This window comes from Trichosurus vulpecula, chromosome 6 (assembly GCF_011100635.1).
Source record: "Trichosurus vulpecula isolate mTriVul1 chromosome 6, mTriVul1.pri, whole genome shotgun sequence".
Lineage (NCBI taxonomy): Eukaryota > Metazoa > Chordata > Mammalia > Diprotodontia > Phalangeridae > Trichosurus > Trichosurus vulpecula.
In genome coordinates, this window is record NC_050578.1 from 225,078,883 (window position 1) to 225,187,168 (window position 108,286).

Here is a 108,286-nt window from a genome sequence, read left to right on the forward strand (position 1 = left end):
AAGATAATAGTTTGAGAAGATAGAAGGGTCTAATGAAAGTTTTCTAAGTATTATAGAGACTTGGGCATGTGTTAAGGCAGTAGGAAAGGAATCAGCACACACACATACACAGAGAGAGAGGGAGAGGGAGAGAGAGAGGGAGAGGGGGAGGGAGGGAGGGAGGGGGAGAGAGAGAGAGAGAAATTGAGGTTGCAATGTGTTAGAGAATATGGAATAAGTATGGGATGAATGGCACATTCATTTCTTATGTCAGAGTCATTTCTTGGACTTGGCATAGAGAAGAACCACTTCTTGGTCAGATACCAGGAGAAAGGAGGAGAGAGTGGGGTGGTGTGATGTTCTCAAGGGGTCTTGAGATAAAGAATGGGGGAAAAGAGAGAGCTCATGGCAAATGACCTCAATTTCCTCAGTAAAGTAAGAGGAGAGATCCTCAGCTTAAAGGGGGTTTGGGAAGGTGTGGGAAGCTTGAGGACAGAAGAGGAAGTTTGGAACAGTTTCTGTAAGGAATGGGTTAGTAGAATCAGTTAGGGAGGAGTAATAGAATTGCCTTGTTACATTGAGAGCTCAGTTGATATTTGATAGCAAGTTTATAATGTACCCTGTCCACTCGTTTTGGTGACTTACTCCAGTTTCGTGCAGCAGCCTGGAGTAGGATTGGAGGAGAGGGTTGGTTGGAGGAATCCAGGGATGAGTAGGAGTAGAATAAGGGGGCAAGGGGTTTAAGAGTAGACTGGCTAAATATAAGGTTGAGATTGGGGAGTCAGGGAAGAGGTAATGGCCTGATAAGGTAGGGGGAGAGGAACACGTATTGAAGGTCATTATGGGGGTGAGGAATAGGTTCAGGAGGGGTAAGGTATAGGGAGAGATGGACCAAAATGTGGTTATGGTCCAATAGAGGAATGTCACAGTTTCTGATCATGGAAGTGGGTGATGGTGAGATTGAGGGTGTGGTCACCACTGTGTATATGCTGGATCAGAGATCTAGAACTGTTAGGGACCCCAGAAATCAGTCACTTCATTTTGCAGAGGTGGAAACTGAGGTCCAAGGGGGTTAAATAATTTGCCCAAAGACAAGGAGGTACCAAGCACCGGATGTAAAAAGTGGACCTAGTTCCTCTGACTTCAGAGCCACTGTTCTCTTCACCTTGCATACTGCCTCTTGGGATTCAAAGATATTGCGGGCCTGGGAGATTAGGGCATTTGAGGGAGTATCAATATGAAAAGTCCCTTTATAAGTCAGATGGGCCCTTCCAGTTTTGAAATTCTATGCTACATGTGTCCTAAGTGCTTTAGGGCACTCCATGTTCTGGAGTCTGGTTGCCTTTCTGTCTCTTCCTTTATCATTAATGTCCTGCAAATAGACAAGCCTCTTAGAATTCTAGACTATCAGAGTGGGACAAAGCAGAAGAGATTCAATGATCTAACTTCTTCATTTCATGGGAATGGGGGAAGGTGGGGCCCAGAGAAGGAAGAGATTTGCCAAAGATGCCACCATGAGTTAGGCACGGAGACAGGATTAGAACCCACATCTCTCGATTTCCAGCACAAAAACACTAGCCTACTAGCCAGTAGACCTGGGTTAAAGTCTTACATCAGCTACCAATTCTCAATGTGACCTTGAGTAAGTATATAACAAACAGATTGGACTAGATGGTCTTGAAAGTCTTGCAGTCCTAAAATTCTATGGCTGCAGATTTGGTTTTAGAAAACCTGGATTTGAGTCCTGTCTCTGCCATCCATTAACTATGAGACAATGTGAAAGTCGTTTCTCCTGATCCTCAGTTTCTTCATCTGTAAAATGAAATTGAACTTGATCTTCTATGAAGTTCTTCCAAATGCTAACATTCAGCGCTGTGCTGTTAGAGACCAGTATATCTCCTTTCTTCAGTTACTCATCTTTGCCTGCAGCATAAAAGATTCATGTTTCTGAACAATCCCACATTTATTTCTCCTTTTGGTAATGTAAAGAGCACTCCCCACCTACCCAAGACTTTTCCCTCTCAGTTGTTCCTGCTCTCTAGTTTCTAGCCATTCAGCGATGATTTTTGGCCAGCCCAGGTACAGTCCATGAGGCCACGATCGCTAGGATTCAACATCCAGATGCTGGAGGCCAGGAGGAGAAGGGCCAACACAGTCCCCTCCGTGCTCAAACATGAATTGTGCACTAATTAGCATTAATGAGGAGGAAGCAGCAGCACGATCTGCTCCCGCCTGCAGAGGGAAAATGGATTTTTAAAATCATTTTAAAGGGTTGCACCAGCTCCGAAATGGCCCTGCAGCAGCATGAGGGAGAGAGACTGAATAATTAGCTCTCTTGTCTCTAATGTAAGCAAGAGATGGGAGGAGGGGGTCACTTAGCGATGCCCAGGGAATTACTTCCAATATGTTCACAAACAGAAATGCAGGTGAGTGGGGAGGGGAGAGACAGAGAGACTGAGATGGAAAGAGACAGAGGCAGAGAGATAGAATCAAGGCAGACAATGACAAAGAGACTGAAATAGAAGCAAAGGAGGGATCCATTAGAGGGACCAGATCATTACTGTCAACATGGGTCACAAACATGGTCAACATGAGTTACAAGTGAGTGGAAAGGGGAGTGAGGGCAATGTCAATCATCAAGGACCAAGGAATCATAGTCTAACAGAAATATAAGAAGATGGGAGAGAGAGACAGACAGACAGACAGACAGACAGACAGAGACAGAGAGAAAGACAGAGAGACAGAGAAACAGAGTGAGAGCAAGAGACAGAGACAGACAGAGAGACAGAGAAAGAAAGAGAGAGACACACACAGAGAGACACAGAGAGAGACAGACACAGAGGAAAAAGAGAAAGAAGGATGGAGAGAGAGAGAGAGAGAGAGAGAGTCAAATAGAAAGACAGACAGACAGATACAGAGACACAGAGAGAGACAGAGAGACAAAGAGACAGATAGAGAGGGATGCAGAGAGAGACAGAGATAGAGAGAGAGAGAGAGAGAGAGAGAGAGAGTCAAATAGAAAGACAGACAGACAGATACAGAGACACAGAGAGAGACAGAGAGACAAAGAGACAGATAGAGAGGGATGCAGAGAGAGACAGAGATAGAGACAGAGACATAGAGAGACAGAGACTAAGAGAAGATAGAGAAGAGAGAGACACATAAAGAGACAATGAAGAATCACTAAATAAACCCAAGAAGTTACAATCACAAGCTGAAACATAAGTGTTTAGGTAGGGGAAGCAGAAAACAGAGAGACATACAGAAAGAAAGATAGAGACAAAAAGAGATCATGACCTAAAATACATAACTGAGGCTGAGTGGCTAATTAACTACTTCCCCTTTTCATCTTGCCCTCTCCCCAGATTTTTCTTTATGGAACTCCACTGGAAGGTAGAGTTAGAAGGGGCCCTAGGACTCTTGAGCCCTCAATGAGTTCCCCTCTATTCATGCTCCCCACATACATTTAACATCATAGATCTGAAGGAACTTTGGAGATCATTTAAATAGGGAATCCAATGCCTTCACCTTACAGAAGAAATTAGGGCCTAGAGAGAAAAGGGGAAGGGACTTGCCAAGGGAACAGAATATCTTAGTGGGAGTGATTCAATCCAGGTCTCTTGCCTCCAGGTTCGGGTCTCTGCTAGTTGTGCTTCACTGCCTTTCTTTCTTCCACTGACATTTCAGGAAAGGCTCAGAAGGTCTAGGCCTCCTCTCTGAGGCCAAGAAACCACTACCTGCTGACCTCTCTCCTAGACAAAATTTCTGGAATGGAAGCAGAAGACTAAGCCTCGGACAGTAATGAGTAGACACAGTGAGTATGGCAGCCAACCTGCCCCCTCACCCCTCACCTCCATCATGCTATAATCTTAGGCTGCACTGATAGAAGCATTATGTTCAGAATGGAAAAAAGAGATGGTCCCTGTGTCTTCTATCCTGCTCAGTTCAAATGTGAAGAAGGGCACTGATGAACTGGAACATGTTTACAGGAGGAAAACCAGGATGGGTAAGAGAGTGGACACCCTGTTGGACAAAGATTTGGGTAAAGGCATTGGGAATGAAAGGAAAATCTTGAGGGGACATGATGGCTGTCTAAGTATCTGAAGATACTTTTCTGAAGAGTTGTCTTGGGGAGGACATCATCATACTATAGCATAGGACTCTAAGGCTAGAGCTGGAAGGGGAAAGAGAGAGAGAGAGAGAGGGGGGGGGGTGGGGAGACAGAGAGAGACAGAGAGAGACAGAGACAGAAGGACAGAGACACAGACAGAGACATGGAGACAGAGATAGAGAGACAGAGACAGTGGGACAGACAGAGAGACAGAAAGACGGAGACAGACAGAGAGACAGAGAAAAGGAGAGAAGGATGCATAGAGAGAGACACAGAGACACACAGAGAGACAGAGATAGAGACTGTCTGTCTGTCTGTCTGTCTGTCTCTGTCTCTCTGTCTCTGTCTCTGTCTCTCCCCGCCCCACCTCTCTCTCTCCCCAACAGATGAGGAAATTGAAACCTTGAAAGGTTAAGTGATTTGCCCAAGGTCACACCGAAAGTAAGCTTCCCTGGCTCCAGAAGGCAGGTCCAGGGATTGAGGGAAGAAGCTGTAAAGGCCAGTGTAGTGGAAACAATGAACGGTTAAAGCTGTTCAAGAGCAGTTTGCTTTGGAAGGTAGTGAGTGGGTTCCTCCTCATATTCTTCATACAGGCTTCATCATGATAAATATTGGAGAGCAAATTTCTCTGCAAATAGAATTTGAGTTAGATGCCCTGGGAAGGTCCATTCAGCTCTAAGATTTTGTAATTTTATCGATTTGTTGGGGATGACAGTAAGGTAATCAATGTTAAGATAGTAAGCAGTAAGAAATCAGAAACTTTTGTAGATCTCCCAGCACTCCTGAATCACCCCTAGAAAACAGTGAGATATTAGTAAGAGTGCAGTAGGCAAATTCTGCCCTCCATCCCCAAATTTCGCACTCTGACCTAGCCACAGCCAGGCCTCTCAATCAATCAATGACTAAGTGATTTGTCAATCATCTATTCAGTGCTATGCACCACGTTAGGGTCTAGGGATACAAATATGAAGAACAAAAAAAATCCTTTTTCTCAAATGGCCTCATGGGCCAAAAGGGTAGCAAAGTCTTCAGAGCTTCCAGAAAAGGTATTTATTAGGGAAGTTTACTAATGAAATGGTCTCCTTTCCACTCCCAAGCATTCTTATCCCACCTGTCAACTTCTTCCCTTCCTGTCCAATTGTGGATCACTGAATCTGCTTCTCCACTTTCCAGGTTGATCCAAACCAGCAGAAATGGCCATCATGGGGGAATCCATCAATGAATCAGGCAGAACTGTTGCTGGTGAATTGTTGTGAGCCTAAAGTTAATGGTCACTGAGATGTTTCTGAGCACCTATTGGTACCTAGTCCAGGCTAAAGCATCAATAGGTTATTGAACAAATATTATCTACCCCACCCTGCATAGACCATAATTGTGGGATTAATTATCCCCTAATGTGTACCCGGGCTGGGTATAGAATGTTAATGTGAGATTAATGAATACCCACTATAAAATCAAATTCAATTCAATCCAATTTAGTTCCAGTTGATGGACCCCTATCTATCTATCCATTTCTTTAACCATTTGAAATAAGTTTGCCCAAATCTAGAAGGCATGTCAGAAGATCCCCAGATTTCCTCTCTTCTATCCAAGATTTTAAGATGGAATGGTCATTTCCCCCCAAGAATCCTATACTTTTCACTCTAGCCAATAGTTCCTCTTTACTAGTAAGAATTAGATCTCGAGGAACAGTTCCCTTTATTGGAGCCTCTACATTTTGAAGAATAAAAAAACCAAGTCAAGAAATTAATTCTTCTCCTTTGGACAGAAAAAGATATGCTGCATGTCTACATATTTTGAGGTTTGCCACTACTACTAACTGATGCCTATGTACTAGGCTTGTGATCTGTTTCCAGAACTTTTCATCCATTTCCTCTTTTTCTCTAGGTGTTTTGTAGTGAACTTGGAATTTAGTATTTCTTCTGTTGATGTTGATGTTAATTCAAATGCTTTCATATGGCCCCATCCCACTCTGGTTCCTGATTTTCCTCACAGGAGTATATATTCTTCATATATAGTGTACTTCCTCTTTCCTCACCTCTTCCATTTTACTTGTTCTGTTCTTTTTTAATTTGATGATGGCCAAGTTGGATTTATACCAGGAGTGAAGAATTGGTTCAATATCAGGAAAATTATAAACATAATAACAATAAAAACAAAAATCACAATCATATCAATAAATGCAGAAAAATCTTTTGACGAAACACAATGTCCATTTCTGTTGAACATTAAAAAGTATAGGAATAAATGTACTTTTCCTTAATATGATAAATCATATTTGTCTAAAACCAAGAGCTAGCATTATCTGTAATGTTTCTAATAAGATCAGGGATAAAGCAAGGAGGTCCATTTTCACCACTATTATTTGGCATAGTTCTGGAAATGTTAGATATAGCAATAAGATAAGAAGAAAAAAATCAGGAGAATGAGAATAGGCAGAGAGAAAACAAAATTATCACCTTTTGCAGATAATATCATAGGTAGAAAGTCATGGACAGGCAGGTCAGCCCAAAAGGAATGGGAAGTTCTTAAGAGAAACAGCTGCAATTAGAGGAAAAAGAGGTAAGTTGTCTAAAGATACTGGTTGATGCTTAAGAACGTCTTGACCAACCTAGACCTTAAAAAGACATGTACAGAAGGTACAAGCCAGGGCAGGTGATGAAAGATGAATATAGAAGCATGTCACAATATTGAAAGAATAATAGGAGTATTAATGTTCAGAATGAGAAGAGACTAGCCAAGGAAAACTAATAATGATAATATCAATATCCCAAAGGATCCATAGTCAGAGGAACTGGATTTGAATCCTGGCTGTGCAACACAACAATTGATGGACCCCTACCCATCCATCCACTTCTTTAACCATTTGAAATAAGCTTGCCCAAATCTAGAAGGCATATCAGAAGATCCCCAGCTTTCCTCTCTTCTCTCACAGATTTTAAGATGGAATGGTCATTTTCTCCCAACAGTCCTATACTTTCCACTCTAACCAATAATTCCTCTTCATTGCTGAGAATTATATCCAGAACAAGAGTTCCCTTTATTAGAGCCTCTACATTTTGAAGAATAAAAAATCAAGCAAAACACTTGATATCTCTGTAACTTCTCTCTCTAATATTTAATTAGATTCGGTGACCTTGAATGTTCCTTGCATCTTTAAAGCTATAATCCTGTGATGTTATTTCATTAGTGTAGAAAACTCCTTCTACCAATGGAGATCAACAAAGTTGCTTGAGACACATAGTGGTTAAATGACTTAGAGCTGGAAAAGATTATTGGGCACTCCTCTCTCCCCATTTTATAGGTCAGTAAACTGCAACCCAGAGAGCGTTACCAGGATCACACAGTTAGCATGCATTAGAGAAAAGATTTGAATCTAGGACTTCCTGACTCTAGGCTTGGTTCATTACCCACTAAGCCATGCAGTCTTTGGACAAACACATAGGTTTTTTTTTTAAAACCTGTATTGGAAAAATAGGAAGATTAAAGAAGGACTCAAGTTAAGTCCTCTGAGTTGATAGGTTGATGATACTAGGTGATGGAAAGATGAGATGCCAAATTCTCCTTTTGCTTTCATTCACTCTTCCAAGGTGTCCTTTGTAAATTCCCTGGGTTCTAAAGGGAAGCATAAGAATTGGTCTGGCCAGGGATATGAAGCAGTAGGTCTTTATCTGGAATATTTTAACTTGCATAAGAGAAGGCTGTGTGCCTTAAGTGAGACATCCAAGGATGGGAACAAACAAAGCATGCTAGAATAGCACCTACGCCTCAAATACAGCAGCGTCCAACACCTCCCAAGCAGGACAGGGAAGAATTATGTTGCTAGATACTCAGGCACAATGGTCTGCAGGCTATGGGTGAAGGAAGAATTATTTGATGTTCCTGTGCAAGGACTCCTTATCTTGCATTTGATGTGTTGTTATACCCACTTCATGTTTCATCTCTCTGATTTGTTGGGTAAGACTCCTGGATCCATGCATTGGGGCAGCTTGGATGTTGGACTGTGGCAGGGCCTTGGGAGGATTGTCTTGTTTAATTGTCTAGAAGCTGGAAGTTTCTAGACAGAGGATTGCAGAAATGGGATGGGGTGCCAGGTAAGAGAAAGGGGGCGTGTCTCGAGCAGACACAGGCTGGACCCAGAAAACCAGAAGAGCTTCCTTGATTACTATAAAAGGAGAACATTCTTTGGATCAGAAAGGAGAGGTTTTAAAATGGTTTAATAGGGTGTGGATATTGAAGATAAGCAGAGATATAGTAAGAGAGAACCTAGAGGTCTTTGTTGATTTCAAGGCCTTTGACCCAGACAAACTACAACCCAAGGTACTGAAAGAACTGGAAGACATAATTGCAGTTATCATCAGTGATTTCTGAAAGGTCATAGAGAAGGGAGGTGCTGCCACAGGACCGAAGGAAGGCAAATGTTGCTTGCATTTCCAAAATAAGGAAGAGAATGGTATCTTCAAGCTAAATATCGCTGACCTTAACTTGGATTCATAGCAAAATTCTAGTATGTGTGGTTAAAGAAGTGGCTAATGGGTGTCAAGAAAAGGGGAGCAGTCAGATCACAGAGAACCAGCATGACTTAATCAAGAATAGGTCATGTCAGTCTAAACTCATTTCCTTTTTGGCCGAGTGATTAGTTGACTGGCTTAACTAGATTGAAAAAAATTCATGGAGCCTCTTCCAGACTTGCCACCATCACTTAGCAACTTCCCCTCCTTTGAATTTAACTTCATTAAAATGTTCTACCTAGTTCAAACTGGTGGCTATTGTATACCAGCCCCCCAGCTTCCTCCTTTCTCAAAGAGTTTGGCAGCTGACCCACCGGTTCCCTCTCCTCCCTAACTCCTGTCCTTACACTGGGGGACTTCAAGATCCATATTGTTGCTCCCTAACCTCCCGATTCCTCAGTCTCTTTCAATCCCATGACCTTCTATTTTATTCCACCTCAGCTACACATAGACTAGTCACACACTGGATATCACCATTACCTATTTATTCCACTTTCATGTGACCATAACCTCTTTTCAGTTCATTTCTTCCTATGTCTCACCCATCATTCTTCTTTATTCATCTCCAGCTCTCCTTCTCATAAGATTTTCTTGGGCCATTCCCCGGCTCTGATTTTCCTTTCCTTCTTCTCCAACCTTGTTCCTTCAACCAATTCAACTGTTCATTGTCATCTGTTCTTGAATCACTGGCCCTCTTGACCTATTGGTGCTAATCCCTTGTCAAACCTTAGCCTTATATTACTCCCACTACCCTTTGCTCCTACCTTTCTATGCTGCTGACCAAAGCTGGAGGATGTCACACAACCACACTGACTGGGTACATTATAAATTCATGTAATCCGACTTCAATTGGGCTCTCACTGCTGCAAGGCAATCTTTTTCTTCCTTACTAATTAGTTCCCTGTCCAACTTCCTACATTAACTTTTCCAAACCTTCTCGCCTCCCCTTCTCATTCTCCCAGTTCTCTTCCTACCTGTCTCCTTCTTAGCCTCCTTTGCTATTTCATCATCCATATTAAGTCTTCTAACTGTGTATTTTCCCCAAGGACTCTGTAAGACTGCCTATTATTTTTCTCTACATTTTCTCTCTCAGTGACCTCTTCAGATCGCACGAGTTTAATTTTCATCTCTATGCAGATGACTCACAGATTGCGTATATCCAGCCCCAGTCTCTCTTCTGAATATCAGTCTCAAGTCCCTGTCCAACTGCCCACTGGGCATTTCAAAGTAGATATCTCAAAGACAATCCTGAAATGCAATATGTCCAAAACAGAACTCATTATCTTTTCCCACAAACTCACACCTCTCCCAAGCTTCCCTGTTTCTGTCAAATACAGTACCATTCTTCCAGTTTCCCAGACTTGTAACCTTGATGTTATCCTCTGTGATTCACTTTCACTCATCCTGCCTGTATAATCACTTTCCAAATCGGCTTCCTCCACACTGTCTCTTGCATCTGACCTCTTCTCTCTATTCATGCAGTCACTACTTTAGGTCAAGCTCTCATCTCCTCAAACCTAGGTTATTGGAATAGCCTCCTAACTGGTCTTCTGCCTCAATTTTCTCCTCACTGCAGTCCATTCTCCATACTGCTGCCAAAGTGATTTCCTTTAAAAGCAGATCTGATCATGTTACTCACCTACTTAACAAACTCGAATGGCCATTATCTCCAGGATGATAACAATCAATAATAATAGCTGGCATTTCCATAGTGCCTTGTGGTGTGCAAAGCACTTTACAAATATGATCTCATTTAATCTTCACAACAACTGGGAGGTAGGTGTCATTATTATCCCCATTTTACAGATGAAGAAACTGAGGCAGAAAGTGGCTAAGTGACTCTTCCAGAGCCACACATTTAGACAGCATCTGAGGCAGGATTTGAACTCAGGTCTTCCTGACTTCAGGTTCGGTGCTCTCTCCACTATGCCCTCTAGCTGCATAAAATATAAACTTCTCTGTTGAGATTTTGAAGCCCTTTATAACTAGCTCTCAACCTATCTTTCCAGCCTCACTGAAAATTACTTTCCTCTCCTGTGCTCTGTGATCCATCCAAACTGGCTTCTCTGTTCTCACATAACCCTCCATCTCCAGTCTCAGGGTCTTTCCATTGACTGTTCTCTGTGCCTGGAATGCATTCCCTCATCTTCACCTTACAGATTCTCTCTTTCCTCAAGACACAGCTCATGTATCTCCTTCTATATGAAGCCATTCCTAATTCTCCCTCAGCTTTTAGTGCCCTCTCTCCCAAAATACCTTGTTTTTTAAAAGCTGTTCTGTATTGATTGTGCATATACATACGTGTGTGTGTATGATTTGTGGTGCTTCCCCAGCATGGGGCATGTTGTGAATATATAGAATAGCTCTATATGTAAGCATGCATACACATATATATGCGTATGTAGATGTATTTATTGTCTTTATATTTATTCTGCATATATAGTATGTATTATGTATAACTTTGTATGCATATGTGTATCTATTCTATCTATATTTGTGTATCTATTTATCTATATGCACACACACACATTGTCTCCACTGCTAAAAAGTAAGCTACCTACCAGCTGGGACTGTTTCATTCAATTTATCTGTCTCTTTACCACCTAGCACAGTGCCCGATTCAGAGTAGGTGCTTAATAAGTACTTGTCGATTAATGGATGATATGAAGAGCTGTGGGTTGGACAACGATAAATCAGGTGGATTTAGACTTTTTGAATAGCCACGTCCAATGACTTGATGGCAGCTTTGAAGGTTGTCTCTAGTACAGTGCCCTGAGGATCTGCGCTTGTGTTTTTTTTTTGTCAATGACTTGGACAATAGGTGACATACTTTAGTTAACGCCCTGAATGATGTAGTGAGTGCCCAACCTGTGATGGGCTAATACATTGGGTTGAATTTAGTGAAATGAAATGCAATAGAGATAAATGTAAAGTACCACACTTGGACATGATATTGCCCCTTCTGGAGGATGATTTCCATGAAGGCCAGGGAGGTGTTCTATTTATCTTTAGTGTTCCCTCATAACTGGCCATGGGGTAGGTATATAGAGTTGCTAATTAAAAGAGAGTTTATGAATGAGCAAAGGCAGTGCTATGTGGAGATCAGGCCTTCTATCAGAAAGCTGACTCACTCCATCACCACCAACAAGATACCCCTATCTTCCCCCTGTAGTATTGCAGGGTGGGTGTGGGGTCTCCAGGCAAATGAGGTTCTTCCTTAGGGCCTTCAGGGCTCTTGTCAGAGTGCATAAACCAGAGCCCAGTGGGCAGAGGTGAGACTAAGAAGGCCTACCAAGAGGTAGAGGGGAAGATGGAAGACTTCACCCAGCTCCTGGCCAGGGCTGGGATGCTTGGTGGCTGTGGCTTTCCTCCTCCCTTTCTTAGGGCCCTGCTCTGCTTTTTCAGGGTTTCTGAATCTGGGAGCCTGACTCTTAGTCTCTCTCGTTGTGAGGGAATTAATTGTTGTGCATCCTAGAGTGGTGAGACAAGTTAATTACATAATTACTGCAAAATGACATGTTATTTCATGGACTACAATATGGTAACTCTGTTGGAAACAATCGTAATTGCCCAGAAATGGCATATTCTGGGGCCCTGCTATCTCTTGATAACCATGTAATTAACGTGGGTGATGACTTTATCTGCCACAAGCCCCCAAGTTTGGGAAGGGGGAAAAGAGAAGAAAGGGGATCCTAAAGACTCAAAAAGACTGTTCTTGGGGCCAATAGAGGTCTTGGTACAGGCATACACTACAGTGTACTGGGAAAAAAGGTTTGCTTTTAAGGGCAATATTCAGCACATGGTAGTGAAAAGACCATTGGATTTGGAGGTAGGAAAACTTGGATTCAAATATCCCTCCTGACATTGACCCTGGATGAGCCTCTATAAACCCTTCTTCATCTCTCTAAACCTCAATTTATTTTTCCATAAAATGGGGAGAATAATATGTGCAGTATGACCTGTGGTTTTCAGAGTATAACCTGGGTATAAGCCCTGCCCTTGACATATACTGGTTGGATGGCTATGGGCAAGTCACTTAACATCTTAGTCCCCTCAGGCAACTCTTTAAAAGTATAATTTGTTGAATAGTTGCTGTTCTGCATTGGTAGAAGTAATTTCCTCACCAGAAAATGCTTACCCAATCTAGAAAAAAAAATCAGTACACCCTCATAGGGCTATTGAGGGGAATGAAATGAGTTAATGTATGCAAAGTGTTTTGCAAACCAGATGACAACAAATCCCCTTGCATAAAATATTTGATATTTTCCCTACATGTTTGGCATTGTAAGAGCCTTCACCATTATTTTCCTCCAGAGCCTTGTGGCATGGTGATCACTCTGTGTTCTCAAAGGCTAGCTGTTCCAACCCAGATGGAAAGGCTTTGATGACCATCCACTGTGGGGATGGCTATGGAGCTGTCATCCACTGACTGGCTAGGCTAAGCCAGGAGAAGCTCATCACCAGGCAGCTGGGGTCCGCAGATGATGGTTTGGGTTGTTTGTTCTTTTGGAGGGAAGGATAGGAGCAATTCCTTAGGAAACCATCTCCTCAGGCTTGGATGGGTTGGTGTCCCATCTCCTCAACCATCTCCTCATTCTTGGATGAATTGGCATCCCATCTCCTCAACCATCTCCTCATGCTTGGATGAGTTGGCATCCCATCTACTAAAACATGCATGGATGTGTCTCTGTGAAGAGTACCCCCACAGAGGAAGCCCTGAATTCCCAAAGGATTGAAAGATATTCAATATTTTACTAGGATCTCAGAGGCTGGCTACCTCAATTTCCTCTTTCTGTAAATGAGGGAACTGGGGCCCATGGACGTTAAGAAGTTGCCCAAGATCACTAAGTAGTATTATGTGTGTCACTTCCCAGCTAGACTGGGAGCTCCTTGAGAGCAGGCACTCACTTAACCCATACATAGACAGATAGATGTGCTCTTATTACCTTTAGCATGAGTGGGTCACATATGATGCTTTCTAAGGCCCTTTCTAGCTCTGACATTCTGCGATTCAGTAATCTATATAGATATATATATATAGATATAGATATGTGCACAGCAACACAAAAACATAATAAAATAGTAATATTCGACTATTAATATAATCACATGTCTCTTTAAGGTTTGCAAAGCACTTTGACCCTTCCAACACCTCTGTGAGGGAGCTACTATTATCGCTTCCCTCTAGCAGAGAGGGAAACTGAGGATCCTAGAGGAGTAGTGACTTTCTTAGGGTCACACGGCTAGTATGGAGTCTGAAATGAGATTGGGGTCCAAGTCTTCCTGACTCCAACAGTAGCAGTCATAGGTCTACAGTATTATTATCCATATTCTATAGCTGATTAGATAGATATGCAGAGGTTTAGTGAATTGCTCAGTTACTCAGTCAGGGTTAGACTCATAATCTGAGCACAGGTCTCTTCTACTCCAAGTCTAGTGTTCTTAATGCATACTAATCCCCAACACTGACCCAGATCCATAGACAGAGATCATAGGAACCTCCCTCCTCCTTCCACCTGGGTTTTCCCAGCCCAGCCTCAAAATGGAGGAACATATTCCCCTTTATAGAGTAAGGGAGTCTGTGTGAATGTGAGCCCAGCCTGTCTGTTCTGGCCAGACATCTCCAATCCAGCTCCCTTCCCTTAGGCACTGGGGCCCCCTCTGGGGCTATGCCTGACAGATTAAGAGAGGACAAAAACAACAGTTACGGGGGACCATATCTTTTTCAGTCCCTGGGATAGTGTCTAGAGAAGCCATGATGATTGTCCTGCACCTTCCCTGTCCTTCCTGCTCCCCAGAAACCTTTCCCAAGCCCTCAGAGAACTAGTGAAAAGAGATGTCTGTATGGGAGTTGTGGCTGAGGGGACCTTGCACATCCTGAAGGAGCCCTTAGGCCAGACCATGTCTTCCTTCTTTCTTTATACACTTGCTTGTCTTGTCTGAATTCTGGCCTTCCTATTGGATTGGAGATGGGGGGTCTGGGGAGTATGCCTGAGAGGGATAAGTCACTGAAGGAGGTACCCAAAGCAAGACTGGAAACGGCCTGAATGTGAGCCTTGAAAAGTGAGGCCATTTGCTGGCTGGCCAGGGGAGAAGTGGGAGTATCTAGAGGCAGCCAGCTTGGCTCCTGTGAGGACCTTAGGTCTCTTTCTCACCTGAGGGGGTGAGCCCCTGGAGGGCTAAGGCAGGCTGCTAAGGCATCCTCTTCCCTCCTGGTGTAATCCCTGTCCCAAAGCCCATTGGTATGAGACCCTCTGCTAATTGGTGGAGATGAATGTCCTTCCCTGCACGAGGGACAGGGTGGAGCTGGTGAGAGTGGGAGTGCTCAGCCTTCTGTCCTCTTTGGGACTCTCCAAGAATCCTGTTACTTCAGGTGCTTCTGGCTTCCAGCTTCAAGAGAGGGATGGTGGAAGAAGCCAACCCTGCTTCAGGTTGCTGAAGACTCTGGGAAGGCATGAGAGGAGCCAACACCTCCCTCTCCCCATCTTGCTACTCCAGAACGTTTGGGGAGTTTCTCTTGGATGTAGGACCCTCTTTTGTGGTTGAACTGAAATCTCACTCACCCTGAGGGAGATCCTTTACTCTGGATTGTCTCCTGTCTATACCTCCTCTGATTTCAGTTTTGCTACGATTTGGATAAATAGATTTCTTTGCTATTCACTATTTGTGTTCATTGTGAAACTGGCATTTGGTGGGAAAGAGATCAAGCCTTGGATATAGAGTTTGGGGTTTTCCTCTCCCCAATAATAAGAAACAGCAATCCTAAATCAGATTAAACCTGGCCATATCCCCTAGACTAACAATATTTAAGGGAGTAGATATATATTTATATATCATATATATTTTTATATGTATTAGAAATCTGTATCTATGTCATTCTAGCCTCTCTGAGCAGGACAGGTGGTGGCCTCCAGCCCCAACTTCTTACTTCTTCCCTTGGCTCATAGGAAAGTCTTCCATGGAGAAAGATGGGCAAGAGAAGAAGGAAGTTAGGAATAACTATTTTAGCCACACAAGGACAGTACTCACCACACAAGGGGCCATGCCACACTCACTCGGGGCACCCTCTACACTGGAATGAGTGACAATAGTGAAACTCAACAGAAACTTTATTTAGGGGCAGCTTTTGTCCCATAGTTCAAATGATAGGCCTCATTCCCTGGGCCTTCCCAAGTCCCTCTCTTGCTGGCTCATTGCCTCCTTCTGTGGATAAGCTTCCTCCCAGCTCTTCCACTTTGCTGGCTTCCATCATCATGAGCTGGACACCTCCTCCCTAGCTCTGTGAGTCTGTATAATATGTGTGAGGCTGTCTGTACTGAAGACTTGGAGTAGACCTGACCCATGGAAGGAAGCCCCCCCAGCCCCTACATAGAAGGAAGGTTCCCCACCTGCAGTATCCCTTGCTCCTCCCCCAGGAAAGGTGGGTGTTTTAAGGGAGTCAACTTGTGCAAATACATGTGTGACTTTATTTTATTTTATTTTAAAGAATATTTTACTTTCCCCCAAATATTGACTTTATTTTAAAAATTAAATTTTCTTTAATGAACAAAAATCTACTTTCTTTCCCTTCCTCTTCTCCCCTCTGTTGGGGAAAAATAAGAAAAACAAAACTTTTATAACAAATATGTATTATTTGTAATAAAAATATTATAACAAATATAATGACCTTAACTTTATATATTTATCTAAGTGCACTAAAGTGAGGCTTGGACTAAATAATCAATGACAGGCCCCTCTAGTTAGAAATCCTATGGTTTGTGAGTGTTTGTGTGTCTGTGTGCGTACTTTTGTATCTGGGTAGTTTTGTCTGCCTGGGCAGCTGTGTTCCTGTGTTGTCCTCTCTGTGTTAACATCTCCATGTGTCTGTATGCAGGCCCTACTCTTGTCCTTCTGAGCTAAGGGCCCTTTGCAAGGGCCCTCCAGGGTCTGGAGTAAGGGGAGTAAGGAGGGGACAGGGGGTTCCCCCACCAAAGTTCAGCTGGGCTGGAGCTTTGGAGAGGGAGCTGGAGTAGGTAGAAGCATCCTTGATGGTTTTCACTACTACCTAGGGTACCTGTCTAGCCACTAATATCACCCCAGAAGCATCCACACTTTCTACTTTACAAATCACCTTCCCATCCATTACCCCATTAGTTTCTCTCTCTGAAGGAGGCAGGGGAGAAGTTTTTTGCCTCCATTTCACAGATGAAACCACTGAGGCTCAGAGAGGGGGAAGAATTTGCCCAAGATTGTCTGGGTTAATAGCAGAGTCCAAGGCCCCTGCTTCTCAAAGCAGGCTTAGCCCCCTACACCAGGCTGCCTTTTCAAATACGATGTCCATATTTTCTTCTCACCTTATTCCCTTCACAGGATAGGTGGGACAGAATTAGATGTGCAGGGGGAGCTCAGGAAGGCCTCATGCGAAGGCCTTAGAGTCTCAGAAAGGAATGGCAGATTCTCAGTGATCTCCTTGAGGGCCTGGGCCTAAGGACTAGGCTGATATCGGGGGCTCAGCACTTGCTACCAAGCCTCCTAGATCCTCAGACCTTGGGATAACCCTGAGGATGCATACCTGGCACATAAGCCTTTGACAAGTCACACTCACCTCCTGGTGTGGTGTGCCTTGAGAGCCAAGTGACTTGAGTGCCTGTCCAGTCTCTGCCACTGAGAGGTCACTGTGTGACCCTTGGCCAACTACTCCCAATCTCTAGGCCTCAGAGTTGATCCCCCTAGGTAACCCCAACCCCATCCCCTAAGTTCAAGGTTGCTAACTCAGAGCTGCCGTCTTCTTCTATCTTGTCTCACTCTACAGCCAAGCATGGAAGATTGAGATGTTTCTGTGAGCCTTGGAAGGAAAAAAGAAAAGATGTGGGCTACCTCAAAAGGTAATGAGCTCCCCATCACTGGAGATCTCCAAATGGAGGCCAGACGAGCACCTGTTGGGAATGCCTTAATGGAGACTCATTCAGGAAGAGATTCTGGTAGTTGCTCTCTGAGGGGCCTCCCATTTCTGAGAGCATGAGTAATGAAGATTTAGACTCTTTAACATTACCACAGCGGCTTCTCCTAACTCAAATTGATCAAGTATTTCGATCTTTACAAATTGTCTTACAGGGCCGGTGCATATCAGGGGCTATCTTTGTGTTTATTTGTGTGTCTATTTTTATGTTATTCTTTTTTAGGGGCTGGGAAGAGGAGAGTGAGGAGAATCCTGGCCTAGTCCCAATTTTGCGGCTACCTTCCTCCGACTCTTTGCCTTTGAATTCACTACCCACCCCTCAAACTCAACCATAATGCCACCTCCTGCGGGAAGCCTGCCCTGGTTTTTTCCCCAGTTGACTGCGATCTTTTCCTGCAGATCTTACAGAACACTGTGTTCTGGGCCTCTGTAATGGGCTAATACTGTCTACCACAGATTTATCAGTGTATATATACCATCTTCCTACTAGACTGAGCCCTGTGACAGCATGGGATGAGGCCACAGGTAAACCGTATGTCTTTCTTAGTGCCAAGACCAGGACTCTGAACACAGTGGGTACGTTAAATGTTGGTTGAGTTAAATTGGATTGAATTCACCACGAGAACTTGGATCAGTTTTGGATCAGAGGCAGCCAGGGGGCATGGTGGACAGAGCACTGGATTTGGCGTCTGAAAGACCTGAGTTCAAATCCTACCTTAGACACTTCCTAGCTGTGTGACCCCGGTCACTTCACCTCAGTCGGCCTCAGTGACACCATCTATAAAATGGAGGTAATGATAGAATCTTCCTCCCAGGGTTGTTGTGAGGATCCAGTGAGTTGATATCTGTAAAATGCTGTACGAACGCTGGCTATTCTTAGTCTCTTTAGCTTTCTAAGCTTCAGTTTCTCCATCGATAAAATGGGAGCAGGGCTCAGGCTAGGCGAACTAGGCCCTTTCCAGCTCTGACCTTCTAGGAGATTGGCTCAGATGGGAAACATTACAGGAATGTGTCTTGTAAACTCTAGAGCACTGTGTAAGTATGAGTCACTGGTATTATTATTAAGTATTTAATAGAGCACTCTTGGGTAGAGCTGGTCTTCATCTCCACCCCCAAATAAACCACAGGGAGGCTCCCCAGGAAACATTCATACTTTTTTAATTCACACCAGTAATAAAATTGCATTACATTTCTCATAAAATAAATGTTCCAGTTTATATACAGAAGACAGGCTGTACAGGCCCTGCCTGGCCCCCAGAGACTCACACACAGACTAAGTAGGTGAGGCGGGGAAAGGCAAGGCAGTGCTCAGGAACACGGGCACAACCGCACATCTACACCTGTAACTGCTTGGTGCCGGGCAGGGACGGCATGGGACCACGGAGGAGGGGGCGTCCCTCTGTGGATGGAGAATTTTAAAAAGATCATGGGCAGGCCAAGCCAGGCCAATGGCCACCCCCCTCGCTGCAGCCAGAGCGGGCTGGTGAGCTGCCCGTCGGGGTGCGGCCCAGGGCCCCCAGACAGGTGAAGGGATGGGGTTACTGAACCTGGGATTCAAAACTTCCATTCAGCTGCCCCTCCTCATAGTCCATCTGACACAAGATCATGTTGTTTTTCAGGAAAAATTTGTCTCCCACGCAAAATCTGGAAGAGCCGAGAGAGATAGAGATAGAGAGAGAGAGAAAGAGAAAAAAACAAGAGAGAGTGTGAGATGAAGAAAGAAATCTGGGAATGGCTCAGTACTGGGCTGGGAGTCAGCGACTCTGGGGTTCCAGTCCCAACTGCCCCAACTCCTTGTGTGATCTTGGGGAAGTCACCTTCCCTCTTTGGGCTTCAGTCTAGCCATATGCAGAAGGGGTGTATGTGTGTGTGTTTAAGCTAGACCAGATGGTTCAATAGCCAGGACCCCTTATATGTTACATTTCCAACAGGATTTACGAATAATGATTTCAGAATCCTGTGACTACCATCTGCCCAAATGGGGCTAGCCCAGGGAGTGAAGGGAAGGACTGGAACATGGGAAGTGGCAGGATTGGGAGAATCCTAGAATGCTCTGGGATGCTTTCTATGATTTACAAGACCTAAAGCTTAGGGCCAGGTCTCTTATACTCTCCGACTCACAGGATGACCAAATCTCAGAGTCAGAAAGACTGTCTAGTCCAACGATGTCCTTGAAAAGTGGTTGTTCAGATATTGCTTAGAGCTCTCTCATGGGGAACTTACAGCCTTCTAAGGCAGTCCACTTGCCTTTCGAATAGCTCTAATGTTAGGGTGTTTTTCCTTATGTCAGGCTTAAATCTGTCTTTCTCTGACTTCTACCCATTGCTCTTCAGTCATCCCTCTGAGGCCAAGGTGAATAATCCCTCTTCTACATATACTTGAAGACAGAGAGCATCAATTTCCCCGTTCCTCTCTTGCAAATCTTCTCTTCTTCGAGATAAATATTCCCAGTTCTTTCAACCAATATTTATAAGGAATGATCTATAATCCCTTTTTCATACCTGCCACCTTTCTCCGAATGCTCTCTAGCTTCTTAATGTTTTTCCCAAAATGTGGGTACCCGGAACTGAACACCATATGATCTAATAAGCCTGAGGATGATTATCACCTCCCTCGGCTTATAAACTTTCTGCCTCAATACAACCTAAAATCCTATTAGCTTTTCTGACCGCCATACATGAGATGATATTGACTCAAATTGAGTCCACTGAAAACCCCAGATCTTTTTCAGAGGAAGTGCTATAGAATCATACCTCTGCCATCTTGTACTTGTGAAAATTTTGAATCTGAGTGTAATACATTACATTCATCTCTATTTGATTTCATATTACTATATTTTATGCAATGTTCTGATCTTTTGAAATAATCTAAGATCCTGGCTGGTGTCTCTGGGGTATTCCACTCAAGTCTTACTTCCAAGGTGACATCGAGTGACCGAAAGACCATTCATTGGGGCCAACCATTCAACTGATTCTGGATCCATGAAACTGCACCTTTGTCTAGCGTCCATTGCTTTGGATTGCCCTCAAGAGTAATGTGAAAGACTGCCACTGCCACGTGCTTTTCTAAAATCTGGATGAGCAGTATCTAGTATCTAAGTACTCCCTTGATATACTAGAAAGTCAAAAGAGGAATGAGGTTGGTCTGGAATGACCTTCTCCTGATGGAGCCATATTGGTTTCTTTGTGATCATTGTTTCATTTTCCAGATAGTCACAAAGTATCCCTTTAATATCTCTCAGCTTTTTGCCTAGAATTGAGTTAAGCTCCCTGCAGCCCATTCTTGGCAGATGCCTGTCCATTCCCTATTTTGAAAATCAGGAGATGTGCTCTCCTCCAGTCCCACAGCACCTCTCTCATCCTCCATAATCTTTAAAAGGCTGTGGACTCAGCAGTCTCATTGGCCAATTCTCTTGGTGCTATGGAATATAGTTTCACTGTGACCTGAACTATTAAAGGCATCCAGGTGCTCTCTTATTAAGAATTTATTTCCAAGCCAAGAATAATGGTTTTACAAATTCCTTCAAGGACATATCTGAAATTTCATCCCTCTTTGCTCTAATCCTCTAGAAGCTTGGGTTCAAATCCAGCTCTGCCACTAATTTAGTCTGTGACATTGGGTAACTCATTTTCCCTCTCTGGGGGTCATTTTTCTCCTGTCCAGTGAGAGGAATATCCCTTGCCTTGCTTAGCTTTGGGGGCTGTTGTGAAAATCAAATAAGAGACTATGGCAAAGTGCTTTGTAAACTATTTTTTAAAAAAGCACAATTTAGATTAAAGGGATTAACATGAATATCGATAATGTTGTCTATCCTGAGCCACACTTTAGCCAACAATTCACATCTTTGTCTTTCAGACCCAGGAATGTCCCCACCTGGAGAGAGTTTCCTTGACTAGCACAGTGAGGTCTTCATAGAATCACAGAATCTCAGGAACGGCCTTCAGAGGTCTCCCGTAAGAGCCCTAGTCAGACAGTATTCCCTTCTACAATGCCCCCAACAAGTGGCTATCTGGCCTCCACTGAGAGACTTCCAGTGTTAGGGAGCCAGCTGCCTCCTGGGGCAGCTCTAGTTGGGAGGGTGGCCTTCCTTGTCTTGGGCAAAATCTACCTCCCTGTAACTTCCACTCATTATATCTTGTTCTGCCCCATCAGGGGCCAGAGCTTCCTGTACATGGCTGCCCTTCAGTCTCCTGTGTACAGCTATCATCTGTCCCTTGTCACCCCAAGTCTTTTCTTCTTCAGGTTGGATATTCTTCACCAGTTGTTTCTTGGCATGGTCTTCAGTGACCTCTTCATTTCAGCTGCCTTCCTCTGAGCTTGCTTTAGCTTGTCAGTGTGGAAAAAGAGACAGCCACACAGAAAACCCACAGACATTCGCTGGATGTGTGCAGACCCCAGGATAATGAAAAGAAATAGAAATAAGTCACTTCTGTAGTGCTTTAAGGTTCACAAAGTTCTTGCCCCACAACAGCTCTGTGAAGAGGGTAGTTTAAGTATTATCTCCATCTCCTAGATGAAGAAAGTGAGGCTCAGAGCAGTATTAGGACTTGCCTGTGGCCATTTGGCTAGTTCTTCTGTAAGTACATGCCCATGGCGTGGGCTGCCATTTTTGCCTGGCCTGGAAATATTCACTTGGACTGGGAGTCCTCCTTTGGGCACCAACCTTAGGAACAAAACTTAACCTTTCCTCCCACTAGCCTGATTTTCTCCTTAGGGACATCTTCTGGCTCTGAGGCTGGTTGTTTCAAAGGTCACAAAGACTTTCCCCCTCTTGGGTCAGGTACAAGCTCCCCAGGGCCAGGGAAAAGACTGTCTCTTCCTGAGATGCTTGTCCAGACGCAGGTCTTAGCTAAGGTCTCTTCCTCCCAGATCCCCTCAAAACTCTTGGTTTGTTTTTTTCCATATAGTCCAATAAGAGAACTCTCAGCCCTATTTTCCTTAGGGCACCAGGCCTTGTATTACCTTTAGGACAAATCTCAGGTTCTAACAAGCATCGGAGAGAGAGTGTGATGTAAAGGAAAAAGCAGTGACCCAGCTGGGAAAAAGACAGAAATTTTACATTCTATGTTCTAAGGTCCATTCACAGTCTGTACTCCACTGTTCCCTCCTAGTCTGACATTCTGTGTTCTAAGGTCCCTCTCAGCTCTAAAATTCTGTGCTTTAGGGTCACTCTCAGCTATGATGTTACAGGTTCTAGATTCTCTTCTAATTCACCCATCCCATTGCTTAAGGTCTCTCTCAGCTCTGATGTTCTAAGTTCTAGGATCTCTCTTGTTGGGACCAATCCACAGCTGCATGGTATCGGTTCCTTGGCCCTCCCTTTGTTCTGCTTATGGTCACATCTCCTGTTCCCCCCCACATCCCCAGTCTCCCTAGGGGTGGAGAAGGACTCTTACCTGCTCCTCTATCCCAGCAGCCTTCACAGGGTGGGATGTTTCTGAGATTTTGAATAAGCTGCCCCTGCCTAGCCCCATTCCTTCTTTCTTCTTTTTCTCCTGCCTCTTGCCCTCCCTTACCACACCTTTCCACACGTGATTTCTGTAACTCATGAACTTGAGGGAGAGGAAAGGGATGGGAGGAGATGGGCAGGATGTCCTGGCTTCCAAGGCATGTTTGCATAGGTGTACCTGGCACATGATAAATGCTTAAAAATGTTGATTGATTGAAATCCGGGAGTGAGAAAAGACCTGGGACCCCTATGAGCTGGCCTCATCCTCACCTCCCTCCTCTAGTCAGTCTGAGCTTGGGTTGGTGGTGGACACTTCCCACCTGGCTGTACTTTCAGCAGAAATGCCAAGAATCTGGGATGGGACAGCAGGGGGCTGGCCCTGGCCATCTCCGTGTCCCTTCTCCTGGTGAGTCTAAGGTAGGTCATACATAGCAGCCCAGGAAGCTAGCTCATCCATAGAAAGGAAGACACTTATGGCCTGGCATGGTAGCTTTATGATCCTGCTTATTCCCTCTGCTCCAACTCAGATCTGGGAGAGATGTGAGAAAACGGAGAACAGGAAGCTATGGCTGGACCAGAGAAACCATACGACCTGATTCCCTTAATTTTACAGATGGAGGAACTGAGGCTCAGAGTCAAGAATCCACTTGGCACAGGATCATAGGTTTAGAGTTGGAAAGGACCTCAGAGGCCATCTAGTGCACCTTCCTCCTATTAGGGACAAGAAACTGAGGCCTAGATAGTTTGAGTGACTTAAACCAAGCCCTGCAGATAGAAAGCATCCAAGTCAGGATTTGAACCCAGGTCCTCTGACTAGAATCAGGGATCTTCCTTCCACTGTACCCCCATGCATATAGAAGAATTACTATACCAATGCCCAGTTCTCCTTACTCCAAGTTCATGGATCTTTCTATTACTCTCAGCAACTCTCTCCTTCCCTCTGCCCCAAGGTTCTGCCCCATGAAGCCATATGGGATGAATTTGCTCCCTTTTCTAGGTAGTACTGAAGGCCCTGATAAAGTCCTCAAGTCATTCCAAGATGTGCCCCTTCTATCCTCCAGCCCCTGTCCTAGACCCTCTCTGTCTGGCCCCAGTCTTCCCCAGACATCTTCCTGGGAAAGCATCCTCACTGTCCTGGGAATGGCATTCCGGGCCTCCTCTGACTCTTGCTGGGAACTACCAGGGCCTGTTCCCTGGCTGGCCGCTAGGTGGCGCGACAACCTCATCCGAGCGATCAGGGCCAGCAGGCCAATGAGCTGGCCAGGGACCCGCCTTCCCTAAGGCTGTGTGCACTGGAAAGGACCCTTCCTGCTTTGTTAAAACAGCCACTGGTCCTTCCCTCTCTCTGGAAGCTGGGGAATGGGTGTCCATCTTCTCCCCCCCGCCAACCTCCCCCCCGCCAACCTCCCCCCCGCCTCCCACTGCAAAAAGCCAGACACAGGAAGCAGGATGTCTGAGGTCCAGTGCCCTCCTCTCCTTCACTTGCTGTGTGACCCCAGGAAAGTCCCTTTCCCTCTCTGGCCTTCGGTCTCTCATCTGTTAAAAAATGAGAGTGGGGATGGGTGTGGGGGAGGAAGGGCTTTGGATCAGATGAACTCTAAGCACCCTCTGGACTGTAACGAATATCATCTTCCCAAGGCGACGAGGGAGAGCAAAGGCTAGGGAGGGGGTGAAGTACAATTGCTGGAAGCCCCTTGAGCCTGGAGGGATCTGGAGTGATAGGACCCAACTCTGCCACTTGTTACCTGAGTGACTTTTGGTAAACCCTTCTAGGACTCAGATCTCCTGTAAAATGGGGCAATGGGTGAGACCTCTAAGCTCCCTTGCCAGCTCTGAACCCGTGATTCTCATCTTTCCCTAATGCATCCCACCCCTCCCTCTGATCTGCAGAGAAACAAAGGCAAGAAAGAGGTTCCTCACTTCCAGCACACGTTCTCCTGCCCAGAATTCCTTCTCCTGCTCTTCATGGCCAAATCCTCCTCATCTTTTGCCAGGGCTGGGGAACCTGCGGTCTTAGAGGCTTTAATAAAATCCTTAATAAAATAAAATCCTTAATAAAAGGATTTGTTCTGTAAAATCTGGACTCAGTCAAAAGGCCACGCCCAAGAACCTAGAAGGCCACACTCGGCCTCAAGTCTGCAGGTTCCCCACCCCTGCTTCAAGCTTTAGTTCAAATAGCATCTCTTCCAGGAAACCTGCCCAGATTCCCCTTACCGCCTCTTCCCTGCTCGAAGACATCTTTCTTTCCTGTTTGCTCATCATAAATCCTAGCCCTGTGAGGTTGTGTCCATTCTGCAGATGGGGAAACCAATGGGCATTATTACTCTAGGAAGAGCTGGCCGCCCGTCAGCCTCACCACTTTTGCTCCAATCTGGGGAATTACTTTATTTCTCCATCTCTCTCCCTCTCCCTCTGTCTCTCCCTTGCTCTGTCTCTTTCTATTCTTATTATTAGAAATATAGACAAACTCCATTAATAGAAGAAGGGGAGGTGTCTGTCCCACTGTCCTCTGCTTAGACCACTCCTGGAGTCTTGGGTCCAGTTCTTGGTGCCATATTTGAGAAAGGAAAATTGCCAGACTGGGATGGGAGACCAGAATAATGAAGCAAATGGAGACTGTGTCATGAAAGAAGGGGAGATGTTTAGCCTGTATAAGAGAAAACATGGGGGGATGTGGGGAGAATATGAGCTATCTTCAAATTTCTGAAGGGCCGCCCTGTAGAAGAGGGATGGGTAAGAAGTTTCCAGAGACAGATTCAGGTTTGATAAGAGGAAAATCTAATGAAGTTAGTCCAAAGTGGGATGTGGGGGCATCTTGTGAAGTAGTGAGTTCCCCGTCACTGGAGGTCTTCAAGCAGAGACTTGACAAAGATGTTATTGTGGGGATTCCTGTTCAAGTACGAGCAGGACTATGTGTCTTTTGAGTTACCTTCTGACCCTGAGATTCCAGGATTCCACATCTGTGACGTTTCTTTGTATCAGGGCAGTCTCCTTACTACGGCACTTTGACGCTCTCCACCCATTGGCAACCAGGACTCCACCCCACTTCCCAGTCTCCTTACCGTGGCCCCTCAGGGGGATCCTCCCTCTCATTATTTGCCAACACCCTATTTTGTGTTGTCTATCAATCAGAATGTAAGACACTTGAGGGCAGGGACTATCTGTCTTTTTGCTTGTCTGTCTATCTCCACTGCTTGGCACAATGTCTGGTACAAAGCTAATGCTTAACAAATGCTTTGTCTGCGTCTCTCTCCAGTGCTTTGCACAGTGCTGGTGATAGGCTGACTGATCAATGCTTTGGAAGGAGCCCTGTTAGAGTCAATATCCCAAATTGGCCCAGTTATCTATGGTACCTCGGGCAAGCAAATCCCCTTTTCTGAAGCTTCATCTTCCTCCCCTATCAAAGGGGGGTTGGGCCTGCTCTGCCAGGCACCGTAATTCTACAGCCCACTGGCACACATGGGCTTGCCCGGGGTGGAGGCTTGAGGTGGGCTCCCCACCTGGGGCACGGGGGGGCCCATCCTCACCTCTGGTTGCAGAGCTGGCAGGCAAAGCAGTCCAAATGGTAGACGTTGTCCCGTGCCCGCATCACCATCTCGAAGGCCGGGATCAGCTTGCTGCAGGCAGCGCAATTCCCCGTGGTGCCAAAGAGCCTGCCAAGAAAGCACATTCATTAGGAGCCATTTTAATTAAATGGAGGAAGGGCTAATTAAGTATAATTAGCAGTATCAACTCCAGCACTGCACCAGGCTGAGGCAGCCCAGCCTCCATCTTGCTGACCGCTGCAGGGTGTTGGGATGGGGAGGTCCCAGGAGACCCCAGGGATGGACAGGCATCATCTTCATCCCCTCTTCTCTGCAGCATCCTCTGGATCCTCCTACTAGCCTGAAGGACATCTCCCCCAGGCATGCAAAAGTCCTAGCTAAGCAGAAGGGTTGGGGAGGCTGGGGAGACCCCAAAGAGATTGAGTGCAGAGGTTCTTAACCTTTGTGGTCTCATGGGCCCCTGGGGCATCCTGGGGAAGCTATGGACCCCTTCACAGAACAACGTCTTTAAATGAGTGGAATAAATATATTGCAATACAGTTATCAAAAAAAAAGTTTTTGAACCCCAGGTCTAGAGGTTCTAGATCAGTCCTCCCATTCCATTTTACCTGGGAAACTGAGGCCCAGACAAAGGAAATGACTTGGCTCAGGATATATATTAAACAGGGACAAGGACTTAGGTCTTCCGATTTCCAGTATATGTTGCTCTCTGTCATGCTGGCTCCCTCTTTGAGTCATCTGAGTCTGGGCCCAGGCCAGCAGGGTCTCTGAGGGGGCCATGGGCATCAAGGGAAGAGATGTCACTCACCTTGGGCTGGCTTGGGGAAACAATATGTGCTTGGATCATGGGCCCAAGGCTGTCAGTGGGTCAGCAAGAATCGGCAACTATGCCTTCCAGGTATAAATCCAGACCCTGCCCAGTCTAACCCCAGTGGCTATGGTAGAGAAGAGAGCCCTGAGCTGGTTGGCAGGAGACCTGTGTGAGATCTTGGGTCAATCATTTCTCTCTGCGCCTGCTCCCCTGTCTGTAAAAGGATGGGGCTAGTTAGATGATGTCTCACATTCCATGTTCTCTGGTCTCTTCTGCCCCTGAGATTTGATGTTCTAAGGTCCCTCCCAGCTCTGACATTCAATGTTCTATGTTGTAAGGTCCCTCCCAGCTCTGACATTCAATGTCCTATGTTCTAAAGTCCCTCCCAGCTCTGACATTCAATGTCCTATGTTCGAAGGTCCCTTCCAGCTCTGACATTCAATGTCCTATGTTCTATAGTCCCTCCCAGTTCTGATAGTCAATGTCCTATGTTCTAAAGTCCCTCCCAGCTCTGACATTCAATGTTCTATGTTGTAAGTTCCCTTCCAGCTCTGATATTCAATGTCCTATGTTCTAAGGTCCCTTCCAGCTCTGATAGTCAACGTTCTATGTTCTAAGGTCTTTTCAAGATCTGACATTGAATATATTCCAAGCTGGCTGCTGTGGTCAGATCTCTGGTGCTTGTGGGCAGAGCTAGACTTCTGGCCAGGGGCCATATGTCAGACCTGTCTCTCCCAGGATGAGGCTGTAAACACAAGGATGACCATGTGTGATCTTTCCCTCTGTCTGATCCCAAATGGTCCTTTGACCTGGAGGAGAGGGTAAGGACCTTCCCAAAGGAGAATTGGTGATACTTTTAAGAGGCCTCGCCAAAGTCTCTTCAGTCCAGTGGGGACCCAGGCTCCAAGGAAGAGGAACAGGCTTAGAAAGGTTGTACAGATCCAGCTAAGAACAGGACAGGGCAAGCATGTAGGGAGAAGGCTGGACTTGGGTTCAAATCCTGTCTCCGTCCCTGGCTAGCGTGTAACTCTCCCTCTCTCTAGAATGAGGTTACAACATTGATACTGCCCACCTCATGGGGTTGTTGTGAGGGGTGAGTAAAGTGATTTAGAAACATAGAAAAGAAGCATAATGTTGCGTTGTTCAGTCATGTCTGACTCTCTGTGACCCCATTTGGGGTTTTCTTGGCAGATACTGGAGCAATTTGCCATTTCCTTCTCCAGCTCATTTTACAGATGAGGAAACTGAGGCAAACAGGGTGAAGTGACTTGCCCAGCGTCACACAGCTGGTAAGTGTCTGAGGTCAGTTTTGAGCTCAGTTCTTCCTGACCCCAGGCTTAGTGCTCTATCCATTGGGCCACCTAGCTGCCCCAGGTAGGGGCGTAGGTATCACAAGAATTATTATTCTCATTAGACAGATGGGGAAACTGAGGATCAGAGAGGTTGAGTGATTTCCCTAGGGTCACATAGCTAGTAAGTGTTGGAAGAAATATTTGAGCCTATGTTGCTCCTGACTCTAAACCTAGTACTCTCTTAATCCTGCCTTTATTCTATTAAGACAGAATCAAATTCTGTTCAGAGCTTCAGCCAGGCCTAGGTCACCATCCTCATAAGGGCCCAAAGGACCCTGGACCTGGGACGACTCTGGACTTTCCCAGTGGCCCCGGGGAACCATGTTGCCTCCCCTGTTAGGGATGGGCCACTTCTCCCCATCTCTCACTTTCCATTAGTGCTGGGCTGAGCTTAGGTCCCTGCTTCCAGAGTTCGTTCTGATCTCCTCCCCACCATCACTTTTGGTGAAAGGGGCAAAGATTTTTCTTGGCTCCTTTCCTCCGAATTTGAGCTGAGCCAGTGAAGCCTGCTCCTCAAGGCTGGGGATGGACTTAGAGGGGGTGCTTAATCCCGGATTTGTCCCCTTCAATGCCAGGCCTTGCCTGTTTGGATCCATTATTCATCAGGGCCTGGTGCTGGGGCCTACTCTCCAGATTAGCCGGACAAAGGACCGCAACGGCATCTGCGTGTCCAAACAGGCTCTTTCTTCCCCCTTCCAAACGCGGGGAGTCTTCAAATGAGAGCTGGGGAAGCTGGGACAGATGTTCACTTAACTAAACAGTCAGCTTAGGCAGCAGGGCAGGCGGCCCACCCTCCCCCGCCCCATTCAACCCGCTGGTCACCTGTCTCCTTGTCACGGTCTGAGGGAAAACCCTGTGGCAAACGGTTGGGGTGTTTGCATAAGATTCTTGGCTTAGGCTTACGGCTGGGCCCATGCAGGGGGTCCAATCCAGTCCCCAGAGACATCAGATTCACTAGGCCTCTGGGTACGGCTCAGTCTGCCTTCATTGTGGAGTTGTGCTCGCAGAACACCCTGGCCTGGGAGTCAAGGGTTCTGGGCTGGTGTCCTAGCTCTGAAAGAAACTCCCTCAGTGATCTTGGGTCAATGACCTCCTTTCCCTGTATCTCAGTCTCTTATCTGTAAAATGAAGGGTTTAGATTAGATCAGTTCTTAATCTTTTTCGTGGTGTGGCAGACTGGTGAAGCTTATAGACCCCTTCCTGGAATAAGGTTTTAAAATACATAAAATAAAACTTACTAAAGGAAACCAATTATATTGAAATGCAATTATAAAATATATTTAAAAAAAAACAGTTCCATGGGCCTCAGCTTAAGAACTCCAGGATTTGATGATATCATTTCCAATTCTGACATTCTACATTTTGTGTTCTAAGGTCCTTTCAATTCTGACATTATATGAGGTCCCTCCTAGCTCTAATATTTTCATACCACTCTGCTCTGAGAGTCTATGTTCTGCTTTTTAAGGTACATTTTCAATTGTACATTCAATATTCTAAGATCCGTCCTAGATTTGATACTCTATGTCCTAAGATCCCTCCCAGCTCTGACATTCTGTGTTCCAAGGTTCCTCCCAGCTCTGACATTCTGTGTTCTAAGGTCCCTCCCAGCTCTGACATTCTGTGTTCTAAGGTCCCTCCTAGTTCTAACATATTATGTTCTAAGGTCCCTCCCAGCTCTGACATTCTGTGTTCTAAGGACCCTCCTAGTTCTGACATATTTTGTTCTAAGATTCCCTCCCAGTTCTGACATTCTGTGTTCTAAAGTCCCTCCCAGCTCTGACATACTATGTTCTAAGGTCCCTTCCAACTCTAACATTCCGTGTTCTAAGTCCTCCCCAGCTCTGACATTCTATGAAAAATAAATATTTGTGCTTAGTGAGTAGGGAGAAGCCTCAGCCTCTACAAGAAATGCAAGATGTCTCCAGCCCCTTCCACCCTTGGTGACCCTTTTGGGCCAGGAAGAGTGAGTCACAGGCTATTTTTTTCCCACTCACTTAAACCTTTCCCCAACCTTCTCTCCCTCCCTCTCCCCCTCCCTCAAAGGGACAGGAACTTAAAAGCCCAGAGTGCCCATGTAAATCTTCTCTCCTTATGGAGCTCCCGGAGAGAAGCAGCTTGTAAATAAGGTGGCGGCAGCGGCCCCAAGATTGAAAATGGAGCACAATTAAACCCTTAGCCTGTGGTGGTAATTACGGTTAATGGTTCTTCCCCTGAATTTCACTATCCCCATTGTCGGCAGCCAATCTAAATGCAGGAGCTGAGCCAAGGACAATTTTCCTTGGTTTATAGACACACTAAAATTCAGCTGGTCTGGCTCCACCGGGCTGGTGATGTCAGGAGTGGCCCAAATTAAAGCTGAAGAGGGAGAACAGCTCTGAATGTGGCTTCAGTTCCAAGGGCTGAGGTTAGGTATGGGGCAGCGGGGGAGGCTGGGAAGGAGAGAAGCAATCGGCTCACTTAATCAAGAAGGACCGCCACTCAGCCGAGTTCTGGGCTTGGGGGTGTGAGAGACCAGAACCTGGGGAGGAAGATGGCTAACTTGTCAGACAACAAAAGAAAAATCCCCAAAGATCTCCATAGGCAAGAATATTGGGCTGATGACAAGATACAATGTAATACAAGATTACAAGACACAATATAATAGATGGTAAATGTAAAGTCTTACACCGTGATACAAGAAATCAACTGTGCAAGGAGAGAAGAGGCGTGGTTAGACAACAGTTGGTGTGACATGGACACAACCGTTTTAGTGGACTGCAGCTAAATAGGACCCATGGGGCAACTGGAAAAGCTGGAATGGTTTTAGGCTCCATTTAGAGAGGCATACTAGCCACAAAGGCAGCTAGGTGGCACAGTGGATAGAGTGCTGGACCTGGAGTTGGGAAGACTCATCTTCCTGAGTTCAGATCTGGTCTCAGACACTTACTAGCCATGTGACCCTGGGTATGTCACTTATTCCTGTTTGCCTCAGTTTCCTCATCTTTAAAAAAGAGCTGGAGAAGGAAATGGCAAACTACTCCAGTATCTTTGCCAAGAAAATCCCAAATGGGGTTGCAAAAAATTGGACATGACTGAAACAACATGACTGAACAACAAAAGTGTCCACAATGATGGAAATAGTCCCATGGTCTTCTGACCTCATTCCTATCCACACTGCCCTTGCAGACTACTTCTACCATGCCCTAGCACTGGGTACCTTTGTCCCCCCCCCCAACTTTTCAGGTTTCTTTTCTGTGCTGTCTTCCTCCAATAGAATGCAAGCTTATTGAGGGCAGAGGTTGTCTTTCTACTTGTATTTGTATTCCTAGGGCTCAGCTGAGTGCTAATAAGTGCTTAAAATGTTTATTGACTGACTAACTACCTCTGGAATACAGAACTTAGCATTGAGTGTGTGACCTAGAGAGACAGGGCTGGAAACCATGACATATGAGGATCAGACCCATGGTATTGGCTATAGAATATCATGGAAGGGGGTTTGCAGAGTTTGTGGGATCATGGATTTTAACTTGGAGGGGCTCAAGAAGTTGTCTAGCTTGGCTGTCTTATTCTACAGATGGGAAAAGTGGGGTGCAGAAAGATTAAGAGATGTGCCCAGTTTTGCACAGGTGAGCTGGGATTTGAGCCTACACCTGCTGACTCTGAATCCAGTACTCTTTCCATCATAACAAGTAGGGCTTTGTGATGGGCAGTGAGAAGTTTGTGGTGCTCACAAAGGCCAGAAAAGAGCCTTATAATATTATATTATGATTATAATATTTTACATTCAATTCTAATTATGTATAATGTTATATATATATAAATATAATCTTAGGGTGGGGGTGTTCATAAGTTGATGGTGGGGAAGTTATGATTCTGGCTGCAGACACTTACTAGCAGAGTGAACCTGGGCAAATCACTTAACTGCTGCCTCTGTTTTCTCATCTGTAAAATGAGGCTAATCATAGCACATACCTATAGATCAAACGAGATAATTGTGATGCACTTAGCACAGTACTTGGCACATAGTAAGTGCTAAAATAAATCTTAATGAATACTAACAAATAAATTAATAAATATATTTATATATTACATAATAAATAAATATAAATAAAAATAAATGTTAGCTGGTATTATTATTGGTCATGGTGTTATGATGGGGTTTGCTGATAATTCATTCATGTCTGTTACTTCTTGTTTTTCACACATGATGCTCCTTTTCCCAACTCCATGGCTTTTCACTGGCTATTTTCCATGTCTGGAATGCTCTTCCTCCTCACCTCTGTCTCCTGGCTTTCCTGGCTTCCTTCAAGACTCACCCCAAATTTTACTTTCTTCAAAGGGGCTTTCCAGATCCTGCTTTCCATCCCTTGCCTTCACTCCTCACTGCTAATGCCTTCCCTCTGAAATTACCTCCAATTTATAGTTGTTTGCATGTTGTCCCCTCCATCAAAAGGTGAAATTTAGAGCAAGGATTATTTTTTTGCCTCTTTTTGTATCTCTAGGGCTTAACATAGTGCCTGGCACATGGTAGATGCTTAATAAAAGCTCGTTTACTGAATAACAGACCAATTAGCCTCTGGAGAACTAGCTGTATTAAATGGGTGGGTGAGCTCTCTGCATCCCTCCCTGTACCTCTGCTATTGCCTGTTTCCTGGCCTTACCTCTATGGCCAGGAGGGACAGTCAGAGAGAAATGGAGAACTCTATGGTTCTGTGAAATCCAGCTGCCCTGCCCGCCCCTCCCCAGGTGGCCCTTCTGTCCCTGCCCTGGTCCCTCCCTACCTCAGGTAGTCCCGGCGGCACAGAATGAGGTTGGCCTTGGTGTAGAGTGTGGAGCCCACCTCTCCCAGCCGGCAGTCACAGCAGGCGCACTTCAGACAGTCTTCATGCCAATACTTGTCCAGGGCCTTCAGGAGATAGCGGTCCTTGATCTTCCGGTTACAGCCAGCACAGCCTTTTTGTTTCCCCTTGGGGTGGACGGACAGCATGGGCACACCTGTGGATAGAAGGAGGGATGAGCCCTGCTCATTCCCCGTCACTGCCCTCCATTTCCCACCCCCCCCCCACCAGACAGGGACTAGAATCTTGCCAGACACTTTGCTCCCATCTCCTGGCCTAACCTCAAATCCCAAATGGGCTCCAATGTGGGATATCTGTAGTGGGGTCTGGGAATCCCAGAATCTCAGGTCAAGATAGGAAGGGACCTTCCTGGTCCAACTTCTCTTATAGTGAAGGAATGCCATCTACAGAGATGGGATGTCCCATGGTTCATAGAAGGCAGCCTAGGGATCATTGCCTTCATTTAATAGACAAGAGCAGCAAGGCCCAGAACAGTTAAGTGGCTGTCCAAGATTAAATAAGGAATGAACAGCAGATGAGTCATAGTTTAAGCCTCCAACTTCCAAACCCAATGGCTTTTCCATGATGCTGCACTACTCCTTGGGCATTTCTGATTATCAGGAAGGTTCTTATCATAGTGAGGTGAAATCTGTACTTTACACCAACAGTGTCTAGTTTTGTCTTTTGGTGCTATGAAGAACAACACTGGTCTCACTTCCACATGAAAACCTTTCAGATTCTTAAAAGGCAGCTCTGATGCTGCTCCGCCCCTCCTCCCCCCAAGGCTTCTGTTCTTCCTGCTGAACTTCCCCATTGCCTTCAAATGATCCTTGTAGAACATGGTCTCCAGTCCTAAAAACAATAGTCAATGGATTTGGAGTCAGGAAGACCCTGGCCATGTAAACCACTTAAGATTTTTTCAGCCTTAATTTACTCATCTGTAAAATGAGGATGATAATAGGACCGACCTCCTAGGATTGTTGGGAAAATGAGATGAGAACATATATATATATATATATATATATATATGTACACACACACATGTGTACATAGGTATATATGTGCACACACATATATGTATATACACATAGAATATACACACATACACAAACATAAGCATATACGTATGTACACACATATACACATATGTATATATTTATAAAATAGTATATATCATATAATTACATATATATATATATACACACACATATATATGGAGACAGAAAGAGAGGGTGCTTTGTAAATCTTAAAGCATCATACACATGATACTCTTACTTTTATTGTATCATTCTGGTTGCCCTCCTCTGGATACACTCTGATGCATTAATATCTTTCCTAAAAGGTGATGCCCAGGACCACGGACAGTACTTTAGATGTGGTGTGAGCAGGTTCCGGGGCAAAAGCATCCCTGTGACTCCACTCATTCTACTATACTATGACTCTGCCAATACAGCCTAAGATTGAACAGGTGCTGGTTTGGGTTTTTTTTTTTTTTGGCTTCCGGGTCCTATAGCTGGATCAGCCCACTAAAATCTCCAGGTCTCTTTTGCAAGGCCAGTCTATTGAGGTTTCTTACAACTCTGAGGTTCTGTTGTACAAACTTGCCTTCTCCTAGCCTATGTTGGTAGTCAAGATTTGAAACTAAAAGCATTTGCAGGTAGCCCCTGATCCATTGAGACTGGGGCCTTCAGCCTAGAACTCACATTGGACTTCAGCAAACGGTCATGATCTGGAAGAGCCTGTAGGGGAAACCTGGACTAAGGCCTGAGTTGACTGGTGTTGGGGCAAGGGGAAGACAGATCTACAGGCAGAGTCAGCTCCCAAGCTGGCCTCAGCTGGCCTCTGTACCATTTCTTGAATTTCTGGGTTACGGCAAGGTTTGCAAACCATTTACCCCACCACAAAGGTGAAAGGCAGGCAGGTGGGATGAGGCAGATGAGGAAATGGAGGCTTCTGGGGGCACAGTGGAAAAGAGTCTACTGAGCCTGGAGACAAGAAGACCTGAGTTCAAATCCAGTTTCACGTACTCACAAGCTATATGACCCTGGGCAAGTCACTGAACCTCCACCTGCCTCCCTGCCTCAATTTCCTTAACTATAAAATGGGGACCATAATAGTACCTGTCTCAAAGGATTGTTGGGGGGAGAGGGGGGCAAATGAGATAATACTTGTAAATTGATTAGCACAGTACCTGGCACATAGGAAGACCTATGTAAATGCTTATTTCCCTTCCCTTCCCAAAGCCACACTGTTTTGGGTGTCAGGTTCTCTGACTTTTGCTACATACCACATTTTAGTCATAGAATCCTAGATATGGAAGAGACCTCAGAGGGATATAATCCAACCCAAATATGAATTCCTACTATTACTAACTGCTACTACTACTACTACCACTGTTACTGCTGCTGCTGCTACTACTATGACTACCACCTATTGTTTTAAGGTTTGCAAAGTGCTTGCATCATTAGATCCTCACAACAACCCTGTGAGTTAGGTATTATTACTATGATTATCCCCATTTTACAGATGAAGAAACTGAGGCAAAGTTTTAGTGACTTGCCCAGGGTCACACAGCTAGTGTCTGAGACTGGATTTGAACTTGTCTTCCTCTTTCCAAGTCCAGCACTCTCTCCCCTGCTCCTCCTATTTGACATCCTCAACAAGGGGCCATCCAGACTCTGCAAGAAGACTTTTAGTGATGGGGAGCTCACTACCTCCCATTCGGCTATGGTGCAGCTCTATGACAGCCTTTTAAATTCTGGAGGATGGCCATTAGGTCTGCCCCCAAGTCTTCTTTTCTTTAGACCAGACAGACTCACTTCCTTCAAGCAAGGGACCTTATACAGCTGAGGAATTTCAGAAGTGGAAGGGAATTTGGGGAGCACGTGTCCAATGTATATCACATTCCCCTCTACAACATTATCAGATCCAGCTGAATTGGGAATTTGTTTCTCTGGGAGGGGTGGGGCAAGGTGGAAGTCCTGAATATCCTCCATCATATGCTTCTCTTAAGTGAAAGGTGGTGGACTCAGAGTGCAGAATGGGGTACACATTTTTAGATGTGGATGAATTGCCAATTTGTTCTGCTTGGCTATGTGTATTTATTATAAGGGTTTTGATTTTTCTTTTAAATAGAGGGTGTATGGAATAGAATGGAATAATAATTTTAAGTGCCTATTATGTGCTGGGCACTGTGCTAAGTGCTTTATGAATATCTCGCTCGAGAGAAAATATGTGCTTATTAACTGAAAAAAAAAACAAAATGGAAAAATAAAGAAAAATAAACAAAAGCAGTCACGTGTTGTTTCCACCAAGATCTCCAGAGAGGGAGAGCTCACTACCTTCGGAGGCAGTCGATTCCATATTGAGGACAGCTGATTGTTAGGAAGCTTTTCTTTACATGGAGCCCAAATCTGCCTCGACGCCACTTCCATTCATTCGTGCTGGTTCTGCCCTCTGGGGCCAAGCAGAATGAGCTTCCTCAGCCTCCCGGTTGCTGGCCTCTGGACCGCTCAGTTGTCGTGGCCTCAGGTGCCCAGGTTAGGCCTTTACTTCCTCCCTGCAGGGGAGTGGGGAAGCAGTTGGCACTCTTGGCCGCCATATTGTTGCTGCCATAATCATTCCCCTCTAGAGGAGCAGGGCCCCGAGGCCTTGTTCTGCTAGCAGTATACTGTTTATTTCTCCACCCATCCCGCATTCTTTTGGGTCCATTCTCTGTAGTTCACACTGTTGGTTCAAGAGATCTGGGCTGTGGCAGAGAGGGGCTGGGCAAGGGCCAAGCAGAGGAAGGGGCCGAAATGGATTCCTTAATGAGACTGGTTTCTTCACACACCCCCTCCCCCCAAAGCCAGTGATCTGCAGTCCCTGGTTTGCCCCCTCAGGGTGCCCGAGGCCTTCCTTTCATTATGGAAACCACCCCAAACCTTAGTTCTGCCAGGAATCAGATCCTGCCCATTCATCCCACACCCCTACAACCCTCTCTGCCTCCAGAGAGGCAGCAGATATAGCAGTAATAGGGAAGAGTCAGAGGATCATAATTAGAGAAAAGAAGGAGAAATCATAGATGTGGAGCTAGGATGGCCCTCAGAGGCCATCTAGAACCAACTCTCTTATTTTACAAATGAAGGAACTAGGATTCTGGGAGATACTGGGGAGACAGGCAGACAGATATGAGTATGAGAAAAGAGGAGAGAGAGAAGTAGAAAAAAAGGAGCAGAAATGGAAGAACAGAGACAGAAATATATGCATATAGAGACAAGGGCAGAGACAGAGCAGGAAAAAAGAGACAATATAGAGAGTTAAACAGATGGAGAGAAACATGGCTAGAGACAGAAAGAAAGGTTGATTATCCATATTACTCATGCCAGACTGGCATACTTGCTGTTCCAAGTACATGACACTTCATCTCTTGAGTCTGCACCTTTGCCTTGGCTGTTCCTCATGCCTGGAATGCCCTCCTTCCCATCTTCTACCTCTCGACACTCTTAGCTCCCTTCAAGGCTCAGCTGAAGCACTATTCCCTTTTCAAGAAGTCTTTCTTGATCCCTGCCTACCCCAGCTGATAGCTCCCCCATTCCCCCTCCCCAATCTCTATGTTTTTATTTCTTATACACCCAGTATTACTTTAGCTGTGAATATGTTGTATTCCCTCCAGGAGAATGTCAGCTCCTTGAGGGCAGGAATGACATCACTATTGCATTTATCTCCCCAGAGCCCAGCCCAGTGCCCCATACAAATCAGGTGCTTGAGAAATGCTTATGGATTGATAGGGACACATAAGTAAAGAGAGACAGAGAGAGGAGAGAGAGATGCAGAGAGAGACAAGAAGACAGAGACAGAGAAAGATGAGAGAGACTTACTGAGAGTTTGGGGGGGGGAGGAGAAACTGTTAGAGAGAAAGAGAGGGTGGCAGCCACTCCTTGGTACCCCCCTGCCCTCCCCATCAATGACTTCAATTGTTAGGTCCAGCTAAGCTAGGATGTTATCTCTCTGTGGGGTTTAGGGTGAGGTGGAAGTCCAGGATCCCTGTAAGATCCCACATGCGGACTTCACCTTAGCCCAGAAATGCTCGGTCCAGACCTCAGGGGACAGCTTGGAGCCTTGCCGTTTGGACAGAGGGGCTGGAGGTTGGGACACTGTGAGGATCAGTGGTGTCTTTGTGTGTGGGGAAGGGAAGGGAGAATGACCTTGAAGTGCCAGGCCCCCTGAAACCACTGGCTGCTGCTCCCCGACCCCATGAGCTTAGCATGGACCAAAGGAAACATCATCTCCCCTAAACCTGCCTGCCCCTGCTCAGTTATCCGACTCCTGACAGCGGCGCCAAGACCAGAGACCTTGTAGCCTTCCCCTCTTCTTTCTTACTGCTCTCCAGCCACTTGTTTCCCAAGTCCTGACCCCTTGACTCCATGATGTCTCTCACACCTGCCCTCCTCTTCCGCTTCCATCACCTGGATCTGGGGCCTTACCACTTTTCACAGGCATAATTGCCTCCTAACTGGTCTCCTCCTTCTAAGCCATTCTCTCCACAACTAACCAAAAGATCTTCCTAAGGCATAGGGCCCACCATGACAGTCCAGTCCAGTCGTCTCCTCCCCTCACCTCCCCTCCTCTCTCCTCCCATCTCCTCTCCTCCCCTCTACTCCCCTCCCCCCTCCTCCCTCCCCTCCCCTCCCATCTCTTCTCCTCTCCTCTCGTCTCTTCCCCTCTCCTCTCCTCCCCTCCCCTCTCCTTCCCTCTCCTTCCCTCTCCTTCCCTCTCCTCCCATCCCCTCTCCTTCCCTCTCCTCCCCTCCCCTCCCCTGTCTTCTCCTCTCCTCTTCCCTCTTCCACTCCCCAGTCCCCCCTCCCCCCAGGGCCCATCTGAAAGCAGGGACGCTCACTATCTAATTTCTTTAATGCAGCTCTAAAGGTTAATTGGTCTGAAAGAGTAATGCTGGCTAATGATATCTGCCTCCAGGCTCCCCCGACTCCTGCTTTATACCAGCCAGCTGAGGGCATAGCCCTCAGCAGAGATGCCCAGCCACTTGCTGGCCACCCCTTTCCCAGCCACCCAGGTCCAGGCAAAAGTTGCACTGGAGGGGAGGGGAACTGGTGCTGAGGGGGTGTTGCATCCACTTGCATTTCATGCCTTTGTTATAAGGGGATCCGCTAAGTGTGACAACTGCTCTCTCTGCTCATTACCCCAGCCAAAGGCCCTGAGACAGGCCCTAATGAGGCAAGAATGTGCCATCCTTGGGAGAGGCTGTGGCTGCTGCCGCCGCTAATGCCACCAGGAGCTGAGAGGAGAAGATGGGAGAAGGGGCAGCCTCCCCTCCTCCCCCCCCCCCACCCCCGCACTGGACGGAGCGGGCCCAGATTTCCCATTTGCCATTTATGACAGCTAATTAGTTATTCCACTAAAAAAAATCTTTGCTTTAAATAAAAGGACTAATTATACACAAAGGTCAGTCCCCAGCCTCATGTGAAGCCCGAGTAATTGGCTTATTTTCCCCACACTGTCGGCATTTCTACACTTGCAGGCAGCCACCTTTAATTCTTTACTGACTCTTTGGCGCCATCCCCAAACTCACTGGGGCCTCTTTTCCTGAGCCTGCTCCTGCCCCAATAGGGCTCTCAGGTGGGATAGTGCCTGCTCCTCTCTCGGCCTAGCTTCACACAACCTTGTACAGTGGAAAGAGTGCTGGGTTTGGGGTCAAAAGACTTGGGTTTGAAATCTGGCTTGGTCACTTCTCTGGGCCTCAGTTTCCTCAACAAGGATGACACTTTTACATGGCATATCTCCAAGGACTGATGTGAAGAAAGGAGCTGTAGGCTGGGAGATACAGTTCAGTGGGTAGCAATAGACATTTTAAAAAAAGGACAAATAAAATGTTCTTTAAATGTCCAGAAAAACTCAGGGCCACTGAGTAATTTTGTTACTACCTTGTTGAATGCAGCATATATGTATAAAATGCCATACAGAACAGGTCAGAGTTTCTTACCGTACTCTTCTTTCTTTTTCTTTGTCTCTGGAAGTGTTCGTATTTATTGATGATTAAGTTCACAGTCAAAACCGATTTGAAGAAAGAAAGCATTGACCTTGTGGGGCTATATGAATGTTTTCATCATCCCTGTTTTCCCAATGAGGCATGTGATTTGGCCAAGGTCACACAGTCGGAATGCAAAGGCCGAGTGGGGATTCAAACCCAGGACATCGGACTCCGAGGCTAGTGCCCCTTTCCCGATCACACCCTGGTTCTGATCAGTGACTATTTGTTGGTCGGCTGAGTGATGATGGATAACCCCAGGCCTGGCAGCCTGTCCCGTCTCTCCCTACTCCCATCTTTGCTGCGTTCCTTATCTGCACCACTGCTGGGGCGGCACATAGCCAAGGCATTCTATATTAACAATAGCTCACATTTATAAGGCGATGTTAAGGCTTCCAAAGCCTCTTGCTAGACGGCGTGAGTGTCCCCTTGTTATGGACGGGGAAACATGCACAGAAACTACCTACTTTACTCAAGGTCACATAACCAGTCAATGTCATGCCTTGAACTTGGGTCTTCCGACTCCCAACGTTCTTTGCAACACCCTCCTCTGCCTCTTGTTCATTAAATGCTTCCTGTGAAGATATTTTATTTCCCCAGTTAGACTGGGAGTTTGAGACAGTCCACTTGTCCACAGGGCAGACCAAGACCAAAAGCTTAGCAGCTGCTCCTCCCACATACAAAAGCAGGGGTGAAAGGAAAAGAGGCAAGTATTTATTAAGTGCCTACTATGTGCCAGGCACTTTACAAATATTATCTCATTTGATCTCACAACAATCTTGGAGGTAGGCAGTATTATTATCCCCATTTTACAGTCAAGGAAACTGAGGCAGGCAGAGGTTAAGTGACTTGCCCAAGGTCACACAGCTAGTAAGTGTCCAAGGCTGGATTTGAACTCAGGCCTTCCTGACTTCAGGCCTACTCTATAACCTAGCTGAGGGGCCCTTAGCAGCAGAAGTTTCCTCCTCATTTTACAGGGGAGGAAACTTGTTTACAGAAAAAGCATGCAGGATTTAGATCCAGAGAATTTGGTTTAAATCTTGCCTCTGCTACTTATTAACTGTGTGACCTTGGGCAAGTCCAGTTTCCTCATCTGTAAAATGGGAGGGCTGGGCTTGATGTCCATCCTGGCACTAAGTCTTTGACCTTATGAACTATAGGATGGAGCAATAGAAACAATGGTGGCAACTGGGAATGACTTGACCAAGGTGGTACATTTACTCAAAATCAGAGCTAGGATTTGAACCCAGGTCCTCTGACTCAGAACTCAGTGCTGTCTACACTGCCCCTCACCAGCAGAGCTTGTCAATAATAGTTCGCGCTTTCCTATCTCTGTGATACATTCGTTCCAAAGGGCGAAGAAGGCATTGCATTTCTGTAGGAGGTAGAGTGGTTTTAATCAGTTTGGATAAAAAGGGCACATTGGTGATGTTAGAAACAGACAAATCTCCTCTGTGCTTCAGGTCTCTTCTGATGAAAACTCCACAGTGGCAGTGACAGTCACAGCTAAATGATCTGATTCCTCACTGCCCTCCTCCCAGGCTCCAAGTACAGTTTAAGGTCTTCTAGAGGGAAATGGAACACCATCTCAGGGGCTTGTGGGTAGTCACAGGCTGGGGACTGACGCGTATCCTCTAGTCAACTGGCATTTCTTAGGTGCTGTGTGCCAGAGACTGTGCTAAATAAACACTGGGGATTCAAGCAAAGAAACTCCTTAAGGAACCCCCATTCTAACTGGGCAATCCAGTACCCAAAAGGGAGCCCAGGGGAGGAGGGGACACATGTTAGGGTGGGGAGTGGTGAAGTCTAGAGAGTGAAACATGGCTGGTCTGGGTCCTTCCTTAAAATGGAGGCTCTGAGAAGATCTCACCAAGAGGAAAAGGGAGCTACAGGGCCAGAGGGACATGGAAGAGCATCCTAGAATCCAGAGCTGAAAAGGGTGGAGCCTCGTTCAACCTACGTGATCCACAGGCAACCCTCTAAGTATCTACTGAGTCAGAGTCTGTGTTGGTGGAGGTAGCTCCCACTGACAAATATCATAGATCATCGAAGAATGAACTAAATTGGTAGGTGAAACGTAATTTTACTTAGCTTTTGGGAAGGCCTTTGACAAAATCCCTTATGCTATTTTATATCTATAGATATATTTTATATCTATTCTATAGGTAGATATGGGCTCTCAGGGGTGGGGAACCTGCAGCCTTGTGGCCTTCTAGATCCTTAAATGTTCTGTAAAATTTGGATTCAGTCAAAAGGCTGCACTTAAGGATCTAGAAGGCCACACGTGGCCTCAAGGCCGCAGGTTCCCCAGCCCTGGGCTAGATGATAGTAGAGTTAAATGAGTTGCACTTGGAAGGGAGTCTCCAGTGGAGTGCCCTAGGGATCTGTTTTATTGAATATTCTCATTAATGACTTTGATAAAGTCATATTCATCAGCTTTGAGATGACTAGAAGGGATCAGTAACATATGGTGTTTCTATGTTGTTTCCTCCATTAGTCTCTGAGATCCTTGAGATCAGGGATTGTTATTTGCCTGGCTTTGTACCCCCAATATTTAACATAGCACCAGACACTTTGTAGGTGTTTAATAAATGTTTGTGGATTGATATCAGGCAATAGAATCAGCATCCAAGAAGACCTTAATGTTGGGTCAAATGTAATAAAACGTAGTCTACCAGGGCATAAATATAATCTTGCAGTCGGGCTCAGAAATTTGACTGTGTACATGGAAGATAGAGGAGGCATGGCAAGATAGCAGTTTTTCTGGGAAAAAAAAGATCTAGGCGCAGGAGTGGGGAACCTGTGGCCTCCAGGCCACCGTCTAGGTCCTCAAGTGCAGGACCAAATCCACAGTTCTGTGAAGTACTCTGTCCTATACACCACATTGTCTCTACCCTTATCTGAGCCCTAGCCTAGATCTGAGCAGCAGGGAGGGAAGCCAGGGCCATGCTTGGAAGGACAGCAGAAAAGTCATTTCCAGTTCCTCTGTCCCTTCAGACTCCCCCATCTTCCCAGGCCCAGGGTGGGGGTGGGGACAACAAAGCCACAGACCTGTCTAGACGCAGGATTCTCCCCAGGCCAGATGGGCTGGCAGCCCTGGCTGGCTCTCTCCATTACAGAGATAGCAAAGCTTCTCCCAGGTCCATTTGGGATCCACTTTAGGGTTATCTAAAAATCAAACCTGCCCTGCAAACCTTTTAATGTGCTCCTGACTTCAGAGAACAGCTTTACTCCTTCAGGAAACATTTTCAACCTTTACCCAGTAATTACCACCTGCCCAGGAAAACACACACACACACACACACACACACACACACACACACACACACACACACACGCTCTCTCTCTCTCTCTCTCTCTCTCTCTCTCTCTCTCTCTCTGCCTCTATCTCTCTCTGCCTCTCTCTCTCTTTCTCTTCCATGTCTGAAGACACTTGAATAAATCCCTGCTTTAGGGGTAAACTTTAGGGGTGAGTTGGGCACTCAACTGAATGACCATTTTTCTGGGTGATAAATCAGAAGAAGAGATATTCAAAATCAGAATAACCTCTTCATTTTCTTTTTTCTTTCTTTAATTATTTATACATTTTGTTTGGAAACAACAGACTCTTCCCTAGATACATAAAGTGTCTCTTTTCCCCACTAGATTCTCCTCCAAAAGTATGATTTTGACCAATAGTAAACGTCATTTTCCATTTCTGTAGTTTACTGGTTAAAAAATGTCTGGGTGATGCTCTTAAAACAGTCATTACTGCTACTGATGAATGAAAGATGTTCAGTGACTAGCTCAGAGTCACACAACTTGGAACTGTCTGGAGCTGGATTTGAACTCAGATCTTCCTGCCTTGAGTTCCAGAGCTGTATTCTCTCAGCCACTCTCTATCCAGACAAGTCCAAATCAAAGCCACTACGCCACCATTTCTCTCAGTGGTCTGCCCATCGCTTTACTCAATTCTCACTTTCAGGAATTCCTTCCTAATGTCTAGCCTAAATTCCAGGCTGCAGACTAGACTTGAGAGTGGTGAAGGAGGTCAGTTGGAGAGCCTTTCCAGACTTTTCCTGGAATGCATGGTTCAGAATCACTCTGAATCCCAGGGCTTCAGAGGCAGGTAGGAGGCCCAGTGGATGGAGGGCTAGACCTGGAGTCAAGAGGACCTGAGTTCAAATATGGCCTCAGAAACTTTTTAGCTTTGTGACCCTGGGTAGGGGCAGCTAAGTGGTGCAGTGGATAGAGCACAGGGCTTGGAATCAGGAAAACTCATCTTCCTGAGTTGAAATATGGCCTCGGCCACTCACAAGCTGTGTGACCCTGGGCGAATCCCTTTCCCCTGTTTGCCTCAGTTTACTCATCTGTAAAATGAGCTGGAGAAGGAAATGGCAAACTGCTCCAGCATCTTTGCCAAGAAAAATCCAGATAGGGTCATGGAGAGTTGGACAGGACTGAGCCAAATGAACAGCAGACCCTAGCTAAAGTCACTGATGCTGTATTTGCCTCAGTTTCTTCATCTGTAAAATGAAGATAATAATACCTCTCACCTCCCAGGTTGTTTATGAGAATAAAGTAAGTTAATATTTGTAGTGCTTTGTACACCTTAAAGTGCTTTAATAAATGCTAGTTATTTATGCTATTATGGGCTCTGAAAGCTTAGAAGGGGTAAGGCTACCTCTGGCTTCTACATCTCTGACCCTGAGCTCTCCCTGAAGCTTCAGGCCCTCCTCTCCACCTGCCTGCTGAGTACTCCTCTTCCCCTGTCCCACCAGGGTCAGAAACTCAACATGTTCCAGACTGGTCTCAGGCTCTCCTTCTTTCATCCCTCCCTCCGTGGCTATGGCCCGAGTCCAGTCCTCTTGCCTGGAGCTGGTCCACACTTGGGAACTAAACTCCTAGAGCTTCCTATTATCTTGGGGTTGGAAGTCTAAGTGCTTCATTTTACAGAGAGGAAACTGGGGCTCAGAGAAAGATAGAGAGGTGCTCAAGGCCACAAAACAAATTAATGACAGATCTCTCTCAGGCGCCCATTGGGTGCTCTTATAAACTAGACCAGAGGTTCTTGACTCTGTGTGTGTGTGTCTGTGTGTGTGTGTGTGTGTGTGTGTGTGTGTGTGTGTGTGTGAGAGAGAGAGAGAGAGAGAGAGAGAGAGAGAGAGAAAGAGAGAGAGAGAGAGAGAGAGAGAGAGAGAGAGAGAGAGAGAGAGAGAGAGAGAGAGAAGCAGAGAGAGAGAGAGACAGAGACAGAGAGACAGACAGACAGGCAGAGATGAACCCCTTCAGCAGTCTGGTTAAACCTATGGAGCTTTTCTTAAAACTTGTGACAGCTGCCAGGCACTGTGCCAGGTGCTTTACAACTTTTCCTCATTTGATCCTCACAGCAACCCTGGGCTAAGGGCTATTATTATCTCCATTTTACAAATGAGGACACTGAGTCAAACAGAGGTTAAGCGACTTGCTCAGCTAGTAAGTGTCTGAGGTTGGATTTGAACTCAGGTCTTCCCGATTCCAGGGAAGGTGCTCTATCTACTTTGCCACCTACCTGCCTCTTAGAATAATGTTTTTAAATATATAGGATTAGAAAGTTAACCAATTATATTAAAATACAGTTATCAAAATAATTTTTAAAAAATCCAATTCACAGAGTCCCCTGAAATCTATACATGGATCCCTTGGGGGTGGATTGAGTTTGAGAACCTCAGCCATGGACTAGACCAGGCTGCCCCTGAAGGCCCATTGTCAGTCCTCCAGTGAATGCTGTCCCTAGTGTAGTTGGGTCATTGAGGTCATGCATATGTAGGGATGGACCTTCTCAGGCCTTGGTTCCTTAGCCAGTGGTGATGCTGGGCTTATAAGGAGCAGCATGGGGCTCACCTCCAGCATGGAGGAAGAGGCTTTGCCTGTCCAGACAGATCATTTTTCTTCCTTCCCATAATCTAGAGAGAGACTCCTCTGACACCCAAGAGAGGAAATGAGAGCCATGTAAAACCAGACTAAACTAAATTAAACTAGATTTAAGTAAATAAATAAATAGAACCAGAATAAATCTTGAGAAGTAGTGAGCTCCCCATCACTAGACGTATTTGATAATCAGAGATGCTGTAGGGAGGATTCTTACATTGGTGCAGGGAGTTGGGCTAGAAAACCTTGAATATCTAATATTCTGGTTAGATGAAAGTATCTGTGATATAATAGAAAAGGCACTGAATCTGGATTCAGAGACCTGAGTCTGAATCCCAGATCTCCCACTTCCCTCTTTGTGTGACTTTTAAGCCGATCACTGTCCCTCTCTGGGTCTTAGCTTCCACATTTGCAGGATAGGGATGATAATATGTTTCCAGAAGGCTAAGGTAACATGTATCAAAGCACCATCCATGCATCAGTATTAGTCTCAGGACAAGTTCCTTCTCAGGTGGCTGCCATTCCCCCTCTGTATGTCACATTCCAGTGCCCGCTGTGGGGCATGCCTCTGAAGGATGGGGCAGTAGTCATAGCTGGTACAGTCAGACCAGCTGATCTAAACTGAGTCTGGGACTCAGGTCACTGATACCCAGCTCCTCCCACAATGAGATCAGTGGCATGCTTCTGGCACAACCCAACAATGCCAAGTGAAGAAGAAACCTCATAGGACAAACCGTCCATGCTCCAGGACACCTCTCCTAGGGGAGCTTTAGGAGATGGGCAATCGTGGCTCATACATCCAATAACCAAAGAGAGAACACTGAAGAGCCCCAGGCCCCCCAGACGTCCAGCTGCTGTGAGGGGCCACGTAGCTCTCCCAACTCTACCTGTGCCCCATTTTCCCCACTCTGCTGTAGCAATGATGTATGAGCCAAGCAAGGTCATCTTTGGTACCCATCCCTTCTCTATCATTCCTGCCATCAGCCTAGTCCAGCACATGGGACAGTGCAGCCTAATACAGGCCTTCTTTACCCCTTGCCCAGACAAGACAGGGGTCTCCTCTGTCTGTCTGTCTGTCTGTCTCTCTCTCTCTTTGTCTCCCTCTCTCTCTCTCTCTCTCTCTCTCTCTCTCTCTCTCTCTCTCTCTCTCTCTCTCTCTCTCCACCTCCATTCTCTTCTTCTGATTTATCCTTCATGTTGCTGCTGCAATGATCTCTCTTACCCATGGATCTGGCCGTCATGTTTCTGGGGTTATCACATTTCCATTTGGGAATAGAATCAAAAGGGCCAGTCTTGGACACCTGAACTCAAGGGCTCTAGATGCAGAGCCTCCAGGATGGAGAGGTCAGGACCTACTTGAGAATGAGGAAAGTGTCAAAGCAGGGAGGGAAAGACCAAGCTTATTCAATTTATTTAGCCAGTCGTCTCATGGGATTTGGGAACCACCTGAGAACCAGGAGGTCCACAAGAGTCCTCAAAGACTCTTAAGGCTTGGGAAAGTCACTTAACTTGAGACTCAGTTTCTTCATTTTGTAAAATGTGGAAAGGGCCCTTAGAGCTGAGTTAGCCAGCCCCTTGGGTAAGATTCCAAGCTCTGACTTTCTTTGTTTTGAGGATCCTTCCTGCTATAACATTTAGGTTCTGTGTCTGAGAATTATCGTAGCTGTATGTTCTATGTTCTATACACTAATATACTTCCCAGCTGGGACATAAAGTGCTGACAAGTTCTGGTATGTTCTACATTCTAAAGCCCCTCCTAGTTTTGGTATTTGTATTGTATATTCCAAGATCCCAGCTGGGACACTCTCTGTTCTAAGGCTCCTCCCAGCTGTGACACTCTCTGTTCTAAGGTCCTTCCCAAAGCTGACGTTATATGTTCTAATGTCCCTGCCAGCTTTCATCCTCTGTTCTGTGTTCTAGGGTCCCTCCCAGCTGTGGCAGTCCATGTTCTAAGGTCCCTCCCAGCTGTGACATTCTCTGTTCTTTATTCTAAGTGCCCTCCCATCTCTAACATTCTGTGATTCTGTGGACCAGCCGCAGAGGATCAGAAAGCTCGCTTCTCAGGGCAGCTCATTGCCAGCTCCTGGGACACCCAGAAGGACTCCCGTGGCTGGTCTAATGAAATCAGGGTCTTAAGTGTCCTGCAAGCTCTTAAAAAAAAGTTTGCCTCTCCAGACGAGGCTCAATTTCACAGCATCAGGGAACTGTATGCCAAAGCAGTGAGCCGGAAAACGAGTCTAGCAGGAGTCAGAGACGCGCTGCTGGCATCGGGGGATTTTAGATTAGAGTCCTTCAAAATCAATTTTGAATTCAAACTTCTAAGCGCACTCTCCCAAATTCAGGCAGAGAGCTTCCACTCTGGGGAAAGCTTGAGGGAGTCGCGGCTGCCTCCCCAATGGTGGCCACACTCTTCAGAGGAGGGGACCTCCGCTAAGCAAGCACAGGGGCTGAAGCCGACTGAAGGGACGCCTGGATATCGGTCAGGCTCCTCCCCTCTCCCCTCCCCCACCTACAGAAGAAGGAAACTGAGATCTAGAAAGGAGTCACCCAGCTGCTCGCTGGTGGGGTGTTCTATGGTGGAAAGGTGTGTGTGTGTGTGTGTCCTGAGTCCCAAGCCTAGGCTTTCCAAAGCCCCTCCTGCCCACTCATGGGGCATTCCCGACTGGCTCTCAGAGTCTTTAGCTGGCCCCTAGAAGGACAGGTGACGAGACAGGACCTCCAGACAGCAAGGAGAAGAACCACTTGATTGGTGAGTGTGAGGCCAACCCAAGGGGTGTGAACTGAGAAGCACCTGAAATTGTGAGAAGAGAACAGTTTTGAATCCGAAGACCTGGGTTCGAGTCCTGCCTTTAAACTTCATAGTGTCTAGAAGAGGATGGTCCACAAATAGAAGGGGCTTGTTGGATATTTGTTGTTGACTGATACCTACAAAATTTAAGAACATAGGTACAGAAGGGGACTAGAGGCAGAGGGCACAGTGCTGGCTTTAGAGCCCAAGGACTGGGCTTGAATCGGGCACTGCCCCTTACTGCCTGTGTGACCTTGGACAAGTCTCTTCCTCTCTCTGGGTCTCAGTTTCTTCACTTGTAAAATAAGGGATTTGGGTTAAATGATCTCTAAGGTGCAGGAGGAGGACTTAATGGAAAGACACGTATCCCTTAAAGATATTACTGGCTATATCAAGCTGACCTTCTACTCAGGGGGTGCTCACTTATTGATGAAGGGCTAAACAAAAGATGATATATGAAGACAATCGAATACTATAAGAAAACAACATGGCCATGATGTCAAACTGAAAAAGAAAGAGATCCCTATGGGCCTCGTAGTAGTCTAGAAAACTACAAATGAACATCATCTATGTTGTATTGTATTTTTATTTATTTTGTTAAACATTTCCCAATTACATTTTAATCTGGTTCAGGCTATGCTTGGGAGTTTTGCAGGTTGTGTAGGTCCCACAAACAGTGAATTTGACACCTCTGAGTAGGGTATGGTTTCAGAACAAACCTGGGACAATATAGGTATGAACCCATACAGAGTGAACTCAGCAGAATCTGGAGAACAATTCATGCAGTGATAACAGCATTATAGAGAAAAACAATTCCGAAAGACTTTTAGAAGTTGGGTTTATGTAATGACAAAACCACAATTGCAGATGAAGCATGATACCTCTGCAGACAGAGAGGTGATGGATTCAGGGTGTAAAATGAGACAGACACTTTAGGATGTGGTCAATGAGGCCATACAACATTCAAAAGTGAAAAAAATACAGATCTTGCCCTCAAGGAGCTCACAATCTCTTAAGTAGGACAACATGTGGGTGGGTAAGTATAATATGAGTACAGTGGGGGCTGGGGTAAAAAGAAGATCCAGAAAAAAGGCTCTTTGAAAATTTGAGGGGAGAGAGAAATCACTTTCAGCTGAGGGGGATCAGGGAAGCTTCATGGAGGAGGCAGGGCTTGAAGGAAAGGAAGGATCTTGATAGAAATGAAAGCAAACGTACATATGTGAGGAGGAAAGAGTCGGTGGGACAAGATTAAAGAACAGTAAGTAGCTTGGTTTGACTGAAATGGTGGATACACGAAAGCAGGAAGAGCAAAATAAACAGGCACAGGTAGGGAAGAACCAGATCAGAGAGGGCTTCAATGCCAGGACAGTTTCTTTTATCCTATAGGCAAACGGGAGTCATCGAAGTCTTTGAGTACAGGAGTGACCTAGTTCAACCTCTGTACTAAGCAGATACTTTTGGTCTGTTCTCATTTGGTCCTCACATTCTCTCTAAGAGGAGGGTGCTGTGAATGTCCCCATGAAGACAAACATCTCACCGAGGTTCATACAGGGAGGTGTCCAAGGCGGGATCCAAACCCACATTTTGACTCCAATTCTAGTGCTATGCCTGACTTGAATGGGTCGTGGTATCTCTACCATTGTCAGAAAGGCTATTCTGGTAGGATATGGTAGGACCACCCTAAGTGGTCTGTGTGCCTCTGGCTTCTCCCTTCTCTAACCTAACCCACTGATCTTTATATAACCCTAATAAAAATGTTAAACAGCATAAGACCAAGAGCAGGTCTTTGGGGCACTCCACTGAAGACCCCTCCTTGAGTGTAGTTTTTTAACCTGCTCCAAATCTATCAAATTAGACTATGATCTAGCCCATATCTCTCCATTTTTTCCCACAAGAAAAATGAGAAGACTTTAAAAATAATCACAATATAAATAACAGTTAATGTTTATATGGCACTTACTATGTACCAGGCACTTTACAAATAACATCTCATTTGATCCTTACAACCAACCTGGGAGATAAGTGCTATTATCATCCTTATTTTACAGATGAGGAAACTGAGTCAAACAGAGGGTAAGTGACTTGCCCAGGGTCACACAGCTAGTCAGTGTCTGAAGCTGAATTTGAACTCAGGTCTTTCTGACTTCTTCAAATACTTTGCTAAAATCAAGGTTAACTATACATACCTACTACATTTTCCTGTATTCAGCCAACCAAGACTCTAAGATAGGTCCCTCTATTTACTGTAACACACTTGCTCTCATATTGGCTGATGGTATAGATCTCAGATTTAGCGCTAGAAGGGGCTTTAGGAATCATCTAGAGCCTTACATATTTATCTATAATCTACATAGAGTAGTCAGAAGGGACAAGACTTGTTCCCTAAGGTAAGACAAACCAAAGATTTAATAAAATCATGGATTTTAGAGCCGGATGAGAACGAGATTCTCTCGTCACACCTTCCCCACTCTCTGAGACACTGCCCCGCCCCCCCCCATTTGAGGCTGAACGTAGGGGAATGAGTTGTCCATGGTTACCCAGCTAGTAAGTGCTCCTGGTGACTATGGTCCTGGGAGGGATCACTTCCCTTGGGGTGGTCCTGGTGGTAGTGGGGGGAAGGTTGGGAGAGGAGTTATTGAACAAGAGAAACCGTTTCATAACTATATGGGTGTGTGTGTGTGTGTGTGTGTATACATATATACACACATATCTATCTATCTGTCTGTTTGTCTGTTTGTCTATCTATCTATCTATATCTCCATCCCAGCTACTATATTTATCCATATAGGTAGTAAACACCTATGGGTCCATATTTGCCTTCTACCCCACCCCTCCCTCATTTAAAGCACAGCTAGCCAGCCAGCTTGGCTAGTTTTACTTCTGCTCAAAGACAATGAAAGAAATTAAGGCTTCCCAGAAGCCCTTGCTTTAGATTGACCCTAGGGACTGGCACTGTTCCTTCCTTCTTCCTGTACATTGGACGACAGAGTAAGAATTCATAAATTTTTATCCAGAAGGTGATGAGAAGCATGTTCTGGAAAGAACCCCAGAGTCCAAAGCTCTGGGTTACAGTTTTTCTTCTGCCATTCACTAGCTGTGTGATCTCAGAGCAAGCTAATTCCTCTCTGTGTCTCAGTTTCTTTTTCTGTAAACCAGCAATAATAATGCTGACATTCTTTTTTCCCTGGCAGAGCTGTTGTTGGAAAATGCTTTGCCAGCTGGGAAGGCCTGTAGAAATGGGAACGGTCGTCTTTGAGGTGATTAGCCGGTGGCGAGCTGGACAGGATGTGTTTTCACTGCGAGAACCCTCTCCTTGGGCCTCCCAGAGCTTCCAGGGCCAAGCAATCAGGGCCTTGATGCCATAGATCCGCCTGCTGGGGTAGGAGGAGACCAATCGGAGCGGGGTGAGAAGGCAGCCTCCTCTTTGAAGTGATGGAAAGTCAATTTGTATCATAATTACCAGTGAGGCTGCGTGACGCTACTTTTAGTTAAGGCAGGAAGCCGCCACAATGAAAACACACCTGGGGAATATTTGGAGAAAGCACTAATGATTTCTTCCCTCGTGGTTAATAAATTCACTTCCAGATCAATTTGTCCATGATAGAAACTTGAAAGCGGGAACAGTTACACGGGCACATTCGAGTGTGTCTTTTCCAGTATAAATGATTTATTACCATGATTAGCGGCACATAAACAATTTAAAATACAACTCTAATTAGTTTGGGGAAGAAAAAAGGAGAACTGCCACCCCTTGCCTCTCTCCCCATTATGTTTTACTTCCCTAAGTGTGTACTTTTTAATTAAATCCAAATGTCACAATAAATTTAAAGTGTTTTATTACTACTGGCTAACTAAAGCGTTCATGCAAACACCCATTAGGCTAAACCAGATGCAGGATTGGAAATAGCTGGAGGCCGAAGCGCTGGGGTGCTTGGGGGGGGCCTGATGGGGAAGGGCTGTTTCTATATCTGTTCAGAGAGCCGGCCCAAGATCTAAAGACCGCAAGCTTTTTGCCAAGCTGGGCTGCCTTGCTGTCTGATCGGTGTTTGGAGACCGAGGGTGGTATGGGGTGGGTTGGGGGAGCCAAGACTGAAGGCATCCCTTCGACCAGATCAGAAAAGGGTTTTCTCCAACAGGAAGACGAGGATGATGGGAAATAATGGTGCTAAGAGGTGAGATCCATGGTAAGGTTTGCTTCTCCCCTTAGTATGTGCCTGGAGTTAGGGGGAGTGGATTCAAGCTCCCTAGGAAATCCCTGTACCACATCCTTAGTACCTCAGGAAGACCCTTCATAGGATCACGAATTTGGAATGGAAAGCATCCTTACAGGTCAGAGTTCAACCCTTCTTATTTTACATATGAAAAACACCCTGAGGCTGGGAGAGGCCCCCCAAAATACTGCTAATAAGTGTCTGAGGAAGGGACTGAACCCACATCTCCCAGACTCTACCTTGACTAAGCCTCTTGCTTCTTGGGAGAAAACTAGAGAATTAATTAGCCTTGCTCTAAGGAGGACCAAGGAAAGTCTAGGAGAGCTTTAGGGTCATGGATCTTAGGCCCTGATCACAGGAATTAAATAGTCTAATCCAAGGTGGGGAACCTGCGGCCTCAAGGGCACATGCGGCCTTCTAGGTCCTTGGGTGCAGCCTTGCACTTAATCCAAGTTTTATAGAAATTTGGATTCAGGCAAAGGGCCTGCATTTGAGGACCTAGAGGGCCACATGTGGTTTCAAGACCACAGGTTTCCCACCTCCGGCTCTAACCCTTTCATTTTGTGGAGAAGGAAATTGAGACCAGAGAAATTAAGTGACTTTTCATTGAGGTAGTGACAAGTGTGATTTGAATCCAGATCCTCTGACCCCAGAACACTGTGCTACCCCTTTAGGAAGGTAATTGCCCTAGGGTGGAAGACTGGATTTGAACCTGAGTCTTCTGACTTTAATTCTCATGCTCTTTGGGGATGACTTAAGGCCATGGATGCCCTGGTATGAAGCCATGTAGTAAGCTGGGGGTCACAGAAAGCTCAGCGTGGGGTCCTGTGTTGACCGGCTTCAGAGGGCATTGATTGTAGCATCTCTCCTGCAGGGAGGCCCCCTCCCCATCCCCTTGCCCAGTGGACCAGGCTCTCTGGTATGAGGGTGACCCAGGCTCCAGATAGCCTGGCTGTCTTCTGGGAAGAGGACCCAAAGCTCTGGTCAAATGCCATCGATGTAAGTGGCTGCCAACATGTGTCCTTCTTCCTCTTCCTTCCTTCTCCTCCAAGGGGTGGGGAGGCGGTGGCAGCCCAGTGCATCAATGAGACTGAATTCTTTGAGGCCAGGTGCCTTATCTTCTCCTGTTGATGTTCCCTCTTGCTCATCACCCACCCCAGAACAAGCACTAAGGGAATTCTTGCTTAATTGAATTGATTCAGCAGGACCATCCCTAAAAGGCCAGGTCAGGTGAAGCCTGAGAGGCCCTGGATTAAATCTTGCTCCCCCATGAACCTCTTGGCTCTGGACTGGAGAGGAGGGGGTGAGACACTTATCCCAATGCCACAAAAAATTCCACATTCCTAGAAATACCTCTTTTATCAAAGATCGATCCCTGGGGCTCTATATAGTCCTTTATAAAACATACCACACACCTCCACACATATTATCTCACCTGATCTTCCCAGCATCCCTTGTAAGGGAAGCAGTACAAGGGTTATCATTACTCCCCTCCCTTGGAGAGATGAGGAAATTGAGGCCCAGGGGAGTAAAATGACCAACATTACGCAGCACATAAATGGCACAGCCGAGACTTCAACTCCTAACTTCTTTGGTTGTTTTTTTCAGTTGTGTCCCCATTTGGGGTTTTCTTGGCAAAGATACTGGAGAGGTTTGCCATTTCCTTCTCCAGTTTATTTTACACATGAGGAAACTGAGGCAGAGTTAAGTGACTTACCCAGGGTCACACAGCCAGTAAGTGTCTGAGGCTGAATTCGAACTCAGGGTGAGTCTTCCTGACTTCAGTCTGGGCACTCTATCCACTGAGCCATTTTCTATTGCTGGGCAATTTCCTCTACATGAGGCTGTCTCTTCATATGTTGGGATGTTTCTATCTCTGTCTTCCCTGAGCACAGTGCTTTTGTATACAGTAGGTATCTAATAGATGCATATTTGAATTGAATTGAATGGGAAGGCATAGAAGGGGGCAATGTGGAGACGGTGATAAGAGGACTAGTAATGGCTATTTATATCACATTTTAAAGGTTGCAAAGCATCAATCCATTTCTGATTTAGGGAAGCAGAAGGCAGCAGTGGAAAATGATGACGATAGTTATAACAGCCAGCATTTATACGGCACTTACTGTGTGCCAGCACACTGCTAAAGGCTTTACAAATATTATCCAGAAAGGCTAGATTTGGAGACAAAGGACCTGAGTGCAAATCCAACTCGATCATTTACTGTATGACTTTGAACACGTTCATTAACTTCCTCTTTCTCATCTAAATAGTGAAGGGGTTGGAACCTCAGTTTCTCTTCTTAAAATGAGAATGTTTTGACTCTCGGATTCCTTGCCTCACACGGCTTGGTAACCTCTGAAGCCCTGGGGAGCCAAGAGCTCTGGGCTAATAGGAGGCTGGTCCAGCCTGTCTCTAGTTCTAATGACGCATGACTCCATCATCACAGGCAGTGCTGGGGGTGGGGAGGAGAATGGACAATTAGGCCATCGGGCGGGTGGGAGTGACCATCTCCCGGCCGCAGAGGGCCCCGTGGCTTCCGAAAAGCAGCAGCATGTGGGGTCCAGGGAGACAGAGCCAGGGAGTCTGAGGCGCTGCTGGCCGGCGCCCCAGGGAAGGGAAGGCATCGGAAACCCACTGCTCTTAAAGGGCTGTCTTGGCTTCTCCAGTGGAAGCTGCCAGCAGTTAATATTTCCAGCTGTTTGTATTACCGGAGGCCGAGGACAGAAACCCACCCTCCCTCCCTTTTTCCCTCCCTCCCCCCCCCACGCCCCATTCAATCTGTTCTCCCAGGGCCTGGTGCCCTCCACAGTAAGCACACTCTCCACAGCACTTGCCTTCCAGTTTATAAAGCACATTGGGGGCCCCTCACAATTTCAGGAAGATTCGGCTACGGCCCCTTACATCCCCCCCACCCCAAGCAAACTTTCCTATTTCTGTCGAGGTCCTATCATCTTTCCACAGCCCAGATTTGCAGCCTCAGAGGCAGTGTGGTCTAGTGGAGATAATGCTAACTTTGGAGTCTCAAGACCTGGGTTCAGATCTTTTTTTTGTTTGTTTTTGGGCAGGGCAATTGGGGTTAAGTGACTTGCCCAAAGTCACACAGCTAGTACATGTGTCAAGTGTCTGAGGCCGGATTTGAACTCAGGTCCTCCCTACTCCAGGGCTGATGCTCTACTCATTGTGCCACCTAGCTGCCCCTGGGTTCAAATCTTGCCCCATCACTTCACTCCTCTGGATCTCAGAAGTTAAGTGATTTGTCCAAGGTCCTGAAGCCAGTAGATGTCGGAGGGAGGGCACTTGAAACTGATCCAGAGATTGCCTTTCTATACCACACTAGGCTGCTCCTGCTAGATAGCCTGGCCGAGGTAGGCGCTTACTCAATATATACATTATACTTAGTAAACTGAGGCAAGAAAGATGAAGTGATTTGCTCATGGTCATACACCTAGTAAGTATGTGAGTTAACACTCAAATCCAGGTCTTCTGTCTCCATGATCTCATTTGACACACCCCTTCCCCACACACAACAGCTCCAGGAGGAAGGGAGGAGGCAGATTGTTACCCTCATTTTCCAGATAAAGAAACTGAGGCCTAGGGAAGTAAAGTAATTTGACAGTAACTGGAAGACCTGTTTATCTTGAGCCCAGGCCTAACTCCAAATACAGTACTCTTTCTTTTATTGCCTCTCTGATAATTCTAGCTACCTTTATGTAGATTTTTTTAGTTGAAAGTGAACTAAATATAAATTCCAATGGACCATAGGCTCAATAGATCTGCCATGTAGAGAACATTGGCTCCCAGATACTCTTCCCAAACTGTGCGGTTGCTGAAATTCCACTATGAAGCAAAATAAACCTTGTGTGGGACATGGAAGCATCAATCAATCAATCGATCGATCGACAGGCATTTATTAAGGATCTACTCTGTGCTTGTCACTGTGCTAGGAGGCATCGGCAGGCAGTCCAAAGACAAAAGCAAAAAATTCTGCTCTCACAGAGGTTACGTACTAATAGGAGAGACAACATGCATACATGTTTATACAAAACACATGCCCTCGATGGCTCTCCAAATTGTGAGGCTGCAGAAATTCCAAGCTGCAGCAAGTTACGTCTCATGTGGGACCCAGAGACATGAAACTGCCCCTGACTGAAGGGAGGGGGATAAGACCCATATATAGACAACTATAAATCAAACCACAAGAGGCATGAAGTGCTGGAAGAGAGAAGAAGAGGCCATCTCTGCCTGGGTTAGTCAGGGAAGGCTTCATGGAGGAGGTGAGCTGAGCCTCAAAGGGTAAATAGGACTTGTATGCATGGGAAGAGAGGACATTCCAGGAGTAGGTAAGAGATAAGCAAAGGTTTGATAGTGGGAAAGCAGGGGGGAATAGAGGGGGTGCTGACTGTTACCATCACAGTATAGTCACTGCCCAGTACATTGGGCTCTAGACCTGGATAAATGATCTCACCCATACTCATATATACACCTCTGTATAAAATGAAGCTGGGCTAGATGACAGCGGAGGCTCTTACCAGCTCTGACATCCCATGATTCCAAAATGAGAAGGGGAGGGGACTGCGTCAGACTGAGTGTACCTTTCATTCGTTAAGTAAAAGGGAGCATCCAAAAGTTTTCACCTTTTTGTTCTTATCCCACCAGGCTCAGACATCTCTCAAACACTTCCTACTGAAACCCTACCTACTTGCACACTTCCTACTGCCTCCGTGCTTGATTTATTTGAGATGTAGAAGCTCATTTCCATTAGTCCCCGATGCCCAATTTGTTCTGGACCCCCCATTCTGCTGATGGCTGGGCTATGACACAAGAAGATGGTCTCCCCCTGAGCAGTTCAGCACCATGGACAGAATGCTCGGGTGGAGGGAGTCAGGGAGTGAGCCATTTCTTACCCATTCTTCTAGCTGACACCATCTGGTCTCAGGTTCTGCCTCCTCCTCTCCCCCCTTTCTTCCATCCTAACTCTTTAAACAGTAACAATAAAATGAGATCTGGAGGTGGGTAGGATCTGTGGACCACACAGAAGGGGAGGGCAGACAAGCATGGGGAGCTTACGACATCTGAGCTGAGAGAGCCTTAGATGGAGTCCAACCTGGCAGCACTCACTGTATAGGAGAGGACACTGAGGCCTGATAGGGGGTACAGAGTTACCTGAGGATGCCCAGTGAGTTAGTGGCAAAACCAAGCCTCCTGACTTCCCAGCCTAGAGTTCTTTCCACCTTCCCAGAGTGATCTAATATTCAGTTCCTTTACTTTAGATTCTAGGGATATGAGAAGAAGTCAAGAGGAGAGAAGCATTCATATCCCTCAGCTCCTTCTTCACCTCTTGGTAGCTCAAGATCCCCAGGGGCCCAAGGCAACTCTGGGCAAAGGAGGTTCTCAAGGGCAAAAATCAGGCTTTCCTGGGCAGTTTGGTCGTCAAAATTTCCTTTCTTCGGCCTGATCCACCCCTTCTCCACACCCCTCCAGGGACTGTTAAAAATTAATTCTAGATGTTTTCTTGGTCAGTGCACAGAGAAGCAATCTCCCAGAGGGGCCCAGACTAAGAAGAGTTGTGGGCCACAGATAACAGCCTGGAACACACTGATGGAGAGCCAATTCCACTCTGCTGGGCTCCAACCCACTGGCTTGTTCCTTAACTACCTGAGTATTAGGATTGGTACTGAGGCAGTGTATAGGGGAAAGCCCATTGACTGCAGCAAAGGACCTTGGTTCCACTGCTGCTTCTGATAGTCACTTAAACTCCCTGGGCCTCAGTTTCCATATCTGTAAGTTGGGGGCTGGACTGAATATCTCTGAGGTTCCTTATACTTTTTATTCTATGGTCTAAATCCAATGCCCTCATTTTACAGATAGGAAGACTGAGGCCCAGAGAGGAGAAGGGACTGACTTACCCATGGTTCTGAAGAGTTTGTGGCAGAGCAATGGGGCTAAAGTCCAAGTCTTGTGTGCCTAGGCCAGGGCCCTTTCCACTGTCCTGCACCACCTCTGAACCAAATGCTCTCCAGACTGTGGCCTGACATCCCTGATGTTACCCAGAAGGGCAGCCAATCAATGCTTGGACAATTGGGTTGCATTTGAATGAGCTTTTAATCTAATTCTTTTCACAAAGCTCTGTTAACCTATTGACCTTTTTCAAGCAAAAAGGGAGCAGATTCTCCAGGAAAGCCTATCGTATTCACAATGGGTTTCCCTCTTTTTAAGGAAAAAAAGACCCAACAAAAAAAACAACAGGCTAGCTTTTCTGCTTATGAATCAGCATGGTCTGGCATAGGGGAAAGGGTGCCAGACTGGGGAGTCAGAGGACCCCCAGCTCCTCTCTGACTCTACCGTGAATTTGCTTTGCAACCTTGACAGAGGTCACCTCCCCTCTCTGGGCCTTCAAGGAAAGGATAATAATGACCCTATTGCTGGGCCTCTATCACAAGACTCCTATGAGGACAAAAGGAGCTCTGTCCAGGAGCAAAAATGTTTTTTTAAAACTTATATTGGTACTTAATAAATGCTTAAATGTTTGCTGTATTGTAAAGAACAGTATAACTACAATTAGTTTTAAAAATAGCAGAGTTTTTTGGTCCTTTGTCCAGAGGAGCCACCATCTGCGGGGCTGGGACCACGTCAGGATTATCATGTTCCATTCCGGGCACCACATTTGGGAAAGGACATAGATGAGCTAGAGAGGGTCCAGAGATGGCCAGCCAGGGTGATAAGAGGACTGAATGTTGTGCCGGATTAGGATGGGGTGGAGGAACTCAGGATACTTCACCTACAGAAGAGAAAACTTGGGAAGTGGGTGAGGGAGAATGTGTGTGTGTGTGGGGGGAGACATGATAACTGTCTTGAGTTATCTGAAGGGCTGTCTTGTGCAAGGGGGATTTGGCCCCAGAAAGAAGAACTGAAAGCAATGAGGGGAAATGGCAGAGAGAGGCAGATTTTAGCAAAGTATAGGGGAAAATATCTTAAGAATCAGCACTGTCCAATAAGGGGATGAGGGGTTCCTTTGCAAAGTAATGAGGTTCCTGTCAGTGAAGATCTTCCAGTAGAGGCTGGCAGGTGTTTGAGGGTTTCCTGCTTCAGGAGGAGACAGATTAATTTCTACTCAGTTCAACACACCATTAATTAAGCCCTTACTGGGTAAGGCCCTGCAGTAGATATTACATTTAAATGGAAGATGTCTCCCAGCCTGCACTGATTTTTCTGGCCTTCAAGGGCAGAATTCTTGCCCTGGGGGAGGCACGAACAGCCCTCTTCAACTGGCTTCTATCAGAAGGGAAAGTTATCCAGGCCTGACCACCTGATGAGGAGAAGAGAGTGTTAGATTTCACAGGAAAAAAAACCTGGCTTCCAATTTCAGTTCTGCTCCTTACTAGCCAACTGGCCCTGGGCAAGTCATTTAACCTTCATGGGTGTCTCTTTACTTGAAGGAGGTGTACTAGATGACCTAGTGACTAGATGGAGCTCTACCATCCTCAGTCGTTAAATCTCTGAGCCCCAATTCCTCATTGCTAAAATAGAGGAGTTGCTATGAGAAGCAAAAGAAGGAAGGTGTATACAATTGTTAACTATCATTATTACTACCTAACAACAACTCTGTCCCTTCTACAGTGGGCATGAAATAATCCTCACTGATGTTTCTACGACACTTGACATTCTTCAATATATCTTACGCTAACAACTCACATTGCTATGGAGCTTTAAAGAAGACAAAGGATTTTCCTTATAAAAATCTTGTTGAGGCAAGCAGTGCATGTCCATTTTATAGAAAAGGAGACCGAGGCTCAGAAATGTGAAGTTGCTCATCCAGAATCACATGAGCACAGCTCAGCATCCATTATCTTGTTTGAACCTAACAGCATTCTTGTAAAGTAGGAAATATTAATTTTCCCAATCTACGTATAAGGAGGATGAGTTTCAGAGAGTTGACACGACCTGCCCAAAGTCATGCAGCAAGTTAGTCATGACACCAGGATGAGGATTATCCATCTTAAAATTGTGAGTGGTAAAATGTCAGTGAAGGAAGGGACTTTAGCGATCATCTAGTTCAACTCTCTGATTTCACAAATGAGGAAACTGAGGCCCATAAGTGTTGGTCCATTCACCCAAGAGCAACATGGCAAGTTAGTGGCAAAGCCAGGTCTAAAATAAAGACATTTTAAATTCATTACCACATGTCAGGAGCCCTAAGTTACTAGTAGCTTTGTCCTTAAATAAATCAACTTGGGATATTTAGCTTGGCATACATGCGTGGGTACACATGTGTGGGAGGGCATGACCAGTGATAGCTATCTTCCAGTATTTGAAGGACTATTTTGTGGAACTTGGTTCCAGAGAACAAGACTAGGACCAATGAGGAGGAGTAAATCAACCAACAAGCATTCATTAAGCCCCTACTGTGTGCTAGGCACTACGCTAGGCATAGAGGATAGAGACTGATATGGAATAACATATACATATGTAAGTACATGTGGGCCCATACAAGGCAGACATAAGGTGTTCTTGGGACAAGGGGTTGTGGGATGGAGAGAGTGGAGGTCAGCAAAGGCCTCTTGGTTCTTAAGCTTGAGTCTTGAAGGAAGCCAGGGACTCCAAGAAGTAGAGGTGAGAAGGGAAAGCATTGCAAATATGGGGGACAGTCTTTGCAAAATTGAGGTGACAGGAGGTAAATTTCAACTTGGTATAAGAGAAAAACTCCCCAATATTCAGAGTTACTCAAAAGTGGGGTGAGATACCTGGTGTGGTGGTGAGTTCTTTGTCAGTGGGGGTCTTCAGGCAGAAGCTGGATATTGGGATGGTGTAGAAAGGGATTTTTGCCGAGGTACTAATCAGGCCAGATGCCTTCTGAAGGCCCTTCTAGAAAGTTTATGAAGATCTGAGTGGGGAGGAATGTGGAATGGAAGAAGAAGAAGGGGAAGGATTGAAAAAAAAATAGAACCAGCTACTGATGGGGAGGGACACCTACATTCAAAAGAGTGAGGGAGGTGCCAATACCAGGGCCCTCCAGGGGTCTATACCCACGAGTTCACTACCCCCCTCTTCTTCTCCAAGAGAAACCAGTGCCCACCCTGCAATTTTAATTATTAAAACTCATATTCTGAGTGACCAAGTAGATTTTTCTCCTATAAGGAGCAGAGCAAAGGTGGGGGGGCGGAAGCTACAGCCACACAATATTAAAATGTCAGGAGTTTAAGCCCCGTGTTGGTTCAGTCATAACTTACCAGCACCCATGATGGCAGACACAGCGTCTCCCTTAAATTATTAAGCATAAGACATCAGACTGTAATATTTTGCTAAACCGAGGTACAGACACAGACAAAGATGTCATTTCAATATTTGAAACCAGCAAGTTTAATTTAAAATAAGAGCAAACCAATAAGCTCAGAAAATGGCAGTGTGAGGGAGGAAAATTACACCATGCGAGGGAAAAAAAAGTAGAAGGACTTAAGAAATTTATAAAAGTAATCTCCAAGTGGAAATTAGAAATCAACCTCGAGAAACAGAATAACACAAAAGAAATATTACTGTCCACTTTCTAAATCAATATAACACTGCTCCACGACAGAATTACCATGGTAACTCAAGTAAAAAGAATAAACCAATTCTTATTATTTCAAAATAAAATCACAGCCTGAAGCCTAGGTTTTATTACAGCCACTGATAGATCGCCGGCGTGTATTTATCTGAAATATTGCTTTTCAATCAGCTATTCTATGAATGTACAAATTTCCTGAAGCAGCCCACTTAAAGGGTGTGCATTTAAACCAGGAAAGGCTAACCAGTGAATTGATTACACAGAGCCATCTACATATTTTCATGTGTTTTGAGTCAGTCTTGGTAACGCAGCCGTTTCACTTTCTCTAAATTAGGATTTATTTCTTGTGAGGGGGGAGCTGTGCCAGAGGAATGGGGCCAGGGGTATGTGTGTGGGGGAATCAGGGGACTCAGATTCTGCTCTCCATTCTGGTGATGAATGTCTGTGTGACCTTGGGTGATGCATTTAATACCTCTGCCTCAGTTTCCTTCTCTGTAAAATGAAAGTATTGGCTTGATGACTTCTGAGGTCCCTTCCAGTTCACAATCTAGGACCTCATATATTCTCAAATGAGATAAATATGCACAAAGTGCTTTGTAACTATAAAGTGCTACATAAATGTCCATTATGATGATGATGATGATGATTGTTATCCCTAAGGTCCCTTGCAGCTCTGACATTTTGTGATTCTAAGAGTTGGGGAAAGAAGAGAAAAAGTTGCATATGACAGTCCAGTATGAGGTCTAATGTGGCTTCAGCCAAGTCAAGCTGGGGAAGCTACTCCCCTCCCAACAACAAACCTTTAAGAAGAGAGGGGGATAGTCTCCTGGGTCTGTAGGAATCCCCTAGAGCTTTCCAGGGACTGGCATTCTACTAGCGTACTGGGGGCATGTAATCCTTAGCGAGAACTGGAGATTCTGGGAGAGACTGTTCCCCCTGAACAGGCTGTCAATGGTATCTTGGTGGCCTCCTAGATAGTGATGGGAGGAGGGAGGCAAGTGGGTGGATGGAGAGGCTTAATCCTTGGACTATAGGGAGGGGATGGGTTCTGTCCCCTGCCATGGCCCCAACCTTTGAGGCTCCCTAGCTCTGATATGTCTGCCTTCTGCCTCTGGGGGCAGACCTTTATTTATCTCCTTCCCCACAGTCTGGCATTCAATGCCATCAGGCTTAACTAACCTGGCCAGCATATTCCCTTTGGCACACAATCCTCGGATTGGCCTAGTGGGCAGGTGAGGTCCCTGCCTATACAGAATTTTCATTCTAGCTGATAGATAAGATTGATACATTTCCCTGTCCAATAGCTCTAGCTACTTGATCATTTTTTAAAGGTGGCAGCATAGTGGTCTGGCATGATTCTTGGACTGAATCAGAAGATTAGGGTTTCAGTTGTGTCTCTGTTACTAACATTCTGTGTGACCTTGGGAATGTTTCTTCCCCTCCTTGACCTTAGGCTCAGATCAAAAGGGTTGGACCAGATCAGGGGTTCTGTGAACTTATTTAGCAAATATTTTGGTAGATGCATTTCAATATGATTGATTTCCTTTGTGACTCTATGCATTTAGAAACATTATTCTGAGAAGGACAACATAGGTTTTGCCAGGCTGCCAAAGGTGTCCATGACACCAACTATGTTTAGAACTTCTGTTCTAGACAATCTTTGAAGCCCCTCCTAACTCTAACGTTTTGTATTTTACTATTCCTTCCAGCTCTGATGGTCTGTGCTCTGTATTTTAACTTGTCACCTAGCTCTGCCATTTTATACTCTGGTGTTATTAAACAATCAGGGGACAATTAAGCACTAATCCAGGGCTTTCTAACCTGGGTATTTCTACCTCCATGAGGTATAAAAAGCTTGTGAATAAGGTATGGAAGCTATTTTTCAAATAACTATATTATCGCATCGAACTATTCCAAAAGATGTTAATTCAATATCTAAAAACTTGTCTCATGAATCAGGAATCTCAGATCTTGGCTCAGTTTGTTTGTTTTATTTCTTTTGTACATGTGCATAGTTAAATCTTCCTTTCATATTGAATACGGGCTACTGGAATGTTTACTAAAAACCAAGGGATATGTGTTGGGATCTCCTGCGCTGAACTAGTGGGTGCTGGATCTAAGAATAAGAGGCAGGATTGTGGAGTGAGAATAGGCAGCACAGCTCAGAGCAGGAGGGAAAGGCTTCATAGAGGAAGGGGAATTTGAGTTGTCCCTTGAATGTGGGTAGGATCTGGAGAGTGGAGGGGGCTTAGGAGAAGGGCAAAGGAGTGAAAGCTTTCCAGGCAAGGGAAGCGCAGAGCAAAATGGTCAAGGGAAAAATCAGTACTGCTTATGCTCTGTGGACTTCTAGACCATGGCAGGAATGGGAAGACTTCCCAGAATCACAGAGGTGGAAGAGACTTTAGCAGGAATCTATTTCAATAATCCCTGACAGCTGGGCATTCAGTCTTTACTTGAAGATCCAAATGGATGAAAGACTCACTACCTCCTGAGCTAGCCTGTTTGCATTTAGGAGAGCATGAGGGCCACCGTAGCAGCACAGGAGTCAGTCAAATCCTGGGTCAAGCAGACTGGATGTCTCCCTGCACAAAATCTGTGCGTACCAGAGCCAGCGGAGGGAAGCCGATTCAGCCAAGGCAGCCTAACACATGGCTAGTCCCAGCACCAAGGAGAGCTCTAGGTGACCTAATGCTCCTTTTATAGGTTCTGTTTAGGAAGGCTTTCCCTCTATTAGGCAGCACTGGTCTTTGCTTAGCTGAACCCCACAGGAGAACTCCCTACCTCTTAAAAGATTTTGGCTAGTTAAAGTAAGCCTGGCTTTCTGGAGTTGTGGGGGCAATTCTCCTCTTCCACCCAGAAGCCTCTGCTGAATTTGAAGAGAAAGCCACACCCTCTGGATAGTGTGGGGAGTCAGCTTGGGAACCTGGGTCCTTCCTCTTTGGCCTGTTGGATTAGGTTCCAGCATGAACAGTCCTAGTCTCAGAGTATGACCTCTGTTTTCAGGGGCTTAGTCACATTTTGGTGCCTGGTCAGAGGCAATAGCAGCATGGGAGACCTGAGTTCAAGTCATTGCTATACCAATAACTTACTGTGTGAACTCCTGCTCTTTAAATTCACAGTTTGGGAGAAGTTTTCTTCCCAGTGAAGGGCTTTCTGTTCTGAGTCTGCTCTGGTGAAACAACTGGGGGGTGACAGTGGGAGCAGCTATTGGACCAGAAACACAGGGTTCAGAATCATTCATTCATTCATGCGTTTATTCATGCATTCATTCATTCAACAAAGCGCACATTAAATATGAACCCTGTGCTCAATATCAAGGGGGTAAGTTTTCTCATGTGTATGTGTGCGTGTATGATATTACACCGGTGTTCTCAAGGAGCTCATAGTCTAACGTATGGTATAGTAGAAAGAACACTGGCTCTAGAGTCAGGGGACCTAGGTTCAAATTTTATTCTGTTGCTTACTATCTATGTAACTTTGGGTCCACTCTCAGTTTATTCATGTGTAAAATAAGGATGATGGACTGATGGCCTCAAAGTTCTAGAGGCAATCAGGTGATATATTATTGAACAGTATGCTGGCTTGATTTCAGGAAGACCTGAATTCAAATCTTGCCTCAGACACAACCTAGTTGTGTGACATGGGGCAAATCATATAACCTCATTTCTTTATTTGTCAAATGGGGATATTAATAGCACCTACTTCCTAAAGTTGTTATGAGAACCAATTGAGATAACATATGTAAAGCACTTTGTAAACCTTGAAGACCTATATAAATGCTTGCTATTATTAGATCTATGATCTTGACGGGGAGGTGCAGATAGAGCAAGTCCATAAATAGCTGCGATGCCAGGGAGAGTGAGACTAAGTCTATAAAGTCCATACAGCAGGACAGTTTTGTCACTATCTTATTAGATTTAATACACATTTTTTTCAGAAAATGAATAATAGAAATTTACAATTTCATATAGAATCTTCTTTTTCTGTTAAATGTTCATGTTTTGCTGTTTGTTAAATTCATTAAAAAAAGGAAATTGTAAGTTAAAAATGTGAGGAGCGAGAGGTCACTTTCACTGGGAGAGGGTTGCAAGGGGAAGGTCAGGGTCACAGTGAGGAAAGGTTTCATGGGATGGGGAAAGATTTAAAAGAGGAGAGATTGGTAGGAGGTGCAGTTAGTTGGTGGGATATCCACTCCAGTCACCATGAGCAAAGGCATGGAGACAGGAGAAGGGAAGCAAGCCATGAACAGGGGATAGATAATAATCCTGTCTGGCAGGAATGCAGATGACCTGAAGGGAAGGAGTGTGACATAAGGCTGGAAAGGTAGGTTGGGGTCAGACCAAGACAGACCCAGATGGTTAGACAGAGCTTACTAAGACACACTCCATTCAGAAAAATCCCCTAACTTGGCCTGTGGGAGTGCAAGCATCTCTCCACATCTCAAATGATTGCTTTTGGGCTTTGATGGGCTCCAGCCGTGGTGGTGGGTGCCATATGTGTATAATTTGACCATGTACTGACTTCAGAGGGGCCAGTCTCTCAAATATCCTGTTCTATGGGTACCCCTCAGAGCTGATCAGCTTCCTCTTGTAAACAATCATATGCTGATTAGATAAAGGATAATGGACCAAAATAGAATTCCATTTTGCAGGGCCTACAAGATAGGACACCTGAAACATCATCTCTCTAAAGAGGCCCCCTTGAATTAAGTGGAAATCACAGTCAGATGAAGGCAGCCTGGTCACCCAAAGGTGGTTTAATGTCTCAACCCAGAGCCTGCCCTGCTCCCAGAGACTAGAAGAGGAGAGACCAGCTCCCAGTATGGGAAGATTTCCATTTTCTTGTGTTAAAAGCGGCTTTGGGGTGATTGGCTCTAGAAGGGTGGGTGGGAGTAAGAGGGGGAAGGAAAGGAGGCTTTTTCCCCTCTAAGACAGGCCCACTTACTGGGGGAGTGTGGGCCCCAGTCCAGCACACAAAGGGTGAAGCTTTTAGGGATGCAGCAGCAGGTGATCTCAGCGCTTCCACGGAGTCCTAATGCTCCTAAAAGCCACTCTCCCCGTTTCTGTAATTGGGCAGCAGTAGTTAATGTAGTATTGACTGCATTATATGCTCCTGTTCACCCTCCCACTAATGCCAATTGCATCACCTTGTACCCTTACCATATTGCTTAGCCAATAGCTGTTAAAAGCAATTCAAATCATGAATCATAGAGGAAACTTTTAGCAAGACACCAGCATCCAAAGGAGACAATTTACAGTTGAGTTAATCTGGGTACATTAGCCAGACATGGATTCAGGAAGACAGACCAATTTATGTTACTTGCGTTTTCCCCTTTATTGCTGTGCGTAGGCAAATGACTGGGAGATCACAAAGGGAAAAAGACAGGAGCCCTCTCCTTTCCCAAAGCCGATTCCCATCTGGCACCAGGGCTTGGTGGGCTGGAAGCCCACATGCGCATCAGGCTGACCTCAGAGTCAGTGCGTGCATCGCTGGATCTCCGTGGGCGAGGGCTGGGGGGTGGGGAGATGTGGGAAGGAGGAAGGGAAAGGTATGTAATTACTGCTGGGTATTTATTATAGCTCAGCAATCTGACTGCTCTGTGGGGGTCCAGGTGCCTGGTGTCTGGAACATTAAATGCAGCCAGTCCTCCAGGGCCACCTGGCAAAGTCCCTCCTCCAGTCACCACAGGACTTGGCCTCTTCTCTAAAGGTTGGGGATGGGCAATGCTCCAAATGGAGCTTCATGTCCACTGAGCTATGAGGCTGAGGCACTGGTATGGAACATGGGGCTCGGACTGCTTGGTGTATGTGTGTGTGTGTGGGGGGGGTCCTGGCCACACTCTGCCCCCTGGTCAGAGCACTCCCAAGGGAGTGAATTGGCACCCAAAGCTCATACTGAAGAGGGCTCAAATCCATGAAAAATCAGGAATTTACTATATGATCACCCAGGAAGTTATCTGTCACCCCAAGGTCTTAGGACCCTAAGAGACTCTGCATCTCAGGCATCTGGAGCCTTCACCCATTCTCACCCATCAAATTCTGAGCTGATCCATTATCTATCTGGAGAGTTAGCACACCAGATGTTCTACACATCTGGGGCCTTGGAGATAAGGAGATGAGTGCCAGGTGTGTGTGTGTGTGTGTGTGTGTGTGTGTGTGTGTGTGTGTGTAGAGTCTCATCCCCTGCCCACCCAAGGATAAGGCCACGAGGCTGGCACCATACATGGGGTCAGTCTTCCCCAAGGCACAAGTACCAGGTATTTTACTGGCCTGAGCTTCAGAACAGAGCCCATGACACAGTGTCAATCTCCCATCTGTCCTCTAGACTGTGAACAAGGGTGCCTAGGGGCATACAATGTCACTTCTGAGCCCCCAGAGCTTCAGTAGCTCTCTGCTGCCTCTAGATAAAGCAAACTCTTTGGGTTGGTACTGAAAACCCTGCCCAGCAGCCTGGCTCTGGACCACATTCTCTTCCATGCAACTCTGCATTCTAGCTCTATCAGTCCATCTGCTTTTCAGCTGGCATCTCTGTCTTAGCACAGGCTGCCTCCCCATCCAGGCCTGGGATGCACTCCCTCTCCACTTGTACATACCAGCTCTCCCACCTCTGGGCCTTTGCTCATGCTGTTCCCTGTGCCTGGAATGCCCTCTCTCCTCCTCTTTAACAACTGAATTTCTAGTCATCCTTTTTAAGCTCAACTCAAGAGCTATCTCTTCTGTGAAGTCTTCCCCAAACTACCCAGTCACTAGCAACCTTATTCTCTGTCCTCATGGCCTCAGGAAACATTTTGTTTTACATGAGAGGGCTCAGCATAGTCGCTTTTTTAAATGCTTCCTCTTACTGAAGCCTAGCACCAGAGGCAATACTCAATGTTGCCCAACTCTTGATGAGGTCAGCCTCTCTCTCTTTGGCCTCGAACCCATCTCTACAGTAGCAGACAGAGGTGCACTTTACAATGCTTCAGGCCTACTTGGTGATGCTATAGGACCAGCCCAGAATGGCACCCATGCTCAAAGGGTACCAAACTCAACTTAAAACCACCACGATGAGCTGGCATCAATGGCACTAACAATCTACAGCTTAATATTTGTTACAAGGCTTTGGTTTTTTCTCGGTTGGGGGTGGGGTGGGACAGAAAGTGGGAGGAAGAGAAAACAGACTTTTGTTAATTGAAAAAAAGGAGTTTAATTTAAAAAATATTATAGCTTAGCCACATCTAGTTTAATTTTTCCATTTCATTCGCATTCAGTACTTTTTTATTAAAAAAATACCCTAGAATATCTTTTTATACCTCTAGTCTGTAATGAAAGAAGGTTGACCAGCCCGTACTGTCACTGGCCAGGATTCAGGGAGTAGTCACAATGCATAGGCTACACTAAGGATGGGAACACAGGGTTCAGGGCTAGGAGACCCAGGTTCAAAGCCCTGGACTCTTACCATGTGACCTTGGGCTTGTCATTTCTCATCCTTCGGGCCCTTGTTTCTTTATCTAAAAAATGAGGATAGCAATATTGCCACCACCTACCTCACGGGCTTATTGGGAGAAAAATCCTTTGTAAACCTTCAAAATGCTCTGAAAATCGAGGCTGTTTCTATTAGACCACTTGTTAAGTTTGTCATTTAAAAGACAAAAAGAAAGGCTTTCCAGCTGGAAGCATCCATAGATGAATTAGTGCAGCCTTCTAATTCTACAAATGAGAAAAGGGGAAGAGACCTGCCCCATGTCACACAAATGGTGGTTAGATAGGCTTTGATTGGAAGCCATTCCCTCTGATTCCAAATCCAGTGGGTTCCCCATCCCCATTGCTATCATCTTCATTTTTAATAGGGGGTCATGCCTTTGCCGTCACTTTTCAGATCATAAGGAGACACAACTTGGTTGTGAGTAGGGGTAAGCATGTAGCTTAGCTGTCCATATCTATATTTTCCTTTTGGAACTCCAGGCCAGCTGAGAATCAAACATTTTCTTGATCCCCTTTCCTTCCCTACTCACCAGTCCTCACCAAACCACCTCAGCTGCTGCCCGCCCGAATCTCCTCTCCTCTCCTCTCCTCCTCCTCCTGCTTGCCCGCATCTCCTTTCCATATCTGGGTTGCCTGATGCAGCCTGGTATGAAGAGACTTGGTCAAGGTCACATGGCTTGCTGGCATTGGGGGGGCAGAGCTGAGACTCTGACCTCAGTGCTCCCCACCTAAGGTCCCCTGAACTTACATTATAGCTGGAATGGGGTCACCTGCATGGTATTGGCTGCACTGAACTCAGCCTTGGAATGGACAGTGAGGACTCACTAAAGCGCTGTGCCTGAGCTTCCTGTAAACCTGGGCCTAGAAGGGCAAGAACCACTTCCCAAATAAAAGCAATTAATCTGGAAGCCCTAAGTTTAACCATTTGAGAAGCTGAACTCACTGCCCATCTCTGTGGTGACCCTCACCATTCGACCTAATGGATTACTTTATTAATAATGCACTGTGCTTTAAAAGCAAAAAAAAAAATCTGACAATTCAATACTTCAGAAAGTCTCTTAAAAACCGTTGCTACGGCAAAACCCGATTGATATTTTATTATCTCTCAGAAGTGAAACATGAAAGCCAAGCACCACTGTTACTGCTTTGGTCTTTCACAGTCCCGAGTCCCTTGCAGACCCACTCCAGAGCAAACTGGAGCAAAAGCTTCTTCCAAGAGTCTGCTACTCAGATTGGAGGGTGGGTGGGGTGGGTAAGATTTTCAAGCTTTTGGGAGGGGGAAGGAAGTATGTGGCTTTAAACCACTTGTGTGCTACTCTGCAGCTCTCCAAGTTCCTTTGCAGCATCAAAACAAAACAAAACAAAACAAAACAGATGATCTAGCACAATGAGGGAAGGGAGAGGAAGAGAGTATCTATCACTGTCTTCCTCCCCCCAAGTCATCACTTGGAAAGATGTGAGATCTTGGAGGGCTGGCCATGTCCACTTTTTCTTTACCCAGGAAGGCAAGAAGGACTTTGGAACAGAGGCAGTGAGGGCCCTGGCCATGTCTCCAGCCCCAAAGGTCAGGAATAACCCTGTCCTTTATAACTAGGGCTGGAGCAGAGGCCAATGAAATAAAAAAAACCTGACTACTCGGTAAGGTAAATGTTAAGGAGTCTCTGTTTGCTCTGTGTAGATAGGCCCTCCATCAATGCAGGTCATTGCAGCCTCTTAAAGATTTGTTGTGATTTATGGATTGGATAAGAAGTGCATCCTGCCCCCCGCCCATGGCTGAGCTTCTTGTGAGAAGTCCCACCATCCTGAGCCAGACTGGCTCACCAAAGATGGGCAGTCTGTGATAAAGCCTTTCCAGCTCGGCAGGAGCCGCCAGAAGTCGTGGGGCAATGACATCAGAGGAGTCATCATGGTGTGGCAGAAAGAACATTGAAGTGAAGGCATCTAGGTGGTGTAGTTGATAGAGCACTGGGCCTGGAGTTCAAATCCAGCCTCAGACACTTACTAGCTGTGTGACCTTGGGCAAGTCATCTGACCTCCATTTCCCTCAGTCTCGTCATCTTTAAAATGTGGATAATAATAGCACCCACATCTCAACAGTGTTGTGAGGATTAAATGAGATCATTGTAAAGCACAATGTCTGGTACATAGTGCTATATAAAAGTTAGCTGCTACTACTACTACTACTACTACTACTACTACTACTACTACTACTACTACTACGTGGCATTAAAGAACTGGAAAATGACAGCATATTATGGAATATGAATCTGACAGGGTACTATTGTGCTATAAGAAATGATGGAAGGAAGGGATGGTTTCGGAGAAACCTGGGAAACCTTGTATGAACCGATGTAAGTGAAGGGAGCAGAACCAGGAGAGTAATTTATATGATAGCAACTTTGTAAAGACAAACAGGTTTGAAAGACTTAAGAGAAACTCTGATCAACGCACTGTCTGACCACAAATTCCAAAGGACATATAATGAAATATGCTTCCCATATCCTGACAGAGAGTTGATAGATTCAAGACATATGTTTTTTGGGAATATAGCTAATGCTAGAATTTGTTTTGCTTGACTATAAATAGTTGTTATGAGAGTTTTTTTCTCTTTTTTTTTCAGTGAATGGAAAGGAATAGAAAGGAGAGAAGGTAGATTTGCTTTATATGAAAAAATTCATTTAAAAAAGAAAAAAGGAAAAAAGAGAATGCTGAACTTGGGAGTCATGAGAATTAGGTTCAGATCCTCTGTCTGTTACTAACTGTGGAACACTGGGCAAATCTCTTCATCTGGGAAGTGAGAGGGTTGGACCAGATCACCTTTAAGCACGCTTCCAGTTCTAGACCTATGAGCTGTGACAAAGGCTTCAGGAACCTAGGATTACTGCACCACAATTCGGCGATGGAAGAAGACTCTAGAGTAAGGTGAAGGTAGATTTTAAAAGGAAAAAATTTTAAAAGATTCTTTTAAAAAGAAAGTAATCTGTTTTGTCTCAACAGATCCTTTCCTATTAAATAAAAAAGGGTGGCTAGTTTGGAATACCAGTCCTTCATGTTCCCCACCAGGAATATGATCCTTAGAGGGTTCCAATGGGATCAGTAGGCTGATTTCTAAAGGCTTGCCATGATGAATGTGGTATAGACATGACTGGAAATCCATATTGTGGTTGGAAGACCTGTTCATAGAACTTCATTCCCTTTGTGGTTGTGCTCCTGACTCTCCTAGACTTTGCCACCATAACTCAGCTGCCTTCTTAACCTGGAACATCCCATCTTGGCCCTTTTTTCCCAGTGGTGAATTCCTTCTGTGGCCCTCCAATTGGGGATGGGTTGGAACTTCATTCCTCCCCTGGCTGTGCTTCTGACCTTCCTGGACTTTGCCACCATGCCCCTGTGGAAGGATCTTTCTCTCTCCCCCTCCTTATTCAGCTCCCATCAGAATCTAAGCTTCCAGGGGGCAGAGAATGTCTTTTTTTTTGCTTTTTTTGTATCCCTAGTCCTTAGTACAATGTCTGTTGCATGGGAAGTACTTAATAAAAGTTTGTTGACTACCTGTTGCCTGTCCACAGTGCTAGGGAGACAATGGGGGGCGGAAGGGCTGAGATAGAATAATTATTTCGGGGTCCTCCTCTCTAAGAAGAGAAGATAGACAGAAGAGGGAGAACCTTAAATGACACTGGGGGAATTTTTGGTACTATGTTTGACTCTCACATGCCCTGAACCTCAAGAAAAAAATAGCACTTGGGCCCTTGAGGGAACATAAGAGCTTGTGTTTCTCAGAAGGAGCTGCTGATGGGACCATTGATTCCTTCTATAGACAAACCCAGATTTCAGTATTTGTGGCCTCAGGGGAGAGGAGGGATGGGATTGGGGAGGCGCTAGGCCATGTAGACTTGAGCAAAACCAGGTTGAATTCTATAGAGTCTCCCTGCCAAGCTAGTCTTCTTTCTTGTTTCACACAGGGCCATTCTTTGGTCAGGGTGAGAGCCAGGGGCCCTGGGCTCTGAACATTTCAAGAGCCCTCAAATCAGGTGAAATACATCTTATCTGGTCATTTCACTGCTGCAGAAGTGAAGAGTCAGATTCTTCCACCTCTGGTACTTACCCCTGATGAATGCTATAGAATTCTGGGTGTTTAACTCTAGGGCTACCAGCCCTCCCATTCTCCTGACATCGTAGTTTAGTGGAAAGAGTGCTGCATTTGGAGCCAGAGGTCCTGGGTTTGAATACCAGCTCACCTTGGGCAAACCATTTAACTCAGCCTTGGTTTCCCTACCTGTTCAATGAAAAGGTTGGACACCTATGGTCCATCTTAGCATCTTTCCAGCACCTTGGCAGCTGTCTCATCTCTCTTCTCTTTGCTACTAGGACAGGGCTGGCTGGCTGGAACTATCAGATTTAGTTGAATCTCTCTGCTGCTTAGACTAGCATCAGACAGAATCCTACCAGCTCTTAAATATGAACTTGTGGTTTCAGACAGCAGAATTAGCGAATGGCACAAATTGTACAAAAGATCTATTCTATAAACAATCAAACCCAAATGTATTGATCTCTTCCTTCTATGAATTCTCTCACCTACCCTATACACCTAGTGTCTTCTGCACACACACACACACACACACACACACACACACACACACACACAGAGAGAGAGAGAGAGAGAGAGAACTTCTGTAGATTCTACATCTTCTGTCATGATCTCATGCCCCATCCCTATCTTACAAGAAATATGGCAATCATTTGAAAATTGAGAAGTGGTGTGCAGTAGTGAATAGTGATCTGGGTTGCAGCCTTGCCTCTCTGAGGCATACTGGCTGTGTGACATTGGGTGAGTCATTTACATTTTCTGTGATCTAGGTCAGAGCTGTCAAATTCCTTCAGCTCTTGGGCCATGTGCAGTACAGCCTGAACTAAATGAAAACATGATTGGGAAATTTTAAACAAAATACATAAAAATACAATATACCATAAGCAATGTTAATTCGTGGTTGTCTAAGTCAATATGTGGCCCACGGGAATCCATTTCTACTTGAATTTGATGTCACTGATCTAAGCAGGTCTCTAAGACTTTAATTTACGGAGAAGGTATGGATGTGCATCGGTTGGGGTAGTTCCCTACACCAATGAAATCAAGGGTCCAATCCCAGCTCTTAAATTGGATTAATAAGCACATACAAGGAGAGTGTCATCAGGATACCATACAGAAATGAAGAGACAAGCCCCTGTTTTCCTTCGACTCAGGATGTAGCCCAGTTCCCAATTCTATCCCTGCTTTGCTATGTGCCAGGGGGCAAGTCCCTTATGTTCCAGGTTTACCCATTGTCAATATCACCCACTGGCCCCATAGAACACAAATCTTGGGAGTACCCAGGGTTATGGCTCAGGGTATGGCCCCTCATTGATGCTCAAGGCAGGAGACGAAGCATCCTTGTTCAGTAAAAACTGCTCCTATGGTTTTTATGGGCATGGGTGTGGGTTTGGACAAGAAAGATAGGGCTCAAGCTCATTGTGGGGGACAGCACATTTTCTAGAAAGCCATAGAACTCATCAGCTTGGGTGACCCAGAGAGGGTCTGTTGGCAAGCCCAAGGCCAGGTGACCTAAGGACCCAATGAACACCAAGGACCGAAGACCTCACCTCAAGGTGAGAAGAAGCCTGTGCCTTTGTCAGGGGGAAGCCCACCTGGATACCCTGTACCCTGGTACAGTGGGTAGAATGTTGGATGAAGAGTCAAGAAGATCTGAGTTCACTATCTCAGACATTTACTAGCTGTGTCACCCTGGACAAGTCACTTAATTTCTGTCAGCCTCAGTTTCCTCATCTGTAAAATAACATTAAAGGCATCATTCACACAGATGATGTAGGTGTTCAGACAAAAAGGTATGCAGCTATCCTGGGTCTGACTACCTTGGCCATGGTGTTGGTTACGACTGAGATGTCTCAACCCTCCCAATTAATAGAATTTAGAGCTGGCAGGGATCTTAGAACTCACCTAGTCCAGTCTTGTATTTTACAGATGAGGAAATAGAGGCCTGAAAAGATGAAAGAACTTGTCCAAGGTCACACAAGTAGTAAGTAACAGGACCTACATCCAGGTCTTCTGACTTCACAATCAGTGCTCTTAACAGAAAGAACCCTGTCTTGCAACTGAGCCCACAAAGGCTGCCTAGCTAAGGAGTTCTCTTGTCTGCTAGCTGATGGACATGGGTAAGAAGAAGGGCTCCTAGCCATGGAAGGTAAGAGATGGGAGTAGGGGGCTTGGGGTGGGGGCTTCCACTCAATCAGTCTCTACTGTGAGCAGGTGGCCTGTCTCAGCACCACCCCAGGGACTTATTCATCAGTTTTTGTTAACTGGGAAGGCCTCTGGGGAAACACCCCACTGGCTGTGTTAGTAAGGAAGGAGGCAAAGGTTGAACATGGTCAGATCAGCTCTCAGTGTGTTCCACTGAACCTAGCTCCCATGGGTACATGGGGGTCTTGCCTGCAAGTCCCAGCTTTGACTACTCATGACATCGCTCCTGTTTTCTCCATCCATAGCCCTGTTGTTGCATCTTCAGTTCTCTCACACCTAGCCAGGGAGATGCTGGGATTCATGCCTCCCTGTGCAGTCAGACACAAGCAATATCTTTAACCAGTGGAGGGGGCCCTATGCAACACATCTTTAATAATTCTTCTATTTCATTTTTGGCTCTGACCCGATGAGCTTCCATTCTGTTGAATAAACCCAAGTAGCTCTTTGCTCCAAAGTCCACCAACCCTCTGGATGATTCCCATTTGGCCAAGGTCAGGGGAGGGGGAATATCCAGGAGAGTTCGGCCAGTCAGGCCAGTCTTGAGGACCAGAGTAATGATTATATGCCATTACAAAACTCCTAGCCTTAACTTCACTCACCCTTCCTAGAGAGCCCAGAGAAACAGGCATAGCAAAGCCCAAGAACAAACACCTAAGTGGTCCAATAATCAGAGGCTGGAGAATCCTGGGGGGAATCCACCTCCTAGACCTATCCAGGGGCAGTGGAGCAGTTTTCTTACACACTTGCTGGGTTGGGGAAGCTTTCATCCCAGCCCTGTGCTGGGATGGTATCCTGTGCCTTTACATGCCTGCTGCTGCTAAAGTTCAGAGGTGAATATGGGAGCAGCCTTGGCTCAGTCCCTTGACACTTTGGGGCTGCTTCTCCTCACTGTGCACCTTTTGCACGACCCTTCTTCTCCCTCCTTCCCCCCAAAGCTCTGGGAAGCTGACAGTTTGCTCCCACTGCTCAGGGAGAAGATTAGGTTAAGGCTGCCGGGTTTATGGCTGTGGTGGGCAGAGAAGCCGCAAAGACAAAATACCGAAGAGGAAAAATGATCATGGCAATCGGGCAGCGATGGGGCCCTTAGTGCCTGCACTTTGACTCCAAAAGAGGAATGCACACTCAATCCACACGCACACACACACACACACACACACACACACACACACCCCATACCACCCACACCACACCCTCCCGCCCACCCTAACTATATAAAGAAGCCCTCGAAAGCCCGGACCAATATGAGTCACTGGGCTCTCAGCCTGGATGATTCAAACGGGCAGAAATGGTTCCTACTGTACATCCTTCAACAAACAGAGCGTGGAGTGACGCCTTCTGGGCTAGATTACTTTTCATTAATGCCAGAGAGAAGGGCGAACACGGCGGGTCGGCCCTTGGCACTGAGGCACACTCGCGTGCCTGCTGGCCCCTGTCCGGTCATGCCAGGAGAGCTGCCATGCCGAGCCAGGGTCAGTCTGCCTGGATGGGATGGGGAGGCATGAGAAGAAGGAGCCCAGTAGCGTAGGGTGGCCTCTTCAGCCTACCTACCGTCCTCCTTGTCCAACACCATCATCTCCGGCAGGAAGAAGTGTCCGAGGGCAGGCGTTGCGTCTCCAGCCGCTGCAGCCTCCGCTCCGGGGAGGAGAGGTCTCGGCTCCAGGAACGGAGATGAGCTAGAGCACAGCGGACAGCCCTTTGGCAGCCAGTGAGCTCTAATTACCCGGTTGTCCAGCTCTTAACCTAGATTGCACTCAGCTAGAATTACATTCAGAAGTGAAGCACTTTGCAGATACAAAAGCAGTCTCACCTACTTTTTTGTGCCTCAGAATTGCGAGAGACTAGGGGCTGCAATTTAGAGAGAGAGGGAGAGGAGAGAGAGTAGGAGGGAAGAGAGGATCAGAGTTTTTCTTTGATTCTCACCTTCTAAATGGCTCAATTTGCCCAGTATAATCTGTCTTAATGTAACTGCATTTGATAGCTCATAACCCTGGCTCTCGCAACTACACAGCTCTGTCTTATAAAGTGCTTTCCCCTTAGATTTAATCTGAATCTAAATCTAAAATTATATTCAAAGAGATGGGAGGGGAAATATCGGAGGCTGGCTACCGCTGCCTTTCTCTCTCAATTTATGAGGTCTGCACTCTTGCTACTGAATAAATGCGCACATTTCCCAGAGACAGTCCCCCTCCTCCCACACTGCCCCCCCCTCCCCAAGAGTTTAATGGGGAGTGGAAGGCTGCCTGGTTCTCCAGCACCACCTACAGGTCTCTCTCTCTCTCTCTCTCTCTCTCTCTCTCTCTCTCTCTCTCTCTCTCTCTCTGTCTCCCTGTCTCCCTGTCTCTGTCTCTCACCGCCCCCCCCATCACTTTTTGCAGATGTTTCAGAACCAGAGGTAAACTGTGGCCCTCATCTATAAGAGGGGCACACAGCTTCCAGCCCCTTTCCTGTCCCACTCCACTCCATGGATGCGTATTTATCATCACAGGAGTCATCTTTTATTTCAGCCTCAAGAGCTTGTTCCCTCTCTGGTCAAAGAGCAGGTCCAACAGTAATGGAATGTCCAACTCTCATTTCACAGGGGGAGGGACTCCACCTAGAGAGGACAATGACTTGGCCAAGGTCACAAAGTCAGGTTGTGTGAACTAAGATTCAAACTTAGGTCTCTCAACTTCTGGGCCAGAGCTCTTTCTACCATATTTTGCCAAGTCTTGGGATCTGGTGTCTGACTTGTAACCTAGAAGGTAGGAATTGGAGATTGGGGCAGTGCACGTACTCCTCACGCCTTTTCTCCGCTCCCCACCTCTAAAACTGAAAGAATCTTAGTTGCTGGCCGTGCAACAACCCAGGTCTCTGAAGGTCACCTTTCTGTCCAGACAGGTCCCATCCTCCTGGTCTGTTCTATGGTTCTAGGGCTTGGTCTAGAATCTCATTCTGATTTCCCAAGTGGTTTCTTGGGTCATGTGAATTCTGCATAGGGTTTAAATCTACTCTACTTTCTTACATTTGGGGAAAACGCCACTCTACCCCCATTGTCTGCCCCCAAATTGGGTTCAAGCCAGCTCTGAATGACAAATTAGACCAACAACAGACCCAAGCACATTGCAACTGCTCTGGCATTTTGGGGGAATACATATTGTCAGAGAGATGGATATGAAAAATTTCTGAAGAAACAGCTTGGCTTAATGAGTGGAAAGACCTCAGGTACAGGAGTAAGGAAACCTTGAATACTGCAGTTTGTCCGTAAAACAAGGATAATATCTGTCCTGCCTTTGCCATAAGTTTGTCCTGAGGGTCATATGAATTATCACACACAATGTGAAAACATTTTGTAAACCACAAAACACCATTCAAATGAAGAAGATGCTTTTTAGCAACAAAGGAAAACTAGAGCTCTAGGTCTCCTTTTAATAATATGGTTAACAAAGTACTTTTCCTCATGATGAACCTGTGATGTAGGAAATGTAATGATTATCTTCCCCAACATGACAGAGAAGGAAGCTGAGGCTAGGAATGTCTTGCCCAGGGTCTCATAACTGGTGTTGATGCTAGCACTTGAACTCTGATATTCTTACTCCAAGACCAGTTGGCTTTTCACTAGACCATGCTGCACCTCCTACATGCCACCCACCACCCCATGTCACATCTGACCTCATTTCAGGTGCTCTGCCCTCTTTTGTCTAAATGAGACTTTTCAAAAGTAAGAGGAGGAAACTCAGGTAATACATCCCTACAACCTGCTTTTAATTAGATTCTTTATCCACAGCTCTGATGCTTTCTCCCTTCCCCTCCTTTTTGAATGCTTAATCCAAAGAGTCCTTGGATATATTTGAAGCTAAGTAGCTCATTTTGTACAGAATAGCTTTCATCCAGGACTCTTTCCCTTCCCTTGGTGACAGTTTGAAGAGATGAGCAAGGTGCCTGATGTACTCAAAGATAGAGGGCTGCCCTCAAAAGGTATTTGATTCTCACCCATTAAAGGGGCTCCCAACCCACAAATTAAGAAAACTTTCCATCCACTACTTATAAGCCTCCCCCAAACAAACAAAAATCATGGCATTACAATAACCCAGAGATCAGAATTTCATATTCAAATATATCCTATCACAAAAATATTCAGTATTGAGTGCCTCCCCCAATCCCAAAGCATGTTCCTGACTTACATCACTCATAATTTCCAAGGCCAGAGTTTTTGGTATTCTGGGTGATCAATCAGGAGTGGAGTGTTATTTCTTTCAGATTTTTTAGACATTTTTTAGACATTCACTCAAAACCATATTATTCCAGTAAGATCATTTTCCTTGGGCACCTTATGTGAAGAAAGAATTTCCCTCCTACCATGGAATGGGGCTGGGATTTTTTGTTTGCTAGTTTGTTTGTCTTCCTTATTTTCTTTTATTTCACACCTTCCCACATATACTCAACACCCTATGAAGTTCATTTTCAACATCATATTTCCCCTTAATCTCCAAGGCACCTAATTAGCTGTCAAACTGCTAGAATTCCAATAATTAATCCATGAGAACTGGATGAAACATCGAAACACTACCAGAGCAGGAGCCGTGTGAGCTGAAATCCACTTGCTGGGATTTGGGAAAAGGAGGGGAAGAAGGGTGATGGGCTGGCAGCAGTGTCCAGCCCAGCCCAGCCCCTGGGGCTGCAGGACATAAGGACTAGACCTGGATTGTCAACCTCCTTCATTGAGAAGGTCTGCCCTGGGGGACAGACACAACCTGATGCTGGGGAAAGAGCAATGATTTGCTAAGACCCATTTACTATCTGCGTGACCATAGCTAAATCCCTTCGTCCCTCCAAGCCTCAGTTTCCCCCTCTGTAAGATGAGAGGGTTAAGCTACATAAGCTCTCAGGGCCTCTGAAGACTTGTGGCTGGGAACAAAAGCTCCCATTCTTGTCTCCCCAAGTTCGTGTATCTGTGGGTGCTTTGTCGTTGCTGATCTGGAATCGTGTTTCAGATATATCAGGTTCCAACAGAGGGAGGGCCCTTCAGTGTCCCCCAAGACACACAAAGTGAGACTGCATTGCTGATATAGTCTAATGTGATTTTGCAACACACAAGTCATGTCACACATCCTGCAGACTCCTTGGATGGCTCTCTGCAGCCTACCATGCAGTGGCCTCAACAGTCTCAGAATCCCTATTAAGGCAGAAAAATTTTATCACATTGAGTCAGGAAAGGCAGTTTGCTGCTGAGGTGGCCACCCCAACAACAGTGAGCTAGCACTCACAGATGGCCTAATGTTCAAATTGCTGTCTGGAGGGGCCTGTGCCTTACAGGAAAACTGACTTTTGGGTCTAGTACTGAAAAGGGGAGCTACCCCAACAGAAGACTCTGCCCCATATCTGGTGATGGCAGTAGGATGCAGATGGACTAGTCCCTAGGGCCTGAGGAAGGCAAGAAAGAGGTTAGGACAAGATGACTTATGAGGTGGTAAGTTCCCTGTCAATGGAAGTATTCAAGCATAGGCTCAATGAGATTCTGTAAGAGAGATTTTTGTACTGAGGAGGAGGCTGGAGTACCTCAGAGGCTAGGATTTTATGACTCAGGAACAAGTAGGCAGTATGATACAATGGAAAGGACATAGGAAATACAACCAGACAACTTGGTGCCTCATGATCTTGGGAAAGTTTTCTCTGGGCCTCAGTTTCTTTGTCCCTTTCTGTTCTAACTTTAGGATCCTATGATCTGGCCCCAAATGTTATCATGGAAATTAATATGGCCTGAGGCTGGCACCCCTGCACTGTCCTCACATCCCACCCCCAAGTCTGGAAGCATTGGAACTAGCCTAAATAACTCCAGGAGCTTATGGCCAGTGAGGCTAAGAGTTCCACAGGGAACACCCAGAGCCTGAGGCCTCCCATGGACCTGGAGAATGCATCTTCTCAAACCTCACATCCCACTATAGACGGGGGTGAAGTCACCGAGTGAGGGCTCCAGCTACTTTCCCTGGAATGAGGAAGACACTTGAGTGCTGTGTTCCAGACACATACACACACATACACACACACATACGCACACACACATACATATACACACACATTTTGCCACATAGACATAAAAGCTAAGAAATTCTCATGCTTTAAACTCAGTTTTCCTTCAGTTTTGTCAAAATTACATAGATTGGGATTTTAAAACTAGCTCAAAGTCAAAGCACATACAGAATGCTCCCAGGTTTTCTGAGCCCTGTGTGGAAAGAAGACTAGAACAAGAAGATCCATGGTCTGCTGGCAGCCCCAGCTGCCTCCCATGGCAAAGGGGAACATGGTCCTAAGGAAACACCCATGGCTCACCTTCCTTTCAATTAACCAGGCATTCAGGTGACCTCTCTTATTGGAGGCTGAGGAATGAGGAAGACTACTACAGGATGTGTGTGTATGTGTGTGTGTGTGTGTGTGTGTGTAACCAGCCTTCTTTCCATCACACCAGTTGCGAGGCCTGGTGTTTAATGACCCACGTCTGCAATACTGAGAGAAAATGAATAAGCCTCTGGCTATTTGCCTGTTCCCTTCCCATTTTTGCCTGGCACCTAGTCTTACAGCCACAGGTCAGCAGACCTGAATAGGAACAAAGAATTGAACGGTCCTTAATTTTTGTACCGCTTAACTGTGCCTTCCTGCATCCCTATAATAAGAAGTAAGAAAGACAGCACTTCTTTCTGCTCATAGCTCACGGAAGAAGTCCTAAGCTTGGTAGGTCCAGCAGGGCACAGCCAGGGGACAAAATCCTAAAGGCACAATGCTCTGCAGTCTTTCCTGGAAAGTACCAGCAGCTCTGACTCTGGAGTTCAAGTAATTGTCTTCCAACTCAACTACCTACTTCCCCAATCAGTCATGAATATTCCCCATCTCCCGTCCCCCTAGAACATTTTATAACTCTGGCCACCAAAAAGTCCTACTCGGGATGCTCTAGGATTCCGTAGGACTGAGAAGAGTAAAAAGGCAAGGTCTCCCTTCTGTTTCCTGGCCCAGTGACCTCTCCACTTCCACCAAATGCTTGGCCCATGTATCACTGCCCTGCATCGCTCTATGAGATTAGCAGTCCCAGGATAATAATAGGAAGCTTGGCCCAGATGGGGAGGGGTAAGCGGAAATTTGAGTACTTTTCTTCTGAAGTTCACCACCAAAAGCCGGAGTGCCTAGTATCGATCCTTGGACCCTAGCGTCTGCTTGTTCTGGGAGGGGAGGCATCTGCAGGGATAGAAGAGGGAAGAGTATCCACCCGTGTTAAGAGCTCTAGCCAAGGGAAGTCTGGGAAAACAAAGGCAATTTAATGGGCTGGAGGATGAGGAAACGAGAACCTCACTGCACCACTACGGGTCAGAGACAAGAAATAGAGTCTGAGGACTTCTCCCTCCCTCATCTCCGGGCTCTCTCTCATTCTGTCTCTTTAAAAAGACCTCGATGCCCAAAGGGCCTTTTAGAACGTGTTACCTGGAGCTCTGTGGCCCCTTTCTAGGAAGGATCCTGCCTACCTACGGTGGGAAGGTCACTTGAAGGCCCTGTATTTGGGGAAAGGGTGTGGAGAGGCAGAGAGTGAGGTAGACCCGAGAGAGGAGCTGCCTGGGACTGCCTAAGCTGTTGGTGAGCAGTCACACCGCCTCCTGGAAGCCGGGTGGGGGGGGGGGAGGGTTGGGCAGAGAGAGAAGTGGGAAAAGAGAGTCTCTCCCCCAGGTCTATAACTCCCTTAGCTGTTGGACGGGTCTCTTTAAGGGGCGGCCACAGGGCTCTCTCCCGGACAGATTCTGGTGACAGGTCCTAGTCCGCCCTGGATCACTGCTCTGACCCTCCCCTCCCCCACCGGCTTCCTCAAAAGGGATCTCCAAATCAGGAGTCCTCGAATCAGGAGCAGGGGTGTTGGGGTCAACTCTGGCCTCCCCCCGCCTTTAAAAAGTAAATCTCCGCCCCCCGCCCTTTGTCAGTTTGGGCAAAGCTGTCGGGGGGCGGGATCCCAAGGGAGAAGACAGCGTGTCCCGCCCCGCCGTACACCACACCTCCCCTTCCTTCCCCTCCCCCTCAAACCCCAGAACACAGTTGGGGTGTGTGTGTGGCTGGGGGGGGCGGTTTTAGCTTCAAAAAGTCTGGCCTGTCCACCGCGCCGGGTCCGTGGCTAAGCGCGGTCCGGGCGGCCGGCTCCGGCGTTCATGCGTACTGCGCCCCTCACCCCCCCCCGCCCCCCGGCCCGGTTCAAGCCACAACAAATCCACTTTCTACCTCCCGGGGCTGCCGGGCATGGAGTTGGAAGGTGGCGCGCGCGACCTGCCCCCCTCCCCCTCTGCGGGCCCCGGGCCCCCTCCTCCTCCCAGGCCCGGGGCTCACGGACCCGGCCGCCGAGCGGGGGCACCTACCGTCCTCCTTATCCAGCACCATTGTCCTGGCTGCCGCCGCCGCGGCTCTTCCTCCACCCGCGGCAGCTGCCGCCGTCCGCCCGGGGGAGCGTGGGCAAGACGCCGCCGCTTCCCGGCTGCTCGGGCGCCCCAGAGGGGACGGGGACTGGGGCACGGGGCTGGGGCAACGGCGGCTGCCGGCCCTGGGCCGGCCCTCTCCGAGCGCGCCTTCTGCCCGGCCCGGGCTGGACCCGGCCGGCGCTGCTTCTCCCGATCCGGATCCTGGCCCCTGCCTCGGCTCGGGCTTCGGCTCCCCAGTCCGGGCCCCTGCTGTGCAGCGGGAGGCGGGAGCGCAGGGGGGAAGATTAATAATGAATTTGTGAAAGGGCGGCTTGGCGAGAGCGCGGGGCGGGCCGTGTGCCTGGGAGCCGGGGAGCCGGGCAGGGAACAGAAGGGAGCGCGAGCCTGCCCGGAGCCCGGAGCCTGGCTCGCTCCGGGGCAGGAGCAGTTGCTCGGCGGCGGGCAGGCTGGCGAGGCTGCAGCCGGGGACAGCGATGGAGCGAGGCGGAGCCGGAGCCCGAGCCGGAGCCGCCGCCGCCGCCCGCTCGCAATTTATGTGCCTCTGCCCTCTCCAGCTGCTGAATAAACGCCCGCATTTCCCAGGGACCCTCAGATTCCCCTGTTAATTAAATCAATTCATTATGCTCAGATCTGATTAGCGGCCCTTCCCCCCCCTCTTTGAATCAATTATTCAATACACAAACATAATTGCCTGTGCCAGAGGTGCCTAAGTATTAGCTTATTTAACTCCAAGGACACTAATTACCCCTAGGGCAAGGGAACTTTTCTCATTAATTCTGACAAAACACAAAAGCGGAGCCGGAGTGTGCGAGTGTGTGTGTGTGTGTGTGTGTGTGTGTGTGTGTGTGTGTGTGTGTGTGTTCGTGCGCGCAGAGCCGCCTGCGCGGGCGGGGAGAAGAGGAGCGCCTGACACACACACGTGCTTCTGAGGAAATAAGCCACTGCCACTCTCCCGGCACTACCACCCCCATACCCTAGTGGTCGGCCAGAGCAGAGGGCAGCGCCCGGTCGTTGTGGGGGAAGCGGAGGGGGGGGGCAGGTGCTGCGGCGTGGAACTACTTGGAACAATTCATTAGACAGTTCAAGGAGGGAGCCGGGCCTCCCCAGGCAGAGGGGGGAGATCCCGAGATGTGGGGGGACAGCGCCACCTCGCCTTTGGGGCTGCTCTTCACTAGTTTGGGCTCAGACCGTGCGAGAACCCTTTTTCCCTTTAGCCTCTCCCGCTAGTTTAGCCTTGCCATCCATCCCCACCCTTACCCCATACCCCTCATCCCCACCCTTACCGCATACCCCCAGATGCACACAGGCTTCTTGTTTTCTGATCAGGCGGGACTGAGAAGGGAGGGCTAGTTCCCTTTTCTCCCCTCCCCTCTCCACAATATGACATATAGTCCATATTTCCACTAACAACGCATCCCCCTCCAAAAAAACCCCAATCCAAGGGTACCTATGCGCTACACCTCCCCCAATCCCTCCACCCCTACCAGCACAAACACTACACAAACACTGCCTTGGAGTCTGTGGGACATGGACAAACTAGAATGAGCTGAAGGACTTTTCTAAATTTTAGCTCCCAGAAAATTTCCTTTAAAACGGCCAGAACCAAAGCCAGAAAGAGCTGGAGGCAGAGGGAGGCGAGCTTGAGAAGCCTCGTAGAGGCAGAGACGCAGAGACCGAGAGAGTAATTGATTCCCCCAAATTAGGTTTCTGCTTTCTAAAGACCCTCATTGTTCCTGTTCTCAATGTGCACAGAGGTATTGAAGATTTTCTTTTTGTTCCCCCAGGCAATGAATGAGCTGATCCATTAATCCATTTGGCTTTTATAAATCAGGAAACTAATATTAGCTCTGTTCATACAGGCTTTATTTAATTGGGAGGGGGAGAGGGGCCCACCAGTTACCCCTTCTCTGTCCCCAACCCCCTCTTATAAATAAGAAAGAAGAAGCAATGTTTTCTAGTGCATGGAGAGGACTAGGAGAAATATGAATATAGGGAAAAATGTGAGGAGTCCCAACAGAAGTTGTCACTGATGACAACTTGGGGTTACTTACCTACTGACTTTATGTTGTGTTCAGCTGCTAAGGGGTCCCAGCAGCTGGGGCTGTTTGTAATCTCCTTAGCTTCTCTTACAGAGTGTTATATCTGAACAGGACTTTAGCGATCATTTAACCCAGAGATTCTTGACCTGGTGTCTAAGGTTAGATTTCAGGGGGTCCATGAACTAAGGTGAGGGAAAAATTACATCTTCATTTTCATTAACATCTGACTGAAATTTAGTAATTCCTTCAATTATTTAAAAAATACATATTCTGACGGGAGGTCTATAGGCTTCCCCAGACTGCCAAAATGGTTAAGAATCCCTAGTTTAATATAATCCCCATCCACCTTTAGAGGAGGCAACCTGATGCTCAGGAGTCACACAGAAAGTTTAGTGCGAGGGCTGGAGCAAGAACCCAGATCTCCAGTGGAATTTCTTGTTCATCTGACTTCCAAGATCATAAATTTTTGGAAGGCAGGACATTTTGTTCCTTCTTTTTCCTGGGACTACCCACTGCCTAACAATCAAATTATCAGATAAGGCCATTGACACCCCCCCCCCCCAAGTCACATAAATGTCCTGGAGCTTGAGCCTGACTGGCTAAAGTAAAGCTACTTCATGTGTTCATCCATACCAGTGACAAATGTTTGTTGAGCCTCTACTATGAGCAAGATGGTTATGAACTTGGCATGGCGGAGTGGGGAGAGTAAGTGTAGAGATAATAAGACACATTACTTATCTTCTGGGGAAGATTTACAAGGCTTACAAACAGTATTTGTTTAGAGGATCATAGATCTAGAGTCTTTGGTTGTCCTCTAGGTCAAAGGAGACAGAGACCCAAAAAGGTCGAGTGACCTGTCCAAGGTGACAAGGTAGTAATTGTCTTACAGAACAAGGATTTGAACTCAGGTTACATTCAATACACTTTCCACTGTGATATCATGAAAGGGTCCTTCTGTAATGTAGAAGAGGGAAAATGGGAGGAGAAATGGAAGATATATCAGAAGAATTTGTCCCACTCAAATCAAGCTTCAGAAAGTCCTTGGCAGGCACAGAACCTAGAAAGCAAAGACTCACTGTCTGGCCCATGGAACTCACCTAGGAAGGGGCGAGATGGTATGGGGCAAAGAGCACTAGAAACAAGTGCAATGGTATTGCTTCTTCCAACTCTTGGCCTGTTTGCTCCACTGTAGAGTGGAGTTGGAAGGATAATCTCTAAAGCCAATAAGATTGCAGAATCTGAGTCAGAAGGGAACTCATAAGCCTTCTAGTCTAACCCAGAATTAAACAAGAACCTCACTCTGCAACACCCCCCAAAAATAGTCATCCAACCTTGACTTGGAGACCTCTAGTATGAATTTCCCTACTTCCCCAAGCAGCCCACTCCATGTTGGCAATAGCTCTACTTGCTAGCAAGCTTTACCCATTTACCTCTAGATTCTTATATACACTTGACTAAGATGATCTAAAATGGTTGAAATTTTGAGGAAATTTCAACTATCTAGAACACTTTGGGATATGAGTTTTCTTTGATAACTAAAGATTGTTTCCCCCCTCTCTCCTTAAGCACCAAATCATCATTAAAAACATCCATTGTGGATGGCATCACAGACTTCCTCTGTCAACAGAGTGGAACGAAAATAATTTAACCTCTTGATGGTCCAGGATCAGCTGCTATGAGTATCCATCCATACCTATCAATCAATCAACCAGTCACCAAGCATTTATTAAGGTGCCTGGGCCAGCCATGTCTCATTCCTCTCCAGGCTGCCCTCCAGACTTCCTCTACCATACCCCTGCTCTTCTTCCTCAAGCCTCCTTCCAGCCCTGGAATTCATACATTGGAAGTACCCTCCAATCCTATGGCTCCTCCCAGAACCTCTAAGGAGGGCACTCAGGCCAGCCAGGTCTCATTTCTCTCCAGGCTGCCCTCCAGACTTCCTCTACCATACCCCTGCTCTTCTTCCTCAAGCCTCCTTCCAGCCCTGGAATTCATACATTGGAAGTACCCTCTGATCCTATGGCTCCTCCCAGAACCTCTAAGGAGGGCACTCAGGCTAGCCAGGTCTCATTCTTCCCAAGAATGCACTTGGACTCTACTGTGTCGCTGAACTGGATACCTTTGTTCTCTCTCTCACCCTACCCTCTCATCAGTTCTCTTTGATGTCTTGTCTTTTCCCTTGAATGTAAGTTCCTTGATGGCAAGGCCTCTCTTTCTTCCCAATTTATTGTATCCCCAGTACTTAGCACAGTGCCTGGTGCATAGTAAGTAAATGCTTGATAAATGCTCATGAACTGACAAGACCAAAGCATCCATTAACTCCTAGGGCACTGTCCTAGGTACTGGAAATACTGAAAATACAAATGCAAGAGCTTTTTAAGATGAATTATGATGCAATAATGGGTTGGAGTGCTATTGAGGTGTATAAAGCATCTTCCTAATTGTTAAATGACTCCAAGCTGCCATGTTTTTCATGTTCTTGTGCCTGCTTTTTGCTTTCTCCCAGGTGTTGTTAGGCTGTTAGCTTTCACTTCTCTTTGCTATTGGTGATCCCATCTCTCAACTCTTCTAATCTCCTGTGAGCTGAAGTCCCTATAACCCAGCTTGTTAGAACCATGTACAGAGGAAGAATCAATGGTCTCAGAGTGAGGGTTCAAGTAAGCTTTATTTGGTTAAAATAAAGTGTAATGCCTGGACTCTGAGATCCATTAAGGCTGCCCAGAAGTCTATAGCTTCCTTTCTATCAGTTGGGTTCGTATGTGAATTGTTGTTGTTGTTTGTCCTTCAAAGAGGACCGTGACCTCAGGAAGACGATGCCATGACATGCAAGTGAATTGGATTTAAATGAGAGAGGGCTGTGCAAAGTCACCAGCTCCATTGTCTCCCCTGGAGCCATCTGGATCCAGTGACCAAATATGGATCAGGACAACTGGAGATGGCCTTTAGTATGTGAGTTAAACATCTGCTGGAACCTCCAAGTCTGAAAACTTTCTGTAAACATTCCATCTTGGATTCCCAGAATCATGGCTTCTTGGTTCTGGGGGCCCAAGATATTTTTGCTTATGTTGGGTGTCATATATAGTCATGCCAAGTATGTAGAAGTGAAGGAGAGTTCTAGTATAAATAGTGATTTTCTTTTGGGGGAAATGTTTGAATTAGATTGGCCAGAGAATTAGGAGCCCTGGGTGTTAATTCCAGCTCTGCCACTAACTCCCTGTGTGACTTTGGGCAAATTATTTCCCTTCTCTGGGCCTTGATTCCTTCTTTTCTCAAAAAATCTAGATGATAGAGGAAGATTTCCCAAACTGACCCTAGAGAAATCACTCTCTTCCCAGGGACTCAGTTAATACATCTGTAAAATGGGGACCATGATCCTTACAGTGCTTCTCTCAATAGCTCTTATTAAATGTGATAAGCAAAGATGCTTTTTGGGCATATCATTTAAAAACACACACATGCACAATACTAATAGCTCAGATTTCTGTTTGCAAAGTAGTTTCCTCACAATAAATTTGTGGGGGAGTTGATGTAGGGATTATGAATCCTCCAATCAATCAACAAACATTTATTAAGTGTCTGTGATGCACCAGACACTGTGCTAGACATTGGGGACACAAATGTAAAGAATGCAACAAGCCCTACTCCCACATAGATTATTGTCTACCATGATTCCCATTTTATAAATGAAAACCCTCAGAAGTATCTTGCTCAGAATGTGCCCATCTGTCCTTCTCTTTCCCCTCTCTGTCCCTTTCTCCCCCATCTTTGTCCTCTCACCTACTCTCTCCCTAATTTCTTTCTCATCTCCTCTGTCATATTTCCTCTTCCTTCTCCCTGTACCCCCAAATTCTCCTATTCCTAACTCTTCCCATCTTTCTTTCTATTTCTCTCTCTTCTTTTCTTCATCTCCCTCTTTCTCATCCAAGGAGCCTCACAGGTGCCAGTCCCATGACTCCCTAAATTAGCAGGGAAGGAGATAGAGGAACAACTTTTTGTCTGTCTCTGATTGGACTCTCTCTCCTAGATACTCCTAGGCCTTTTCTCAGTCTGTGATTGTCCTGGTTTTTCCCCAACAGGATGTGCAGGTGAATTGTTTAGCCTGAAGGGGCACCCTTTACCCTAAAACCTGAGCCTCTCTTCCTGTCCTGTCTTTCTTATGTGATTGGGGCAAAAGCTTCTCAAGAGATTCCCTGCCTTCTATCTCATATGACATTCAGGTGAAGGGCTCATCTGTGCAATTTAAAGTAATCCCTTGGGGGGCACTCCTTATCCCAACAGGATACTGGGAAACTTTTCCAACCCTAAACATGAGAGTGGTAAAGCTCCTATTTAAGGATTCTTGTGGTAAGAGCTCAGGCAACACAGTCTAATATTTCCTTCCTTTATCAATTCCAGAAATGCTCCCAGACTGAGGATCCCATTCTACTCTCTCAAAATACCTGGACTCAGCTTGTTCTCTTTCATCAGGACCAACGGAAGACCTTCCCACTGGAATCCCTGCACTCTGTGACTTTCTGAGGCTGCAGGTGGGGAAATGACCCATCTCTTTGTGTTAGTGGAAAGTGTGTATTATTAGTAGCCATGAAAGGTACTCATGAGATCATAAGAATTGTAAAATGGGCTTTGATTGGATACTTTCAAAGATCCATACCCACTAAATATAGGTGTGAAATGCCATGGAATACTATGTAAAGGTGAAGAATTCTTTTGGGAAATTCCATCCCAACATGAAGTCCAATTATAGGAGGCCTCTTATTGGGGTCTGACCATCTGCAATTCTGATGAGACAGAGAGTATGGAGACACATCAATTTATGTGGGAATTAGAGTTGGAAGCTGTCTTATACTGAGTGTGCTGATTCAGTTCATGGATATATCAGCGAAGCCTATGTTCTACTCTCCTTTATGAGTGTTTATTCTCTCTGGAGCTTGGGCAGACACCCATAGAGTGTATCCTTACATGTAAAGTATTTTGCAAACCTTAAAGCCCTCTAAAAATGTCAGCCATCATGACCATTATTATCCTATCTCTGTGTTCCTTTGGAAGAGAGGACTCTGGGAGTTTCACTAGCTGGATCTGTTTGGGGCTCTGGGCATAGTAGAGCAGAGGCAGGGATAGTCCTATTGCCAGAGAAAATATAAGAGATAAGAGAATTCTCAGAAGCACTGCTGTTACCAAGGTATTCCCTTTCCCTGGGGGCGATAACTCTAGGAAAGTAACCTGGACCCAACAGCTGTTATAATGAGACTAAGGCAGTGTCAGTCTCCCTAGTTCTTCTAATAGGCCACAGGTGGGAGGTACAATAGAGGGCTTGAACCTTCACGTTGGAAAATGTGCAGTCTTAATTGGAGGGCTCTTTCCAGGGATCATGCTGGCTGCCCCTTGGTGCATGTCTGGATGCTAGTAAGAGGCCAAGACATTGGGAGAAGGGCCTGGATATTGCCTGCAGTCAAAGACAAAATGTTCACTCCACCACTCCCTTGACTTCATCTGTCTAGGAAGCTGGTCCAGGCTATGGTTTTGAGGGACATAGCAACCTGGGCCTTTTTAGGAGCATTCATTCATTGTCAGTCCCCAGAGATTTTAAATGCATCTGCTGAAGGGACATACCAAGATAACTCAGATTGATTCAATTCAACAAGCATTTTTCAACTGTATACTATGTGCAAGGTAATAGGGAAACAAAGACAAAATGAAAAATCATCCTTGCCCTCAAGGAACTTACGTTCTCTTGTGGGAAGTATATATGCAACTAAATAACCACAAGATAATTTGAAGAGGGACAGAAGAGTAACAATCAGAGGGATCAGGAGAGGCTGACACCAGAGTGATGCTGAACCGAGCCTTGAAGGAAGCTAAAGGTTCGGGTTTTGTCTCTAAAAAACCTTGGAGCTTTTATTTTTATGTAACAGGTGTTAGGGTCTATCACCCCACCTATAGCTTATGTGAGAGTTTAGTACATGCACTAGCCAACAACCAAACCAAACTCACACCCCTCAGCCTGTTACTTGATTCTTTACCATATTTTTTTTCTCTTTCCCAATTCTAAAGGAGTCAAAGGGCATCTTCTGGCATTACCTCACAAGTGATTAAAATAAAAGCAACTTTAATTAATTAGTAAATTAGCTCTGAGCCCCCATACTAGTATATTAAATAATATTTATTAAAATCTCAGGAACCTCTTTTTCCATGAGGTTTCACAAACCTCTCCATCTCTATCAGCCGTTAGCTTAAATAAATACCTAAGTGGCTAAATAAACATGGTTGTATAATTCACTAACAGAAAACTAAAGGTTTGAAGAGGCTGAATTGAAGATGAAATGTATTCTAGGTATAGGTTGCTGCTGTTGTTGTTTGTTCTTTATTCTGGAAGAAGACCAATGAGGTCAGGAGGGTGATGTCTTGACTTGCAAGTGAATTGGATTTAAGTGAGGCAGGGCTGTGCAAAGTCATCAGCCTCACTTCCTCCTCCAGAGTCATTTGGAATCCAGTGGCAAGACTTGGTTAGGATGACTGGCGATGGCCCTTGATATAGTGGGAGACCTTGGCCTTTTGAAAACAACGTCTCAGTTTGTCTCAGATAACACCCATTCAGTGATTAAAGGCTAGGTAAGAATTGAGACAAAAGATGGCCTAGTTTGCCTTCTCAAAAGAATTGTGGGCATAGGAACAGCTTATGCAAGGTAAAGAGACAATAGATGGAATGCTTGGTTTAGAGTGCAGACAAATAGGCCTGCTTGGCTGTTATCAATAACAAAGTCAATAATTATTGAGTGAATGAAGCATTTATTAAGCACTTACTATGTACAAAACACTGTGCTAAGTGCTGGGATACAAAGAGAAAAGTAAAACAATCTCTGCTCTCAAGGAGCTCACCTTCTTTTTTTGGTTAAAAATTGCTAGTTTATTGTATATAAATATGCTTATTTAACATATATTCAGTTGCAAAATGCAGTTGTAATCATTATCCTTTTGTGAGTTATCAATATTTTTGGCAAAGCCTTGTCTTTTGTTAGCAATCTTTTTTTAATGTTCTTTTGTGGATTTCTTTTTTTAAAAAAATTTATTTAATATATTAAGTTTTCAGCATTGATTTTCACAAGAGTTTGAATTATGAATTTTCGCCCCATTTCTACCCTCCCACCCCCTCCAAGATGGCATATATTCTGGTTGCCCCATTCCCCAGTCAGCCCTCCCTTCTGTCACTCCACTCCCCTCCCATCCCCTTTTCCCTTACTTTCTTGTAGGGCAAGATAAATTTATATGCTCCATTATCTGTGTATCTTATTTCCTAGTTGCATGCAAAAACTTTTTTTTGAACATCTGTTTTTAAAACTTTGAGTTCCAAATTCTCTCCCCTCTTCCCTCCCCACCCACCCTCCCTAAGAAGGCAAGCAATTCAACATAGGCCACATGCATATCATTATGTAAAACCCTTCCACAATACTCATGTTGTGAAAGACTAACTATATTTTGCTCCTTCCTAACCTATCCCCTTTTATTGAATTTTCTCCCTTGACCCTGCACCTTTTCAAAAGTGTTTGTTTTGATTACCTCCTCTCTCTATCTGCCCTCCCTTCTATCATCCCCCCTTTTTTATCTTCCTCCTCCTTCTTTCCTGTGGGGTAAGAAACCCAATTGAGTGTGTATGTTATTCCCTCCTCAGGTCAAATCCGATGAGAGCAAGATTCACTCATTCCCTCACCTGCCCCCTCTACCCTTCCTACAGAACTGTTTTTCTTGCCACTTTTATGGGAGATAATTTACCCCATTCTATCTCTCCCTTTCTCCCTCTCTCAATATATTCCTCTCTCATCCCTTAATTTGATTTTATTTTTTTAGATATCATCCCTTCATATTCAACTCACCCTGTGCCCTCTGTCTACACACACACACACACACACACACACACATGTACATACACATATATGTATATTTCCTTCAGCTACCCTAATACTGAGGTCTCATGAATCATACACATCATCTTTCCATGTAGGAATGTAAACAAAACAGTTCAACTTTAGTAAGTCGCTTGTGATTTCTCTTTCTTGTTTACTTTGTCATGCTTCTCTTGATTCTTGTGTTTGAAAGTCAAATTTTCTATTCAGCTCTAGTCTTTTCACCGAGAAAGCTTGAAAGTCCTCTATTTTATTGAAAATCCATATTTTGCCTTGGAGCATGATACTTAGTTTTGCTGGGCAGGTGATTCTTGGTTTTAATCCTAGCTCCATTGACCTTCGGAATATCGTATTCCAAGCCCTTCGATCCCTTAATGTAGAAACTGCTAGATCTTGTATTATTGTGATTGTGTTTCCACAATACTCAAATTGTTTCCTTCTAGCTGCTTGCAGCATTTTCTCCTTGATCTGGGAGCTCTGGAATTTGGCGACAATATTCCTAGGAGTTTTCTTTTTGGGATCTTTTTGAGGAGGCGATCTGTGGATTCTTTCAATTTCTATTTTACCCTCTGACTCTAGAATATCAGGGCAGTTCATCTTGATAATTTCTTGAAAGATGATATCTAGGCTCTTTTTTTGATCATGGCTTTCAGGTACTCCAATAATTTTTAACTTATCTCTCCTGGATCTATTTTCCAGGTCAGTGGTTTCTCCAATGAGATATTTCACATTGTCTTCCACTTTTTCATTCCTTTGGTTCTGTTTTAGAATATCTTGATTTCTCATAAAATCACTAGCTTCCACTTGCTCCAATCTAATTTTTAAGGTAGTATTTTCTACAGTGGTCTTTTGGACCTCCTTTTCCATTTAGCTAATTCTGCCTTTCAAGGCATTCTTCTCCTCATTGACTTTTTGGAGCTCTTTTGCCATTTGAGTCAGTCTATTTTTTAAGGTGTTGCTTTCTTCAGTATTTTTTGGGGGTCTCCTTTAGCAAGTCATTGACTTGTTTTACATGGTTTTCTTGCATCACTCTCATTTCTCTTCCCAATTTTTCCCCTACTTCTCTAACTTGCTTTTCCAAATCCTTTTTGAGCTCTTCAATGACTTGAGACCAGTTCATGTTTTTCTTGGAGGCTTTTGATGTCAGCTCTTTGACTTTGTTGACTTCTTCTGTCTGTATGTTTTGGTCTTCTTTGCCACCAAAGAAAGATTCCAAAGTCTGGGTCTGAATCTGAGTCCATTTTCGCTGCCTGGCCATGTTCCCAGCCAACTACTTGATCCTTGAGTTTTTTGTTGGGGTATGACCGCTTGTAGAGTAAAGAGTACTTTGTCCCCAGCTTGAGGGAATGTGCTGTTGTTTTCAGAGCTATTTCTATACAGCCAGCTCTGCCACACCAGTGCTCCTTCTTCCCCGAGAACTGCCAATCCTGACTGGACTCAGATCTTAAGCAGGCTCTGCACTCCTGCTGTAATCTGCCACTTAATTCCTCCCACCAGGTGGGCCTGGGGCCAAAGCAACTGCATCTGTAGTTCTGTAGCTGTGCCTCCCCTGCTGCCCCTGGGGCAGTGGCCGAACTGGAACTCCTTCACTCTGTCCCCGTAGCTTTTCCCACTAACCTTCTCTGTTGTCTTTGGTATTTGTGGGTTGAGAAGTCCGGTAACTGCCACAGCTCACTGATTCAGGGCACTAGGTCCTGTTCCACCTGGCTCCCAGTCTGGTTGGTCTGGGCACAGCCCACGCTGAGCTCTGCTCCCTCTGCTCCCAGCTCTGTTTGATAGACCTTACCCAGCGACCATCCAGGCTGTCCTGGGCTGGAGCCCTGCTTCCCTGTGCTATTTCATGGGTTCTGCAGTTCTTCTCTGTTGTCTTTGGTGTTTGTGGGTCGAGAAGTCTGGTAACTGCCACAGCTCACTGATTCAGGACGCTAGGGGCTGTTCCGCCTGGCTCCAGGAGCTCACCTTCTAAAGGAGAGACAATACATGTACTGGGTTTCAGGGGCAAGTCAGATGGAGGGTTACTACAGTCCTTAGGGTGCAGCAGCAGCACAGATGGCAATGCCTTATCTTTCATATCATTTCCACTGATAAAGTCATATCAGCTTTGGATGTAGGACTGTTTGACAGTGCCAAGGACTTTTGGAAAGTAATGGAAAGTGAGCCTGGAAATGTAGACTGAGGTCAAGTTGGGAAAGGCTAAGGAGTCTGTTGAGGCAGAAGGGAAGCATTAAAGATTCTTGAATAAGAGAGTGATACAGTAAATGAGCCCCCCATCACCATTCTCTAGAGTTTATATTTCAGTGAAGGTGGTGTAAGATTTTATTTATTTATTAATAATTTTTTTCTGTAAATATATATATATATATATACATATATATATATATATATATTTGTTCATAAATTTTCCTCATCTATCAAATGTTAATAACACTGGGATAATGTGAGAATACATAATATGAGAATAAAATGAGATAATAGGTGGGATAATAATAGCTAGTATTTGTATAGTGCTCTAAAGTTTGCAAAGTGTTTTGCTTGTATTATCTCATTTGAGCTTCACAACAACAGGTAAGACTGAAACTGAAATAGTTTAAGTGACTTGTCCAAGGTCACACAATGAGTAAGTGTTGGTGGAAGAAACTGAGCTCATATCTTCTTGGTTTTAAATCTAAGAATCTATCCTTTCTGCCATCCAGCATCCTAAAGTATGAAACACTTGCCAAATGTATCATGCATAGAAAGGTGAGCTATTTTTTAAAGGAGATACAAATTAGAATAAGATAAGCACCTAAGATCAAGTGAAATAGTATTTTTAAGGTGCTTAGAACAGTGCCTGGCACATAGTAGGTATCCAATGAATGTGTGTTCTTTTCTGTTTCATTTCATAAGCCACCAATGATGGCTTCCCTCAGGGTCTCAGCATGACATGGAGGGGGCCCTGGTTTCTCAAAGGCTCTGCTAGAGCCTTTGACCTGCAAGCTATTTTGGGTCCTACCAAGCTAGAGTAACTTTGAGTACAGGACAAGTGAGGAGCTATGCCCCCATTGGCTGTACTATGATAGGCATAACAAAATTCTTAGAGCCTCAGTTTACTCATCTGTAAAATTGGGAAACTGATGCTTGGATTGTCTACCCTCATGGAGTTGTTCCAATGAATGCCCTTTGCAAATACCAAAGTGCTATAGACACATGAATTATCATCATCATCACCACCATCACCACCACAACCATCATCATCTTCATCATCATCGGCATTTGGAGGACCAGCCTTACTGATATTGGAGAGGCTCATCATCTATTACAAGTCTTAGTCACTGGGCAACTGATTTATTTTTGGCCACAGAAATGAATAAAGAACCATTTACTAGGGGTTGCCCTCTTCAGGAGTAAATCAGGTAATATCAAAGATCCTTAAAGTGGTGAAGTCACATAAAATAAATAAACACAGCAAAAGAAGAAGTTCAGAGTTGAGGTCCAAGGTGGGTGGAACTATCAGGCATCTCTGGAGCCTAGGCTCATCCAGTATGGCACCATAGAAAGGGTGCTGGCTTTGGAATTGGGGACCTGAGTTGGAATCTAAGCTTTGCCACTTAATTACTATAAGGCCTTGTATAAACTGTTTAACTTCTTTGGACCTTGGTTTCCTCATCTGTAAAATGAGTATGTTGGACTAAGCAACCTCTGAGATCTTTTCTAGCTCTAAATCCTTTATCCTATGGTCCCTTTCCATGTAACTTTCTGTTCACCTTTCATCCCTCCCTTTTCAACAAAGAGCTGCTTCTTTCCTCCCCATTTCCAACTTGGGAGATTCCAACATTGCTCTCACTACTAAAGATGCATCTACTAAGGTAAGGAGGGAGGAGCTGTGATTCATGTTGGAGAAAGGGGCAGCCAGGGCAAATCACTTTACCTCCACCTGCCTCAGTTTTCTTCTCTGTAAAATGGCCTAGTGGCCAAGACTGGTGATAGCTAATGGGCTTCTTCAGTGTTAGTAAGGATAATCCTTCAGATTCGGATTCCTTCAGAGGAGGAGGAAGAGGAGAAGGAGGAGGAGGAGGAAGTCTATAGATCACAGGTTAAGAATTCCTGATGTAGGACCAATGACTTCAGCTTCTCAATCTATAAAATGAAGGTGTTGGATTAGATAATTTGAAGTTTCTTCCATTCTATTAGGCTTCAGTCTGATGCATTTTCTAGATTTGTTTGGAGGAATTTGGGATGGGGCTCCTTGATGCATGGAGTCTTGCTATTCTGCCATCTTGGTTCTGCCCTCTGATCCCATAGAATGTTTTATCCTATGTCTACACACACATAGAATTAATTTTCTGGATAATTCAAACCCAGAACCACCTTGCTTTAAAATCTTCAAGTATTTTAAATAAAAGTATTTTTGTGTTCAGGGTGTCCATTTCCAGTCCAAATCCATCACCAGCCTTTTACTGGCTCACTAGATGCTCATGTGAATGATTTTAGGCAATTCTTACCCCTCCACTCCCCCCAGTTTCCTTATCTATAAAAAAGGGGCAGGGTGTGTGCTTGTGTGCTCAGCGATCATTAAAACTCCTTTTAATCACAATTTGTCTATAACTCCTAGAACTAGGATGACATCTCTGGAGCTGCAGATGATGAAGCAGTGGGTTAGACAAAAGAGGTGATTCAGCTAAGATCATGGAGAGAGTGAGTGGCAGAGGCCAAGTCCTTTGGCTCCCAAACTTACAGAAACATGCAGCCTTTTAACAGGATGGGGGTAGGGAGGGGGCTGAGAGAAGAGGAGGAGGAAGAAGAAGAGGAGGATGGCATTATTTGCTTAGATCCAGAGGATAAAGCTAGGAGCACTGGCTGAAAGTTGTGTCTAGGCAGATTCTGGCTTGATCTAAGAAAGTTTCCTAACAGTCAGAGCCATCTCAAATTGTCACAGAGGAGGTAGTGAGCTCTCCACCACTGGAAAGCCTCAAGAGGAGGCTGGATGTAACCACTGATCAGGGGCAGTGCCGAAGTCCTGAGATGCAGGGATCCCAGATCTCCTGCCTCCTGCTTCTTCGGGCAGAGCTGCTGCCTTTTCTTTTCTGCCCAGAGGTCTGAGCATTGAGCTCTAACTCACTCATGCTGCTGCCGGATGCCTTAAATGGAGATTTACGCCATAACACCCTTGCAAATTGTCTGTAATGCCTTACCTTGCCAGTATATCACATTTGCATAAATCTACCGCAAGTATTTATAGATCAATAGATATAAATGTACCTTGAAAGTGAATATCAAAAGTGTGTTACTCACTGCACTTCCACCCCTCCCCTAATTAATTCCCATCATCATACCTGGGCTTACTAAATTAAACAGGAGATGGGTAAAATACAGCCCCCTGTCAACAGCAGGCTCTGAAATACTGTGGGGGAGAGCCTCAGGGCTGCCAGGAAGGCCAGAGAACCCAGGGCTCTCTGTTGAAATGTGGTCCAGTAGCAGGAGATGACAAATGGCAATGTATATATTAGTCCTTAAACTTATTCCCTGGAATAACTCTTCCCCCTTCTCTCCACCTCCCCCACCCCCCACGTCATGCTGAATCACTCAACCAGGAGGCCTAGACCAAATGAAACTCCCAGGGGCAACTACGGCTAGGAGGACCCAGCCTTCCCTCCTAATAGGTCCCATATGAAACCAGGCCTAATTTCTAATTTCCTACAGATGTTCATTCACAGAGGCCACTTACTTCTCCCGTTGACTCTCTACCTCCCCCTCCCTCCTCCTCATCCCACTCTCCAATCTAATTAGAAAGCCAGATCTTTCCCCTCTAACTCTCTCCTTCCATTCGAGAGGGCAGTTCTAATCAGGGCTTTCAGAGATGGTCCCTAAGGTCAGCTTCGGGGTTGGAGGAAATCTCAAAGGTCAGACCATGTTTATAGCTTTTCTGTGCCTGGGAGCATGGGTTTGGGAGGGAATAGCCCACTCCTCCATGAGGAGCAGTGTTGCAAGGCTTTCAAGGTGTATGGCAATCTTACATGGAGGGGTTCCATTCTCCCACCAGTTATGTGACATCTTAAGTGTTCAGAAGAAAGACTGAGTCTAGCATTTCTTCCTTCCTTCCTTCCTTCCTTCTCTCCCTACCTCCCTTCTTTACTTCCCTCCCTCTTTTCTTTTTCTTTCTTTCTTTCATTCTCTCTCTTTCTTTCTTTCCTTTTTTCCTTCCCTCCCTCCCTTCCTTATTTCCTTCTGTCCCTCCCTTCTTTTCTTCCCTCTCTCCTTTCTTTTTCTTTCTTTTGTCTCTCTTTCTTTATTTCCTTTTTCCTTCCTTCCTTTCTTCCTTCCTTCCTTCATTTCCTTTTCTCCCTCCCTCCCTTCTTTCTTCCTTCCCTCCCTACCTCCCTTCTTTACTTCCCTCCCTCCTTTCTTTTTCTTTCTCCCCTCTCTTTCTTTCCTTTTTTCCTTCCTTCCTTCCTTCCTTCCTTCCTTCCTTCCTTCCTTCCTTCCTTCCTTCCTTCCTTCTTTCCTTCCTTCTTTCCTCCTTCCAGCCAGCGAAAAGGAATCAAGTGCTTACTATTTACAAGGCCCTGTGCTCAACTCTGTAGAGGCAAAGTTAGAGATAACTCAGAACCTGCCCTTGAGGATCTAATGATAATAATACAAAGGAGAGTATGATAAATGTAAATAAGAGGTGCGATGAGAAATTTGAGGAGATGGAGCTCCAATGGGGTTGGCCAGGGAAGTTTTCACCAAAGAGGTGGTACCTCTGAGGTCACTGCCCTTCTAGTAATAGTAATAACTGCCATTAAAATGCTATATAAAGATGAGCAATTATGAATCTTAGAACTTTGAGATTTGTGAAGCGCTTCATACGCATTATTTCATTCAAGACTCACAGCCTCCCTGTGATATGAGAACTGAAGGTAGTATTACGGATCTTACAGATGAGGAAACTGAAGCTCAAAGTTGCCCAGGGTCATACAGCTAATAAGCTTCAGAAGTGCGATTTGAACTCAGTCCCTCCTGAGAACGTGCTGGTTTTGGAGCTAAGAAGACCTTCATTTAAATACCCCTTCAGATGCTTGCTGGGTGTCCTTGGGCGAATTATTTGACCTCTGCCAGCCTCAGTTTCCTCATCTGTAAAATGGGAATAATAACTGAAACTACTTCCAGGGTTATTATGAGGATTGGGTGGTATTTGTAAAGTGCTTCTCACAAACCTTTTAGTGCCATGTAGAGGTTGGCTATTATTCCTACCTCTAGCACTCTGTTCTACACTCTAAGGTGCCTTCTAGCTCTGACATTTGACATTCAAAGGTCTTTTCTTGTTCTGATTAGCTACAGCTCTACAGGACAATTACTAATTCCACTCCTCTCATAACTAAGCTCAAAACCTCTTATTTTATTATATTCATTTATTTCATTTGGGTTTGTTGTTGCTCTTTTCATTCATATTCAGGCAGTCAATCACGCAATCAGTTTTCTGTCTCGGCTTACTTCACTGTGCATCAGTTCATATAAATTTTCTCTGGATTCCTCAAATCCATCCTTTGTTACAGCAACATTCTAATTCTTTAACTTACCATAATTATTTTGGCCATTCCAACAGATGGACATCCATTTGTTTTCAGGGTTTTTTTTGCTACTACAAAAAGTGCTGCTGTAAATATTTTAGTGTCTATAGGGACTTTCTTTTATTGACATCTAGGTAGATGACTAGCTATATGCCTAGAAGTAGGATCTCTGGGTCAAAGGCTATGGACATTTCTGTGATTTTCTTAGCATAACTTCAAATTTCTTTCTAGAATGGTTGGACTGTTACCTTCTGGCAATAATAATAGCTAACATTAAAATGCTAAAATTTTGAAAACTGATGCTAAGACAACTCTACCAACAGTATATTGGTGCACCCTTCCAACATTGACTATTAATATCCTTTGTCTTTATTTTTTAAAATACCAATAATCATCTGGTGGTGTTGTGTAGATGTGAGGCATAGTGCATGACAGTTTCTGAGGGATCTCAGTTGAGGAATAACCAAATGGCAATGGGGAAGTGCATGGTGGGGTTGAGCTGGCTGTAGTTCATTTGTTGTTTGGTCATTTTCAGTCATGTCTGACTCTTGACCCCATTTTGAGGTTTCTTGGCAAAGATACTGGAGTAGTTTGCCACTTCCTTCTCTAGCTCATTTTACAGATGAAGAAACAGAGGCAAACAAGGTGAAGTGACTTGCCCAGGATCACACAGCTGTTAGTGTCTGAGATTGGATTTGAACTCTTGAAGATGAGTCTTCCTGACTCCAGGCCCAGCACTCTATCCACTGTGCCACCTGGCTTCCTTTGCAACTCATTGCAAACATGGAATTATGAAGGAGAAGTGGTGTGGAGGATGTCATCATGGAAAATTTAAGGTAAAAAAAGAGGACTGACTGGTATTGTGGCAAGAGTAAAGGACAGCTGGTATGTTCCACTGGTATCCTCAAAATGTCCAGAGAAGTAGAGGAAGGCCATCAGCACATTTGTTCCTCATGCACCTGTGTATGTATTTATGGGAGGATATGGTTAGAGTCACACAGGATAGACAGGCATGGATGACCTGTGAACTTCCTTGCTGAAGACAGTGTCCACAGAACACAGATGTACCGTAACATTAGTGGGTTAGAATGTTTGTATCCAGTCCATCTATTAAACTCTTAGCTCCATGAGGTCCAGGCCCATGCCTTATCCAAACTGTTTATTTCTTCCAGTACCTAACCCAGAGCTCTACTCTACGGAGTTAGGTACTTAGTTAATATTTTTAGAGATAAGTGAATGAAAGTATTAATAAGTTAGTTAATGGTTAGATAGCTGTTAGTGAGTTTTGCAGTGAGCTGAAATCTGCATCCTTTCTACTTTCCAGTCATTGATTCCCATTGTCTAATCCAGGACCAACTAAAATGAATAAACTGAACAAATATTTATTAAGTGCCTACTATGTGTAAGGCATTATGTTAGGCACTGGGGGAAATTCAAAGATGAAAAATAACTCAAAAGGTTTACAATTTGATGGGGGTGATGTGAAATATTCACAAGTCCAATCCTTCTAGGTAACAACCAAATATTGCCTGGTTGAACCATCTCGAATTGCTTCACCTGATTCCTCTATGGCATTCTCCCCAGCTCACTCACCTGCTGTCCTCTGGATGAACTCCATCCATGTCCTTCTTGAAATACAATATCTGGGAAGCTTTAAAAACTGGAAGATTTTATGAATCAAAGCCCCATAAAGATTTCAGAAGCTCTTAGGAGACTCTGCCCACAAATAGAAGAGTTTCTGTGTGCCCTGGAGTTAGTCAGAAACATGGCTATTGGTGCGCTAGGATGTACTTACTCTCTAAAGAAGATCAAAGCTTGGCAAGTGTTGGCTTGGGGCTTACTCCAACCTGCTGGAACAGCCTCTAGATCAATATTGATTCATTCATCCATTCAAAGATATTTGTTAAGTAGCACCTGCTGGGTGAAGTGCCCTGTCCTGGGGACTAGGAGAGATTGGGTTGAGCCAAGACCCAGTCCCTGCCCTCATGTTAGTAGGGATTTATGATAATAGATCTCAGAGGGCTCTCTAGTATTCTGGGGTCCAGACAGTAGTTGGGGAATCAGGAAAGAGGAATCCGATATCCATCTTCATGGCCCCATATTTGGTGAGGAGGTTTCCACGAAGCTTCTCAGCCTCCAAGACTGACTCCATTATAGGTCCTCTCTGACCTTTTGCCCATCTCTCAACTCCCTTCTTCTGCCAATCTTCTCTCATCACCCTTCATCACCTGCCTGTCTAAAATTTGCTTCCCTTTGCACAGAATCTGGTGGCTTAATTCTGTGCACTGAGTGGGGTGTAGTCACCTCTTAAGGAATCAGACATCCTTTAAGAGACCTTAAAAATCATCTGATCCGATCCCCTCATTTTACCGACAAGGAAACTGAGGTACAGACAGTGAAGGGCAATTGTTCAAAGTCACCCAGTGAGTCAATGGCCCTGCTGGGACTGGAAACCCAGGCTGAAGTTCAGATCTCTTTTCCTCTATGTCCAGAATGGTTGGACCAGTTCATAGCTCCACCCAAAGGTCCTCCCTACTGTAATATAAACCAGCTCTCCCACATTTCTGACCTTGTGAGGGACAGCCCAAGGTCACTATACTCATCTTGCACATTCACGCACCTAGTACATGGTTGTGTCATCTTTACACAATCCTTCATAATAACTTGCATTTATATGATATTTTAAAATTTATGAAGTATCTTTTTCATGACACTGTGAGTAAGAATTTTGGGGTGAGAGGGACTTAATCTATGATTTCACTAGTATAGGGTTCTCTCAGTGTGAAAGTTCCCTTCATCAATGCAGCTTGGCCACTCATCTGAAACTTCTGGTTTCAGAGGTTTGTCTGGGACACTAAGAGGTGCAATGCTGTTGAGTATGATAAGGCAAGTATTATTTTCCCATTCTAGTGTGCTGACATAGCTATTAACTGTTAAAGCTCAGAGGTGAACTCAGGTTTTCAAGTCTAGTGTGGGTCTTTCTATTCCTACTTCTTTCTTCCTCCATGGTCGCCTTGTCTCTTGGGTGGGGGTTACTTTCAAGACAAAGCATAGAATGTCTGCGTCTTCTCTGTCTGTTCCACCCCAACCCAGCCTCTCCCAATGTCTGGGGCCCCAAAGTTGCTTTCACTCTCCTTGTTTTTGCTCTGTCTAGGCCCACTCCAGGGAAAAGCAGGCCCAATCTGTCTGGAGTCCAATAGTAGCCAATGGCCAGCAGGTCTGATGAAGGCTCAGTGGGAACTTGGTTTTCTTCCCACCAGGTCCTTGGCTCTTCCAAGCTGACCCTAGTCTCCTCTCTCTTATCATCTCAGCCAGATCTTCCTGGCTGGTCTCTGACCCTGTGAAGGCCATTACTGGAGGCCAACACCCTCAACCAGCCCCTTCTGGAATCACATGACTCCAGAGAGGCCTCCTGTGGCCAACACAGCCAAGGTAAAGAGAGGTTCTACAGCTTGGGAGGTGGTAGAGTTAGGGTGGAGAGCCCATGCAAGGGGCAAGGCTGGCAGAATGATGCTCATCACTGGAGGGAAGCCCAATTAATGGGAAGAGGATGGTATGATCAAAGCTGTAACTACAAATGCTTATGCCTATGGAAATTAATAGTACAGATACATTAAAGGAAAATACAGTTGGTCAGGGTGGGGGTGATCTCTGGGAGAGAACACATAGGGAAGATTCTTAGAACAAAAAAAATCCTCTAAGGGGATTATAGAGCTAGACCAACCTCCTCATTTTATAGATGAGAATGCTAAGTCCAAGAAATATCATTCCAAGTGGGCAGGGGCTGCTTAGAGTGGGCAATGTCTATCCTGAGTGAGGTAGACCACTCTTGGTGGACAGGGAGAGAGTGTCCTGAGGAAGGGGAAAAGGTTTAACAGGAGAAGCTAGAGGTGGGGCAGAAGAGTGAGGTCTGACTCCAGGAAGTGAAAAGTCTGGAAACCTGAACCTTGTCCCCCCTGCCACACACACACACACACACACACACACACACACACCCCTACTCCCAGATCTCAGTGCCTATGAGGAAGCCAAGGAAACCTCAGAGCTCCCAGTGACACACACAAACCCTCCCTCCAACCTTGCTCTGTTTATTCACAGCAAGCTGGGCCACTTGGGGCTGAGTGTGGCAGACTTTGAGGGGGGATGCATGAGGTATATCCTAACCTGGGACAGGTACCCCAAGAAGCCAAGCCAGGAAGGCTGCTACCAAGGGAGGGAGCAGGGTGGGACAGAATGGAGGAAAAGGGCACCTAGATGATGACTTTCTTAGGAGGAAATAGAGCCACCTGATAGGACAAGCTCCCCTCCAAATTTTGGTGCCCTAGGTCAGAGGTGTCAAACACAGTCCAGGGGCCACATATAAGCCCATAGCACTGACCTGAACAAGATTAAAATATAATTGGGAAGCATTTAATAAAATTAATAAAAATACGATAGAGCACGTATAATGTTAATATGTGGTTTTCTAAGTCAATGACTTCGGGGATCCTTATGTATGGGTTAGTAACCCTTGTTTCTATTTGAGTTCAATACATCACCACCAGGATGTTCCACCCTTGTTACACCTCTGGGCAGAAAGAGTACTTTAGGAGGTCCTTCTCAATTCCATCACAGATTATATTTCTATGGAAAGCTCTGACCTGGTACTGCCCTACTTGGAACTGGCCCCCTCCTCTGAAAAACTCCCTACCATCATTGCCTATAGGATAACATATAGATTCTCTTCTGGCATTCAAGACCATCCATAATTTGATGCCATCCTTTCTTTCCAGCCAGGTACTGTCTCCTAGACAGCTCAGGCACTTGCTGCCCTCTGTCCCTGTGCTGTTCCATACACCTGGTATGTTCCCTCTCCTCCATCTCCACTTGAAGTCATCCTATCCTTTCTTCAAAGTCCAACCCTATACCCACCTCCTCCAGGAAGCCTCTGGGATTTGGGGTTCACTGGCTGTGACTTCCCATAGTGATATCTTCCTTCCCTGAGCCTCTAGTGCCCTTACTAAGACTACCCACAGCATAGTCCTTAATCCTTCTCTGCTTTGTGCTCTTTGCTAATTGCTTCCTGTGTGTGAGTGGTGCTGTTGCAGCTGGGCTAGAGCCAAGATGATGACATAGTCACTCTTAAGGCTAAGGGGCTATTAGCGCCTTGACAGCAGACCTGAGCCTTCCCTTTCTCTGCCCACATGGCTCACCCTGTGAGAGGTACTCTGTTGACTGGTGGATCCTTTCCTCAACTTCATCATAGGCTTATGGACTATGGAATCTTTGAACCAAAGCTAGAAGGGGCCTCAGAGGCCACATGATCTGGGAGTTCTTAACTCTTTTTATGGGATGGGCCCCCTTGAGCCAGCTGGGATAGCCCATGGACCCCTTCTGAGAGTAATGCTTTTAAATACATAAGATGACAAAGGAAATCGATTATTTTAAAACACAGTTATCAAAATATTTTTAAGAATATTTGGAAAGTGACTTGCCCAATGTCACACAGGTAGTGGATGATGATGTAGGATTTGAACCCAGGTCCCTCTGCCTCCAGAGTTAGTCCTCTTTCCATGGTACCATACTGCTGCAGTTCTTTCTAGTCATGCTTTGTGCCATGTTGCAATGGGGCACCCCTTGAGATCTGTGGACTTGAGGCTAGAAACAACTTTAGGAGTCACCTGTTTCAATCTCTTAATTTTA

The 108,286-nt window shown here is 45.6% G+C and overlaps 1 protein-coding gene across 2 annotated transcripts; it reads right to left on the reverse strand.

Moving 5' to 3' along the window:
* Positions 1–18,680: 18,680 nt before the first annotated feature.
* On the reverse strand, positions 18,681–85,140 carry LMO1 (LIM domain only 1). 2 transcript variants are annotated; one of them, XM_036764173.1, is made up of 5 exons: positions 85,079–85,140; positions 36,855–37,072; positions 33,457–33,670; positions 26,516–26,641; positions 18,681–19,183 (listed from the first exon to the last, which is right to left on the reverse strand). In XM_036764173.1, exons 2-5 carry the CDS (start codon positions 36,874–36,876, stop codon positions 19,078–19,080), a joined length of 468 nt encoding a protein of 155 aa, XP_036620068.1. In that variant the 5' UTR covers positions 36,877–37,072; positions 85,079–85,140; the 3' UTR covers positions 18,681–19,077. The 2 variants fall into 2 exon arrangements, with proteins under 2 accessions (XP_036620068.1, XP_036620069.1); XM_036764174.1 differs by lacking the exon at positions 36,855–37,072 and having other exon boundaries at positions 85,079–85,113.
* Positions 85,141–108,286: the final 23,146 nt, after the last annotated feature.

Bases quoted from the DNA above. Each gene is read 5' to 3' on its own strand.
- LMO1 (XM_036764173.1), bottom strand. From the start codon at position 36,876: ATGGAATCGACTGCCTCCGAAG. The intron at 33,671-36,854 runs GTAGTGAGCTCT...TTCTATCCACAG, and splicing joins GGAATCGACTGCCTCCGAAG to GTGTGCCCATGCTGTCCGTC. The intron at 19,184-26,515 runs GTGAGGATGGGC...CGGCTCTTCCAG, and splicing joins TGCCAGCTCTGCAACCAGAG to ATTTTGCGTGGGAGACAAAT.